At 42.9% G+C, this 116,065-nt stretch overlaps 1 protein-coding gene, 1 long non-coding RNA gene and 1 pseudogene across 5 annotated transcripts; 1 reads left to right on the forward strand and 2 right to left on the reverse strand.

Annotated features, from left to right (window-relative positions):
• The first annotated feature begins 58,988 nt into the window (after positions 1-58,988).
• Positions 58,989-73,963, forward strand: LOC115107393 (calcium-binding protein 39-like). 2 transcript variants are annotated; one of them, XM_029630796.2, is made up of 8 exons: positions 58,989-59,201; positions 63,436-63,611; positions 63,915-64,079; positions 64,314-64,432; positions 67,834-68,002; positions 69,760-69,885; positions 70,061-70,204; positions 70,557-73,963. In XM_029630796.2, exons 2-8 carry the CDS (start codon positions 63,495-63,497, stop codon positions 70,746-70,748), a joined length of 1,032 nt encoding a protein of 343 aa, XP_029486656.2. In that variant the 5' UTR covers positions 58,989-59,201; positions 63,436-63,494; the 3' UTR covers positions 70,749-73,963. The 2 variants fall into 2 exon arrangements, with proteins under 2 accessions (XP_029486656.2, XP_029486663.2); XM_029630803.2 differs by having other exon boundaries at positions 63,472-63,611.
• Positions 73,964-88,290: 14,327 nt separating this feature from the next.
• Positions 88,291-101,261, reverse strand: LOC115107410 (P2R1A-PPP2R2A-interacting phosphatase regulator 1-like; annotated as a pseudogene).
• A 1,141-nt stretch (positions 101,262-102,402) lies between these two features.
• Positions 102,403-112,730, reverse strand: LOC115107449 (uncharacterized). 3 transcript variants are annotated; one of them, XR_003860208.2, is made up of 4 exons: positions 112,347-112,730; positions 105,777-106,795; positions 105,426-105,534; positions 102,403-105,282 (listed from the first exon to the last, which is right to left on the reverse strand). It is a non-coding gene; the product is annotated as an uncharacterized LOC115107449 (long non-coding RNA). The 3 variants fall into 3 exon arrangements; XR_003860209.2 differs by having other exon boundaries at positions 102,403-105,044; positions 105,190-105,534; XR_003860207.2 differs by having other exon boundaries at positions 102,403-105,534.
• Positions 112,731-116,065: the final 3,335 nt, after the last annotated feature.

A 116,065-nucleotide genomic window follows, 5' to 3' on the forward strand; every position in this document is an offset into this window, starting at 1 on the left:
GTTCCCAAACAAGGAAGAATTTTGAGTTTTAATACTGGGACTCAGAGTTGGAAATCAGTCCGAAGAGGACCTGCCAATATCATTTTCCTATTGAACATACTTCTTTCCGTATGAAATATTATAGTTTAATTACATTTTAGGGTACCTGAGGGTTGAATAGACACTTTTTGCATTCCTTTCTCTGCATGTCGAAAGAGTGGATTACTCAAATCGATAGTGTCAACTTCACTTCATATGGCTGCAGGGGCAGTATTGAGTAGCTTGGATGAAAAGGTGCCCATTGTAAACGGACAGCTCCTCAGTCTCAGTTGCTAATATATGCATATTATTATTAGTATTGGATAGAAAACACTCTAAAGTTTCCAAAACTGTCAAAATATTGTCTGTGAGTATAACAGAACTGATATTGCAGGCGAGACCCTGAGGAAAATCAAAACAGGAAGTGGCTTCTATTTTGAAAACTCCATGTTCCATAGCCTCCCTTTGCTGGATTTAATGGGATATGAACCAGATTCCTTTTCCTATCGCTTCCTCAAGGTGTCAACAGTCTTCAGACAGTTTCAGGCTTTTATTTTGAAAAATGAGCCAGAACGATAACATCGCGTCAAGTGGTCACATGAGTTTTGCTTGCGCAACAGAATTTGGACAGCCATTGTTTTCCCCTCTCCTACTGTGAAAGACATTTGCAGTTGATATATTATCGATTATATATTTTATAAACCACCTGAGGATTGATTATAAAAAACGTTTGACATGTTTCTGTGGACATAATGGAAACTATTTGGAATTTTCGTCTGCGTTGTCGTGACCGCTCTTTCCTGTGGATTTCTGAACATAACGCGACAAACAAACGGAGGTATTTTGGATAGAAAAATCATCTTTATGGAACAAACAGAACATTTGTTGTGTAACTGGGAGTCTCGTGAGTGAAAACATCCGAAGATCATCAAAGATGAACAATTAATTTGATTGCTTTTCTGATTTTCGTGACCGAGCTACCTGATGCTAAGTGTACTTAATGTTTTATCGTGCGATCGATAAATTTACACAAACGCTTGGATTGCTTTCGCTGTAAAGCATAATTTCAAAATCTGACACGACAGGTGGATTAACAAAAGGCTAAACTGTGTTTTCCTGTATTGCACTTGTGATTTCATGAATATAAATATTTATAGTAATATTTATTGTATGTAGCACTATGCTATTCAGCGGTTGTTGATGACACTTATCCCGATAGGGGGGGTTGCGGCCATAACAGGTTAATAACCTCTTGAAACTAGGGGCCACTATTTTTTTGGGGGGGGAAATAACGTTCCCAAAGTAAACCGCCTATTTCTCAGGACCAGATGCTAGAATATGCATATAATTGACAGCTTAGGATAGAAAACACTCTAAAGCTTCCAAAACTGTCAAAATATTTTCTGTGAGGACAACAGAACTGATATTGCAGGCGAAACCCTGAGGAAAATCCAATCAGGAAGTGCCTCTTATTTTGAAACCGTTCTGTTCCTATGCATCCCTATTGGCCATTGAAAGGGATATCAACCAGTTTCATTTTCCTACGTGTTCCCTAAGGTGTCTACAGCATTTTGACGTAGTTTCACGCCTTAATGTTGAAGAATGACCGTAAACGACTTCATTGCGTAAGTGGCCAGCTGAGGGCTCTCAGAGTGATTCTTGCGTAAAAGACAGAGGTAGTCATTTTTCCTCTCGCTCCTACTGAAAAGCCAATTGTCCCGGTTGATATATTATCGAATAGATATTTTAAAAACACCTTGAGGTTTGATTATAAAAAACGTTTGCCATGTTTCTGTCGATATTATGGATATAATTTGGATTTTTTTTCGGCGTTGTCGTGACCGCAATTTCCTGTCAAATTCTCAGCCAAACGTGAAGAACTAACGGAGTTATTTTGGCTACAAAAATAATCTTTTTGGAAAAAAGGAACATTTGCTATCTAACTGGGAGTCTTGTGAGTGAAAACATCTGAAGCTCATCAAAGGTAAACGGTTAATTTGATTGCTTTTCTGATTTTCGTGACCAAGCTTCCTGCTGCTAGCTGGACATAATGCTATGCTAGGCTATCACAAACGCTTGTCTTGCTTTGGCTGTAAAGCATAATTTCAAAATCTGAGATGACAGGGTGATTGGCAAAAGGCTAAACTGTGTTTCACTATATTTCACTTGTGATTTCATGAATATGAATATTTTCTAGTAATATTTTTTGACCGTTAAGCTATGCTAATTAGTGTAGTTGATGACAATTCTCCCAGATCCGGGATGGTTAGTTCCAAGAGGAGGTAAGGCCCAATTCACGGCGAGGCGCTCCTTCTCGACAATTGAGTATTTCTTCTCCCTCAGGAGGAGCTTCCTGCTGACATACATGATGGGGTGCTCCTTGCCTTCCTGATCTTGGGACAACACGGCCCCTACCCTGGTGACAGATGTGAATGTCTGGACCAGGAGTTTTTTTGAGAAGTCCCGGGTGACGAGTACCAGGTGCAAACATAGTGCATCCTTCAGGTCCTGGAACGCCACCTCTGTGTCCTCGGTCCATCGCACCGTCTGGGGTAGTCGTGCCTTTGTTAAATCTGTGAGGGGAGAAGCTATTGCGGCAAAGTTAGGTACAAATCTACTGTAGTAGCCGGCTAACCCCAGAAAGGACTTTACCTGCCTCTTGGTTTGGGGGACCGGCCATCCCCTAATGGCAGCGTTATTTTTTTCTTGGTGTTTCACATTTCCCCTTCCGATCTGATATCCCATATCCTTCGGCGTAGCCCAGCTTGCACTTGTGGGGGTTTGCGGTCAAACCTGCATCCCTTAGCGCATCAACCACGGCCTGTAACTTACACAGATGTGACTCCCAATTGTCACTGTGCACAATTATGTCATCCAGATAAGCATACTCACTGTGCGGCCGCAGGACTCAGTCCATTAGTCGCTGAAATGTCGCTGGTGCCCCGTGGAGCCCGAAAGGCAGAACCCAGTAGTAGTAGTATAGCCCCCGGGGTGGAAAAGGCAAGTCTACTCCTGGGGGGCCGCTGCAAGTGGCACCTGTCAGTACCCCTTCGTCAGGTCCAAGGTGCTGACATATCTCGCCATCCCCGAGCGGCCGATCAGTTCGTCCACCCGGGGCATGGGTTAGGCATCAAAGTTACTGACCTCGTTCAGGCCCCGGAAGTCATTACAGAAGCAGACGGTTCTGCACTATGGGGCACGACCACTCACTGTGTGACTCCTCCAGTATCCCCATTTCTAACATTATTGTCACTTCCCGCTGGACCGCCACTCTCCGGGCTTCTGATATCGGTATGGCTGTTTACGCACTTTTGCTCCCGGAAGGGTGTCGATCTGATGTTCCACGAGGTCCGTGTGCCCCGGCATCTCGGAGAACACGGCCATATTCCGCTGGACCAACTCTCTGAGCTCCTGTCGTTGGGTCAGGCTGAGATCTTCCCCCACTGCCACTTCGACCGAGGGCGGATCCTGCTGTGGCCGGGTCCACGTTACGCACAGCGCCTCGCGTGCGAGCCATTTCTTCAGTAAATTCACATGGTAAAGCTGGAGGGGTTTTCTCCTCCCCGGTTGGCGGACCTTATAGTTGACGTCGCCTACCCGCTCAACAATGTCGTAGGGCCCATGCCACGTAGCCATAAATTTACTCTCAGTGGTAGGGATCAGCACCAATACCTTCTCACCGAGTTGGAACTCTCGTGGTTGGGCCCCCCAGTTGTAGACACTCTCCTGGACACATTGAGCCTGGGCCATGTACTCTCTTACCACTGGCCAAATCGCCGTCATCCTCTCCCTCATCTCCTCCACATGCTCTACTACACTGCGAAGGGGGGGGTCGGCTGCTCTTCCCAGACCTCCTTGGCTAGGTCCAGCAGCCAGCAGGGCCGACGGCCATACAGGAGCTCAAAGGGGGAGAACCCCGTGGATATTGGGATACCTCGCACATGGAAAACATCAGGTGGGGCAGCAGCTGGTCCAAATTCCTCACATCTCTCTCAATGACCTTCTTCAGCATCTGTTTCAGGATCTTATTGAAGCATTCCACCAGCCCGTCTGGTTTGTGGATGGTACACACTGGCCCTCACCTGTTTGATTCATAACAGATTGCAGACATCCTTCATCACACGAGACATGAACGCTGTGCCCTGGTCTGTCAGGATTTCCTGCGGAAAACCCACCCGGCTAAATTAATGGAAGAGCTCCCTTGCGATACCTTTTGCTGCCGCCGTGCGTAGCGGGATTGCCTCAAGATACCGGGTGGCGTTATCCATGATTACCAGGATGTATTGGTGTCCCCTCGCTGTCTTCACCAATGAACCCACCAGATCCATTGCCACCCGCTCGAATGGTACTCTTATAATGGGCAACCAAAGGGTTTCGATACTGCACCCTCGGAGCTGTGATCTGGCACTCCGGGCAACTACAAAAGTAGTCCTCCACGGTGGCTTGACTCCGGGCCAGTGGAACCGGTTTCCAATCCGCTCCCTGGTTTTCTCCGTCCCCAGGTGTGCCCCAAGCAGCTGGGTGTGGGCAAGCTGCAACACAGTCCCAACATACTGTCTGGGTATGAGTAACACGTCTTTTGTCTCCCCATTATGCTTTACTACCTGACACAGTAAATATTACTTGATTGCGAAGTGGGGGTAGTGCCAATCACTTACCCCAGGTAACAGTATGCCATCCACCGCAATCACCTGGCCCCTAGCGTTCTGAAGATTTGGGTCTTCTAATTGGGCAGTCCCGTACTGACCCGTGAGGATTCCCGTGTCGGGAGGTCCATGTAGGGCCTCAACCTCCATAAAAGGGAGCCTGGGGTCTTCCTAGTGCAGTGGCTCGCTTGCCGGAGTGGGGTCATCTCCCTCCTCCGGGCCCGCTTCAGGCCCAGTGGAAAACTCTTGTGGTGGGGGTTGGGTTGCACAGGCCACCATATTTTTTCCTTATCTTCCTACCTCCCATGATCACCTCGTGGACACGTGTAGGTTAGGAACAGCTCCAACGTGCATCTGGCACTCCCCCTTTGGGGTGGTTATCCTCACGGGCACCGTTGGGTACCTCTTCATGTCTCCATGTACGCAGGACACTGTCACCTCCTTGCCCCCCGGTTCCTCCTTCCCCTCTCGTGTGAGCCACTGCGGGTGGTCCAGGGTCACCATGCTGCCGGAGTCCAGCAGAGCGCTGGTGTCGATTCCATCGATTTGTACCGGAACCATCGTAGGGACCGTCTTAGTGTGCGCCCAACAGGAGGTGACGTAACTCGCCATCCGGGTTATCCCAGATGCTCCATTTATTTGACATCTTGCCTTTGTGTAGAAGCTGTATTATTCGTTTGGGTGTCCCGTGTCACCCCTCTAGCTATATACACAGAGCAAAAAACATGATGATGTTATCCCGTGCTTCTACACCTGCATTGCTTGCTGTTTGGGGTTTTAGGCTGGGTTTCTGTACAGCACTTTGAGATATCAGCTGATGTACGAAGGGCTATATAAATAAATTTGATTTGGGGGGTGTGGAGGACATGGCCTCCTCCCGGCTGGGACAGCTTCACGGGAGGTTCCCCCGGCTCACCGCACTCATAGCAGCGTCTCTGATTGGGGTCCAGCAGCCGCCGGCGTCGTCGGTTTGGATCACCCTCCCGCTTCACAGCCTCGGTTGGTTCCGTCCGGGCCCCCTTCAGCTCCTCGCCTCTCTTTGTGTTGGTCGGCCCCCTCGCCGCGTCTCCTCTCTCCGCTCTGGCCCCTCTCAGCAGGTCCTGGGTGTTCTGGTGAATTTCCACCGCTGTCAGCAATTCCTTCAGGCTCTAGGGGTTAAGAGGTGCGTTTTCTGGTTTCCTGTGCAGGAGCTTGAATTGTTTGCCATGTGCTTTTGTCTCCTGAGTGAGTTTTCAAGACTAAGTGTTTGTTGTTTTCCCAGTGTTACTGTCATACTTTTTTACTGTTTCTCAGTAAAGTATTACGTTTATCCTTAACCGCCGCCATCTGGTCTCTTCTCTGTGCCTGGGTCCAACCTCACCACGTCACATATATACAGGTTATAGAAAAATGTTGCACCTACAAACATATTCAGTCCAAATGGATCGAAGTCTAATTGTCATCTTATGGACGCTGTAGCCTCGTTTTAATCCAACCTCAAAAATGTTGGAGTTGAACAGGATATTGTTCTTTGGAAACTTTCTGTATGCATGCATGTATAGTCTGAAAAGTGAGTTTGCACTGTGATCTTGTAAAAGGTGTGCCAGTTTTGATTTGTGTTAATGTGTGTTTTGATAACTGCACTCTTGGGATGTGTGTGTGTGTGTGTGTGTGTGTGTGTATAGCAGTATGTGAGGTTTGTAGTAAGTGCATATGAATTGTGTGCATATGAAGTCTGTGCAAGTGTGTATGCATGAGGTGTGTTAAAAGATTGTGTTCTGCAAGAGTCTGTATGTACTGTATGAGGTGTTGAGAACACACTGCCTGGGGTCTTGTGATGGCTTATGGCTCAGAGGAAGTGAAACTGTCTGATGGAATTTGTGCTTGGAACCTGGTTTATTTTCCACCATGGATTCCTTGTCTACCTGCAGGATTTTCTCAGGTCCTGGCTTCAATTAGGATGGGAAGCTGGGAGGAGAGGGGGGCCCAGAGAGGGGAGGGTCGACAGGGCTGGAGTTTGTCATACACAACTAAGCACAGCCGCCGAGCGTGAGGGAAGGGCAGGGAACAGGGAAAGTGAGAACAAATAAATTAAGGAGAGAGGAAAGAGTGAGACATACAGAGAAAGGCAAGGAGACAGAAAGGGGGAATGGGCTGAGAAAGATGAAAAATCTATTGTTCATTCAAATAAAATAGACAGGGAAATCTACATGTTACTGGTGCTTCTTGCATAAACTCCAGAGAACAATTTGTGAGAAGAGAACTTCAGAAAGGGAGTGATGGACTTAGAATAGGAAAAGGGGAAATGGGGGGAAGAGAATGTTCAAAGCAAGATGAGTAAGAAAACGTAAAATTGTTTCAAAGTTTCACAACTGGGAATGGGATGTCAATAATTTTGTATGAATGTATAGGTTGGCCTCTGGATCAACCACAGAGCCTCATGCCCATCATAATGATCCCCCAGAGTTCTGACCTTCTAAATGACAAACTCATCTGACGAATGAGCGGGTTTGTTGGTTTTGTAGTTTTCTATTCAATGCCATTACAGTATCCATTGACTTAGGACTCCATTTGCAGTTCCTGTGCCTTCCACTAGATGTCAACAGTCCTTAGAAATCGTTTCAGGCTTGTATTCTTATAAATGAGGGAGTAAGACCAGTCTGAACGAGTGGACCCTAACGTGACGCAAAGTTTTTTCAGGTGCATGTGCATTTCTCGTTTACCTTTTATATTGACGACGTTATTGTCCGGTTGAAATATTATAGATCATTTAGGGTAAAAAACAACCTGAGGATTGAATGTAAACATAGTTTGACATGTTTCTATGAACTTCCATAATACGGATACAATTTAGATTTTTTTGTCTGATTGTTTTGACTGAGTTTGAGCCTGTGGATTATTGAAGAAAACGAGAGGTTTTTGGATATAAAGAGACTTCATCGAACAAAAGGAACATTCATTGAGTAAATGAATGTCTTCTGATTGCCACCATATGAAGATCATCAAAGGTAAAGGATTAATTTGATCTCTATTTCTGAGTTTTGTAACGCTTCTGCTTGGCTGGTTACTGTTTGTTATACTTTGTCAACTGGGCTATGTATGTTCTGGGCTAGGTATGCTTTTGCCGAAAAGCATTTTATAAATATGACACTGTGGTTGGTTTAACAAGAAGTTAATCTTTAAACCTATGTAAAATATGTTTTGTTTTCTGAATTTTTATCATGAGCATTTCTGTAATTGAATTTGGCACTCTGCAACCTCACTGGATGTTGGCCAGATGGGACGCTAGCGTCCCACATACCCTAGAGAGGTTAACTAGCCCAACAGCAGACCAAAGAGTCAACGAGAATCCACACATACATGAACAGAAAAACAAGCCCACACAAAAGCAGGTGGGCATACCTGGTGTAAATAGCCCAAATCAAAACCCAAACAAGAAACAGGTGAGACTAATCAGACAAAATAAACTGAAACAGAAAAGGAGATCGGTGGCAGCTAGTAGGCCGGCGACGACGACCGCTCGAGCACCGTCTGAACAGGAAGAGGAACCACCTTCGGCGGGATCCGTGACAGTACCCCCCTCCTGACGCACGTCTCCCGCACCGCGCCGACCCCGGCCTCGAGGGCACCTCAGAGAGCGAGGCGCAGGGCGATCCGGATGGACGCGATGGAAATCCTTTAGTAGTGACGGATCCAAAATGTACCCCACCGGTATCCAGCACCTCTCCTCCGGACCGTACCCCTTCCAGTCCACGAGGTACTGCAGGCCCCTCACCCGGCGTCTCGAGTCCAGACTAACTCGTACCGTGTACGCCAGGGACCCCTCGATGTCCAGACCTCCGCCACCTCACCTTCTTGTAGGGGACCAGCTTCCACCGGCCTGAGGAGAGGAACATGAAACGAGGGGTTAATACGATAGTAAGATAGAGTTGTAATCTAAAACACACCTTGTTTATCCTCCTCAGGACTTTAAATGGCCCCACACACTTCCGGCAGGGAAGGCGGAGGGGCAGGTTTCGGGTCGAGAGCCAGACCCTGTCCCCTGGTGCGAACACCGGAGCCTCACTGCAGTGGCGGTCAGCGCTCTTCTTCTGGCATCCACCAGCTTGCTTGAGAGATTCCTGGACTGCCCTCCAGGTCTCCTTAGAGCGCTGCACCCATTCCTCCACCGCAGGAGCTTCAGTCTGACTCAGATGCCACGGAGCCAGGCCCGGTTGGTAGCCCAGCACGCATTGGAATGGCGACATGTTCGTGGAGGAGTGGCGGAGTGAGTTCTGTGCCACCTCCGCCCATGGGACGTACCGCGCCCATTCTCCAGGCCGGTCATGGCAAAACGGCCGCAGAAACCTACCCACCTCCTGGTTCACTCTCTCCACGTGCCCATTACTCTCGGGGGGGTAACCAGAGGTCAGGCTAACCGAGAACCCCAGACGCTCCATAAACGCCCTCCAAACTCGGGACGTGAACTGTGGACCTCGATCAGAAACAATGTCCTCCGGCACCCCGTATTGCCGGAAGACGTGGGTAAATAGGGCCTCCGCAGACTGTAGGGCCGTAGGGAGACCAGGCAACGGGAGGAGACGGCAGGACTTAGAAAACCGGTCCACAGCGACCAGGATCGTCGTGTTCCCCTGAGACGGGGGAAGATCGGTAAGGAAGTCCACCGATAGATGAGACCAGGGCCATTGTGAAACAGGGAGGGGCTGTAGCTTCCCTCTAGGCAGGTGCCTAGGAGCCTTACTCTGAGCGCACACCGAACCGGAGGGGACATAGAGCCTCACGTCCTTAGCTAAGGTGGGCCACCAGTACTCCCCCCTAAGACCCCGCACTGTCCTTGCAATACCTGGATGACCTGAAGAAGGTAGTGTGGGCCCATTGAATCAATTGATCACGGCCACCAAGCGGCAAATACCTAAGACCGGTAGGACACTATGAAGGCGCAGGTTCCAAACGCAACGCCCGCTCGATGTCCGCGTCCACCTCCCATACCACCGGTGCCACCAGCCTAGAGGCTGGAAGGATGGGAGTAGGATCGATGTACCGGTCCTCAGTGTCATAGAGACGGGACAGCGTGTCGGCCTTAGTGTTGAGGGATCCTGGTCTATAAGAGATTGTGAATCTGAATCTGGTAAAGAACATGGCCCACCTAGCCTGATGAGGATTCAGTCTCCTCGCCGCCCGCATATACTCCAGATTGCGGTGGTCAGTCCAGATGAGGAAAGGGTGCTTAGCCCCCTCAAGCCAGTGTCTCCACACCTTCAGGGCTTTCACCACAGCCAACAACTCCCGGTCCCCCACATCATAGTTTCGCTCCGCCGGACCTAGCTTCTTCGAAAAGAAAGTGCAGGGGCCGGAGCTTCGGAGACGTGCCAGAGCGCTGTGATAGCACGGCTCCAACCCCAACCTCGGATGCGTCCACCTCCACTATGAACTACAAAGAGAGGTCCGGATGCTCCTTCAACTGGTTGAAAGCTCCGTCCACTTTGGCCGACCACCGTAAACGCACCTGCTCCCCCTTCAGCAGTGAGGTAATAGGAGCTGCCACCTGGCCAAAACCCTGGATAAACCTCCGGTAGTAATTTGCAAACCCTAAAAACTGCTGCACCTCCTTTACCGTGGTCAGAGTCAGCCAATTACGCACAGCGTTAACGCGGTCACACTCCATCACCACCCCCGAGGTGGAAATGCGATAACCCAGGAAGGAAACAGCTCGTTTGGAGAACACACATTTCTCAGCCTTGACGTATAGGTCATGCTCCAGCAGTCGCCCAAGTACCTTGCGCACCAGTGGCGGAATAGATCAGGATGTCATCAATATACACCACCACTCCCTGCCCGTGCAGGTCCCTGAGAATCTCATCTACAAAGGATTGAAAGACGGCTGGAGCATTCTTTAACCTCTTGCCTCTACTTGGGACGCTTGCGTCCCAACTAGAGCTCTGGAAATGCAAATGCGCTACGCTAAATGCTAATAGTATTAGTTAAAACTCAAAAGTTCATTAAAATACACATGCAGGGTATCAAATTAAAGCTACACTCGTTGTGAATCCAGGCAACAAGTCAGATTTTTAAAATGCTTTTCGGCGACAGCATGGGAAGCTATTATCTGATAGCATGCACCAATACACTACAACAGAAAAGCACAGCAGGGGACGTAAACAAAATAATTAGCATTTCGGCGTTACACAAACCGCACAATAAAATAGAAAACAGTCATTACCTTTCACCATCTTCTTTGTTGGCACTCCTAGATGTCCCATAAACACTATTGGGTCTTTATTTCGATTAAATCGGGCCATATAAAGCCAAGATATCGTTATATGTAGACTGTGTGATAAACGAAAAAACAGCGATTTCACAACGTAACGTCATTTTTTAAAATTCAAAAAGTAGACGATAAACTTTCACAAAACACTTCGAAATACGTTTGTAATGCTACTTTAGGTATTAGTAAACGTTAATAAGCGATAAAAATCATCCGTAGGCGATGTAAATATCATTAGCTGTCGTCTTGGAAAAAATTTCAGGAGAGAGCTCTTCCGGAATGATCTGGGCGGAGACCGGAGGTAAGTCGTGCCCCTCTTTCGGTTCAACCAAGAATCAAAGAGGATTAAATTCACAAGATACTCGACTACATGGGGATGCTGTGGGAGTTGAATGCTCGGTCTTATCTAATTCGACTCACTGTTAACAATTGCTGGAAGTGGCGCAAGGATATTTATTTCCATTTTCTGTGATCAGGTTTTCCTGCGCTTTCCGATGTAACGCACGTTATGTAATAGCCACAGTCGTGATTTAACCAGTTTTAAAAACGTCCGAGGGTTTCCTATCCACACATTCTAACCATATGAACGTACTATATTCCTGGCATGAGTAGCAGGGCGCTGAAATGTTGCGCGATTTTTAACAAAATGTTCAAAAAAGTAGAGGGTCGACTGAAGAGGTTAACCCATACGGCATGACGAGGTACTCATAGTGTCCAGATGCGGTACTAAGCTCTGTTTTCCAGTCGTCTCCCCCCCGAATACGTACCAGTTTCATGTAAAAATGCGCTCCGTGGAATGATTCCACCGCCGTAGCGGATAACTAAACCCCACTGTGATAGAATTGAGACCTCGATAATCAATGCACGGACGCAGACCTCCCTCCTTTTTTTCACAAAAAAGAAACTCGAGGAGACGGGTGACATGGAGGGCCGACTTCCAGACACCAAAGAGATGACTGACCATTTGACTCAGTTGTCGTGTTAACCAGAGCGTTGGTGACTAACTGTTGCTGGAAACAATTTAATTACACCTTTTTGCCGACATCGGCCATATTCAACGTTGTTGTGCGCTCGTAAATTAATTATTCTGCGCTCTGGTACATTCAGACGAGAGTGCTCTGAAATCGGAGTAGATAGCCGGAGCGAATTTACGAAAGCACCTGAATGTCCATTGAGAACGCACAACGACTATACCATTTAGCTAAGCTAAGAATGACAGAAATAATCAAGTCAATAAACGTTGGGTAGTTAATAGTCCATAGTTAAAATGCTGTCAATACTGTTTGATGTATAACTACTAACTTTAGGTAGATAACTAGCATACTGCTTTAATGATGTGTTACGAATCCCTTTTGGCCCGACAGTCTAGGGGAGATGGTAACGAGACCCGTAACATAACTCATGCAAATTATAATAGTAAAAGTGATAACTAAATAACCACGACAACTGAAATCTACCGTCAAACTCAGGGTTTATTGGGAAACCCACTGTAATGGGGGCAGCAGGAAAAGGGGCTGAGCTGGACCCAAGGAAAGAAATAATAAGTATTCAAATCAAATTTATTTGTCACCTACATATGGTTAACAGATGTTAATGCGAGTGTAGCAAAATGCTTGTGCTTCTAGTTCCGACAATGCAGTAATAACCAACGAGTAATCTAACTAACAATTCCAAAACTACTACCTTATACACACACACACACACACGTGTAAAGGGATAAAGGTACAGAGCGGCATAGGCAAGATGCAGTAGATGGTATCGAGTACAGTATATACATATGAGAGGAGTATGTATGTAAACAAAGTGGCATAGTTTAAAGTGGCTAGTGATACATGTATTACATAAAGATGCAGTAGATGATATAGAGTACAGTATATACGTATACATATGAGATAAATAATGTTGGGTATGTAAACATTATATTAAGTAGCATTGTTTAAAGTGGCTAGTGATATATTTTACATCATTTCCCATCAATTCCCATTATTAAAGTGGCTGGAGTTGAGTCAGTGTGTTGGCAGCAGCCACTCAATGTTAGTGATTGCTGTTTAACAGTCTGATGGCCTTGAGATAGAAGCTGTTTTTCAGTCTCTCGGTCCCAGCTTTGATGCACCTGTACTGACCTCGCCTTCTGGATGATAGCGGGGTGAACAGGCAGTGGCTCGGGTGGTTGATGTCCTTGATGATCTTTATGGCCTTCCTGTGACATCGGGTGGTGTAGGTGTCCTGGAGGGCAGGTAGTTTGCCTCCGGTGATGTGTTGTGCAGACCTCACTACCCTCTGGAGAGCCTTACGGTGATGGGCGGAGCAGTTGCTGTACCAGGCAGTGATACAGCCCGACAGGATGCTCTCGAATGTTGCATCTGTAGAAGTTTGTGAGTGCTTTTGGTGACATTCAACAAAAAAAAAACTTAGCTAGACTAGCCTATTTCAACAACAGCTAACCAACTAACTAAAAATACAGTGGGTGGTCCACCCAGTTCTAACTAGTGTATTTAACAAAGTTTACCTACGGGTAGTGTATGCCCATGGGCGACTTGTCTCGTTTCCCCCTTTTCCCACCAGCAAACAAACAAACACCATAACCAAAAACAATACTCACAGGTGAGGACAAAGTGATATGGAGGTGCTCAAACAAAAGAGAGCTTAATACATAAAGAGAGAGTGAAACAGAGACCTACAGACATGGCATTTACAGAGAGATTGAGCTCTAGAGCAAACAACTGACAGGGGTTTTAAACCAAGGGAAATGAACTGTGATTGGGTAGAAAACAGGAGGAGGTGTGTCTTCTGATTGATGATTGATTGGGGAGTGATGATTTCCACCTGTGAGGGGAGAAGGAGAGAAAAGAAAAACACACAGGATAGTTGAATCCCCCGTAACAATATGCTATGAGGTCCGTAAGGACAGCATAGCTAACAAATTGTCAGCCCACATAACGTGTAAGGTAACTTATTTGAAAAGTCATTACTTTATTACATTGAGTAGCAAGCTACATTGAGGACGTACTCCATCGACTCCGCGGCTTGAGCATGCCTTGGTGCACAGTCGCTAGTGTGCTGGACCTCGGGCAGAAGGTTGAGGCTTCGAAACCTACTCCCTGCTTGTTTCATTTGTAGTCGTGCACAATTATAAGTTTATTATTTGGTTCATATTGCCCATTCATTGTCAGTTAGAGACACAGTCGTGCATTGGGACCCAAAAGCATAATCAGTGCTCTAACTTCCCCTTGGTCGTTAGGGCAAATCTGGTCTGTGATAGGACAAAAGTTTTTCACACCTAGCTCGGGAATTAGACTATTCTTTAGAAAAGGTTGAATAGTTTATTGTTCAGCTATTATCCCCCTCCCCATCTTGCAACAAATGGATGTCTTTTTGTCGAGAGCAAAACTTTTTTATTTTCAAGTCAAAATAATTCTGAAAGCAAAAACTAAGCTTCAAAGTAAAACACTTTTTCAATCAAATATTTTGTAATAGAGCACAAAACTTTATGCATTTTATTCCCCAAAAATATGTTGGGAACAAATAATGTATTTGAAAACAAAACTCCAATTTAATTACACTATCAACCACCCTCCATTTGGCAATTTTTTGAGTGTCAGTTTGGCTGCAACCAATACTGTTCAGCCTTTCTTTCCGACACAAAGGAAGTCATAGCGGACACCAACGAAGGACTGTGTGATGATGGTATCTCAGGTAAACAGCACTGGGCGTTCTTCCGTCCAACTTTTACCTACAATTCAGTGTCGGTTCATAACATTGTACTACAGTGCATTGCGAAAGTATTCAGCCCCATTGGCATTTTTCCTATTTTATTGCATTGCAACCTGTAATTAAAATATATTTTGGGGGAGGGTTGTATCATTTGATTTACACAACAATCACTTTGAAGATGCAAAATATTTTTTTCTGTGAAGCAAACAAGAAATTTACAAAATAAATGTTAAACTTGAGCGTGCAAAACTATTCACCCCCCCAGAGTCAATAGTTTGTAGAGCCACCTTTTGCAGCAACTACAGCTGCAAGTTTCTTGGGGTATGTCTCTATAAGATTGGCACATCTAGCCACTGGGATTTTTTCCCAATCTTCAAGGCAAACCTGCTCCAGCTCCTTCAAGTTGGATGGGTTCCGCTGGTTTACAGTAATCTCCAAGTCATACCACAGATTCTCAATTGGATTGAGGTCTGAGCTTTGTTTAGGCCATTCCAAGACATTTAAATGTTTCCCCTTAAACCACTCAAGTGTTGCTTTAGCAGTATGCTTAGGGTCATTGTCCTGCTGGAAGGTGAACCTCCGTCGCAGTCTCAAATCTCTGGAATACTGAAACAGGTTTCCCTCAATAATTTCCCTGTATTTAGCACCATCCATCATTCCTTCAATTCTGACCAGTTTCCCAGTCCCTGCCGATGAAAAACATCCCCATGCTATAACCACCATGCTTCTCTGTGGGGATGGTATTATCGGTGTGATGAGGTGTTGGGTTTGCACCAGACATAGTGTTTTCCTTGATGGCCAAAAAGCTACATTTTAGTCTCATCTGAGAGTGCCTTCTTCCATATGTTTGGGGAGTCTCCCGTATGCCTTTTGGTGAAACACCAAATGTGTTTGCTTATTTTTTTCTTCAAGCAGTGGCTTTTTTCTGGACACTCTTCCATAAAGCCCAGCTCTGTGCTGTGTATGGCTTAAAGTGGTCCTATGGACAGATTCTCTAATCCCTGCTGTGGAGCTCTGCAGCTCCTTTAGAGTTATCTTTGGCTTCTTTGTTGCCTCTCTGATTAATGCCCTTCTTGCCTGGTCTGTGAGTTTTGGTAGGCGGCCCTCTCGTAGCAGGTTTGTTGTGATGTCATATTCTTAAAATGTTTTAATAATGGATTTAATGGTACTCTGTGGGATGTTTAAAGTTTCTGATATTTTTTTATAACCCAACCTGGATCTGTACTTCTCCACATCTTTGTTCCTGACCTGTTTGGAGAGCTCCTTGGTCTTCATGGTGCCGCTTGCTTTGTGATGCCATTTTCTTAGTGGTGTTGCGGACTCTGTGGCCTTTCAGAACAGGTGTATATATATATATATATATATATATACTGAGATCATGTGACAGATCATGTGACACTTAGATAGCATACAGGTAGACTTGATTTAACCTTTGAATGTAATTGGTTGCACCAGATCTTATTTAGGGGCTTCATAACAAAGGGGTTGAATACACATACACGCACCACTTTTCCGTTAATTTGTTTTTAGATGTTTTTTTCGTTTTTTTCACCATTTGGGACTATTTTGTATATGCCCATTACATGAAATCCAAATAAAAATCCATTTAAATTACAGGTTGTAATGCATAAAAAATAGGAAAAATGCTAAGGGAATGAATACTTTTGCAAGGCACTGAATATTACATACATGATAAATCATGCAATTATTATTCTCAAGCTAACCAAATGCATTTAGCTATGAATGCCTATTCTCTCCATTTTCAGTTGAATTAATCTAAATGTATTTCATGGCAACTCATAAGCAGGACATGTCCTATTTGTTTCATAGTCGATATGTAATCATATTGCATGACAGTGTAACGTTTAGCTTTTTTTACAGAAGAATTAAAAAACACTGTCTGTCAGGGAATGCTATTCTGATATGTCAGATGAAGAGTTAAGACTAGAAAGTCAGTGCCATTTAGGCAAGCCCGTGCGGGCTTTAGAATGGTAAAATTAAAGTCTCAGAGATATGGGCCATCGTGTACAATGGTGACGAGTTAGGGAGTCTTTGCAGCTTGTGCCTAACTAGATGGTGCAGGTATCATTGCCAGAATGATCCAGCTTTGTTGCGTTGCTTGGCAAAAATACTCTGTTCCTGCTCCCCTGTCTCTTGTCCACATTGATACAAAACATAAATTGATAAGGTACGAAGATGTATAATGTCTCTTAACTTTTTCATTTGTACTTATTCCTAGACAGATTTTCAACGATGTATAAAATTGGAGTTGTTCTTAATCAACTGGTAATGCATAAATAATGAAGCAGGGTAATAAGTTAAACATTGAACTTTTAATTCCAATTCTTTTTTTCAAGATACAACAGGTAAGTATATTATTTTGTATACATATTGCATATTTCCCATCACCTAATCAACAACCACAAGCTTTCTGTGCTGTATTGACATATCCTTACAATGACATCTGCTGCTTTAGATTGAATGGTCATTTCTCAGTTATTGTTTTCATAACTACAAACAAGAAGCTGATCAAGGGGTAGAAAATGTAGATTTTGCCAGATCGGAATGCTCCAAACACCTGTGCACATTTTTGTTTTTGCCTTTTCCTTAGCACTACACATCTGTTTCAAATGATCAAGTCATCATCAAGCGTCAAGTGGTATTTATGTCTAATAATGACATTATCCTTTATTGTTTGTCCTCATGTGTCTGTTTTTCAGCATAAAGTACTTTTTAGCCACTTAGTGTGGATACCAGGTGAGACCACATACACACAATAACAGTCTCCCTCCCTCTCCCCTTCTCCCTAAATCCTCTAGGTTATATCAGCTGTGTTGGTGAACCCATCCCGCATCTGAACTCGCTGACACAGCATGATCATGGGTGAGAGGTTAGGTCAACAGGAAGTATTATTAAAGAGATGCTTTACATTGAAATACAGAGAGATGTAGTAGTCGCAGAGTTAACGTCTTATGGCTGCCGACTGAGATGGCCGCCTCGCTTCGCGTTCCTAGGAAACTATGCAGTTTTTTGTTTTTTTACGTGTTATTTCTTACATTAGTACCCCAGGTCATCTTAGGTTTCATTACATACAGTCGAGAAGAACTACTGAATATAAGATCAGCGCCAACTCACCATCAGTACGACCAAGAATATGTTTTCCGCGACGTGGATCCGGTGTTCTGCCTTACAAACAGGACAACGGAATGGATCGCATGCAGCGACCCAAGGAAACGACTCCGAAAAAGAGGGAAACGAGGCGGTGTTCTGGTCAGACTCCGAAAAAGGGCACATCGCGCACCACTCCCCAGCATTCTTCTTGCCAATGTCCAGTCTCTTGACAACAAGGTTGACGAAATCCGAGCAAGAGTAGCATTCCAGAGGGACATCAGAGACTGCAACGTTCTCTGCTTCACAGAAACATGGCTTACTGGGAAGACGCTATCCGAGGCGGTGCAGCCAACGGGTTTCTCCACGCATCGCGCCGACAGAAACAAACATCTTTCTGGTAAGAAGAGTGGCGGGGGCGTATGCCTCATGACTAACGAGACATGGTGTGATGAAGGAAACATACAGGAACTCAAATCCTTCTGTTCACCTGATTTAGAATTCCTCACAATCAAATGTAGACCGCATTATCTTCCAAGAGAATTCTCCTCCATTATAATCACAGCCGTATATATCCCCCCCCAAGCAGACACATCGATGGCTCTGAACGAACTTTATTTAACTCTTTGCAAACTGGAAACCATTTATCCGGAGGCTGCATTCATTGTAGCTGGGGATTTTAACAAAGCTAATCTGAAAACAAGACTCCCTAAATTTTACCAGCATATCGATTGCGCAACCAGGGGTGGAAAAACCTTGGATCATTGTTACTCTAACTTCCGCGACGCATATAAGGCCCTGACCCGCCCCCCTTTTGGAAAAGCTGACCACGACTCCATTTTGCTGATCCCTGCCTACAGGCAGAAACTAAAACAAGAGGCTCCCACGCTGAGGTCTGTCCAACGCTGGTCAGACCAAGCTGACTCCACACTCCAAGACTGCTTCCATCACGTGGACTGGGACATGTTTCGTATTGCGTCAGATGGAAATATTGACAAATACGCTGATTCGGTGTGCGAGTTCATTAGAACGTGCGTCGAAGATGTCGTTCCCATAGCAACGATAAAAACATTCCCAAACCAGAAACCGTGGATTGATGGCAGCATTCGCGTGAAACTGAAAGCGCGAACCACTGCTTTTAATCAGGGCAAGGTGTCTGGTAATATGTCCGAATATAAACAATACAGCTATTCCCTCCGCAAGGCTATTAAACAAGCTAAGCGTCAGTACAGAGACAAAGTGGAATCTCAATTCAATGGCTCAGACACAAGAGGCATGTGGCAGGGTCTACAGTCAATCACGGACTACAAGAAGAAACCCAGCCCAGTCACGGACCAGGATGTCTTGCTCCCAGGCAGACTAAATCACTTTTTGCCCGCTTTGAGGACAATACAGTGCCACTGACACGGCCTGCAACGAAAACATGCGGTCTCTCCTTCACTGCAGCCGAGGTGAGTAAGACATTTAAACGTGTTAACCCTCGCAAGGCTGCAGGCCCAGACGGCATCCCCAGCCGCGCCCTCAGAGCATGCGCAGACCAGCTGGCCGGTGTGTTTACGGACATATTCAATCAATCCCTATACCAGTCTGCTGTTCCCACATGCTTCAAGAGGGCCACCATTGTTCCTGTTCCCAAGAAAGCTAAGGTAACTGAGCTAAACGACTACCGCCCGTAGCACTCACTTCCGTCATCATGAAGTGCTTTGAGAGACTAGTCAAGGACCATATCACCTCCACCCTACCTGACACCCTAGACCCACTCCAATTTGCTTACCGCCCAAATAGGTCCACAGACGATGCAATCTCAACCACACTGCACACTGCCCTAACCCACCTGGACAAGAGGAATACCTATGTGAGAATGCTGTTCATCGACTACAGCTCGGCATTCAATACCATAGTACCCTCCAAGCTCGTCATCAAGCTCGAGACCCTGGGTCTCGACCCCGCCCTGTGCAACTGGGTACTGGACTTCCTGACGGGCCACCCACAGGTGGTGAGGGTAGGCAACAACATCTCCTCCCGCTGATCCTCAACACGGGGCCCCACAAGGGTGCGTTCTGAGCCCTCTCCTGTACTCCCTGTTCACCCACGACTGCGTGGCCATGCACGCCTCCAACTCAATCATCAAGTTTGCGGACGACACAACAGTGGTAGGCTTGATTACCAACAACGACGAGACGGCCTACAGGGAGGAGGTGAGGGCCCTCGGAGTGTGGTGTCAGGAAAATAACCTCACACTCAACGTCAACAAAACTAAGGAGATGATTGTGGACTTCAGGAAACAGCAGAGGGAACACCCCCTATCCACATCGATGGATCAGTAGTGGAGAGGGTAGCAAGTTTTAAGTTCCTCGGCATACACATCACAGACAAACTGAATTGGTCCACTCACACTGACAGCGTCGTGAAGAAGGCGCAGCAGCGCCTCTTCAACCTCAGGAGGCTGAAGAAATTCGGCTTGTCACCAAAAGCACTCACAAACTTCTACAGATGCACAATCGAGAGCATCCTGGCGGGCTGTATCACCGCCTGGTACGGCAACTGCTCCGCCCTCAACCGTAAGGCTCTCCAGAGGGTAGTGAGGTCTGCACAACGCATCACCGGGGGCAAACTACCTGCCCTCCAGGACACCTACACCACCCGATGTTACAGGAAGGCCATAAAGATCATCAAGGACATCAACCACCCGAACCACTGCCTGTTCACCCCGCTATCATCCAGAAGGCGAGGTCAGTACAGGTGCATCAAAGCTGGGACCGAGAGACTGAAAAACAGCTTCTATCTCAAGGCCATCAGACTGTTAAACAGCAATCACTAACATTGAGTGGCTGCTGCCAACACACTGTCATTGACACTGACCCAACTCCAGCCACTTTAATAATGGGAATTGATGGGAAATGATGTAAATATATCACTAGCCACTTTAAACAATGCTACCTTATATAATGTTACTTACCCTACATTATTCATCTCATATGCATATGTATATACTGTACTCTAGATCATCGACTGCATTCTTATGTCACTAGCCACTTTAACTATGCCACTTTGTTTACTTTGTCTACATACTCATCTCATATGTATATACTGTACTCGATACCATCTACTGTATGCTGCTCTGTACCATCACTCATTCATATATCCTTATGTACATATTCCTTATCCCCTTACACTGTGTATAAGACAGTAGTTTTAGAATTGTTAGTTAGATTACTTGTTGGTTATCACTGCATTGTCGGAACTAGAAGCACAAGCATTTCGCTACACTCGCATTAACATCTGCTAACCATGTGTATGTGACAAATAAAATTTGATTTGATTGATTTGATTTGATCCCGTTAACGGGTAAATTTTCATCAACAATTGCTGAATTGCATAGCGCCACATTCAAATAATATTACTAAAAATATTTATATTCATGAAATCACAAGTGCAATATAGCAAAACACAGTTTAGCCTTTTGTTAATCTACCTATCGTGTCAGATTTAGAAAATATGCTTTACAGCGAAAGCAATCCAAGCGTGTGTGTAAGTTTATCGATCGCTCGACAAAACATTATGAACACCTAGCATCAAAGTAGCTTGGTCACGAATATCAGAAAAGCAATCAAATCAATCGTTTACCTTTGATGATCTTCGGATGTTTTCACTCACGAGACTCCCAATTACACAATAACTGTTCCTTTTGTTCCATAAAGATTATTTTTATATCCAAAATACCTCCGTTTGTTTGGCACGTTATGTTCAGAAATCCACAGGAAAGAGCGGTCACGACAACGCAGACAAATTCCAAATAGTATCCGTAATGTCCACAGAAACATGTCAAACGTTTTTTATAATCAATCCTTAGGTTGTTTTTAAAATATATAATCGATAATATATCAACTGCAACTGTCTTTTTCAGTAGGAGAGGGAAAGGCAATGGCTGCCCAAACTCTGTTCCGCATACAAAATGCTGCTGTCACCCAGCCATACAATGACGCGATGTTATCTTTCTCACTCATTTTTCAAAATAAAAGCCTGAAGCTATGTCTAAAGACTGTTGACACCTTGAGGAAGCGATAGGAAAAGGAATCTGGTTGATATCCCTTTAAATGGAGCAAAGGCATGCTATGGAACATGGAGTTTTCAAAATAGAAGCCAATTCCTAGTTTGATTTTCCTCAGTGTTTCGCCTGCAATATCAGTTCTGTTATACTCACAGACAATATTTTGACAGTTTTGGAAAGTTTAGAGTGTTTTCTATCCAAGACTAATAATAATATGCATATATTAGCAACTGAGACTGAGGAGCAGGCCGTTTACTTTGGGCAACTTATTCATCCAAGCTACTCAATACTGCCCCCCAGCCAGAATAAGTTAATGATCCATGGTCAGTTTTGCATTTCACCTCCTGATGATTATAATGACTGACCGTTTAAAACTTTAAAAAACAAGGCTTACTCATGTTCTCTCTCTATCCATCCGTCTCTCGTTTGCAGGTATGTTTTGATGTGAGAGAGGAAGCCAGTCCCGCCATCGCCACCTCACCCGCTCTTAAGATAACCTTCGGGTCAACTTGGGGCCCAAGGCTGGTTAGGAGACACCGCTAGAGACACTAATTGTGATGAACTGAGAAAATATGAGAGTAGCACTGTAATTCATTAATCATATGCTGTCTGCATACACATCCAAGTATATTTGACCCAATTATGAAAGACAAGCATTTAAATGTTGAATTCTGTAAAGTGAGTGTGGAAGAGGTGAAATAAAGTGTTATTGTCTATCAACAATGACAATCCACCGGGGTCTGTCAACTTGGATGGAAAATTACTGAGGATAATAGCGGACGATATTGCCGCTCCTATTTGCCATATCTTCAATTTAAAACTACTAGAAAGTGTCTGCCCTCAGGCCTGTATGGGGAAAAAAAGTAATTGCCCTATTTTACTTTAAATAAATTGACAACAGACTTTCAACACGCTAATAGGGAAGGACATTCAACAAGCACGGCACTTACTGATGACTGATGATTGGCTGAGAGAAATTGATGATAAAAATATTGTGGGAGATGTTTTGTTAGACTTCAGTGCGGCTTATGACATTATCTATCATAATCTGCTGCTGGAAAAACGTACGTCTTATGGCTTTACAACCCCTGCTATATTGTGGGTAAAGAGTTACCTGTCTAACATTACACAGAGGGTGTTATTTAATGGAAGCCTCTCCAACATAATCCAGGTTGAATCAGGAATTTACCAGGGCAGCTGTATAGGCCACTTACTTTTTTCAATCTTTACTAATGACATGCCACCGGCTTTGAATGAAGCCAGTGTGTCTATGTATGCAAATTACTTATCACTATACACATCAGCTACTACGGCGAGTGAAATGACAGCTACGCTTAACAAAGAGCTGCAGTTAGGTTCAGAATCAGTGGCAAGGAATAAATTTGTCCTAAATTTTTCAAAAACTTAAAGCATTGTATTTGAGACAAATCAATCACTAAACCCTAAACCTCAACTAAGTCTTGTAATGAAAAATGTAGAAATTTCAGAAATTGAGGTGACTAAAATGCTTGGAGTAACCCTGGATTGTAATCTGTCATGGTCAAAACATGTTTATACAACAGTAGCTAGGTTAGGGAGAAATCTGTCCATCAAAAAGCGTTGCTCTGCCATTTTAACAACACTATCCACAAGGCAGGTCCTACATGCTCTAGTTTGTCACTCCTGGACTACTGTTCAGTCGTGTGGTCAGGTGCCACAAAGAGGGACCTCGGAAAATTACAATTGGCTCAGAACAGTGCAACACAGTTGGCCCATAAATGTACACGGAGAGCTAACATTGCATACCCCACAAGACATGCCACCAGAGATCTATTCACAATCCTCAAGTCAAGAACAGACTATAGGAGGTGCACAGTACTTGTAAGGGATTTCCTCCTCTTCTTCCGAAGAGGAGAGGCGAAAAGGATCAGAGGACCAATATGCGGCATGGTAAGTGTCCATGGTTCCTTTTAACACGTAAATGTACACATGAACAACTGAATACAAAAACCGTGAAAACCCCAAACAGTCCTACCTGGTGCAAACACAGAGACAGGAACAATCACCCACAAACACACAGTGAAACCCAGGCTACCTAAGTATGATTCTCAATCAGAGACAACTAATGACACCTGCCTCTGATTGAGAACCATACTAGGCCGAAACATAGAAATACCCAAATCATAGAAAAACAAACAGACTGCCCACCCCAACTCACGCCCTGACCATACTAAATAATGACAAAACAAAAAAAAAAGGTCAGAACTTGACAGTACTACATAGAGCCATGACTACATGGAATTATATTCCACATCAGGTAACTGATGCAAACAGTAGAACCAGATAAAGAAACATATAAAAAAATACACCTTATGGAACAGCGGGGACTGTGAAGAGATACACAGGAACTGAGACACTGAGTGTCTGAGTCAAACAGTATCAAGGTTCTGGTCTAATTTTTCTAAAAATGTTAGGCATAACCATGTTCATGGAGCTCTCATCTAGCCTTACACCTCACAGATTAGGATGTTTTTTCTATTAGTGGTATCGTAGATATGTAGTGGTGTAATAATGTTATTATTTTTATTTATTTAACTAGGCAAGTCAGTTAAGAACAAATTCTTATTTACAATGACTGCTTACCCCAGGCTAACCCAGACGATGCTGGGCCAATTGTACGCCGCCCTATGGGACTCCCAATCACGGCTGGTTGTAATACAGACTGGAATCGAATCAGGGTCTGTATTGACGCCTCTAGCACTAAGATGCAGTGCCTTAGATCGCTGCGCCACTCGAGAGCCGTGTACTGTTTCTGTCACACCCTGGCCTTAGAGAGCCTGTTTATTTCTCTATTTGGTTAGGTCAGGGTGTGATTTGGGTGGGCATTCTAGTTTTCTATTTCTGTGTTGGGTATGGTTTACAATCAGAGATCAGAGGCAGCTGTCTATCGTTGTCTCTGATTGGGAATCATACTTAGGCAGCCTGTTTTCCACCTGAGTTTGTGGGATCTTGTTTTTGCACAGTAGCTGTATAGCCCTGCAGAACTTTATGGTCGGTGATCTTTTGTTGTGTTTGTTGTTCATTTTAAATAAAGAAGATGTACACTTTCCACGCTGCGCTTTGGTCTCATTCCGACTATGGACGTAACAGAAGATCCCACCAAAAACGGACAGCGCCGAGGGGGAACCAGAGCCAGTCAGGGAGTCGAGTGAGGCGCTCGACGCAAGATTCTGGAGAGAGGTGCTGGCGTTAAGAGCGCTGCAGAGCTGGCATGCTGAGGAGCGTGACACCAGTCTGGTGTCATGTGCACCGGTTTCACACATCTGGCCTTCGGTGCGCCTCCCCAGTCCGGTGCGTCCTGTGTCTCCTCAGCGCACTCACCCTAGGGAGTGTGTCACCATTCAGGCACCATGTTATGTGGTTCTACGCACCGTGTCTCCAGTGCGCCTTCACAGCTCAGTGCATCCTGTGCCAGCGCCCCGCACTTGCCGGGCTAAAGTGAGCATCCAGCCAGGACGGGTTGTGCCAACACTATGCTCCAGACCTCCAGTGCACCTCCACAGTCCAGTACATCCTGTGCCTCCTCCCCTCATTCGCCCTGAGGTGTGTGTCATCAGCCCGGTGCCACCTTTACTGGTCCCACACATCAGGCCTCCAGTGCGCCTCCACATTTTAGAGCTTCTGGCGACAGTTCCCAGTCCGGAGCTTCCGGCGACAGTTCCCAGTCCGGAACCTCCCGAGGCTGTCCACGGTCCGGAGCCTCCCGAGGCTGTCCACGGTCCGGAGCCTCCCGAGGCTGTCCACGGCACGGAGCCTCCCGAGGCTGTCCACGGCACGGAGCCTCCCGAGGCTGTCCACGGCACGGAGCCTCCCGAGGCTGTCCACGGCACGGAGCCTCCCGAGGCTGTCCACGGCACGGAGCCTCCCGAGGCTGTCCACGGCACGGAGCCTCCCGAGGCTGTCCACGGCACGGAGCCTCCCGAGGCTGTCCACGGCACGGAGCCTCCCGAGGCTGTCCACGGCACGGAGCCTCCAGCGATGGCCTGTGACGAGGGTGTCCGGTCCGGGGCCCGCGACGAGGGTCCCCGGTCCGGGGTCCGCGACGAGGGTCCCCGCACAAGAGGTGCCACCAAAGTGGGGTGAGCCAGTGGTGGAGCGGATAGATGCCAACCCAGACCCTCCCCTATAGGTTCAGGTTTTGCGGCCGAAGTCCACACCTTTGGTTGGGGGGGGTATTGTCGCGCCCCGCCTTTTATGTCTCTATTTTGTTTGGTCAGGGTGTGATTTGGGGTGGGTATTCTATGTTCTACTTTTTATATTTCTATGTTTTGGCCAGGTAGGATTCTCAATCAGGGACAGCGGTCTATCGTTGTCTCTGATTGAGAACCATACTTAGGCAGCCCTTTTCCCACGTGTCTTTGTAGGAAGTTGACTTTGTTTATGGCACATAGCCTTTAACTTCACGGTTTGTTTTGTAGTGTTTATTGTTTTGTTCGGCCTCTTTTCTAAATAAAAGAATATGTAAGCTCACCACGCTACACCTTGGTCCTCTTCATTCAACGGCCGTGACACACGAGTCCCAGCTACTCAACAAATGTTTTGTTTTTTTCAATAAAGTCCCTCTTTATGTCCCAAAAACTCAGTTTTGTTGGTGCGTTGTGTTCAGTAATCCACTGACTCCAAGGCGGTCAAAACATGCAGACTAATACATCCTGATAGTACAGGTAAAGTTCATTGAAACATGTCAAACGGTGTTTATAATTAATCCTCAGGTTGTCAATTGTCTAAATAATCAATAATATTTCAAACAGACAATAGCGTATTCAATAGAAATGAAAAGTAGAAACCATAGTAACTGCAATCTGGGTCCTAACCCATGAGATACTCAATATGTGCTCAATTGAAAACTACCCACATTGAGAAAATTCCCTCCTGGATGGATTTTCCTCAGGTTTTCACCTGCCATATCAGTTCTGTCATACAGACATTATTGTAACAGTTTCGGAAACTTTACAGTGTTTTATATCCAAATCTACCAATTAGATGCATATCCTAGCTTCTGGGCCTGAGTAACAGGCAGTTTACTTTGGGCACGGTTCTCATCCAGACGTCGAAATACTGCCCCCAAGCCATAAGAAGATAAACTGAAATGGTCCACCCACACAGACAGTGTGGTGAAGAAGGCACAACAGCGCCTCTTCAACCTCAGGAGGCTGAAGAAATTTGGCTTGTCACCTAAAACCCTCACAAACTTTTACAGACGCACAATTGAGAGCATTCTGTTGGGCTATATCACCACCTGGTACAGCAACTGCAACACCCATAACCACAGGGTTCTCCAGAGGGTGGTGCAATCTGCACAACGCATCACCGGTGGCAAACTACCTGCCCTCCAGGACACCTACAGCACCCGATGTCACATGATGGCCAAAAGATCAAGGACAACAACCACCGGAAACCACTGTCTGTTCACCCCACTACCATCCAGAAGCAAGGTCAGTACAGGTGCATCAAAGCTGGGACCGAGAGTCTGAAAAACAGTTACTTTCTCAAGCCATTAGACTGTTAAACAGCCATCACTAGCACAGAGAGGCTGCTGCCTACATACCAACTTGAAATCATTGGCCACTTTAATAAATAGACCACTAGTCACTTTAATAATGCCACTTTAATAATGTTTACATATTTTGCATTACTCGTCTCATATGTATATACTGTATTCTATACTATCTATTGCATCTTAGCCTATGCCACTGTCATTTTCATCCATATATTTATATTTCTATATTTGTATTCCATTATTTTACTTAGATGTGTGTATCAGGTATTTGTTGTGGAATTGTTAGATATTACTTGTTAGATATTGCTGCACTGTCGAATATTGCTGCACATTTTGCTATACTCGCAATAACATCTGCTAACCATGTGTATGTGACCAATACAATTTGATTTTATTTGAAATGCACACCTTCATGTTATCATCTGCCTGAGACGGAGGCTTGTACACTAAATAATGCAAAGCTTCCACATCAGATGAGATCCACAATTTGTAGTTTGGCTTTTCTGACACTAAAAAAGAGCACATTTCACCAGTCTTAGCAACTTCATATGGCTGCAGGGGCAGTATTGAGTAGCTTGGATGAAAAGGTGTCCATTGTGAACGGCCAGCTCCTCAGTCTCAGTTGCTAATATATGCATATTATTATTGGTATTGGATAGAAAACACTCCAAAGTTTCCAAAACTGTCAAAATATTGTGTGTGAGTATAACAGAACTGATATTGCAGGTGAAACCCTGAGGAAAATCAAAACAGGAAGTGGCTTCTATTTTGAAAACTCATGTTCCATAGCCTTCCTTTGCTGGATTTAAAGGGATATGAACCAGATTCCTTTTCCTATCGCTTCCTCAAGGTGTCAACGGTCTTCAGACATAGTTTCAGGCTTTTATTTTGAAAAATGAGCCAGAACGATAACATCGCGTCAAGTGGTCACATGAGTTTTGCTTGCGCAACAGATTTTGGACAGCCATTGTTTTCCCCTCTCCTACTGTGAAAGACATTTGCGGTTGATATATTATCGATTATATATTTTAAAAACAACCTGAGGATTGATTATAAAAAACGTTTGACATGTTTCTGTGGACATTATGGAAACTATTTGGAATTTTTGTCTGCGTTGTCGTGACCGCTCTTTCCTGTGAATTTCTGAACATAACGCGACAAACAAACGGAGCTATTTTGGACATAAAAATCATCTTTATGGAACAAACGGAACATTTGTTGTGTAACTGGGAGTCTCGTGAGTGAAATCATCCGAAGATCAAAGGTAAACGATTAATTTGTTTGCTTTTCTGATTTTCGTGACCTGATGCTAAGTGTACTTAATGTTTTATCGTGCGATCGATAAACTTATACAAACGCTTGGATTGCTTTCAAAATCTGACTTAACAAAAGGCTAAGCTGTGTTTTGCTATATTGCACTTGTGATTTCATGAATATAAATATTTATAGTAATATTTATTGCATGTAGCGCTATGCTATTCAGCGGTTGTTGATGACACTTTTCCCGATAGGGGTATTGCAGCCATAACAAGTTAAAAGTATCTCATTAATTGTGATTTGAGCCACCAATCTAGAGCCAGCGGTCTTTATTGCCTTGCACAAAGCAGGCAGGGGGAAGGGAGGGGTGTGGTCGACATGAGGCATGGAAATAATCACAGGCATTTCAAGGCACTAAGTGAAGTCTTATCAACACTGTGGCAAAGAGGCACATTCTTCATCTTCCACCCCCACCCCCTGCACTAGACAGGGAAGGTGGCTGGGAGTTACTGTCAGCATCCCAAATGGTACCCTATTCCCTTTATAGTGCATTACTTTAGTGTACTATAGTATTACACAGATCTCATTGGCTTATACAACCAACTAACTGCTGAGTCAGACTGGGAGAGTACTATTAGAACCCTTGTCTCCTTCTGAGGCTGGTTGTCATGGAAATGGAGGGGCAGTTAGTAAGTGGGGGGCCTTGGCCTTTATGACAGCTGAGACTTAGTAAGTGTGATGAACTGGTCCTGCAGCCCGTCACAACAACCCTGGTCACCCTCAGAGAGTGCTCTTATCCCTCCCTACACTGTCAGAAAGGTCCAGGCAAGAGGGACCTGATGGATGGTAAGGTGTTTTGTAGCAGGCTTCACCTGGACTATGTTAACACCAGGTGCAGGTAGAACATTTGTTTGCTGTCTCTGTGAAAGTGCGGCTCTACAGTAACCTAAGTCAAAAGAAGAAATCTATGGGCTGAGCTGGCGCTTATAACCTGACAGTGTGTGCAGGCCAGGCCCAGGGGTAGGCCAGTGCCCAACAGCAACAGCCTGTTTTGACTGACCTGAGCATACACATATATATATATGAAAGAACACACATGCACGCACATCTGCATACACACACACAAACTGACACACAAACACACACACCCCACCTGGTTGATGTGTTTGAGTTTGTCAATTACCTGGCTGATGACCGGTTCAGGGATTTTGTTCTTAGAATCAGAGCCATGGGAGTGAGGTCGCTTCACACCTGGGACAGGGAACCTGGGATGGATGGAAAAATACAATAATACGTTTATCAAATTGTATCCATTTTTCAAAGAGCTGCCTTGCTCTTTTTGGTGTTTCATAAGCCACATGATTAGTACAGTAAACAGAACATTTGACTACACTCCAGAACCCATCTCCCAATATGAAGCTCTATGACCATCTAGTGTTAATAAGATGAGCAATCCAATCAGAATTAGTTTTTCCCCACAAAAAGGCTTTATAAATACTCCTCAGCACCACGCCCTCCCTCTGACGATCCTGCTAGTAAAAATGGTTCATTTAACATTAAGTTATCTGGAAACGGCTACATGTTGCGTTTATATTTTTGTTCAGCATAGAAACAAATCACCTATAACTGAATGTTCATAAATTAATAATTGAATATTACGTGTAATATACGATATGATGTATGATCATACTTTATACTTCATACTTCATACCCCAATCTATCATACAGCCAATCCTGCAGAGGTGTAGGTGGTATGTGTAGGAGGGGAAGAGAAAGGCTATCTCTAACAGTCTGGCTGGGGAGTCATAGCTTTGTCCATGCATATGGATGTTTTGGGGAGAGAAGGGGGAGGAGGATGAGGAGTGAATCTCAAGGTTGGAACTCTCACAAATGGCACCCTTTTCCCTTTATAGCTCACTACTTTTGGCCATAGGTTATAGAGTAAAAGTGCCAAAACTGGTGCAATATAGGGAATAGAGTGAAATTTGGGACATAGCCAAGATTTGAACTCTTCCTCTGTGTTCTATTGTACTGAAACATTCTCCCAGATGCTGCCGTGTTTTCTGCTACGCATGGCTTTAACCCTTTATGAGCCAATCTCTGATGCTGTCAGCACGTCAACATGGGAGAATGACTCCACACACGTAACCAGACAGGTATGTTTAGACAGGAAAGCAGGGTTGGCGTGTATCTGTTACATGTAAGGGATTACAAAAAATGGTAACTTTAATCTGTCATGTTACCAGTAAAAATATTGTAATCAGATCACAGAAACTTTTGAAAAACTAAATGATTACTTCGAGGATTACTTTTCAATTCAGAAAGGTGTTTGCAAAAAAAAAACTTTTAAACTGCATCGCAGTGCTAGCTGTGCCACCAGAGACTCTGGGTTCGAGCCCAGGCTCTGTCGCAGCCGGCCGCGACCGGGAGGTCCATAGGGCGACGCAGGCTATGGAACATGGACGCGTCCGGGTTAGGGAGGGTCTGGCCGGTAGGTATATCCTTGTCTCATCGCGCACTAGTGACTCCTGTGGCAGGCCGGGCGCAGTGCACGCTGACCAGGTCGCTAGGTGTACAGTGTTTCCTCCGACACATTGGTGTGCCTGGCTTCCTGGTTGGATGCACGCTGTGTTAACCTGGATGCGCGCTATGATGAAACTGGCTCTCATGAGGATCACCACAGGAACGGAAGACCCAGAGTTACCTCTACTGCAGAGGATAAGTTCATTAGAGGTAACTGCACCTCAGATTGCAGCCCAAATAAATGCTTCACAGAGTTCAAGTAACAGACACAGACATAAAAATAAAAATAATCATGACCTCTAAACCTTCAAGCTGCATACTGGACCCTATTCCAACTAAACTACTGAAAGAGCTGCTTCCTGTGCTTGGTCCTCCTATGTTGAACATAATAAATGGCTCTCTATCCACCGGATGTGTACCAAAATCACTAAAAGTGGCAGTAATAAAGCCTCTCTTGAAAAAGCCAAACCTTGACCCAGAAAATATAAAAAACTATCGGCCTATATCGAATCTTCCATTCCACTCAAAAATTTTAGAAAAGGCTGTTGTGCAGCAACTCACTTCCTTCCTGAAGACAAACAATGTATACGAAATGCTTCAGTCTGGTTTTAGACCCCATCATAGCACTGAGACTGCACTTGTGAAGGTGGTAAATGACCTTTTAATGGCATCAGACTGAAGCTCTGCATCTGTTCGTGTGCTCCTTGACCTTAGTGCTGCCTTTGATACCATCGATCACCACATTCTTTTGGAGAGATTGGAAACCCAAATTGGTCTACACGGACAAGTTCTGGCCTGGTTTAGATCTTATCTGTCGGAAAGATATCAGTTTGTCTCTGTGAATGGTTTGTCCTCTGACAAATCAACTGTAAATTTCGGTGTTCCTCAAGGTTCCGTTTTAGGACCAATATTGTTTTCACTATATATTTTACCTCTTGGGGATGACATTCGAAAACATATAATGTTAACTAGCACTGCTATACGGATGACACACAGCTGTACATTTCAATGAAACATGGTGAAGCCCCAAAATTGCCCTCGCTAGAAGCATGTGTTTCAGACATAAGGAAGTGGACTTTCTACTTTTAAACTCGGACAAAACAGAGATGCATGTCCTAGGTCCCAAGAAACAAAGAGATGTTCTGTTGAATATGACAATTAATCTTTATGGTTGTACAGTCGTCTCAAATAAAACTGTGAAAGACCTCGGCGTTACTCTGGACCCGATCTCTCTTTTGAAGAACATATCAAGTCTGTTTCAAAGACAGCTTTTTTCCATCTATGTAACATCGCAAGAATCAGAAACTTTCTGTCCAAAAATGATGCAGAAAAATTAATCCATGCTTTTGTCACTTCTAGGTTAGACTAAAAAAGCATTACATAGGCTTGCTCCTACCTATCTCTCTGATTTGATCCTGCCGTACATACCTATACGTACGCTACGGTCACAAAACGCAGGCCTCCTAATTGTCCCTAGAATTTCTAAGCAAACAGCTGGAGGCAGGGCTCTGTCTCAACTTTTGTCTTTACTGAAGACTCATCTCTTCAGTGGGTCATATGATTGAGTGTAGTCTGGCCCAGGAGTGGGAAGGTGAACGGAAAGGCTCTGGAGCAACAAACTGCCCTTGCTGTCTCTGCCTGGCCTGTTCCCCTCTTTCCACTGGGATTCTCTGCCTCTAACCCTATTACAGGGGCTGAGTCACTGGCTTATTGGGGCTCTTTCATACCATCCCTAGGAGGGGTGCGTCACTTGAGTGGGTTGAGTCACTGATGTGATCTTCCTGTCTGGGTTGGCGCCCCACCTTGGGTTGTGCCGTGGCGGAGATCTTTGTGGGCTATACTCGGCCTTGTCTCAGGATGGTAAGTTGGTGGTTGAAAATATCCCTCTTGTGGTATGGGGGCTGTGCTTTGGCAAAGTGGGTGGGGTTATATCCTTCCTGTTTGGCCCTGTCCGGGGGTATCATCGGATGGGGCCACAGTGTCTCCTGACCCCTCCTGTCTCAGCCTCCAGTATTTATGCTGCAGTAGTTCATGTGTCGGGAAACGAGGGTCAGTTTGTTATATCTGGAGTACTTCTCCGGTCTTATCCGGTGTCCTGTGTGAATTTAAGTATGCTCTCTCTAATTCTCTCTTTCTCTCTCTGAGGACCTGAGCCCTAGGACCATGCCTCAGGACTACCTGGCATGATGACTCCTTGCTGTCCCCAGTCCACCTGGCCGTGCTGCTGCTCCAGTTTCAACTGTTCTGCCTGTAATTATTATTATTTGTCCATGCTGGTCATTTATGAACATTTGAACATCTTAGCCATGTTCTGTTATAATCTCCACCCGGCACAGCCAGAAGAGGACTTGCCACCCCCCATAGCCTGGTTCCTCTCTAGGTTTCTTCCTAGGTTTTGGCCTTTCTAGGGAGTTTTTCCTAGCCACTGTGCTTCTACACCTGCATTGCTTGCTGTTTGGGGTTTTAGGCTGGGTTTCTGGACAACACTTTGAGATATCAGCTGATGTACGAAGGGCTATATAAATACATTTGATTTGATTATTATGCAAGACGCATCGCTGAGTGCATGGATACAGCCCTTAGCCATGGTATATGAGCCATATACCACAAACCCCCGAGATGACTTATTGCTATTATAAACTGGTTAGCAATGTAATTAGAGCAGCAAAAATAAATTATTTATCATATAATATTTATCATATATTTACCATACTGTATATGGTCTGATATACCACGGCTGTCAGCCAATCAGCATTCAGAGCTTGAACCACCCAGTTACTAATAGTGGTATTTATCACAATATCTGCCATGCATGTAGCACCCTTTCAATGCCCCTGGATGCATTTAGACAGCCATTGTTGTTGAGATTAAAATATGAGTAATTTTAAGTTGCACATGCGAGAAGGACAAGTTTGAAAGAATCATAAATAAAATAACACAAACCACATTGTAATAATTTTGAAAAGGTCATTTTACAGGGGTGATTACTTGTACAAAAACAAAGTTATGACACCTCCTGTAACGGTTTTCTTTAGGTGAAGTAGAGGCAGACCAAAATGCAGCGTGATTATATTGATTCATGTTTAATAAACAAAGATAAACACGAATACTACAAAACAATAAACGTGTGAAAACCTAAAACAGTCCTCTGGTGCAAAACACAGAGACAGGAACAATCACCCACAAACACACAGTGAAACCCAGGCTACCTAAATATGGTTCCCAATCAGAGACAATGACTAACACCTGCCTCTGATTGAGAACCATATCAGGCCAGACATAGAAATAGACAAACAAGACATCCAACATAGAATGCCCACTCAGATCACACCCTGACCAACCAAAACATACAAAGCAAACTATGGTCAGGGTGTGACAGTACCCCCCCCCAAGGTGCGGACTCCGGCCGCAAAACCTGAACCTATTGGGGAGGGTCTGGGTGGGCATCTGTCCGCGGTGGCAGCTCTGGTGCTGGACGTGGCCCCCACTTCACCGTAGTCTTAGTCCACCACCTTGTCCGCTTCCGTGGCCTCCTAGCCACAGCGACCCCACTTAATGACCCCACGGGACAGAGGGGCGGCAGCTCGGGACAGAGGGGCTCTGGCGCCTCTGGGCTGAGGGGCTCTGGCGCCTCTGGGCTGAGGGGCTCTGGCGCCTCTGGGCTGAGGGGCTCGGCAGCAGCCCCGGACAGGCGGGAGACTCCGGCAGCAGCGCCGGACAGGCGGGAGACTCCGGCAGCAGCGCCGGACAGGCGGGAGACTCCGGCAGCAGCGCCGGACAGGCGGGAGACTCCGGCAGCAGCGCCGGACAGGCGGGAGACTCCGGCAGCAGCGCCGGACAGGCGGGAGACTCCGGCAGCAGCGCCGGACAGGCGGGAGACTCCGGCAGCAGCGCCGGACAGGCGGGAGCCCCTGTAAGGATGAGCCGGAGAGACAGCCTGGTGCGGGGGGCTGCCACCGGAGGGCTGGTGCGTGGAGGTGGTGACGGATAGACCGGACCGTGCAGGCGCACTGGAGCTCTTGAGCACAGAGCCTGCCCAACCTTACCCGGTTGAATGGTTCCGGTCGCCCTGCCAGTGCGGCGAGGTGGAATAGCCCGCACTGGGCTATGCAGGCGAACCGGGGACACCATGCGCAAGGCTGGTGCCATGTAAGCCGGCCCAAGGAGACGCACTGGGGACCAGCTGCGTAGAGCCAGCTTCATGGCACTTGGCTCAATGCTCACTCTAGCCCGGCCGATACGCGGAGCTGGAATGTACCGCACCGGGCTATATACCTGCACTGGGGACACCGTGCGCTTCACAGCATAACACGGTGCCTGTCCGGTCTCTCTAGCCCCCCGGTAAGCACAGGAAGTTGGCGCAGGTCTCCTACCTGGCTTCGCCACACTTCCTGTGTGCCCCCCAATACATTTTTGGGGCTGACTATCGGGCTTCCTTCCGCGCCGCCGTGCTTGTCTCTCCAACTCCATTCTCCTATACCCCTCTTCGCACTGCTCCAGCGAATCCCAGGCGGGCTCCGGCACTCTCCCTGGGTCGACCGCCCACCTATCTATTTCCTCCCAAGTAGTATAGTCCAGACATTGCTGCCTCTCCTGCCCGTTACCACGCCGCTTAGTCCTGTTGTGGTGGGCGATTCTGTAACGGTTTTCTTTAGGTGAAGTAGAGGTGGACCAAAATGCAGCGTGATTATATTGATTCATGTTTAATAAACAAAGATAAACACGAACACTACAAAACAATAACCGTGAGAAAACCTAAACCAGCCCTATCTGGTGCAAAACACAGAGACAGGAACAATCACCCACAAACACACAGTGAAACCCAGGCTACCTAAATATGGTTCCCAATCAGAGACAATGACTAACACCTGCCTCTGATTGAGAACCATATCAGGCCAGAAATAGAAATAGACAAACAAGACATCCAACATAGAATGCCCACTCAGATCACACCCTGACCAACCAAAACATAGAAACATACAAAGCAAACTATGCTCAGGGTGTGACACCTCCCTCTTTGCCCCGTCAACGTTATACTCACACCAGTTATTTTGAGTGCCTAATATGAACACGATGATTTGACTTAGCATTTCAAAACTTACCATAATACAGGGGCTGCCTGACGCCATGTCCGTAACATCGTTTTGACCACGACACGCTTCTTTCCAGACAAAATTCATGTTTTTCTGCTTTCTGTCACCGAACAAGTTTCACCTCTTTGACCGCACAGCACCTACCTAGCTATGTACAGTAGATTTTTTGTAAAACCTTTCATAAAGTCAATGATGTATGTTGCGTCCACATCCTAGTTGGATGGGAAATCCTGATGCACCGCCCATTTTCGATAGTCTATCATCACCATAAAATCAATGTAGACACTGCATGATATTCCCATATCACTTTGAATATGGACAATGTCAAAGTCGATTGGATTAAGTCAATAAAAATATCGCTGCGAGCAGCAATGAACAGGGTTCATAGGATGACAGAAAGGGCACAAGATCAGTTGGACAACAAAGCAAGCACTCTATAATGGTACCATGGGCCTACATTCCATTACATGTGGTGTCATTTGGTCCTATGGTTCATGAGAAGAATATTTGTCAAGTATTTGTAGTATATTTTAGCATATATTAGCGTGTGTGCTATCTTTGAATGCATCAGTGTTATTTTTTTTAACTCTTTAGGGACTATTGTGATGAGTCCAAAGACCACATTTTGGGTAAATCTGACTTTTAGTCCATTAGAAGATGTTTTATTATTATTTTAAGCATTAGTGTTACATAGTAAAAAAAGTTAATTGTTAATAGTTTCCATATTTTTAAGATATCAATGCCAAACTTAAAGGTAGACTCAGCGAAATTACGTTGCCACGAGCAGCACTGCAGATATTACGATGAGTGAGATGCAAGACTTTGCTCCCACACAGTCATGATTCATGTGGGGGTTTTATGACACCTCACGTCGATTGTAAACTGTAATGCAGCTCCTTTCTGGTCTCTAGTATGGGTGAATGGAATCTCTGTGTTACAGAAGAGTTTGCCGTCCAAAACATCAACATCCCACAATGAACACTGGGACAATATATTTCAACATTCAAATGTTGGGAATGATGAGAGATGGAATATGGAAAATGAACGTCTATTTTGTGATGTCATTAAAATTGGTATAAAGACGTTATAACGAAAACATTGTAACATGAAGAGCTTTTACACTGTGTATATCAGGTTTACATCCTTTACGTTGTGTAGAAAATATCAAGGATAAAGAGAATGTTTTAGTTCTCTAACAAGATCACAGTAACCATAATACCATGCCCAGAACTGCCACTCTTTAGGGTATTTACGTGTTGAAGGTATTCGTCGGGTATCTCTGTTGGGCCCAGGCCTTCATGGAAAGGGTTCCACTTTGTGAGAAGGCTTCGATTGGACCTTCTTTTTCAGATGGCCTTCTCCTTTGTCTCAGATGTAAGTTCTGTTTGTCCACAAGAGGTCACAATGTCCTTCTTCTTAGTTGTGTGTTTACTTGGACTCGTTCTAGAAGAGTGGTCTTCTGAGGACGGCTAATCAGCCATGTTGATGATCCCCAGAGTGGTGATGAGAGCAGTGTAGACGATGATGATTTGAAGAGAATAACCGGATGGTCCTACTTAAATTCATATTCTTAGATAGGGTACAGCTACTCAACCGTAGCATTGATTGTTAGAGGTTCCTTTGTCTTCTTCAACCTTGTGTGGAGTTCCAGGGTCGTGACTAATGTAGACCTAGCTGCAGCTTGTGGTCCGTTTAGTCTGATATGTCCATTCTTAACTCAAACTTTTATACCATCGGATTAAAAGGGGGTGTTTTCGTCATGCTGACACGCTCTCTGGGCTCCCTGAGATTAAGAGACATACCATGGCCCTACTGAACCTGGACTGGTTCATGAGAATTCGTTTTTCAAAGGTTTTCCAAAATGTCCAGGATGGAGAAAAATCAGATATTAAAGTTTAAGTGGGACAACTTATAACAGCCCCACCTATAGGCCAGTCGGTGCCATTCTTTTTGACCAAGTTAGTCATGGCCTTTAGTTTCTGTGTGTCAAATTAGATTTTTTTGACCAATCTATGCTTGAACATATGAATAAAACATGCAAGCTTCGCTGTGGACACCTAATTAGCTAGTGGTTTCTTCAAACCATGCATCCGTACGTGTAATGTAGCATACTACCCAGTTTATCAATATGTTGTTGATCAAGATGAACATTTTAAATAAACAGTAGCATTTTAAATATAAATACTCCAAAACAATACAATACTACATTTCAAAATATGCAACTGACTGTAGTCCGTTTTATTGCCAATAATAAACATACTTCTAACTTTGACAGGGATCAAGTTTGAACTAAACACAGACGCAACCATTTAGAAGGTTGCCCCCCTGGATTCGTTGTTGATTGGGGTAGTATTGAAGGAGGCCCCACTTCCTGAGGGCCTTCTCCGTGCTCTGGTCAACATCCAGGTATCTGTGACATTCCTCACACTCTGGCTATGATGCATCTGGCCATAACAAAACTCATCCAAACCCAAAGCTTCAATCAACACCCACTATTTGAGAGGGATCTCACATTGATCTGGCACATGTTTAACAGTAAAAAGTCATCTTTGGAAGTAGGAAAAATGAATACTGCCATCTGATGGACAACATCCAAATGTTTTATCTTTTTTTATTTACCCCTTTTTTCTACTCAATTTCGTGATTTCCAATTGGTAGTTACAGTCTTGTCCCATCGCTGCAACTCCCTTACGGACTCGGGAGAGGCAAAGGTCGAGACTAATGCAAACACGGCCCTGCCAAGCCGCCCTGCTTCTTGATACATTGCTCGCTTAAACCGGAAGCCAGCAGCACCAATGTGTCAGAGGAATGTAAATTGTCTGATGCCGATTTTATTAATTGTTCACAGGAACAATTCATAGAATGGGACAAGGACAACCCGACCGGCTAAACCCTCCTGTAACCCAGACGATGCTAGGCCAATTGTGCATTGCCTCATGGGTCTCCCGGTCGTGACCAGCTGCGACAGCCCGGGATCGAACCCGGATCATCAGTGACGCCTAGAAGAGCTGCAGTGCCTGTGCCACTCACCCCAAATGTTTTTTCTTCATTATTTTGGGCAACAACAAAAGAAATGTCACCAATATAATAAATGTGTTATACATCATGTCTATTGTACACTGAACAAAAATATTAATGTTACAGGTAAAGTGTTGGTCCCATGTTTCATGTGCTGAAATAAAAGATCCCAGAAATGTTCCATATGCACAAAAAGCTTATTTCTCTCAAATTGTGTGCAGAAATTTGTTTACATACCTGTTAGTGAGCATTTCTCCTTTGCCAAGATAATCCATCCACCTGACAGGTGGCATATCAAGAAGTTTATTAAAAAGCATGTTCATTACACAGGTGCACCTTGTGCTGGGCACAATAAAAGGAACCTAAAATGTGCCGTTTTGTCACTCAACACAATGCCAAAGATGTCTCAAGTTTTGGGGGAGTGTGCAATTGGCATACTGACTGCAGGAATGTCCACCAGAACTGTTTCCAGATAGTTTAATGTAAATTTCTCTACCATAACCCGCATCCAATGTAATTTTAGAGAATTTGGCAGTGCGTTCAACTGGCCTCACAACTGCAGACCACGTGTATGGCATTGTATGGGTGAGCGGTTTGCTGATATCAACATTGTGAACAGAGTGCCCCATGGTTGCGGTGGAGTTATGGTATGAGCAGGAATAAGCAACGGACAATGAATATATTTGCTTTTTTTTCGATGGCAATTTGAATGCAGAGAAATACAAAGACGAGATCCTGAGGCCCATTGTCAGGCCCATTTATTTTAAGGTATCTGTGACCACCTGTATTCCCAGTCATGTTAAATCCATATATTGGGACCTAATGAATTTATTTACATTGACTGATTTCCTAATATGAACTTGAATGCACTGACTGTAAGTCGCTTTGGATAAGATCGTCCACTAAATGACAAATGTGAATGTGAAAGTATACTGAACAAACAATATATAAGCAACATGCAATAATTTCTAAGATTTTACTGAGTTAAACTAAGGAAGATACCGAGTGACGCAGCGGTCTAAGGCACTGCATCTCAGTGCAAGCGGCGTTACTACAGTCCTGGTTTCGAATCCAGGCTGTATCAAATCCGGCCGGGATTGGGAGTCCCATTGGCCCAGCGTCGTCCGGGTTAGGCCATCGTCATTGTAAATTATAATTTGTTCTTAACCCCCAGGATGGTTGAGCTAATGTGATTAGCATGACATTTTAAGTAACAAGAAGGTCATAGACATATCTGATATGGGAAGAAAGCTTAAATTCTTGTTAATCTAACTGTCCAATTACAAGTCTCTATTACAGTGAAATAATACCATGTTTTTGTTTGAGGAGAGTGCACAGTTATGCACTTGAAAATGTATCAATAAACCAATTAGGCACATTTGGGCAGACTTGATACAACATTTTTGAACAGCAATGTGATGGTTCATTGGATCAGCCTAAAACTTTGCACATACACTGCTGCCCTCTAGTGGCCAACATCTAAATTGTGCCTAAACTGCAAAAATACATTTTGGCCTTTCTATTGCATTTCAAAGTTGATGAAAAAAATGCAGGTTTTTTTCTTTGTATTATCTTTTACCAGATCTAATCTGTTATATTCTCCTAAATTCACATTTAACATTTCCATAAACTTCAAAGTGTTTCCTTTCAAATGGTACCAAGAATATGCATATCCTTGCTTCAGGGCCTGAGCTACAGGAAGTTAGATTTGGGTATGTCATTTTAGGCGAATATTGAAAAAAAGGGTCCGATTCTTAATACTAAGTTAACTGACTTAAATAAAGGTTCATAAAAAATAAAAAAACATTTAAAAAATGATCTGACTGATAAGACGTGAACAGGTCTCTGACATGGCATTGGTGACTTTCAAGGAACTCCTATTCTGTAGAAATTCATAAAATTCTCTGCAAATAACATCTAATTAGTTGTTTTTTTTGTAACATTATCTTGTATTGAAATTTCACATTTTTCACCCATATTAAGAGATACAACAACAGAGACAAAGCAACAAAAAAACAGCACTCACCTACACATACCTGCGTATATATATATATATACAGTGGGGAAAACAAGTATTTGATACACTGCCGATTTTGCAGGTTTTCCAACTTACAAAGCATGTAGAGGTCTGTAATTTTAATCATAGGTACACTTCAAAAATCCAGAAAATCACATTGTATGATTTTTAAGTAATTAATTTTCATTTTATTGCATGACATAAGTGTTTGATCACCTACCAACCAGTAAGAATTCCGGCTCTCACAGACCTGTTAGTTTTTCTTTAAGAAGCCCTCCTGTTCTCCACTCATTACCTGAATTAACTGCACCTGTTTGAACTTGTTACCTGTATAAAAGACACCTTTCCACACACTCAATCAAACAGACTCCAACCTCTCCACAATGGCCAAGACCAGAGAGCTGTGTAAGGACATCAGAGCTGGGACCACTGTCTCAAAGAAAACCATTAGTAACACACTACGCCGTCATGGATTAAAATCCTGCAGCGCACGCAAGGTTCCCCTGCTCAAGCCAGCGCATGTCCAGACCCATCTGAAGTTTGCCTATGACCATCTGGATGATCCAGAGGAGGAATGGGAGAAGGTCATGTGGTCTGATAAGACAAAAATAGAGCTTTTTGGTCTAAACTCCACTTGCCGTGTTTGGAGGAAGAAGAAGGATGAGTACAACCCCAAGAACACCAACCCAACCGTGAAGCATGAAGGTGGAAACATAATTCTTTGGGGATGCTTTTCTGCAAAGGGGACAGGACGACTGCACCGTATTGAGGAGAGGATGGATGGGGCCATGTATCGCGAGATCTTGGCCAACAACCTCCTTCCCTCAGTAAGAGCATTGAAGATGGGTCGTGGATGGGTCTTCCAGCATGACAACAACCCGAAACACACAGCCAGGGCAACTAAGGAGTGGCTCCGTAAGAAGCATCTCAAGATCCTGGAGTGGCCTAAGCCAGTCAAGAACTACAGCAAACGTATGATCTCTGTAATTGCAAACAACGGTTTCTGTACCTTATGTTGTGCAATAAAATGTAAATTAATCACTTAAAAATCATACAATGTCTTCTGGATTTTTGTTTTAGATTCCGTCTCTCACAGTTGAAGTGTACCTATGATAAAAAATTATAGACCTCTACATGCTTTGTAAGTAGGAAAACCTGCAAAATCGACAGTGTATCAAATACTTGTTCTCCCCACTGTATATAATATATATATATATATATATATATATATATATATATATATACAGTACATACATACATACATATACATAACATACACACAACACACATAATATATATATAATACATATATAATATATACATACATATACATAAAATACACACAACACACATAATATATATATATATATAATACATATATAATGTATACATACATATACATAACATACACACAACACACATAATATATATATATATAATGCATAAATACATACATACATACATACATACATACATACATACATACATACATACATACATACATACATACATACATACATACATACATACACACATACATACATACATATATATATAATACATATATAATATATACATATATATAAATAACATACACACAACACACATAATATATATATAATACATATATAATATATACATATATATAAATAACATACACACAACACACATAATATATAATACATATATAATATATACATACATATACATAACATACACACAACACACATAATATATATATAATACATAACATATATAATATATACTTACATATACATAACATACACACAACATACATAATATATATATATATATATATACATACATACATACATACATACATACATACATACATACATACATACATACACACTTACCCATACTTACATTACATACGTAGACCATTTTCCTCTTCCCGCTCGGCACTTCTCTCACCCCATCCCCATCATTGCGTCTCTCAATACATACCTTTTAAACAAACTTACAAACAGAAATTAAACAAAAAAGCTCAGTTTAAACCAAGAAGTTAGGTTCAACACATGGAAGGTACAGTGTAATTCTGAAATACATAGATCACCAGTATTCTAAGAGAATCCTTGCAGCATAATAGCTGATACCTCAGGTTCTAGGTAATTTAGATAAGGTTCCCATACTTTGTAGAACTGATCTGTTTTAGAATGCAATGTACATGTCAGATATTCCAGAGGCACCCATTCAAATAGTATCTTATGCCAATCTTTAATAGAACGAACCTTATCACTAATCCACTGTAAAAGGATGTTTTTCCTCGCTGCGAAGGTAAGGATGTTGTAAAGCCTCCTCTTACCCACAGAAGCAACATGCCTACTAGGGAGACCAAACAGTAAAGAAACTGGGTCTATAATTCTAGACCAACCCCTAGGATATTTTCAATTTCTTGCAGAACACCAGACCAGTATCTTTGTATTTGGTACATGACAATAAACAATGTGTTAGGGTGCCTGTATCAGTTTTGCATTTAAGACACTGAGGAGAAGAGGAAGAGGGGCTAAAAGCATGTCTGCGATTTGGGGATATATGCAATCTGTGTATTATTCTTTATTGGATTGCTCTAGTACGATTACATATAGATATTGTTTTTGCATATCTCCAAATGTCCTCCCACATCTCTTCATCAATAGTAACAGACAATTCTTTCTCCCACGCTTGTTTCACCCTCTGTGTGTTGACAGCAGAAAAGGCCCTTAAAGCATCATAAAACAGACTTACAGACATTTTACTTTGTGGGGAAAAAAAATCATTCTTTCAATGACAGACATATCAGGGTTACCAAATTATTATTAAGGTGGTGCTCTTCAGAATATAATGTCTTACTTGCAGGAAGCGGAAAAAGTCCTGCTTTGAGAGTCGATATTTCTCGACCATCTGCTAAAATGACAATAAAATCTTATCAGCAAAAAAATCATTTAGTCTGCATATGCCCTTATTAAACCAAAAGTTAAAGCCAGCATCCAGCAATCCTGGACCAAAATCTGGGTTGTTAAGAATTCGGGTAAGAGCAGAGGTTAGTTTGGACCTTCCCAGGAAGCATTGAACTGACCTCCACACTTTGAGTGTGTTAAGTGTAATGGAATTATTGCAGTGATCTTCTACAGACTTGAAACTTCTGAAAAATAAAATATCCTGTAAGGGGTATTTTGAAAGAGAAGTCTCAATGTCTAATCAATTAGAGGAGTCATCGTTTGTGATCCAGTCATAAATATAACATAAGTGGGCACACCACTGATAGAACCTGATATTGGGCAGATCCAAGCCACCCATGGAATTTGGCAGCTGCAATATTGCCATCTTAAATCTTAAGGCTTGCGTTTACTCCATATAAAGGAACTTAGCCATCCATTTACATCCTTTATTACCGTATTGGAGAGTAATACTGGGATCATTTGGATTGGGTAAAGTAGTCTAGGTAAAATGTTCATTTTCAATGAAAAAAATCGGGAGTGTTCCAGCGCTCCAGATCCTGTCTTATTGTATCAAACAAGGGAACAAAATTGGCTTTGTACATTTGCTGGAATTTAGTAGTTTCAAATATACCCAGATGCATAAAACCTGAGGGAGACCATTTAAAAGGGAAGGGGGGAGAAGTATTAGGTACAGAATGAAGGTTACCAAGTGGCATAGCCTCTGATTTAGTTAAGTTAAATCTTGAAGCCTGAGAATTTGCTGAATAATTCAATAATATTAATAAGAGATGTAATTGAAGTCTCAGGACTAGAGATGAATATCAGGACATCATCAGCATACAAGCTTATTTTATGGTGAACATCACCAATGAGCAGTCCCTGTATAGCAGGCGTTACCCTGATGGCCTCGGCCAGTGGTTCCATAACGAGTGCAAATAGGAGAGGGGACAAAGGACAGCACTGTCTGGTACCTCTGTATATAAATCAAATCAAATCAAATTTATTTATATAGCCCTTTGTATATCAGCTGATATCTCAAAGTGCTGTACAGTAACCCAGCCTAAAACCCCAAACAGCAAGCAATGCAGGTGTTGAAGCACGTTGGCTAGGAAAAACTCCCTGGAAAGGCCAAAACCGAGGAAGAAACCTAGAGAGGAACCAGGCTATGAGGGGTGGCCAGTCTTCTTCTGGCTGTGCCGGGTGGAGAATATAACAGAACATGGCCAAGATGTTCAAATGTTCATAAATTACCAGCATGGACAAATAATAGGTCTGGGACAGGTAGCACGTCCGGTGAACAGGTCAGGATTCCATAGCCGCAGGCAAAACAGTTGAAAATGGAGCAGCAGCACGGCCAGGTGGACTGGGGACAGCAAGGAGTCATCATGCCAGGTAGTCCTGAGGCATGGTCCTAGGGCTCAGGTCCTCCGAGAGAGAGAAAGAAAAAGAGAAAGAGAGAATTAGAGAGAGCATACTTAAATTCACACAGGACACCGGATAAGACAGGAGAAGTACTCCAGATTTAACAAGCTGACCCTAGCCCCCCGACACATGAACTACTGCAGCATAAATACTGGAGGCTGAGACAGGAGGGGTCAGGAGACACTGTGGCCCCATCCGATGATACCCCCGGACAGGGCCAAACAGGAAGGATATAACCCCACCCACTTTGCCAAAGCACAGCCCCCACACCACTAGAGGGATATCTTCAACCACCAACTTACCATCCTGAGACAAGGCCGAGTATAGCCCACAAAGATCTCCGCCACTGCACAACCCAAGGGGGGGTGCTAACCCAGACAGGAAGATCACATCAGTGACTCAACCCACTCAAGTGACGCACCCCTCCTAGGGACGGCATGAAAGAGCACCAGTAAGCCAGTGACTCTGTAATAGGGTTAGAGGCAGAGAATCCCAGTGGAGAGAGGGGAACCGGCCAGGCAGAGACAGCAAAGGCGGTTCGTTGCTCCAGAGCCTTTCCGTTCACCTTCACACTCCTGGGCCAGTCTACACTCAATCATATGACCCACTGAAGAGAGTCTTCAGTAAAGACTTAAAGGTTGAGACCGAGTTTGCGTCTCTGACATGGGTAGGTAGACCATTCCATAAAAATGGAGCTCTATAGGAGAAAGCCCTGCCTCCAGCTGTTTGCTTAGAAATTCTAGGGACAATTAGGAGGCCTGCGTACGTATAGGTATGTACGGCAGGACCAAATCAGAGAGATAGGTAGGAGCAAGCCCATGTAATGCTTTGTAGGTTAGGAGTAAAACCTTGAAATCAGCCCTTGCCTTGACAGGAAGCCAGTGTAGGGAGGTTAGCACTGGGTAACATGATCAAATTGTTGCTTCTAGTCAGGATTCTAGCAGCCGTATTTAGCACTACCTGAAGTTTATTTAGTGCTTTATCCAGGTAGCCGGAAAGTAGAGCATTGCAGTAGTCTAACCTAGAAGTAACAAAAGCATGGATAATTTTTCTGCATCATTTTTGGACAGAAATTTTTGCAATGTTACGTAGATGGAAAAAAGCTGTCCTTGAAACAGTCTTGATATGTTCGTCAAAAGAGAGATCAGGCTCCAGAGTAACGCCGAGGTCCTTCACAGTTTTATTTGAGACGACTATACAACCATTAAGATTCATTGTTAGATTCAACAGAAGATCTCTTTGTTTCTTGGGACCTAGAATAAGCATCTCTGTTTTGTCCGAGTTTAAAAAGTAGAAAGTTTGCAGCCATCCACTTCCTAATGTCTGAAACACAGGCTTCTAGCGAGGGCAATTTTGGGGCTTCACCATGTTTCATTGAAATGTACAGCTGTGTGTCATCCGCATAGCAGTGAAAGTTAACATTATGTTTTCGAATGACATCCCCAAGAGGTAAAATATATAGTGAAAACAATATTGGTCCTAAAACGGAACCTTGAGAAACACCGACATTTACAGTTGATTTGTCAGAGGACAAACCATTCACAGAGACAAACTGATATATTTCCAACAGATAAGATCTAAACCAGGAAAAGAACTTGTCCGTGTAGACCAATTTGGGTTTCCAATCTCTCCAAAAGAATGTGGTGATCGATGGTATCAAAAGCAGCAATAAGGTCTAGGAGCACGAGGACAGATGCAGAGCCTCGGTCTGATGCCATTAAAAGGTCATTTACCACCTTCACAAGTGCAGTCTCAGTGCTATGATAGGGTCTAAAACCAGACTGAGGCTTTTCGTATACATTGTTTGTCTTCAGGAAGGCAGTGAGTTGCTGCGCAACAGCCTTTTCTAAAAATTTTGAGAGGAATGTAAGATTTGATATAGGTCGATAGTTTTTTATATTTTCTCGGTCAAGGTTTGGCTTTTAGTGAGTTTGGTACACATCCGGTGGATAGAGAGCCGTTTATTACGTTCAACATAGGTAGGCCAAGTACAGGAAGAAGCTCTTTCAGTAATTTAGTTGGAATAGGGTCCAGTATGCGGGTATAGAGAAGCTATTTGACCTTTAGTAAGGACAGCAGCCTGAGGATCATCATATAAAACTTGCACCCATTTTATTAAGTTGTCCCCTAGACCAAATTTATTTAGAGCAAAGAATAGGTAAGAACAATCCACACGATCAAATGCTTTCTCAGCATCTAGGGAGAGCACAAGACCATCCATAGCACTTTGTTGGTAGGCTTGAATTACATTAAGAAGCCGCCTGACATTGTTGCATGACTTACGGCCCTCAATGAAGCCAGTTTGGTCTCCTTTCACAATTAGTGGCAGTGAGTCCTCTAATCTTGGGGCTGGAATTTTAGAAAGCAATTTTCTATTCACATTCTGAAGGGAAAATGGTCTGTATGAGTAACAAGACTGGACATTTTCCCTTTTTGAGAATAAGTGATATGTTGGCTTTTCTCAGCGTTTGAGGGAGCTGGTCATTTGAAAATGAGTGGTTAAACATATCACGCAATGGATCAAGGATCAGGCCATGGAACTCTTTATAGAACTCACTACAAAACCCGTCTGGTCCTGGGGTCTTACCATTTTGCAGATTCTTAATTGCGAACATTATCTCTTCCTCGGTAATAGGGGCATTAAGGAGATACCTCTGTTCTTCGGAGATAGTAGGGAGCTCAATCTTAGAAAATAAGTTCTCCATTAATTTGGGTGCATCATTTGGTAGTTCTGAGGCATAAAGATTTGCATAACATTTCTTAAATGGGCCATTTATCAATTTATTTTCATATAAATAATTTCCATCAGAATCAGTAATAGTATCAATTGACTGTGAGTCAGATCTCTTTTTAGCTAGGTACGCCAAGTACTTTCCTGGCTTATCGCCATGTTCATATAGCTTTTTCCTGACAAATCTCATTTTCTTTTCAGCGTCCTGTGTTAGGAGAGAGTCCAACGTTGATCTAAGGACTGATATTTCTTAATAGGGCAGGAGTGGGAGTTTTAATGTAGTCCTTCTCTTTAGTTCCTAATTCACCCTCTAACATGTTTTGCTTTTCACGCTTTTTCGTCTCTTAGTGGCTGTGTATGACATAATCAGACACCTGGCGTACGCTTTACAGATTTCCCAAAGGAGCGAGGGGTTATCTGTTGATTGAGAGTTAATAGAGAAAAAATGCTTTAAACTCTGTAAAGAAATATGATGTGAATATATGGTCTTTAAGAATGGTTGTATTCAACCTCCAATGTCTTGACAGATTGAATGCCCCATTGAGTTTTATGTCCAGGATCACCTCCGCATGATCAGATATGGCTATGCTTCCTATCCTAGCGGATAAAACAGACTGCAAAGACGTCCTGGGCATAAAAAGTAATCTATTCTAGTCTGACATCCATGAGGTTTTAGAGACAAAAGTGAACTCTCTGTTGGAGGGATGAAAAGTTCTCCAAACATCAGCACACCCCAGATCATCACAAATAGCTTTAAGTGACTTAGCTTGAGGAGAGAGTGAAGCTATACCGCTGGGAAACTTATCAATAAGGGGGTTCAACAAACAATTAAAATCTCCTCCAACCACTGCAGTGTCTGAGTTTAATTCTGAAAAGTCTAGAAATACCTTAGTGAGGAAATCAGGGGGGTGGGCAGAGGGGAAGTAAATATTCATTATGGAAATGTTCTGCCCTTGTAAAGTACCATTAATTATAACAAAGCGACCCAATTTATCTTTCACACAATTCAAGACCTTAAGTGGCAAGTTATTTTTCACAAGAATTGCTACACCTCTACTTCTGGATGTAAATGATGAGAAAAACACTTGACTAAACCCCCCTTGTTGTAATTTCAGATGCTCCTTATCATCCAAATAAGTTTCTTGCAACAGGGCAATATCAATATTATATTTTTTCCAAAAAGACAGTACCTTCTTCCTTTTAATGGGGTTATGGCTCCCTCTAATGTTCCATGTACATATACGCAGTCTGTTACCTGCCATTGCACTTTGACCATTCAATATCCAGACTGAATCCTACTGTAAAAGTGGGGTGGTACCTTTTTCCATGTGTTAAACTCTTCTCTATCTCACCGAGCATAAACAAATGATATGAACCCTGAACTCGAACTATACTAAACCCAAAAATGAAACATGTAAAGATCCAAAAGGGGGTTTTCCCACTAGCTACCATGCAGGGGATTTCAACTTTCCAATGTAGACTCTGAAGTCTGCATTGCCACTCAAAGCCTCATCCTTTATATATATGCAAATGAATTTCAATAGAAGAAGATTGAGGCTCTTCCACCTAAAACCAAGCCTGGGCACCAATATAGATTCACACATATCACAGCCTTAGCTACAGCGGCAGTTACTTTAGCAAGAAAAATAATAAAGATACGAATATTACTGAACCGGAGCACGTGAGAACTCACACCACTGTTTCATGATCAGATTCAAATAAAATAAAAAGTTATCCAATGCTGCGGAGGTGCAGCTTAAAGTTATTTACCCGAGAGAGTCAATAAACGCAGCAGCCATTTCAGGTGTGTAGAGTTTTTTAGGCGATCCATTGACCATAATCTTCCATGTGGCCGGGTACAGCAGTGCGTAGTCCATCTTCATTATCTTGAGTCGAGCCTTCGCCTCATCAAACGCTTTGCGTCTTCGTACAACCGCTGTGGAATATTCTTTGAAGAATGAGACCTTTGGACCTTTACGTTGACTACCGTCAGAACCGATGTTTCTAGCCGCATCCATGACGCTCTGCTTGTCGGTGAAGTTGTGGAACTTTATAACCACTGGCCGTGGATGCTGGTTGGGACCGGGTATCGGTGCTTGAGAGCGATGGGCTCTGTCCAGCTTCACACGACCAGCCTTAGTGTCCATTTGTAGGTAGCCAGGGATCCATTCCTCAAAACATTTTACTGAACGTGTCCCTTCAGAATTTTCCGGGAGTCCCACAACACAAATATTGCATCTGCGTTCTCGATTATCCAAGTCGTCAATGTGCTCCGCCATTTCGCGCACCTGTTTCTCATGTGCTTTTATCTTAGTGTCCATAGATGTAGTTGAAGTTTCCACTGTAGCAATGATTCCTTCCGCCTCATCAACACGTTTGACAACCCTCTGTAGTTCAGCTGAATGGCCTGCTATTGCTTCCAAGACTGCTCGTATCTTAACATCGATCACTTTAGTAATGTTATTCGTCATCTTTTGAATCACCAGGTCCATTGTGCCTGGATCCGCAATGGTGTTAGCTTCGCTAACGTTAGCTAGCTCCTCCTGCACATTTACAGGGATGGTGGTTTTGGTCAAGTTCTTAGTAGTTCTGTTGGACATGTTGTCAGAGATTTTTGAGAAATAGCCGTAAAGACTCATAGTAGGATAACCTATTTAGCCAATTCTACCACTTTTTCAAGCTAGGAGATTAATGTAAAAATATAAATTTACGAATGCCATGGATGCTCGCTGAAACACAGTGTTCTCTCTATGGCGCCATTTTGTCCCTCCCAACATCTAATTATTTGATAGAACTAGATACTTGTACCACTTAGCCACACTTTTGTCTTCACATTATTGTACTACAGTACTATTTTCAAGGTTTTCACCATTCTCTTCCCCCTCTTGATTTCCATGATGACTTTTTTGATGTCAAAGTTCACAAATTCAGCCCGTGAGTACGTAGTGAGTTGGACAGTTCCCAATGAGAACAGCTGCCAGGGAGAGAAGACAATGTCAGGTGACAGACATAGTAGGAAATAATACATCAGACAAGACCTATATAACTGATTGCGCTTTTCCAATCCATACATTTTGCACAAGGTAATGCTTGGACAAGCAATAGTATAAAGACCATCTTCAGCAGAAAATGTGTTCTCTGATGAACATTGATCAGAACAGCTTAGAAGAGACATATGCGTGATGAGATTTAACATGCAATTGTAATGTGCAGTGACCTTTTTTACATTATCTGTCCTAATAATGGGTACACCCAAAGGAACTACAGTGTGTGTGTGGGGTCCTTACATGCGAGGAGCTCTCATCATCTACGTCTTGAGAGGAGGTTGAGCGGGTGTCCTCCGATTGGCCAACGGATCCAACTTTGATTCGCCCTTTCTCGAATCTCTCACAGCCCCTAGTCTGCTGAGGGGAGGAGTCTGAGTCATTGGCCACACCTCCCTGTTCCTCCTGATCATCTGAAAAATATCAATTGGATACGTCAATACTCTGGCCATTCACCTTCAACAACAGTATTGAGTTATCCTCTTGTGGTCTACTTTATAAGTGTCAAAAGAAAAGCCATCCCTTGTGTGCTGAATATCATGTAAAAGATAAGTTAGATACCTTCGCTGGCGTCCTGAGAGGCATCCCGGCGTTTGCTACAATACACACTACATCCAGAGACCAACGAATACAGAAATATTAGGATTGTTTTTAACAGAAATTTCCAGCTCCGTTGTAATACGGTTATTTTTCAAAGGGCACATGCAGGTAGATCCCCTGTGAGGGATTCTCTTTGACCTGGGCCATATTCCATATTCTACAGTAGTAGTGATACGTCCACCGGCATGTCTTCACATCACAACCAATAGTGGCACCAGGTCTGTGACAGGACAAACACATCTGAAAGGGAGGAAAAGAGAGCAACTGTCATGTTTCGTAAACATAACTGCTACAGCACCCATCTCACAAGCTGAATCTGGCAACTCACTATGGGATGTGTCCAAAATGGCACACTATTCCCTATACGGTGCACTACTTTTGACTAGAGCCCTGTAAGACTTGGTGTAGTGCACTGTCATGACGTAACCTGGGGGGAGGATCCTAGCCCCCCCTCCCTCTCTCTCTCTCCACAGTTTATGACAATCGTAAATACTCTGCTTCTGGTTTGCTGGCATTCTATGCAGAGTTCCTCTGTCCAGTGTCTGCCCAACTTAATCATTTATTTTTATTGGCCTGTCTGAGATATGGATTTTTCTTTACAACTCTGCCTAGAAGGCCAGCATCACGGAGTCGCCTCTTCACTGTTGACGTTGAGACTGGTGTTTTGTGGGTACTATTTAATGAAGCTGCAAATTGAGGACTTGTGAGTGTAACGTCCAAAGAGTGAATGGGTGTGGAGTCAGGCGCAGAGAGCCAAGGATACGGGAAAAACACGCTTTAATGTCCAACCAGAAACTGTACAAATATGTGACGCCGAAACACAGGCGTAAATACACTACACCTAAAATACACACTGGTATCAAACCGGACAGCGGCAAACCCACAATATAACGAACACCTTTACATAACAGAAACAAGACAAGCGGGCTAATCGAACTTAAATAACACCAACCCAAAAACCCCAACAAGGAACAGGTGAAAACAATTAGACGAAACCAAACGAAAAGGGAAAAATGATCGGTGGCAGCTAGTAGACCGGCGACGACGACCGCTGAGCGCCACCCGAACGGGAAGGGGAGCCACCTTCGGTGATATTCGTGACAGTGAGGCATGTGTTTCGCAAAGTAGACACTAATGTACTTGTCCTCTTTCTCAGTTGTGCACCGGGGCCTCCCACTCCTCTTTCTATTCTGGTTAGAGTCCGTTTGTGCTGTTCTGTGAAGGGAGTAGTACACAGCGTTGTACGAGATCTTCAGTTTCGTGAAATTTCTCACATGGAATAGCCTTCATTTCTCAGAACAAGAATAGACCGACGAGTTTTAGAAGAGGTATTTTTTTCTGGACATTTTGAGCCTGTAATCGAACCCACAAATGCTGATGCTCCAGATACTCAACGCCTCTAAAGAAGCCCAGTTTTATTGCTTCTTTAATCAAGACAACAGTTTTCAACTGTGTTAATTAACATAATTGCAAAAGGGTTTTCTAATGATCAATTAGCCTTTTAAAATGCTAAACTTGGATTAGCTAACACAATGTTCCATTGGAACACAGGAGTGATGGTTGCTGATAATGGGCCTCTGTACACCTATGTAGATATTCCATTAAAATCAGCTGTTTCCATCTACAATAGTCATTTACAATATTGACAATGTCTACACTGTATTTCTGATCAATTTGATGTTATTTTAATGGGCAAAAAATGAGCTTTTCTTTCAAAAACATGGACATTTCTAAGTGACCCAAAACTTTTGAAAGATAGTGTACATCAGGGGCCTGCTATGGTGGACAGAGAACTGCTGCCATTCTACAGGGTGAGAGATGAGCTCTCATGCTGGAAGTGTGCATCGCCAGAGGACATCGTACACTGATTCCAGAGGACATTGCACACAGATTCGAGAGGTGCATGGGACATAAGGGGCACTTGAACATTGTTAAGGTGAAGCAACGATGCAGGGACATGGTCTGGTGGCAAAATATTGACAGAGACATTGAGTCCCTTGTGAAGGACTGCACAGCATGAGTTGGAAATCAGGCAGACCCACTCCTGCACCCCTGACACCAGTGGAATGGCTAAAGGTTCCCTGGGACCACCTGGAGGTGGATATCTGTGGAGAGTTGCACTGGGCCGCAGCACACCGGGGCCTCCTGGTCATTCATGACTTGCATTCAAAATGGGAAGAAGTGATGCCATTGTCCACTTCCACCTCACTGATGATCATCCAAACACTAGATTAGCTTTTCTGTCACTGGCGGTTGGCCAGCACCATTACGACAGACAATGGCCCCCAGTTTGTCTCGAATGATCTGTCTGTGTACTGTGGCAGACCAGATGGTTTGGTCAAGACGTTTACACAGATCAGGACCCTGAAGGAAGGAATACGGGCCTACTTGGCTAAAGGACAACCTTTGGAAGTGCCTTACATTACTCCACATCAGAGCTACGAAGCACTCCACAACTGGGGTGTCTGCTGCCTCCCTGATGATTGGCAGGGAACTGAAACTCCCTTTGGACTTCCTCTGCCCAAAACAAAAGAACAAGCTTGCTGCAGCAAGGCAAGCCTATGTTGGAGCGGCACAGCAATGGATGAAACAACATTATGAGACATCTCACAGAGTGAAACAACATCAAATCAAATTGTATTTGTCACATACACGTGATTAGCAGATGTTAATGCAAGTGTAGCGAAATGCTTGTGCTTCTAGTTCCGACAATGCAGTAATAACCAATGAGTAATCTAACCTAACAATTTCACAACAACTACCTTATACACACAAGTGTAAAGGTATGAAAAACATGTACATAAAGATATATGAATGAGTGATGGTACAGAATGGCATAGGCAAGATGCAGTAGATGGTATTGAGTACAGTATATACATATGAGATGAGTAACGTAGGGTATGTAAACATATAAAAGTGGCATTGTTTAAAGTGGCAAGTGATACATGTATTACTTAAAGATGGCAAGATGCAGTAGATGGTATAGAGTACAGTATATACATATGAGGTGAGTAATGTAGGGTATGTAAACATTATATTAAATTGCATTGTTTAAAGTGGCTAGCACCCATCCCGTTAGCGGGATCATTTTCGTCAATATCCACTGAATTAATTTTCGTCAGAGCTCCAAATTCAAATTAAACTTCTTGCGACTCTCAAACCCGGATCCGGGAGCGTAATCATCGCCTCAAACTAATTAGCATAACGCAGACATAAATCTTCCTAGAAAATCTTCCTATTCATGAAAATCACAAATGAAATATATTGAGACACAGCTTAGCCTTTTGTTAATCACACGGTCATCTCAGATTTTCAAAATATGCTTTACAGCCAACGCTAGACAAGCATTTGTGTAAGTTTATCATAGCCTAGCATAGCATTATGCCCTGCTAGCAGCAGGCAACATTTTCACAAAAATAAGAAAAGCAATCAAATTAAATCATTTACCTCTGAAGAACTTCGGATGTTTTCACTCAGGAGACTCCCAGTTAGATAGCAAATGTTCCTTTTTTCCAAAAATATTATTTTTGTAGGCGAAATAGCTCCCGTTTGTTCTTCACATTTGGCTGAGAAATCGACCGGAAAATGCGGTCACTACAACACCGAATTGTTTTCCAAATTAGCTCCATAATATCGACAGAAACATGGCAAACGTTGTTAAGAATCAATCCTCAAGGTGTTTTTCACATATCTATTTGATAATATATCCGTCGGACAATTGGTTTCTCATTAGAAGCGATTGGAATAATGGCTACCTCAGTACTTTACGCAAGATTTTCTGCGGGAGCCATCATGTGACCACTTGCTCAATGTGGTCCCTTACGGTTATTCTTCAACATAAATGCGTAAAAAGACGTCACAATGCTGTAGAGACCTTGGGGAATACGTAGAAAGCGTAAGCTCATTTGTAGCCCATTCACAGCCATATAAGGAGTCATTGGCATGCAGAGCTTTCAAAATATGGGGCACTTCCTGGTTGGATTTTTATCTGGGTTTCGCCTGTAACATCAGTTCTGTTGCACTCACAGACAATATCTTTGCAGTTTTGGAAACATCAAAGTGTTTTCTATCCAAAGCTGTCAATTATATGCATAGTCGAGCATCTTGTCGTGACAAAATATCCCGTTTAAAACGGGAACGTTTTTTATCCAAAAATGAAAATACTGCCCCCTAGTTACAAAAGGTTAATAAAAATATTTAATTTTCATGAAATCACAAGTGCAATATAGCAAAACACAGTTTAGCTTGTTGTTAATCCACCTGGCGTGTCAGATGTCAAAAAAGCTTTTCGGCGAAAGCGTACCAAGCGTTTATGTAAGGACATCTCTCTCAGCAGACAAAACATTACAAACAGCTAGCAGACAAAACATTACAAACAGCTAGCAGCAAAGTAGATTGGTCACGAAAGTCAGAAAAGCAATAAAATGAATCGCTTACCTTTGATGATCTTCGGATGTTTGCACTCACAAGACTCCTAGTTACACAATCAATATTCCTTTTGTTCCATAAAGATTATTTTTATATCCAAAAATAACTCAATTTGGTTGGCGCGTTATGTGCAGAAATCCACAGGCTTGAGCGGTCACGACGGGACAGACGAAAATTCCAAATAGTATCCGTAAAGTTTGTAGAAACATGTCAAACATTTTTTTATAATCAATCCTCAGATTGTTTTTACAATAAATAAACAATAATATTTCAACAGGACTGTAGCTTCTTCAATAGGAGAGAGAGAGAAAATGTCTGCTCCACTCTGTTGGCGCATGCAAAACACTGCTGGCACCCAGCCATCCACTGACGCTCATTTTTCAGAATAAAAGCCTGAAAATATGTCTAAAGTCTGTGTACACCATGTGGAAGCCATAGGAAAAGGAATATGGTTGATATCCCTTTAAATGGAGGGAAGGCATGCAATGGAACAGAGAGCTTTCAGGAAAAAAACAGTACTTCCTGGTTGGATTTTCCTCAGGTTATCGCCTGCAATATCAGTTCTGATACTCACAGACAATATTTTGACAGTTTTGGAAACTTTAGAGTGTTTTCTATCCTAATCTGACAATTATATGCATATTCTAGATTCTGGGCCTGAGAAATAGGCAGTTTCATTTGGGTACGTTTTTCATCCAAACATCAAAATACTGCCCCCTACACTCAGCAAGTTGTGGCTAGTGATACATTTTTTACATCAAGAGACTACAACTTTCCAACTTCAGGATGGATCCTGCTGGCATGCACATTGCCTCAGAAAAGTCCATTCGCCAGTGGGGGATCCTTCCCTGACCCGTCAGTCCACAACTCACCATGGGCAGGAACAAGTTCAAGGGGCTCATGCACCTCCACCCCTTCACCAGGCTCAGTTCAGGGCCCTTCCACCAGTCAGGCCTCAAATGCCTGCAGTTCCCCTGCCACCAGCCACACCTTTGAACACTGGGAGACCCCAACGGGTCATAGCTCTTCCCTCGTGGTTTAAAGAATATGTGAACTAGAGCAGGAGGGTTGGGGGTGTTGTGCTCAGTAATATGGTGTCGTAGCTTAGTTGAATATTGAATACTGTTGCTTTAAGAATGTATCAAGTACGTTGTGTGTAGACGGAGATGTGATGATTGGATGAGTGAGTGGTCAACTTCTGAAGTAAAGACATTCAGTTTAATTGCACAACAAGCCTCCTTGCAGTTGTAACAGAGACAGCACCTGGGTATATGCTCCTAAGAACCAATGAGGAGATGGGAGAGGCCGGACTTGCAGCGCGTTGGGCGTCACAAATAGAACCAATTTCTATTTTAGCGCCTGGCAACGCAGACACTCGCTGATGTGTGCGCAGTGTGGGTGCAATGATTGAATAACATGCATGCGTACATTTATTTTGCAATACTCGCGCACGTGATGCAAGCGGTGTGGTCAGCATACACCACTAAACTATGCACGCACATTTTGGTACAAATAATGTACAAAGTTAGCACTGATGCCATCGAACAAATAATATTATGCTCTCTATGAGGCCTACAACAAATAGCTCTCATATCTCGCATCAACACCATCGGTTCTACAGATAGGCCTAGTCTGTTAGTATGAAGGTGGCATAATATGGAAGTATTTGATTTCTGAAATATTTTGGATCAAGCCAGGACTAGGCTTGCACATTTTGGGGAATATTCAAAGGTGGAAACTTTCCGTGGGAATTAACTGGAATATATGGAAATTATCGGGAATTAATGGAAATATATGCAAATGATTAATTAATACCATTTAAATGTAGATGGTTTTGCATTGGATATATTTACCATATCATATGAAGACAGAAACCTAAACCTTTTAACCTTATAAGTAGACATAATTGCAAATGATTAAATCATTCCAATATACATTTTTTTTAACTATTTAGTTGCGAATTGAACTTTAATTAAATTGAGTTGACTCTTCACACAGGATGATTTCACTGAACAACAGAAGAAAGAGAATATTGAATGAGCCCCAATGATCCATCGCATCTGTCAAGGTATTCGTCGTCAGAAGATGAGGAATCATCGGACCAAAGCGCAGTGTGGTAAGTGTTCATGCTTTCTTTATTAAAACTGAACACTAATAACAAAAAGAATAACCGAAACAGTCCTGTAAGGAGCAAACACTAAACAGAAATTAACTAGCCACAAAAACCCCTGTGGGACAAAGCTACCTAAGTATGGTTCCAAATCAGAGACAATGATAGACAGCTGTCCCTGACTATTTTGTTCTATTTAAGTACCTTAAAGGTCTACTGTTAGATGTAGTATTTTGATGAGCATTTCAAATAAGTTTCCAAGTTGATTGAAACCGGTACACAGGGTTTGCTACAATGTACCCTCAAATAGCTACATCTGTTACTGTAATCTGTAGAAATTATATTTTTAATAGATTTAATCATAATGTATCAATGCAACATTGTTGCAATTTTTGAGTTCAGGGGCGGGGATTAGGGCCGTGTCGTTCCATCATTTAAAGTTTGATTGGTTTAAAAATGATGTCAATCGAACATCTCAAACGTAACATACCCGCCCTGTTCTCCAGAACGAGGAGTTAGGGGAAATTAAGTTGTTTGACATCAACTAGCCAGTAGAAATACTTTTTAGATCACGTGAAAATAATTTTGCACGATAGTGATGAAGTTCGTTAATAGGTGTGGTGTATAGGGTTAGTATAAGTATTACACTTCCCAAAGGATATTTTGTAAACATTTCGAAGTTACCTTCTAAGCTTGGTGAGTTAAAAAAGCTACTGTAGCGTGCTAAACGAGCTAGCTAGCTAGCCAGCTGTGAGTTTGCTAATCGTTCGTTGTTTTTAACTAATAGCTACATTTGGCTTGCTACTAAGATAGCTAACAACTTTCTGGAAATTGTATATGACTGTGTTCTCGTGGTTATTTAGTGTGTTGTCGCAATTTGATTTAGCCAGCCAAGTTAGCGAGACAAGATGAACATTTGTCTGGCTAGCTAGCTAGCTGTCAGTGTCCTACAGGTTCATGCACAATGTCAACAAACTAAGCTATCTAGCAAGCCAAAATAAAAGGAGCTAGATAATCAATCATCAGTTCTAACTAATCCTCAACGAACTCATTGCCACGGTCTAACTGAAAGGTAGCATACAATAATAGCGATTTAATCAGCACGTTTGAGTGACATCCGGATATTACTTCGGAAAATCACCAGTAACTCATAAAAGAGTTTACCATTTGGCTATGGGTGGGGATGGCCCAATACAGATAAACACCTAGCTAACTTCCTAACATGTAGCTCCCAGGGACCCTGCATTAGATTTGACCCAGTTGATTTCTATGATCTGATCATTCTGTTTTCTATTGTCTGACCACAAATATTTTTATTTTACCTTTTATTTAACCAGGTAGGCCAGTTGAAAACAAGTTATGATTTACAATTGTGACCTGGCCAAGATAAAGCAAAGCAGTGGGACAAAAACAACACAGAGTTGTAAACAAACGTACAGTCAATAACAATAGAAAAATCTATGTACAGTGTGTTCAAATGTAGAAGATTAGGGAGGTAAGGCAATACATAGGCCATAGAGGTGAAATAATTACAATTTAGCATTAACGCTGGAGTGACCGATGTGCAGATGATGATGTGCAAGTAGAGATACTGGGGTGCAAAAGACCAAAAAGATAAATAACAGGTGTAGCTGTCAATGTAGCCTACAGCTTAGGCTAATTATGGTGATGAGCAAATATGCCATTGTCAGGACATGATTTGATTTGTTAGTTACCATCAGAGCCATATATGAATACACTACATGACCAAAAGTATGTGGACACCTGCTCATTGAACATCTCATTCCAAAATTCTGGGCATTAATATAGAGTTGCCCCCCCCCCCCCCCTTTGCTGCTATAACAGCCTTCACTCTCCTTGGAAGGCTTTCCACTAGATGTTGGAACATTGCTCTGTGCAGGCCAGTCAAGTTCTTCCCCACCGATCTCAACAAACCATTTTCTGTATGGACCTCGCTTTGTGCATGGGGGCATTGTCATGCTGAAACAGGAAAGGGCCTTCCCCAAACTGTTGCCACAAAGTTGGAAGCAAAGAATTGTTTAGAATGTATGCTGTAGTGTTAAAATTTCCCTTCACTGGAAATAAGGGGCCTAGCCCAAACCATAAACAGCCCCAGACCATTATTCCTCCTCCACCAAACTTTACAGTTGGCACTGCATTGGGGCAGGTAGCGATCTACTGGCATCTGTCAAACCTAGATTAGTCTGTCGAACTGCCCGATGATGAATCACGCTTCACCACTCTAGAGAACGTGTTTCCACTGCTCCAGAGTATTTGTATTTATTAAGGAACCCCATTAGCTGTTACTCTTCCTAGGGTCCAGCAACATTAAGGCAGTTATTTACAATTCAAAATATTAGATGACATTTCATAACACTTTTCACAACACATTAAGTATGTTCCCTCAGGCCACTTCTCTACTATCACATATCTACAATACAAAATCCATGTGTACTTGTCTGTAGAGTGTGTCTTATCGTGTGTGTCTCTTCACAGTCCCCCCTGTTCCATAAGTAAAAAAAATATATATATCTGATTCTACTGCATCAGTTACAAAAACAAGTAGTCAAATGGTGGTGAGCTTTACACCACTCCAGCCACTCTTGGCATTGCACATGGTGATCTTAGGCTTGTGTGCAGCTGCTCAGCCATGGAAACTCATTTCATGAAGCTCCCGACAAGAAGTTATTGTGCTGACGTTGCTTCCAGAGGCAGTTTGGAACTCTGGTATTGAGTGTTGCAAACGAGGACAGATGATTTTTACTCGCTTCAGCACTCGGCGGTCTCTTTCTGTGAGCTTATGTGGCCTAATCACTTCACGGTTGAGCTGTTGTTGCTCCAAAACGTTTCTACTTCACAATAACAGCACTTACAGTGGACCAGGGAAGCTCTAGCAGGGCATCAATTTGAAGAATTGAAAAAGCCGAATCCACTCATTTGAAGATGTGTCCACATACTTTTTGTTTGTGTATGTACAGTTGAAGTCGGAAGTTTACATACACCTTAGCCAAATACATGTAAACTCAGTTTTTCACAATTCCTGACATTTAATCCTAGTAAAAATTCACTGTTTTAGGTCAGTTAGAAGCACCACTATTTTAAGAAAGTGAAATGTCAGAATAATAGTAGAATGATTTATTTCAGCATTTATTTATTTCATCACATTCCCAGTGGGTCAGAAGTTTACATACATACACTCAATTAGTATTTGATAGCATTCCCTTTAAATTGTTTAACTTGGGTCAAACGTTTCGGGTAACTTTCCACAAGCTTCCCACAATAAATTGGGGACAGCGGAGTCAATCACCACCTTCCGGAGACACCTGAAACCCCACCTCTTTCAGGAATACCTAGGATAGGATAAAGTAATCCTTCTCACCCCCCCCCTTAAAAGATTTAGATGCACTATTGTAAAGTGGCTGTTCCACTGGATGTCATAAGGTGAATGCACCAATTTGTAAGTCGCTCTGGATAAGAGCGTCTGCTAAATGACTTAAATGTAAATGTAATTTTGGCCCTTTCCTCCTGACAGAGCTGATGTAACGGAGTCAGGTTTGTAGGCCTCCTTGCTCGCACATGCTTTTTCAGTTCTGCCCACAAATGTTCTATAGGATGAGGTCAGGACTTTGTGATGACTTCAATACCTTGACTTTGTTGTCCTTAAGCCATTTTGCCTAGACTTTGGAAGTATGCTTGGGGTCATTGTCCATTTGGAAGACCCATTTGCGACCAAGCTTTAACTTCCTGACTGATGCCTTGAGACGTTGCTTCAATATATCCACATCATTTTCCTCCTCATGATGCCATCTATTTTGTGAAGTGCACCAGTCCCTCCTGCATCAAAGCACCCCCACAACATGATGCTGCCATCCCGGTTGGGGTGGTATTCTTTGGCTTGCAAAGCCTCCCCCTTTTCCCTCCAAACATAAAGATGGTCATTATGGCCAAACAGTTCTATTTTTGTTTCATCAGACCAGAGGACATTTCTCCAAAAAGTACGATCTTTGTCCCCATGTGGGGTTGAAAATCGTAGTCTGGCAGTTCTGGAGCAGTGGCTTCTTCCTTGCTGAGCGGCCTTTCAGGTTATGTTGATATAGGACTTGTTTTACTGTGGATATTGATACTTTTGTATCGGTTTTCTCCAGCATCTTCACAAGGTCCTTTTCTGTTGTTCTGCGATTGATTTTCACTTTTCCACCAAAGTACTTTAATTTCTAGGAGACAGAGCGCGTCTCCTTCTTGAGCAGTATGACAGCTGCTTGGTCCCATGGTGTTTATACTTGCGTACTATTGTTTGTACAGATGAACATTGTACCTTCAGGTATTTGGAAATTGCTCCCAATGATGAACCAGTCTTGTGGAGGTCTACAAAATAAACAATTCTGAGGTCTTGGCTGAATTCTTTTGATTTCCCCATGATGTCAAGCAAAGAGGCACTGAGTTTGAAGGTGGGCCTTGAAATACATCTACAGGTACACCTCCAATTGACTGAAATTATGTCAGTAAGCCTCTCAGAAGCTTGTAAAGCCAAGACATCGTTTTCTGGAATTATCCAATCTATTTAAAGGCACAGTCAACTTAGTGTATGTACACTTCTGACCCACTAGAATTGTGATACAGTGAAATAATCTGTAAACAATTGTTGGAACAATTACTTGTGTCACGCACAAAGTAGATGTCCTAACCGACTTGCCAAAACTAGTTTGTTAACAAGAAATTTGTGGAGTGGTTGAAAAATGATTTTTAATGACTCCAACCTAAGTGTATGTAAACTTCCAACTTCGACTGTATGTGTGGCTCTGGTTACCATAGTGTACTGTAATGTGCATTTTTCAGTGACTGCATAGGCCATGATCTCAGTCAGATCATGTGTGCTGCAGTTTGTTTACGTAATAGCTCATCATTTGTCTGCAATACATTTTATCCAAAGGGAAAGCGGTGCATTTTTTTCCCGTTCTACATCCAGACTCAACTCATCACCATCTCATCATGCCTTTCCCCTTCGGGAAGTCTCAGAAGAGCCCAGCAGAGATTGTGAAGAGTCTGAAGGAGAACGTGGCTTACTTGGAAAAGCTGGATGCGGCAGAAAGCAAAAAATGTGAAAAGGTCAGGTGGTACTTGTGGACTGCTGTTTTGAGAGCACGCTAGAAATTGTCTTTTGGCCTTTGTTAGTTAAAGTTGGTCTCTAACGTTTGAGCATCAAGACAGCAGCATCATATAGAAATGGCGTGAGAGTTATTGGATGCGTCTGAAATGGCACCCTAATCCCTATATAGTGCATTACTTTTGACCAGAGCCATATATGGGGTTTGGTTAATAGTGCTCTACATTATAGGGAATAGGGTGCCATTTCAGATGCAGCCCCTGATTTTAACTAAGTGCTGTTCCCTCATATCTTCTTGTCACCAGGTTGCAGAAGAGGTGTCGAAGAACCTGTCATCTCTGAAAGAGGTGCTGTGTGGTACAGGGGACAAGGAGCCCCAAACGGAGGCAGTTGCCCAACTGGCCCAGGAGCTCTACAACACCAACCTCCTTATTGCTCTCATTGCAAACCTGCAAAGGATTGATTTCGAGGTGGGGAAATGTTCTACCCATTAGTTTTGTGTGTGGGGGAAATATATTCAGGATACAACGGTAGTCCATAGTGGATGTATGAATCAATACAGAAGAGGGAGGAGCATAAAGCACTGGGGAGTGACTGTTCTGTGGGCCTCTCATTCCTTTATCTCAGTATTTTTTAAACATGCGCATAGGGTATCACCCTCCTATTCTTCAGTGATTGTAATATTTATCATCATCGTCCACCAGGGAAAGAAGGATGTGGTCCAGCTGTTCAGCAACATTGTACGGCGTCAGATTGGCACCCGTACGCCCACTGTTGAGTATATCTCCTCACACCCACAGATCCTCTTCATGCTGCTGAAAGGGTGAGTCTCAAAGCTGCCCATTTGCCATCTGTTAGATCAGTAGACATGATAAGCAAGAGGCATCTATTTATCTATTTTAGTTAGGTTTGTCCCCATTTTCATTGCCTTTTTAGGCATTTAACTCCCCTGTTTGTTCATTTACAGACAGGGCTGTTGCGGTGACCGAGTTACCGCGGACCGGCTGTCATGAGTCGTGACCACAGTAAATTTCCACGTGACCGTTGTCACAGTAATCTCCTCTTATGCACTCTGGACATGCGTTGGTAGTACCCAACTCGCTCACGACCATCAGGTCGCTAATGGCCTGGTACTCTGCTCTCTATTTTCCCTCTAACCACTGATATTAATAGAAATGCAATCGAAAATTATATCAAAACTCACCTCACTGTGATCGATCAATTTGAGGAAAGAGGTTCAACGGCAGGTTGGAACTGAGCCAATTCTGTCGAATCAAAAGAATTTGCAAAAAACAATCCGATTTCGACAGAAATATGGCTGAGACGCAAAGAAAGTTCAAGGAGAGGGGCTACAAGATTAATCAGATTAATATTGCCATTGAGAAAATTCAAAACGAGACATGACCTTTTTCAAGGTCAGTCTCGCAAAAAGACTCATTCTTGCGTTCTAACTACCCGCTAATCAAAGTGCTCTGAACAAATTAAGGGAATTGTTCACAAACATTGGCACATCCTAAAATCCGATGATAGTCTCTGTAATGTGTTTTCGGACCTCCCCTTGGTCGTATTCTCGCGGGGCAGAAATCTCAGAGACCAATTGGTAAACTCTGATTTACCACCCCAAGATATTCCTGAACAATGTCTATTTGCGCCCCTACTGGATGGAAATTATAAATGTAATGGCACTTATAAATGTAGATCCTTCAAACACCCACAAACAGGGAAATCGATCCCAATAAAAGTTATTACGTGCTCCACTAAGGCAGTTATTTATCTTATAACTTGTCCTTGTGGTAAAAATTATGTAGGTAAAACAAAGCGCGAATTAAAAGTACGTATCTCAGAGCATCGTAGCACCATTAGGTGTAAAAACTTTACTTATCCAGTTGCGGCCCACTTGGAGGCAGGCCACTCGATTTCGTCTCTGCGTTATATTGGCATCGAACATGTCACCGTCCCTAGGAGAGGGGGTGACCTTGATAATTTATTGTTAAAACGAGAGGCTGCCTGGATCTTTAATTGAAAGACCCTTGCGTCCTTCGGTCTCAACGTAGACTTTGATCTGAAGCCATTCTTGTGATTATTGTGACTTTGCCATTGTAATTGTTTGTAAACTTGTATAGTCAAATTAATCTATGATCATATGCTATTCATTTGTTGTTTGTATGCTGTTCTTTGTATGACATTTTAATATTTGATTATTAACCAATGATATTAGGCCACTCTTGGCCATGATTACAGACACCTGTGTCTTTTGACACTATATAAACGAGTCATCCCGCAGTGTTTGAGCATAACCTGATGAAGACAGCTTGGCTGTCGAAACGTTGGTAATTACATTTTTGCATCTGAGCTCCTAGAGTGTGCGGCTCTCTTTTATTTTCATGGAACTGAGTGGAAAACATTGGTCGTTGTGGATGTTTTTTCAAAGCTGAACACAACAAAATGGACAGCGCTTTCTAAGGTGATGATTCATTCAGAACGACAATATTATTAGAGCTTACGCATAGGCCTATAGAAGAGCCCAAGCTAAAAAATAAATAACTGAATGATAAATGATTTGGCCTTTATATGTATATTACGCACAGCATAAAATATAAAGATTTAATCAGTCTTTTTTACATAATTGGTCTAGCCTATACTAAAAAAATTAACAAATACTAGTAATCGCCTTTGAGTGTGCACTGGATAATGCATACATGATGGACTGGTTAACGTATGCTACGCTCCAAACTTTCTATCAATGAGTTTGGGAGAGAACGTATAGGCCTAGGCAATGCTATTGGTTCAGAGTTAGCCTAGAATTTATAGTGAATTCAATTTTGAATAGCCTTGTAATAGGGCATTAAATAAAATAACAATTTAGGCTGACATTACTTTTAGCTACAGAATATCTCACCACTTTGCGTTTCCTTTTTCTCCTTCATTCCTTTCTCAAGTATGCAGAGAGGGGGGCTTTCAACAGTTTAATTAAATATGTTTAGTTGTGAACCTATTACTATCGATGTTCCTAAACAGATTTCATTTAAGTTTCCCAAATTAAGCACGGGGTTGCAGGAACAGGGTTGGAGAGCAGGGTAGCCTAGTGGTTAGAGCGTTGGACTAGTAACCGGAAGGTTGCAAGTTCAAATCCCCGAGCTGACAAGGTTCAAATCTGTCGTTCTGCCCCTGAACAGGCAGTTAACCCACTGTTCCTAGGCCGTCATTGAAAATAAGAATTCGTTCTTAACTGACTTGCCTAGTTAAATAAAGGTAAAATTAAAATTTCAAAAATTAAATGTGATACAGCGCAGCAAGAGGCCGCATGCTCCTCAAACAGTGGTTGATGCGTGGAGTGAAATGCGTTCTTATAAGCCCAGACATTTCTATATGCAATCCTGTGAAAGCAGAGTTTTGATGGTTGCCACTAAAAAGAGGATCCCAGCTGCAACTATATTTATTTCTCAGCTGCTCATATTAAGCACATGCCCGCTCTAAAACCGGAGTAGACTACCCAGCATGATTGGAAAAACGAGTGCAAACTTTTTTTGTGAGTTTCTCACATCATAAATAGGCTATAGTTGCATCATGCAGCCCATATTTGTTTTGATTTCTATCTTTCATAACTAAAGTTGCCAAATAACTCTAAATCTAGTCTATAGGACTTTTTTTCTTCAAATGATCACTTTTATGCTCAACATTAGCCTCTTCATTTGTGCACTCACTCCGGAATGGGAAAAATATCCTTTCTATTTTATTAATTTAAGTAAATTATATTCTTCTTAATATAAAATAATGGCACTTATTAGCACATTGCGTCTGCTAAATGAAATAGCCTATGGAATGGTGCATAGCCAGATAACATACAGTTGGCCAACTCATTCTGTTCTTCTGAAATACATTTTCTTCATATAATGTTCCTTTATTTATTTTAGGCAGGTTTAATGCATTTGTGATGGTGTATATAAAATGGATTTATTAGACTTCAACATTTTTTTTAATGTTCCAAATGCTTGTGTGCTTGGAGGCCTGGAGATGCTAAACATGTTTGTTAATTAACGATCAATTGCCGTGCGACCAGCAGTCAATTTCATGACAGTCATCTGACAAAATTTCATGACCTCCACATCCCTATTTACAGACCCACGTGCATACAATCGCAACAGATCCTAAATGAATAATCACCAACAAAACACACCCATGTAGTAGTGTTGAGCACTACTGACATGAATCCCACCTTTGCAGGTACGAGAGTGCAGAAGTGGCTCTGAACTGTGGGATGATGCTAAGGGAGTGCCTGCGTCATGAGCCCCTGGCGCGCAGCGTTCTTTTCTCTGAAGACTTCTACTGCTTCTTCCGCTATGTAGAGCTGTCCACCTTTGACATCGCCTCAGATGCTTTCGCTTCATTCAAGGTACACTGCTGCTTTTCACTTCTTTATGGCCTATGTGCTTACTATAACTAAGCCTTGTCCGAGCCAGAAAGGCTCCTGCCCTATGTCCAACCTCCTGTATCGTGAGGCAGCTTGATGCACAAGTACAGTGGGGCAAAAAAATATTTAGTCAGTCACCAATTGTGCAAGTTCTCACTTAAAACGATGATAGAGGCCTGTAATTTTCATCATAGGTACACTTCAACTATGACAGACAAAATGAGAAAAAAAATCCAGAAAATCACATTGTAGGATTTTTAATGAATTTATTTGCAAATTATGGTGGAAAATAAGTATTTGGTCAATAACAAAAGTTTGTCTCAATACTTTGTTACATACCCTTTGTTGGCAATGACAGAGGTCAAACGTTTTCTGTAAGTCTTCACAAGGTTTTCACACACTGTTGCTGGTATTTTGGCCCATTCCTCCATGCAGATCTCCTCTAGAGCAGTGATGTTTTGGGGCTGTTGCTGGGCAACACAGACTTTCAATTCCCTCCAAAGATATTCTATGGGGTTGAGATCTGGAGACTGGCTAGGCCACTCCAGGACCTTGAAATGCTTCTTACGAAGCCACTCCTTCGTTGCTCGGGCGGTGTGTTTGGGATCATAGTCATGCTGAAAGACCCAGTCCCGTTTCATCTTCAATGCCCTTACTGATGGAAGGAGGTTTTCACTCAAAATCTCACGATACATGGAACCATTCATTCTTTCCTTTACACGGATCAGTCATCCTGGTCCCTTTGCAGAAAAACAGCCCCAAAGCATGATTGTTTCCACCCCAATGCTTCACAGTAGGTATGGTGTTCTTTGGATGCAACTCAGCATTCTTTGTCCTCCAAACACGACGAGTTGAGTTTTTACCAAAAAGTTATATTTTGGTTTCATCTGACCATATGACATTCTCCCAAGCTTCTTCTGGATCATCCAAATGCTCTCTAGCAAACTTCAGATGGGCCTGGACACGTCTGGCACTGCAGGATTTGAGTCCCTGGCGGCGTAGTGTGTTACTGATGGTAGGCTTTGTTACTTTGGTCCCAGCTCTCTGCTGGTCATTCACTAGGTCCCCCCGTGTGGTTCTGGGATTTTTGCTCACCGTTCTTGTGATAATTTTGACCCCACGGGGTGAGATCTTGCGTGGAGCCCCAGATCGAGGGAGATTATCAGTGGTCTTGTATGTCTTCCATTTCCTAATAATTGCTCCCACAGTTGATTTCTTCAAACCAAGCTGCTTACCTATTGCAGATTCAGTCTTCCCAGCCAGGTCTACAATTTTGTTTCTGGTGTCCTTTGATAGCTCTTTGGTCTTGGCCATAGTGGAGTTTGGAGTGTGACTGTTTGAGGTTGTGGACAGGTGCCATTAATACATGTAACGAGTGGAGGACAGAGGAGCCTCTTAAAGAAGAGGTCTGTGAGAGCCAGAAATCTTGCTTGTTTGTAGGTGACCAAATATTTATTTTCCACCATAATTTGCAAATAAAATCATTAAAAATCCTACAATGTGATTTTCTGGAGAAAAAAAATCTAATTTTGTCTGTCATAGTTGAAGTGTACCTATGATGAAAATTACAGGCCTCTCTCATCTTTTTAAATGGGAGATCTTGCACAATTGGTGGCTGACTAAATACTTTTTTGCCCCACTGTACATCCCCTGGACAGGACGTTAGCACTCGTGTCCTTAGTATGATCTGTTATTTCTTTATCTAATATCCTGTTCTTTTCTCTCAAATGTGTTTCTAGGATCTTCTCACGAGACATAAGATTATGTGCGCCGATTTTCTGGAGACCAATTATGACAGGGTGTTTACAGAATATGAGAAGCTACTGCATTCTGAGAATTATGTCACCAAACGGCAGTCCCTGAAGGTACTCTATATCACGTTTGATGCTTCATGGTATCACTTTGTCATAAAACCCAACATTTTAAAGTTTTGACCTCCCATGTGACTCAATTATTTATTCTGTTACTGACATATCTTACTAACTTATCCTAAAAGCAATGATGACCCTCCTTTATATTACTAACCAAACTGTTTTGTAGCTCCTGGGAGAGCTTCTTCTGGACAGACATAACTTCACTGTGATGACCAAGTACATCAGTCGTGCAGAGAACTTGAAGATGATGATGAACATGCTGCGAGACAACAGTCGCAACATCCAGTTTGAGGCCTTCCATGTCTTCAAGGTGTGTAGAAATATTTTATTAAGGGATCGGCCAAGGCTGAGGGTACAGATTCTGGCCTCATTCTCTGCTTGTCCTACTTTCCACCGTTTTGGGTTACTTGACCTAAAATACATGTTATTCACATTTTCATCCCCTAATCTATCATTCTCAGTCTTTATAGAGGATGTAGAAATATTAATGTTGCCTTTAAAAGTTAGTTATAACTTCATACTGTTGTATTATTCTAAATAAATGATACCATTAACATATACTAAGGTATACATTTACCAGTTAACCAACTAGAATAGATGTCAGGCTATGGCACTCACGCTGTAGCACTATTCAATTCAAAGACTGTCCGCTCTGGTGCTAGGTGTTTGTGGCCAACCCCAACAAGACTCAGCCTGTGCTGGACATTCTGCTGAAGAACCAGGCCAAGCTGGTGGACTTCCTGAGCCACTTCCAGACAGATCGCTCTGAGGACGAACAGTTCTGTGATGAGAAGAACTACCTGATCAAGCAGATCCGCGACCTGAAGAGGCCCCCGCCACCAGAGGAGGCGTGAGGGGACAGGCAGGGGGACGCCAGTTCAGAGGTAGAGAGTGAGAATGATGGTGAGAGCGAGCGAGGGAGTCATGCTTGACTAGAATCTATTACTCTTCCCTTCTCTTAACTTCAAACATAGGAAAAATATATTGTACAAACTCCCTCCTCATCCCTTTTTAAGTTTCTAATGCTCATGTGGGAACGGAGGTAATTTTTAAGGCACACACAACAAGAGTGACCCAAGAACAGTTATTTAAACCCAAGAACAGCTATTTCAACCAATTCGTATGAATCAATGCACTTTGTCAGATGATGTTATATTGGACCTTAAACACGCCATTATTCTCTTAAGCACAGTAGCACACCTGAGCAATTTCCTGGGAAATTAGGATACGTGGTCAACACAAAACGGAATAAACTCTTGACAACAGGCAAAGTCTCACCAAACTTTACAGGAAATGTGAAATGGATTTGCAAGCTTTTAAAAGGCGATGTCCTATATGATATTTTAGGACCTAGAATTTTTAAATCAAGATATTATTTTGCTGGCGTTATTCTATAATAGTTAACATTTTATTTTGTAACTATCTTGATTCTAACACCACACTTAACAAATTCCATAATATCTTGGTTTATTGCTTTATTTAAGAGATCTTTCATTGATCTGGGACTTTTAATATGTGGATGACCTTAGTGGTATTATTCTTTGCTTGGGATAGACACTTAGGTTGAAGTAGGTCTTTAGTTGATAACTACGTAATTATCTTCAGTCCAGCTCCTAACAGCATACAAAGTGACAATAGAAAGCTCAAAGATGCGAGTCCTCTGCATCAGTTGTCCTAATAGAATCCATCAGAGATGGCAGTAAAAAAAAAATGAAACATGAATCGTGAACATTTGTGAGGTAGGAGCCAGGCTAGTAGGAGCCAGGCTAGTAGGAGCCAGGCTAGTAGGAGCCAGGCTAGTAGGAGCCAGGCTGGTAGGAGCCAGGCTGGTAGGAGCCAGGCTATAGTAGACTAAAATAGACTGTCAGATAACGCTGCAGGGTGACCATAGGCAGCCATCCATTCTTTACTCTGATTGATCCCAATGATGGCACTCTCTTTTTTCCCTGCCCAGATGCTCGCTAGTTTTCATATGCAGTTAGGAACTGGTGTGAGATAGGAAGATGTTTTTTCTTTCAGAAATGATCACTTAATAATATTGCTTTGCAGACAACTGATAAGATGTATCCTCCCAATAATATTACTAACACGTATCTTATCGGACAACAATAATGCAACACAAAAGTAACACTGTAATGTTGCAGTGCAACAGAATCTGCCCGAGCTCTGATACTCCTAAGATGCTAGTAAGCGTGGGCTTCCATGAGCTGCATGCTGTGTTTCAGGCCTCACTCTCATGCAGTTAGATGCACTTTTCAGGAAGCCATTGCAGAGGCCTGTGATTGGACCCTTTTTTTCAATTTTCGCCTAAAATGACATACCCAAATCTAACCGCCTGTAGCGCATGACCTGAAGCAAGGATATGCATATTCTTGATACCATTTGAAAGGAAACACTTTGAAGTTTGTGGAAATGTGAAATTAATGTAGGAGAATAACACATTTAGATCTGGTAGAAGATAATACAAAGAAAAAAAACATGCGTTTTTGTTCCATCTTCGAAATGCAAGAGAAAGGCCATAATGTACTATTCCAGGTTAGGCACAATTTAGATTTGGCCACTAGATGGCAGCAGTGTATGTGCAAAATTTTAGACTGATTCAATGAAACATTGCATTTCTGTTCAAAATGTTGTATCAAGACTGCCCAAATGTGCCTAATTGGTTTATTAATACATTTTCAAGTTCATAACTGTGCACTCTCCTCAAACAATAGCATGGTATTCATTCAAGAATTTCAAGCTTTCTGCCCATATCCGATATGTCTACTGTATGTCCTGGGAAATCTTCTTGTTACTTACAACCTCATGCTAATCACATTAGCCTACGTTAGCACAACCGTCCCGTGGTGGTGGTGGTGGGGGGCACTGATCCCGTAGAAGTTATACACATTAAATGTTCCACATAATGACCTGCATTGTCAAACTTGAAGCCAATTGGGATGATTTATGTTGAATCCAAAGCACCAAATTGGCCACATTCTCTTAATGGGTGTTCGACTCTATCAATAATTACTTTGTAAATTTCCCAGATGAACAAAAAAAAGAGTATCTTGAAATGACAGCATTTTTACCTTACCTGGTGTCACTTAAATTGCATAAAACAGATTACAAAAATATATGGTGTCTGTTTTGCACAATTCTTGTATATACCTCATGGGGTTTTGAGTTCATAAGTGCTGTGTTCTCTACTTTCCTTGACAAGATATTTGATTTGATATTTTGGATAAACCGCATTGGTTTGTATTATGCATGCTAAATAAATCTATGTTTTTGTTTGAACTTAAGCAGGGAGTGGGACCTGGTTTTCTCTTAGGGGAAAGACTTCAACTAAATGTATTTGTTGGGTGCCTCATGTCAATTCATAATGAATTACAGGATTGGCCCCACAAAAGTATGAATGTTGCCTTACTTTCAGAATTTTTATTTGATTGTTAAGACCATGTATGTGCTCAATTTTCTTAACCAAAGGTAATTTGAGGTGGAAAATAATGCATTTCAAGTCCCAAACATAACGCCAACTTCACAGGCCCAGATAAAATTCATTTTAATTGGTAAATAATTAACTGCAAATGTGATAAACCATGAATGGAATACTTCTGGACTAGAGACGGTATTCTAGGACTTTTGGAAAAAGTGCAGTTTAGTACTACTGTAGGCTTAATCTGGGTCACTATAATCAGCCAACATACTATTATTTATTGGAATTTCAGATCACCTGTTTTGTGGTACACCAAGCATTAATCAAAATGTTTTATCACAACTTCAAACTGAATAATTTCTTAGAGGAAATCAAATATAAAGCTAAATGTTTCAGATCATTTTCAGACCTCTGGTTACTTGGCTAGTATAACAACTCAATGGCAATATACAATTATCAAGGCTAAATAATTGTTGGGTGATTCAGAATTTTCATTTTGAACTTTAAAATGTTTATGCTTTACGTTTTTCACTCTGTTTCCCATAGGCTTTGTGTATCTGATGTATTTTTACTGTGGGAAAGATTAAATGTGTACATAGCTTTATTTTAAAAGGTGAATGTGTGGAAACATTAAAAAAATGTAAGACTCCACTTTGTGTTTTTATTACAAGGTCTCCTCTAGGTCTCTCTGTAGAGCTATAGCATGCTCCAACAGAGTCCTCCTGCCTCTATATTTTAATTGTCAGCTGATTTCCAAGCCTCTTTATATCCAATGTTAGTCTCATTCTCTCTCCTGGCTTCCTGCGCTTCTTTCAACACTTTCTTTTCAGTTTCTCACATAGCATCCTCTTCTCCATGGTGTCTTTGGAAAAACTCCCTAGAAAGACCAAAACCTAGGAAGACCCAGTCCTCTTCTGGCTGTGCCGGGTGGAGATTATAACAGAACATGGCCAATATGTTCAAATGTTCATAAATGACCAGCTTGGTCAAGTAATAATAATCACAGTAGTTGTTGAGGGTGCAACAAGTCAGCACCTCAGGAGTAAATGTCAGTTTGCTTTTCATAGCCAATCATTAAGAGTATCTCTACTGCTCCTGCTGTCTCGAGAGTTGAAAACAGCAGGTCTGGGACAGGTAGCACGTCCGGTGAACAGGTCAGGGTTCCATAGCCGCAGGCAGAACAGTTGAAACTGGAGCAGCAGCACTGCCAGTTGGACTGGGGACAGCAAGGAATCATCATGCCAGGTAGTCCTGAGGCATGGTCCTAGGGCTCAGGTCCTCCGAGAGAGAATTAGAGAGTATACTTAAATTCACACAGGACACCGGATAAGACCGGAGAAGTACTCCAGATATAACAAACTGACCCTCGTTTCCCGACACATGAACTACTGCAGCATAAATACAGGAGGGGTCAGGAGACACTGTGGCCCCATCCGATGATACCCCCGGACAGGGCCAAACAGGAAGGATATAACCCCACCCACTTTGCCAAAGCACAGCCCCCACACCACTAGAGGGATATCTTCAACCACCAACTTACCATCCTGAGACAAGGCCGAGTATAGCCCACGAAGATCTCCGCCACGGCACAACCCAAAGGGGGGCGCCAACCCAGACAGGAAGATCACATCAGTGACTCAACCTACTCAAGTGACGCACCCCTCCTAGGGACGGCATGGAAGAGCACAAGTAAGCCAGTCACTCAGCCCCTGTAATAGGGTTAGAGGCAGAGAATCCCAGTGGAGAGAGGGGAACCAACCCCTATATTTGCATTTTTTTGTTGGGGCAAACCTGTTTTTAGAGTACTTAACAATGCACTTGGTGGACTTGGTATGATGGACTCACTGATGGTTGAAGATGATGAGCGATCGGCAAAGGCAATCAACAACGCTCTAATCACAGTCAGACGACAGTTGAAACTTGAGTGGACTTATGGAAAGGCTCTAAGACTATAGATACAAATAATATATGTATTTTTTTCCCCAGAACATTAACCATGTGTGTTCTCTTGTCTTGTACTGTTCTGTATTTGTTTCGAACCAATGATTCGGCTGACAAACAAAGAACCTTGCAGGCCCAGGCATGGATCAAAGCTGGCGAGACATTCAATGAGATATGCTGTACCCTATGTCAGAGAGGTGTTTTTGGGACCACATCGTGTCTATTGTCCTGCTTAATAGCCCTTGTGGAAAAACAAGTGTTTGAAATATTTTTTTCCACTTGCCTCATTCATTTTTGCAGTAATGCTGCAATTAGTTGGTTGTAATTTTGTGTATAGCAGACATTTCCATATTTATGTTAGCTGCATGTGTGACAGGTCCACCAGTCCTATTCATGATGTAATTTACAAAGTTTTACCTTTCTAAAAAAAATATAAAAAAATAAAGATTTTGTAAAAATGTTCATATTTGATGTTAAACCACAATATTTGTTGTATTATTTGTTCTGTCTTCTGGTGGATTAAACTGAAATTGGAACCAACTTTCTATGGCTTGTTTAAAAAATAACAATGTTTTCGAGATTTCAAAGACCCGGTTCACGAGCAACCCCTGATCCCCTTCGGACGCGGCTGTGCCTAATGGGGAAAGGGGGTGCGCCATGCGGCCGTGCCTTATGGTCAAAGGGGGTGCCTCATGCGGCCGTGTCTAACGGGGAGAGGGGAAATGGAGCCGGTCGGGGGCAACCCAGGCAACATGGAGATGCGGGGAACCGAGCTCAGGTGAGAGCCGAAGAACCCCGCGCAGAGGGAAGGTAGAAGCTTATAGTGTCTGCGCCATCTGTGGCCGCAGAGGGCGCAGTGCCGTGTTGGTTCCTCTGGGAGTCGAGGCAACAGGCAGGGCACTCTGGCATCACCCCAGGTGAGTTTGCACCACACTCATCCAGAGTCCTCTGTTGATCAACCGTTTGTGCCTGTTTGTTTCCCTGAGTTTTCCCCATATTCCCAGCATAAGGCGCTCGTCGATACAGGCGCAGCTGGGAATTTTATTGACAGAGCATTAGCCATTAGGTTAGGGATCCCCATTTTTCCTATAGTTAGACCCTTCCTGGTACGCTCTAGATAGTCAACCATTAGGGTCCGGGCTAATTGGGAAGGTCACCATCTCCTTGGTCATGGTTAGAGGCCACCTTGGCCATGGTTATGCAGGGGAATCATGAGGAGAGAATCAGTCTCTTTCTCATTGACTCACCTGCATTTTCTGTGGTACTAGGCCTTCCCTGGTTAGCTCTGCATACATAACCCTACTATTTCCTGGCAACAGAGGTCTCTCACGGGGTGGTCGCGAGAGTGCTCAGGGAGGTGTGTAGGGGTTTCCGTTGGTGCTACCACGGTGGAATGTCCAGATCAGGTCACCACCGTGCACATCCCCCCAGAATATGCCAATTTGGTTCTCGCCTTCTGTAAAAAGAAGGCGACTCAATTACCACCTCATCGACGGGGGGATTGTGCAATAAATCTCCTGGCAGACGCTGTGCTTCCCAGGAGTCGTGTATCCCCTGTCGCAAGCAGAGATGGTGGCTATGGATACATATGTCTCTGAATCCCTGCGTCAGGGGTACATTCGGCCCTCTACTTCACCTGCCTCCTCGAGTTTCTTTTTTGTGAAGAAGAAGGATGGAGGTTTACGCCTGTACATTAACTATCGACGTCTCAATCAAATCACGGTGGGGTACAGTTACCCGCTACCTCTTATCGCTACGGCGATTGAGTCAATGCATGGGGCGTGCTTCTTCACGAAACTGGATCTCAGGAGTGAGTATAACCTGGTGCGTATCTGGGAGGGAGACGAGTGGAAGACAGCGTTCAGTGCCACCACAGGGCATTATGAGTACCTCGTCACGGGTTGAAGAATATTCTATCAGTTTTCCAATCCTTTGTAGACGAGATTTTCAGGGACCTGCACGGGCAGGGTGTAGTGGTGTATATCGATGACATTCTGATTTATTCCGCTACATGCGCCGAGCATGTGTCCTTGGTGGGCAAGGTACTTGGACGACTGTTGGAGCATGACCTGTATGTCAAGGCTGAGAAATGCCTGTTCTTTCAGCAGGCCGTCTCCTTCCTAGGGTATCACATTTCTACATCAGGGGTGGAGATGGAGAGTGACCGCATTTCAGCCATACGTAATTGGCTGACTCCCACCACGGTAAAGGAGGTGTAGGGATATTTAGGGTTTGCCAATTACTACCGGAGATTTATCTGGGGTTTTGGCCAGGTTGCTGCGCCCATTACCTCATTGCTGAAGGGGGGTACTGTAAGGTTGCAGTGGTTGGCTGAGGCGGACAGGGCCTTTGGGCAGCTAAGAGCTCTGTTTACTTCGGCTCCGGTGGGCAGCGTTGGTGCCCTGGGCCGAGATGGCACAGAACTCGCTTCGCCACTCCTCTACTAACCTCTCCCCCTTTCAGTGTGTATTGGGGTACCGGCCCATCCGGATCCCTCTTTGGCATTCAAATCAAATTTTATTTGTCTCATACACATGGTTAGCAGATGTTAATGCGAGTGTAGCGAAATGCTTGTGCTTCTAGTTCCGACAATGCATTAATAACCAACAAGTAATCTAGCTAACAATTCCAAAACTACTACCTTATAGACACAAGTGTAAGGGGATAAAGAATATGTACATAAAGATATATGAATGAGTGATGGTACAGAGCGGCATAGGCAAGATACAGTAGATGGTATTGAGTGCAGTATATACATATGAGATGAGTATGTAAACAAAGTGGCATAGTTAAAGTGGCTAGTGATACATGTATTACATAAAGATGCAGTAGATGATATAGAGTACAGTATATACGTATACATATGAGATGAATAATGTAGGGTATGTAAACATTATATTAGGTAGCATTGTTTAAAGTGGCTAGTGATATTTTACATAATTTCCCATCAATTCCCATTATTAAAGTGGCTGGAGTTGAGTCAGTGTGTTGGCAGCAGCCACTCAATGTTAGTGGTGGCTGTTTAACAGTCTGATGGCCTTGAGATAGAAGCTGTTTTTCAGTCTCTCGGTCCCAGCTTTGATGCACCTGTACTGACCTCACCTTCTGGATGAGAGCGGGGTGAACAGGCAGTGGCTCGGGTGGTTGATGTCCTTGATGATCTTTATGGCCTTCCTGTGACATCGGGTGGTGTAGGTGTCCTGGAGGGCAGGTAGTTTGCCCCCGGTGATGTATTGTGTAGACCTCACTACCCTCTGGAGAGCCTTACGGTTGTGGGCGGAGCAGTTGCCGTACCAGGCGGTGATACAGCCCAATAGGATGCTCTCGATTGTGCATCTGTAGAAGTTTGTGAGTGCTTTTGGTGACAAGCCGAATTTCTTCAGCCTCCTGAGGTTGAAGAGGCGCTGCTGCGCCTTCTTCACGATGCTGTCTGTATGGGTGGACCAATTCAGTTTGTCTGTGATGTGTACGCCGAGGAACTTAAAACTTACTACCCTCTCTACTACTGTTCCATCGATGTGGATAGGGGGGTGTTCCCTCTTCCCTCTGCAGGAGAGGGCTCAGAACGCACCCTTGTGGGGCCCCAGTGTTGAGGATCAGCGGGGTGGAGATGTTGTTGCCTACCCTCACCACCTGGGGGCGGCCCGTCAGGAAGTCCAGTACCCAGTTGCACAGGGCGGGGTCGAGACCCAGGGTCTCGAGCTTGGAGGGCACTATGGTGTTTAATGCCGAGCTTTAGTCGATGAACAGCATTCTCACATAGGTATTCCTCTTGTCCAGATGGGTTAGGGCAGTGTGGTTGAGATTGCATCGTCTGTGGACCTATTTGGGCGGTAAGCAAATTGGAGTGGGTCTAGGGTGTCAGGTAGGGTGGAGGTGATATGGTTCATAGTGGAGGTGGACGCGTCCGAGGCTGGGATAGGAGCTGTGCTCTCATAGCGCTCGGGCACGCCACCGAAACTCTGCCCCTGTGCTTTATTCTCGAAGAAGCTCAGTCCAGCGGAGTGTAACTATGATGTTGGGGACCCTGGAGTTGTTGGCTTTGGTTAAAGCGTTGAAAGCGTGGAGATATTGGCTTGGGGGGGCTAAACACCCTTTTCCTCATCTGGACTGACCACCGCAACCTGGAGTACAACCGGGCCGCGAGGAGACTGAATCCTCGTCAGGCAAGGTGGGCCATGTTTTTACTCGTTTTGTGTTTACCTTATCCTACAGACCAGGTTCCAGGAATAAGAAGGCAGACTCACAGTCCAGACTTTATGACACAAAGGAGCGGCCCATGGATCAGACTCCCGGCCTCCTGCCTGGTAGCGCCGGTCATGTGGGATCTGGATGCGGACATTGAGCAGGCGTTGCTAACGGAGCCCGCTCCCCTCCAGTGTCCCGTTGGGCGTAAGTACATTCCGTCTGCTGTCCATGACCAGTTGATCTCTTGGGTCCACACATCTGCCTCCTCTGGTCATCTGGGGATCGGTCCTACGGTGCGCTGTCTTACTGGGAAGTACTGGTGGCCCACTTTGGCAAAGGACGTGAGAGTTTGTTTACTCCTGCTCAGTGTGTGCCCAGTGTAAGGCTCCGAGACACCTGCCCAGAGGTAAGTAACATCCCTTAACCGTTCCACAACGACCTTGGTTACATCTGTCAGTGGATTTCTTAACAGATCTTCCTCTCTCACAGGGAAATACCATGATCCTGGTCGTTGTGGATCGTTTTTCTATGTCCTGTCGTCTCCTCCCTCAGCCTGGTCTCCCTACGACCCTACAGACTGCGGAGGCCCTGTTTACACATGTCTTCTAGCACTACGGGGTGCCTGAGGATATAGTGTCGGATCGGGGTCCCCAGTTCACGACGAGAGTTTGGAGGGTGTTCATGGAACGTCTGGGGGTCTCGATCAGCCTTACCTCAGGTTTTCACCCCGAAAGTAATGGGCAGGTAGAGAGAGTCAACCAGGATGTGGGCAGGTTTCTGCGGTCCTATTGCCAGGACCGGCCTGGGGGAGTGGGCAGTGTTCGTGCCCTGGGCCGAGATGGCACAGAACTCGCTTCGTCACTCCTCCACTAACCTCTCCCCCTTTCAGTGTGTATTGGAGTACCAGCCGGTTCTGGCACCGTGGCATCAGGGTCAGACCGATACTCCTGCGGTGGATGACTGGTTTAGGCGCGCAGAGGAACATGGGAGGCCGCTCGTGTCCATCTCCAGCGAGCCGCGTGTCGTCACCACAGTGAGACCCCTGTGTTCGCACCGGAGGACCGGGTCTGGCTCTCGACCCGTAACCTGCCCCTCTGCCTGCCGGAAGCTGGGTCCACGGTTTGTGGGGCCATTTAAAGTCCTGAGGAGGGTGAACGAGGTATGTTACAGATTACAACTTCTCCCTGATTATCGTATTAACCCCTCATTCCATGTGTCTCTCCTCAGGCCGGTGGTGGCTGATCCGCTCCAGGATTCTGAGGTGCGGGAGGTCCCTCCGCCCCCGTTGGACATCGAGGGGGCCCCGGCGTACATCTTTCGTTCCATCCTGGATTCGAGGCGTCGGGTAGGGGGACTTCAGTACCTCGTGGAGTGGGAGGGGTGCGGACCGGAGGAGAGGTATTGGGTTCTGGTTGCAGATATTTTGGATCCTGAACTGCTGCGGGAGTTTCACCATCGGCGTGCCGAGGGAGGCGCACGTCAAAGGGGGGGGGGGGGGTACTGTCACGACTTCCGCCGAAGTTGGCTCCTCTCCTTGTTCGGGCGGCATTCAGCGACCGACGTCACCGGCTTTCTAGCCTTCACTGCTCCATTTTTCATATATCCATTTGTCTTGTTTTCATACACACCTGGTTTGCATTTCCCCAATCAATCTACTTGTATTTAACCCTCTGTTTCCCATCATGTTTTGTGTGTAATTATTTTAATGTTGTGGTTGTTAAGCGCTTTACTTTATTGTTCCGTTTTTTTTGAGCGCGTTTGTTTTCGTTGTGCTCCCGGTTTGGAAATATAATAAAGTGCGCTTTATTTAACCATACTCTGCTCTCCTGCACCTGACTTCACCTTCATACACAGCCTGACAGTCGCTCTAATCACAGTCAGAAGACAGTTGAAGAAACTTGAATAGACTTATGAAAAGGCTCTGTAAGACATACATGTGAAATGGCACCGGAGCAGAAGGCAGACGTTTTAAGTGCCCCCAACCGATTGTGTTTTTTTTTTGTTTATCTGCGTTGTTTTGTAACTTTTAGATTTTTTTACTATTTTTGTGCATAATGTTGCCGCTACCGTCTGACTGAAAATAACTTCTAGACATCAGGACTGTGATTACTCACCACAGACTAGCAGAATCCTTTTTCTTCTTTCACGACTCTGACGAGCCCGAGGCGAAGGATATACAGCTCCCTCGGGAACAGGCCCCGTACCCAGTCATCTGCGTTTAGAGGAGGCGGAGAAAGAGAGGCCGGAGAGCGGGCTGCCTTCTGAGGAGTAGGAGGCGATCAAATAAACCCCCACTCGCCTCAATTCTGCGTGCAAACATGCAATCTTTGGACAATAAATGGATGAGTTATTGAGAAGATTAAACTACTAACGGGACATTAAAAATCTAACATCTTATGCTTCACGGAGTCGTGGCTGAACGACGACAATATCAACATACAGCTGGCTGGTTATACGATGTACCGGCAGGATAGAATAGCGGCTTCTGGTAAGACGAGGGGCAGCGGTCTATGTATTTTTGTAAACAGCTGGTGCATGATATCTAAGGAAGTCTCGAGCTACTGCTTGCTTGAGGTAGAGTTTCTCATGATAAGCTGCATTACCACATTACCTACCGAGAGAGTTTTCATCGATATTCTTTGTAGCTGTTTTACGTACCACCACAGTCAGAGGCTGGCACTAAAATAGCATTGAATGAGCTGTATTCCGCCATATGCAAACAAGAAAATGCTCACCCAGAGGTGGCGCTCCAACTAGCCGGGGACTTTAATGCAGGGAAACTTAAATCAGTTTTACCTCATTTCTATCAACATGTTAAATGTGCAACCAGAGGGAAAAGAACTCTGGACCAACTATACTCCACACACAGAGATGCATACAAAGCTCTCCCTCGCCCTCCATTTGGCAAATCTGACCATAATTCTATCCTCCTGATTCCTGCTTACAAGCAAAAATTAAAGCAGGAAGCACCAGTGACTAGATCAACAAAAGAAGTGGTCAGATGAAGCAGATGTTAAACTACAGGTCTGTTTTGCTATTACAGACTGGAATATGTTCCGGGATTTCTCCAATGGCATTTAGGAGTACAACACATCTGTCATTGGCTTCATCAATAAGTGCATCAATGATGTCGTTCCCACAGTGACTGTATGTACATACCAGAACCAGAAGCCATGGATTACAGTCAGCATCCACAGCCGAGAGCTGCCCAGTGACACCAACCTACCGGACGAGCTACTTCTATGCGCGCGTCGAGGCAAATAACACTGATGCATGAGAGCACCAGCTGTACCGGAAGACTGTGATCGCGCTCTCCGCAGCCGACGTAAGACCTTTAGACAGGTCAACATTCACAAGGCCGCAGGGCCAGACGGATTACCAGGACTTGTACTGCGAGCATGCGTTGACCAACTAGCAAGTGTCTTCACTGACATTTTCAATCTCTCCCTGTCCGTGTCTGTAATACCAACATGTTTTAAGCAGACCACCATTGTCCCTGTACCCAAGAACACTAAGGTAACCTGCCTAAATGATTACTGGCCCGTAGCACTCACGTCTGTAGGCATTAAGTGCTTTGAAAGGCTGGTCATGGCTCACATCAACACCATTATCCCAGAAACCCTAGACCCACTCCAATTTGAATACCGCCCCAACAGATCCACAGATTATGCAATCTCTATTGCACTCCGCACTGCCCTTTCCCACTCCCACACTGCCCTTTCCCTGGACAAAAAAAACACCTATGTGAGAATGCTATTCATTGATGACAGCTCAGTGTTCAACACCATAGGGACTAAACACCTCCCTCTGCAACTGGATCCTGGACTTCCTGACGGGCTGCCCCCAAGTGGTAAGGGTATGTAACAACACATCTGCCATGCTGATCTTCAACACAGGGGACCCTCAGGGGTGCGTGCTCTGTCCCCTCCTGTACTCCCGGTTCACTCATGGCTGCACGGCCAGGCACAACTGCAACACCATCATTAAGTTTGCCGAGGACACAACAGTGGTAGGCCTGATCACCGACAACGATGTGACACCCTATAGGGAGGAGGTCAGTGACCTGGCCGTGTGGTGCCAGGACAACAACCTATCCCTTAACTTGAGCAAGACAAAGGAGATGATTGTGGACTATAGGAAAAAGAGGACCGAGCACGCCCCCATTTTCATTGACAGCGCTGAAGTGGAGCAGGTTGAGAGTTTCAAGTTCCTTGGTGTTCACATCACCAACAAACTAACATGGTCCAAGCACACCAAGACAGTTGTGAAGAGGACACGACAAAACCTATTCCCCCTCAGGAGACTGAAAAAAATTGGAATGGGTCCTCAGATCCTCAAAAGGTTCTACAGCTGCACCATCGAGAGCATCCTGACTTGTTGCATCACTGCCTGGTATGGCAACTATTCGGCCTCTGACCGCAAGGCACTACAGAGGGTAGTGCGAACGGCCCAGTACATCATTGGGGCCAAGCTTCATGCCATCCAGGACTAGCGGAACCCCACGACAACATTCTGCTGAAAAGGCAGTGCGCGAAATTCAACAACAAAAAATCTGAAAAATGTAACTTTCACACATGAACAAATCCAATACAGCAAATGAAAGATAAACATCTTGTTAATCTACCCATCGTGTCTGATTTAAAAAATGCTTTACAGCTAAAGCACAACATATGATTATGTTAGGTCAGAGTCAAGTCACAGTCATTTTCCAGCCAAAGATTGGAGTCACAAAAAGCAGAAATATAGATAAAATTAATCACTAACCTTTAATGATCTTCATCAGATAACACTCATAGGACATCATGTTACACAATACATGTATGTTTTGTTCAATAATGTGAAAATTTATATCCAGAAATCTCAGTTTACATTGGCGCGTTACGTGCAGTAATGTTTTGATTCCAAAACATCCGGTGATTTTGCAGAAATACTCATAATAAACATTGATAAAAGATACAAGTGTTATTCACAGAATTAAAGATAGACTTAAGGACAACAAAGTCAAGGTATTGGAGTGGCCATCACAAAGCCCTGACCTCAATCCTATAGAAAATGTGTGGGTAGAACTGAAAAAGCGTGTGCGAGCAAGGAGGCCTACAAACCTGACTCAGTTACACAAGCTCTGTCAGGAGGAATGGGCCAAAATTCACCCAACTTATTGTGGGTTAGCTTGTGGAAGGCTACCCGAAACATTTGACCCAAGTTAAACAATTTAAAGACAATGCTACCAAATACTAATTGAGTGTATGTAAACTTCTGACCCACTGGGAATGTGATTAAAGAAATAAAAAGCTGAAATAAATCATTCTCTCTACTATTATTCTAACATTTCACATTCTTAAAATAAAGTGGTGATCCTAACTGGCCATAAAACAGGGAATTGTTACTCGGATTAAATGTCAGAAATTGTGATTTGGCTAAGGTGTATGTAAACTTCCAACTTAAACTGTACATGTCAATCTCTCCTGGCTGAAAGTGGAGGAGAGACTGACTTCATCACTACTTGTATTTATGAGAGGTATTGGCATGTTGAATGCACCGAGCTGTCTATCTAAACGACTAGCACACAGCTCGGACACCCATGCATACCCCACAAGACATGCCACAAGAGGTCTCTTCACAGTCCCCAAGTCCAGAACAGAATATGGGAGGCATAGAGCCATGACTACATGGAACTCTATTCCACATCAAGTAACTGACGCAAGCAGTAAAATTAGATTTAAAAAACAGATTAAAAAAACACACAGCGGTGGCTGTGAAGCAACACAAACATTGGCACAGACACATGCATACACACACACACATACGCAGTATACATACACATGGATTTAGTACTGTAGATATGTGGTAGTGGGAGAGTAGACCTGAGGGCACACATTGTAATGTTTTAAAATGGTATAAACTGCCTTAATTTTGCTGGACCCCAGGAAGAGTAATGGGGTCCATAATAAATACAAAATACAAATACTTGAACTCTGTGAAGCATTTATTTGGGCTGCAATTTCTGAGGCTGGTAACTCTAATGAACTTATCCTCTGCAGCAGAGGTAACTCTGGGTCTTCCTTTCCTGTGGTGGTCCTCATGAGAGCTAGTTTCATCATAGCGCTTGATGGTTTTTGCGACTGCACTTGAAGAAACTTTCAAAGTTCTTGAAATGTTCCGGATTGACTGACCTTCATGTCTTAAAATAATGGTGGACTGTTGTTTCCCTTTTCTTCGCTGGTCATGGCAGAACACTGACATTCCTGTTTTGCAAAAAATCACATACAGAACGAGCAGTATGGCTGGTGGCATTGTCATGACAGGATGAGCCTGCAGGAAGGGTACCACATGAGGGAGGAGGATGTCTTCCCTGTAAGATTGCCTGCATTGACAACAAGCTCAGTCCGATGATGCTGTGACACACCACCCCAGACTATAACGGACCCTCCACCTCCAAATCAATCCCGCTCCAGAGTACAGGCCTCGGTGTAACGCTCATTCCTTCGACGATAGACGGAGTCTGACCATCACCCCTGGTGAGACAAAACCGCAACTCGTCAGTGAAGAGCACTTTTTGCCAGTCCTGTCTGGTCCAGCGACGGTGGATTTGTGCCAAACAGGCGACATTGTTGCCGGTAATGTCTGGTGAGGACCTGCCTTACAACAGGCCTACAAGCCCTAAGCCTATTGCGGCCTCTCTCCGCCTATTGCGGAGTCTTGAGCACTGATGGAGGGATTGTGCGTTCCTGGTGTAACTTGGGCAGTTGTTGTTGCCATCCTGTACCTGTCCCGCAGGTGTGATGTTCGGATGTACCGATCCTGTGCAGGTATTGTTACACGTGGTCTGCCACTGTGAGGACGATCAGCTGTCCGTCTTGTCTCCCTGTAGCGCTGTCTTAGGTGTCTCAAAGTACGGACATTGCAATTTATGCCTCCTTGCAGCATGCCTAAGGCACGTTCACGCAGATCAGCAGGGACCCTGGGCATCTTTCTTTTGGTGTTTTTCAGAGTCAGTAGAAATGCCTCTTTAGTGTCCTAAGTTTTCATAACTGTGACCTTAGTTGCCTACCGTCTGTAAGCTGTTCGTGTCTTAACGACCGTTCCATAGGTTCCATCATTGGTTCATTGAACAAGCACGGGAAACAGTGCTTAAACCCTTTACAATGAAGATCTGTGAAGTTATTTGGATTTTTACAAATTATCTTTGAAAGACAGGGTCCTGAAAAAGGGACGTTTCTTTTTTTATTGAGTTTACAATAATACAAAAAGTTTGACATCTGACCAAAAGAAAATGTCCTCTTCCCGTGAAAGACAATGGTTTACTTGCTGTACAATGTCAATGTTGTTCCATCAAATCAGCACAATATCAGTAGTAAGGCCATCTCCTTTATACTATTCTAAATAGTGATCAGTTCACCTACTCAGCATTTTCCTCTAGCCCAAGACTATGTTCAGTATATTGAGAAAGTATTCAGACCCCTTCACTTTTTCCACATTTTGTTACGTTAAAGGAATTCAATTGTTTATTTTCCTCATAAATTGTCAGTCAGAATATGAATGTCATCTGTTACTAGCAAATTATTGATTTTATGAACCTTGTTTCTTAAGCTGCCTGTTAACATGGGCTGTTTTTAACACTTTTCTTCGAGGATGCTTCATTGCTTTACTGGGAAGCTTAGCAGAAGTAGATATGCTAATGTTATTTATGTTAGTGCAGGGTGAGCTGCACACAGTGGACTTCCTACTCGGGCACACCACCTCAGTGCAAACAGTATAAATCTGGTTTATAGACACATGATTACTGCATACAATAGCTATCGGATCAGCAGTCATTCAGGGCAGTTAGAGGGACATTTATTTAGGTTATTACATTGTGTCTACCAACTCCCATGGGATAATGTACATTTGCTGAAGCATTATGACAACTCTGCGTCACAATGGTAGGGATTAGCTGAGTTGGGCTTGGGTCATTGATAAGTCATTGTCTCAACGCAAGCCTTATAATGCTGTGAAAGTATCCAGGAACCCAAATTATTTGGGTGGATTTTATCCTTGTAAATCAAAATTGTTAACACCCATTGAGCTACAATAATCACATAGCCACTTGTGAAGAGAAAGAATCCTGCTAAAGAGTTCAATGCCACGATTCAGAGGGCACAGGAGCAGTGTCTTTTACTGAGGAGTACCTACAGTCTGGCCACTCTACCATAAAGGCCTGATTGGCGGAGTGCTGCGGAGATGGTTGTCCTTCTGTAAGATTCTCCCATCTCCACAGAAGAACTCTGGAGCTCTGTCAGTGACCATTGGGTTCCTGGTCACCTCCCTGACCAGGGCCCTTCTCTCCCGGTTGCTCAGTTTGGCCGGGAGGCAGACTCTAGCAAGAGTCTTAATGGTTCCAAGCTTCTTTCATTTAAGAATGATGGAGGCCACTGTGTTCTTGGGGACCTTCAATGCTGCAGATATTTTTTGGTACCCTTCCTCAGATCTATGCCTTAACATAATCATGTCTCTGAGCTCTACGGACAATTCCTTCAACCTTAGGGTTTGGTTTTTGTTCTGCCATGCACTGTCAACTGTGGGACCTTATATAGACAGGTGTGTGCGCCTTTCCAAATCATGTACAACAAAGTTCAATGGAAACAGGATGCAGCGGAGCTCAATTTAGTCTCATAGCAAAGGGTCTGAATACTTTAATACAACAATTTAATACATTTTAGTGTAAGGCTGTAAGGTAACAAAATGTGGAAAATGTGAAGGGGTCTGAATACTTTCCGATTGTACTGTGTTGCCAGTTGAGTTGGGACTTGCTACAAGGCCATCATGCATTATGACTAGATGGGCAGAAACAACTCCACTCTTCCGACCAATTGTCAATCCAATAGTTTATTAAGAGGGGGAAATATATATATAAAAAAAACATTTAAGTATCAACAACAAAGCAAAACAGTCATTGCATGGAAATATTAGACAAACGTATTTACCCTTTCCTGTTTAGATGTGTTTGATATGAAAGGATCACAGGGGAAATGTTTCAGTCCAGCAAGGGTCACGAGCAAAGGGTTGGTCTAACTAGTCTACACCCTCCCATCACGTACATAAACACTTTGATTTACTCTGCCCATCTCGTGCCTTAGACATATTGCAGACATTGAAAAATGAACAGGACAAAATAAAACATGGACAAAAATAAATCACACCAATCATATTGACAGCAGGGCAAGCAGACCTGAATGACCGGCTTGCCATTTTTGTATTCAAAACTTAATAATTTCAGGTAAAATAGATCAATGACTTACTTCCAGAAAAAGGATTTACAATCACTCTTGCTTACTTATATATGACAAAGTGGAGTTTCACACTCCCTTCGTAAGATGGCACACCTTGTAATAAAACAGGAAAAATAACTAAGAAATCAATTTAAGAGACCATTCGAACAGGATTAACTGAAATGACTAGCCCCCAAATGTTTTACAATGGTCTAAAATCACATTTGTGAATCAGTGTACAACTGAATTTTCAGAGAAAAACTAAGTCTGCCTTTACATTTCCCCTGGTCAATCTTTGGTATTGCTTACGAATGTTCATTGCACATTTTATTCATAAACAACACATCCAGTGAAACATTTTGCACTAAAAGCTATGCCAAATGTTGACCACACTATATGGACACAACCATGTCCCTTTTTTAAAATATAATGGCATGATTTTGTTCCATGCACTACAGTGTTTGTCCTAAACCATTCTATTGATTTCATTTCAGGGTAAAAAGGAGAACAGGATGCGCTACTCTAATATTTAGTATCAACCAATGCAATTATGTAGGCAAAAAATCAATTCAATTTACAAAAAATGGCTCCAACAAACAAGAAAACAATTTATTTCATAAAAATGTGAAAACTAACTTGGCTGCACGTCTATGGCAATGTCTAGGCAAAGACACAGGATTCAGCGATCAGAGTCTACCGTGTTCTAATCCTGACAGCCCCCTCTCGTGCTGTTCCCCTAGTACAATCTGCAGGGATGATGGGTGGACGTGACACTACCCAACTCACTGGCAACTATAGTTGCAGCATGCCAGTGAAGGACTATATTAAGGGCTAACAAAAGGTAGAGCATCAACCAGAATGACAGTTCCTTGATCCCCTACATCTAAGTACTACTGAGGATAACCATTTTCTTCTCTTACAGTACAAGGACGAGTAGAGAACGACCATATTCGCACCCCTGGAAGAGTAAGGAAACAGAATTTCTAATCCGCTGTTTAGAGGGAATTGTCCGTTCACTGTTGAAACTGTGCGGTTAATACGGGCACAGGGCCAATCACAAACCTATAATAATAAATTGACAACTATGTACATACTTACAAAATTATGTAAAGCAGGAAAAACAAGTTTAATCCTTTCATTCATACAATGTCTGCAGACAATTTCGTGCACATACACCAAAAGGCCTGGAGATTTTTTCAGAAAACACAAACTTAGTGGGGGTCTTTATCCATATCCAGGCAGTAATTTTCCATCCAATGCTGCAGCTGACATGGTCATGTGATACAGGGTAAACGACATGGTGGTTCTGACCACTGTGGTGCTAAGCAGCACCATGTAAAGGATCTATATCTAGCAGCTGGTGTACATAGCATCCACAATCACCCCCTACTCTTACTAGGGCCTACTACAGCATGGTGCGTCCACACAGCACATATCCAAGGCTTTGGTTTCCTTTCAATGAAAAACACACACACCTCCTCTCCTCCCCTAGCAAACAGCCTTGCGAAAGCAACCAGCAGGGGAAGGGAATCCCACATTAACTAAAGAAAAAGCCAAGGTGGCTTTTGTGCCTCATCTTCACCCTTGTTTAGAGACTCATGTTCCCTTGTTTATTTTGGGGAGTGGTTGTGGAGGGGGGTGAAGGGAGAGTTGCTGGAGGAAGGACACTCTGAGACTCCCTCCATCTTGGCTGGGAGCCAGTGGAAGAACCCACGCTGCTGAGGCTGCCGTCTAGCACGTCTGGTGGACAGAGACTGGCAAGTGAAGAAGATGCATTTCAGCACACAAACTATTAAGATATTCAATGACAGTGGGTCATATTGTGATTCTGCTCATCATATGAAGGTGCAGGGTTTAGCCTAATGGCAGGGAGGGAACTGAAAGTGTTTAAATTGAACTAAATGGCCTAAACATGCAGTGGCTTTTATGAAGTTTGAGGAACATTCACCAGGAGTTGAAGTCTGTCAGTTGTTGGGGAGTAGGCAAATCAGAGGACAACATGGTGGTGGTCCCATGAAAGAGCCTCTTTGGCTGGCTCTCCATCTCCATCATCTCCCCTAGAGAAGGGGAGGCACAGACATTCATCAAAAGAGAACCAACATATCCATAGGACATAAAACACCTCACAAAATTCCCTTTCACCTAAACAGGAGTTCAAAGGGACAAGTGAAGTGGCTCTAGTATAGTGTGTGTACAAAAACACAAAACACAACTTCAAAGACTACTGAATTACAGTTCATAAGGAAATCAGTCAATTTAAATAAATTAGTCCCTAATTTATGGATTTCACCTGACGGGGCAGGGGTGCAAGCCATAGGTGGACCTTGCAGGGCATAGGCCACCAACTTGGCAGCCAGGCCCAGCCAATCAGAATGAGTATTTCCCCACAAAAGGGCTTTATTGGAGCCAGAAATACTCTTCAGAATCTTTATTGAATGAGGGATTCAATAATCTGGCAACAGCTCAAGTGGACATACCTGCAGTCAGGATGCCAATTGCATGCTCCCTCAATTTCAGACATCTGTGGAATTGTTGTGACAAAACTGCACATTTTAAAGTGGTATTTTATAGTCCCCAGCACAAGATGCAAATGTGTAATGATCATGCTGTTTAATCATCTTCTTGAGAGCCATACCAGTGAGGTCTTGGCAAAGGAGAAATGGTAATTAACAGGGATGTAAACACATTTGTGAGAAATAAACTGTTTGTGCACATGGAACATTTATTTCAGCTCATGAAACCAACAATTTACATGTGTTTATATTTATGCTCATACCAGTCAAACGCTTGGACACCTACTCATTCAAGTAGCCACCCTTTGCCTTGAAAGATTTGCACACTCTTGGCATTCTCTCAACCAGCTTTATGAGGTAGTGAATGCATTTCAATTAACAGGTGTGCCTTAAATTAATTTGTCTAATTTCTTTCCTTCGTAATGCATTTGAGCCAATCAGTTGTGTTGTGACAAGGTAGGGGTGGTATACAGAAGATGTTTGTTACCAAATAGGTCTAAGTCCATATTATGGCAAGAACTGGTCAAATAAGCAAAGAGAAATGACAGTCCATCATTACATTAAGACATGAAGGTCAGTCAATGCGAAACAATTCAAAAACTTTGAAAGTTTCTTCCAAGTGCAGTCTCAAAAACAAATCAAACCCTTTGATGAAACTGGCTCTCATAAGGACCACCACAGTAAAGGAAGACAGAGTTACTTCTGCTGCAGAGGATACGTTCATTAGAGTTACCAGCCTCAGAAATTGCAGCCCAAATAAATGCTTCAGAGTTCAAGTAACAGACATCTCTACATAAACTGTTCAGATGCCTTCATGGTTGAATTGCTTCAAAGAAACCACTACTAAAGGACACCAATAAGAAGAGAATTGGGCCAAGAAACACAAGCATTGGGCATTAGACTGGTGGAAATCTGTCCTTTGGTCTGGAGTCCAAATTTGAGATTTTTGGTTCCAACCGCCAAGCATGGAGGAGGTGGTGTGATGGTGCTTTGCTGGTTACAATGTCAGTGATTTATTTAGAATTCAAGGCACACTTAACCAGCATGGCTACCACAGCATTCTGCAGAGATACACCATCCGATCTGGTTTGCGCTTAGTGGGACAATCATTTGTTTTTAAGGAAAATGACCCAGCACACCTCCAGGCTGTGTAAGGGCTATTTTACAAAGAAGGAGAGTGATAGAGTGCTGCATCAGATGACCTGGCCTCCACAATCACTTGACCTCAACCCAATTTTTTATTGAACTAGGCAAGTCATTTAAGAACAAATTCTTATTTACAATGACGTCCTACCAAAAGGAGAAAGCCCTCCTACAGGGACGGGGGCCTGGGATTAAAAATAAATACAATACAGGACAACACACACACAAGAGAGACAACACTACATAAAAGGAGACTTAAGACAACTACCCTGGACTACAGAGTGAAGGAAAAGCAGCCAACAAGTGCTCAGCATATGTGGGAACTCCTTCAAGACTGTTGGAAAAGCATCCCAGGTGAAGCTGGTTGAGAGAATGCCAAGACGGTATAAAGCTGTCAAGGCAAAGGGTGGCTACTTTGAAGAATCTAAAATCAAAATATATTTTGTATTTGTTTTAACACTTTGGGTTACCACATGATTCCATGTGTTATTTCATAGTTTTGATGTCTTCACTATTATTCTACAATGTAGAAAGTAGAAAAAATTAAGAAAAACCCTTGAATGAGCAGGTGTCCAAACTTGACTTGTACTGTACAAAACATTATGAACATCTGCTCTTTCCATGACAGACTGACCAGGTAAATCCAGGTGTAAGCCATGATCCCTTAGGGGTCACCTGTTAAATCCACTTCAAATCAGTGTAGATGAAGGTGAGGAGACAGGTTAAAGAAGGATTGTTAAGCATCAAGATAATTGAGACATGGACTGTGTATGTGTGCCATTCAGAGGGTGACAAAAGTTAAGTGCCTCTAAACAGGGTATATAGTAGAAGCCAGGCGCACCAGTTTGGGTGAAGAACTGCAACGATGCTGGGTTTTCATACTGAACTATTTTATTAAACGTTTTTTTCCACCCCAATTTTGTGTTATTCAATTGGAAGTTTGTCTTGACGCTGCAACCCCCATACAGACTCAAGAGACGAAGGTCGAGAGCCGTGCATCCTCCAAAACACAACCCAGCCAAATCGCACTGCTTCTTAACAATGCCCGCTTAACCCGGAAGCCAGCCGCACCAATGTGTCGGAGGAAACGCTGTGCACCTGGCGACCGTGTCAGCGTGCATTGCGCCCGGCCCTCAGAGAAGTTGCTAGTGTGAGATGGGACAGCCGGCTGTGACAGAGCCTGGACTCGAACCAGGATCTCTAGTGGCACAGCGGCCACAGTGCCTTAGTACTGCGCCATTCGGGAGGCAAAATAGAGCATATTCTGTTGTTATAACGTATTCAGCTAATACTTGCCTCAAATAATCTTACTTGGTGTGGTTCTATCTCTAGAGTGAGCAAAGCTTAGTTCCAATGTCGTAAAATAATTCGTATGTCCAATAAATAAAAAAATTAGGTATTACAAAAATAATTCTACCCCTCAGATGGGCTTTTAGTGTCCCAACAATCGCCAGTTTGTACACTCATATACACACTCAAAAAAACAAACATGTATGCAACATGTAAAGTGTTGGTTTCATGAGCTGAAATAAAAGATCCCAGAAATGTTCCAGATGCACAAGCTATTTTTCACTAATTTTGTGCACAAAATTGTTTACATGCCTGTTGGCGAGCATTTCTCCTTTGCCAAATTAATCCCTACACCTGAAAGGTGTGGCATATCAAGCTGATTAAATGGCACGATCATTACACAGGTGCACCTTGTGCTTGGGACAATAAAAGGCCCCTAAAATGTTAAGTTGTCACAACACAAGATGTCTCAAGTTGAGGGTGCGTGCAATTGGCATGCTGACTGCAGGAATGTCCACCAGAGCCGTTGCCAGAGCATTTAATGTTACATTATCTACTGTAAGCCACCTCCGTAATTTTAGAGAACTTGGCAGTAGGTTCAGCCAGCCTCAACTGCAGACCATGTGTAACCATGCCAACCCAGGACCTCCACATCCAGCTTGTTCACCTGCGGTATCGTCTAAAACCAGCTACCCGGACAGCTGAGGAAACTGAGGAGTATTTATGTCTGTAATAAAGCCCTTGTGGGGAAAAACTCATTCTGACTGGCTGAAACAATTAACGATTTTACAGCGTTACAGTTCATATAAGGAAAATTGGTCAATTTAGCTTTTTAAAATGATAAACTTGGATTAGCTAACAACGTGCCATTGGAACACAGGAGTGATGGTTGCTGATAATGGTCCTCTGTACACCTATGTAGATATTCCATAAAATCAGCCATTTCTAGCTACAATAGTAATTCACAACATGAACAATGTCTACACTGTATTTCTGATCAATTTGATGTTATTTTAATGGACAAAAAAAAAAAGCTTTTCTTTCAAAAACAAGGTCATTTCTAAGTGACTCCAAACCCACCTTTACGTTTGATGGGCCCCAGGATGCTGGGCCTGATGCAGTTAATGGGGCTTTGGCTCCGCCGGCTAGAGAAAAGAGAAAACCGACAACAAAGCAACATTTATAGCAGTTACTAAATAAGCATTCTGATCATCAGTTGTAGGACTATGAATGGGAGTTGTCAGTGATCAGAGCTTCCCTTAGAGCACTCACCTGAAGCGTCGCGTTGGGCTAGGTATAGGGCTGGGGGATAGGCCATTGCTGCTCACCAGAATTTGCAATGAAGGGGAGAAGCACTGCTGCTCATTGGAGGAAGGAAATATATAATTATGAGCCAGGACTCTCTGCCAGAAAAACATTTGTGGTCCTAACTGCCAGGCATCCATACAAATTGCAGTGGCTGCACAATGCACATACCTTCTTCCCTATCCCTCTTGTAGGGGATGGTGCTGGGGACACAGGCACAAAGTCGATGCGCTTTGGGGACGACGAAGCAGATTTCTCAAAGTCATTGTCACTCTATGGGGATTAGCACAAGCAAAACTGTAATCAGCATTAATCAAACTATTGTACCACCATTCATTCAACTGTAAAGTGGTGGTGGTGGTGAGCATACAAATCATACCAATGAGGTGGTTGTTCCGAATATACTACTGAATGACTGTTATTTTAATATATAATTTATTTATTCAGGCGAGACAAACATAAACCATACTTTCTTCTCTCTATTCCCACCCACCCCATCAAGAGGTAGGCATGCCAACGACCAATTTTCATTCATCAGTTCATAATGTGGCATATTTTTGATTATAGTTACCCCAATATTTCTATATCATTAATTATATTCTCAGATCATTGTGTATCTAAGAACATGGATAACTAGTTAGTAGCCCCACCTGCTGACCACTGCAGGAATGGACCCCATACCCAGTCAGTCAGTGCCCTTAAGGGATACTTAAGGAGTATGGCAATGAGACCCTTTATCTACTTACCAAGAGCAAGATGAACTCAAGATATAATTTTTATGTCTGTGTCCCGTATGAAGGAAGTTGAGAGGTAATTTCACTAGCCAATGCTAACTACTGTTAGTGCAATGACTCGAAGTCTATGGGTATCTGTTAGCATGGTTGCGTTTAGATTTTTGTGCAATATAAATACATTTATCAGAGCCTCCCGGGACGAGGAAATTGTTGGATTCTTCTGTGCTCCTGTAAACGTAGGGGGTTAGGGCAGGGGTTTTCAAACGTTCCTTGCCCAGGGACGCCCACACAGGCAAACCGGCGACCCCCCATCATATGTTAAGAAAAAAAAATCTACGTAATCAACATTTTAAAATAGATTTGGTAGACAGTTTCATTGTTTTAACTTCCTCTTGCCATTGAACTGTGGGGAAGTGACATTTTCTTACAAAAATATAAATACTAATTTCCTCCATATTAAAGCGATAGTTTGAGATTTTCTCAAAGAAGCCATTTATGCTAACTGTTCCTGTAAACGTCAAGTCATTGCACTAATACTAGTTAGCATTGGCTTGTGAAACTACCTCCAACTTCCTTCATCTGGGATGCAGAAACATAAAAACGGTATCCACAATGGTATTCTATTGCAGCTAGCAATATAAAATACTTACCATAAAATCCCCCAAAACATTAAAAATAACAATTATAAAACTGACCCCCTGCAGTACTTTGGGGCCACGGACTGCAGTTTGAAAATCCCTGGTATAAGGTTGTCTAAGGTGAAAGCTATGATCCTTTATTGATGTCACCTGTTAAATCCACTTCAATCAGTGTAGATGGAAGAGACAGGTTAAAAGGAGAATTTTTCAGCCTTCGAGACAATTAAGACATGGATTGTGTATGTGTGCTATTCAAAGGGTGAAAGGGCAAGATAAAATATGTTAAGTGCCTTTGAAATGCAACACTGCTGGGTTTTTCACACTCATCAGTGTCCCGTGTGTAACAAGAATGGTCCACCACCCAAAGGACATCCAGCTAACTTGACAACTGTGGGAAGCATTGGAGTCAACATTGGCCAGCATCCCTGTGGAAAACTTTCAACGGCTTTTAGAGTCCATGCCCCAACGAATTGAGGCTGTTCTGAGGGCAAAAGGGGGCAACTCAATATTAGGACGGTGTTCCTATTGTTTTCAACACTCAGTGTATATGCAGCGGCTCAGATTTTCTCCAGATTCAGTTGAAATGGAGCATCTTATTTTGTGGTGAAACTTATTCAGCTCATACTGTACTTGCCTCGAATAATCTTACTTATTGTGGTCCTATCTCTAGAGTGAGAAAAGCTTAGTTCCAATGTCTTAATATCGTTCACCAGGTTAAAAAATAAATAATCACCAATTACAAATTCTGGTATAAGTGCCATGATGGGTCAAAAATATTAATAATAAATAAAAAAGTATTCACATATCATTCAGCCTTAATTCATTGGCACAGATTTGGGGCAAAGGGCTGGATCTGTCAACGTCTGTCTGAAATCTGATTAAAGTCACCGCCAGGTATTATAGGGGCGTCACCACATCCCAGTAGTGTTTGTACTATTGCATGAAAGAACTCAGGAGAGTCTGCATTTGGAGCATAAATATTGCACAATGTAACCGACACACAAACTGTCCCCTCACCACAGCTGTCCCCCTGATTCTGTTCTTGAGAGACTGGTGGCCGAGTATGGGCCACACTCCCTACAAAAGAGACAAGTTTTCACTGGCCGAAGGACACAAAATGCAATGATGCACTCCTAAATATTGGAGTGCTTAAGCCTTTTGGGGAGGGGGGGGAAATCAAATTCAGATTTATTGTTACCATGGGAGCATCATTTCTCACCAGACTCAGACTCTCCTCCCAGGACTGACTCATCTGCATGGCTGCTTGAACCTCCCTGTGATGATAACACAGACATCTATGAATATGCTTTTTTCCTAAAAGGGTTGATCCAATGATACTCAACCGCGGTTATTGACATAGTATACCATCACAAGACGAGTGAGCGGTTAATAAATAAAATGCTTTCAAAGGCCAATAAACTGAATTTCATCATGCACCAACTTGTCCCAATCCATACACGTCTCTTACCGTTCATGGGCTGTCTCTCTGTTCATCACATCCACACCTTCCTCCTGTAGTACCAAAAACAAGTAGCAGACAATAACTAATAACAAGATAACTAATGTAAAACATACAGAGCCCGTAAAACATATATGTTAAGAACTTTTGTGAAAGAGCAGTTTGACAGATATGGCAAATAGAAATCAAACTGGATGGACATCAGAAAGAGATTTACATTTACATTTAAGTCATTTAGCAGACGCTCTTATCCAGAGCGACTTACAAATTGGTGCGTTCACCTTAAGACATCCAGTGGAACAGCCACTTTACAATAGTGCATCTAAATCTTTTAAGGGGGGGTGAGAAGGATTACTTTATCCTATCCTAGGTATTCCTGAAAGAGGTGGGGTTTCAGGTGTCTCCGGAAGGTGGTGATTGATTCCGCTGTCCTGGCGTCGTGAGGGAGTTTGTTCCACCATTGGGGGCCAGAGCAGCGAACAGTTTTGACTGGGCTGAGCGGAACTGTACTTCCTCAGTGGTAGGGAGGCGAGCAGGCCAGAGGTGGATGAACGCAGTGCCCTTGTTTGGGTGTAGGGCCTGATCAGAGCCTGGAGGTACTGAGGTGCCGTTCCCCTCACAGCTCCGCAGGCAAGCACCATGGTCTTGTAGCGGATGCGAGCTTCAACTGGAAGCCAGTGGAGAGAGCGGAGGAGCGGGGTGACGTGAGAGAACTTGGGAAGGTTGAACACCAGACGGGCTGCGGCGTTCTGGATGAGTTGTAGGGGTTTAATGGCACAGGCAGGGAGCCCAGCCAACAGCGAGTTGCAGTAATCCAGACGGGAGATGACAAGTGCCTGGATTAGGACCTGCGCCGCTTCCTGTGTGAGGCAGGGTCGTACTCTGCGGATGTTGTAGAGCATGAACCTACAGGAACGGGCCACCGCCTTGATGTTATTTGAGAACGACAGGGTGTTGTCCAGGATCACGCCAAGGTTCTTAGCGCTCTGGGACGAGGACACAATGGAGTTGTCAACCGTGATGGCGAGATCATGGAATGGGCAGTCCTTCCCCGGGAGGAAGAGCAGCTCCGTCTTGCCGAGGTTCAGCTTGAGGTGGTGATCCGTCATCCACACTGATATGTCTGAGATGAGTGAGGTTGAGGGTCGACAGGAGTAAAAACAAATCAAATAGAACTATTGTAAAATAAACTGTCCATAAAATGTATATAGTATGAATAAGCTGGAAATAAAGGCCTAAGCGTTGTTGTTCACTAGTTTACTATAATTGGGGGAGGGGTGATAGGGTTGGAGGGTAATAAAGGGAAATTAATATTTTTAAAGAGAGATCGATATGCATGTTAATCACATGCATATATAATTTTTTTGCCAATATAATGGGGTATTGGAAGTGACGCAGACAATTACATTTATGGAAGCTACAATCTATCTGCAATATTGAAGCTGATCTAATCCCCCCACCCAGAAATATACAAGAAGCATAGACATTTAGTTGGTGAGTGATATTACAGTATCTCACCTATGGATCAAACGGGCTGACAGTCAAGAGTGAACGTTGTTGGAGAGTACTACCAATTGGTCTGCTCTGGGAAACCGTGAGCTCTGTGTACTATATCGGAAATAGGGTGCCATTTGAGAGGCAGTCTATGGCTCTGGCACGTCTGTCAGTCACTGACACACCCTATGGATGAAGGCCTGAAATGCAAAGCAGCTAAAATCATCGCTTGGTTCCATGACAAGTGTGTGCACTGCAGTGGTACTTACCCGCTTGATCTGATGAAGCCGTGTGCTGGGGACACGAATGGGCGATGAAGGGACCTGCATGTGTGTGAAGGTGAGCAAGATGAATTAAATGATTCCCCCAGTCTATAAGATATTTCTTAGTAAGAGTAGTATGCATACTATTTTGATTATCCTCCAATTTCCATACCATATTAGGGCGGTTGACAACAGTGGTGCTGTTTCGCCTGCTGCGTAGAATCTCTCTGTGGAAAACCTGGGAATTGTCACTAAAAATGGACAGAAAGATTACCACCACCACTTTGGAGTCTCAAATGGCCCCCTATTCCCAATATAGTACACTTATTTTCACCAGGTCCCAAAATAACCCACTATGTAGGCAATAGTGTGCGATAGGGCTCTAGTCAAAAGTAGTGCACAGTATTGGAAATAGGATGACATTTGGAACACATTAATCTACTACTATGCTGAATGTCAGCATTATCCTACCAACAGCCTGATCTTGAGAAACTGGTGGCCTTGTTAACGTAGCTGGTCTGCTGTGGCATTACTTAATTGTCCACACTCCTGACATCAGAGAAGGTGTGTAATTATTACAGACCCCCCCCATTAGCTACTGCAGAGGTCCAGCGAAATGAAGGCACTTCAAAAATGATATATATACACTTTACATTTCACAGCCATGCAGTTTGACTAGATCAACATCTCAAGTCAGAAATACTGTGAGGAGCAGTGACCAAATTGACATTTAAAGTGATACAAGTGAGGTGAAAGACATTTTCTGAAAACCTTAGGCCATTAATCATTGGGGCGCTGTTGGATCGTCTCAGGTGTCCGTCGCTCTGAACTAGTGTTGATGGGATTACGAGGTCCAATTCCATCTTCTCTTGTTTGCTCATCCTGGTGTCCTTTCGTTTAGCTGGCTCGAGATGTCTTCAGAAACGCCTGCAACGTTCCAGGCCACCAGTATGTGAACCTACATGGTGATGCAAAGCAACGTTCTACGTAGGTAACGTTAGCTACTCCAATGCTGATGGATGGATCTGAAAAATATAATCGACATGTATAAAGTTAGTTTATATTGGCCCAAGTTCCAGCAAGTGACGCTCTTGAAGATTCTTTCTTGGTTATTTGTCTAAACCGACGTAGTTTTTTCTAATAGGCTAGCAAATCACAGCTCACTCAAAGCCCTGGCCTGTGCTAGTTAGCCTAGCCAAACAGGCACAATGCCTAGTCGCTAGCTAGCTACTTGCTAATTCAACTAGCTAGCAAGCGAGCTAACGTTACTAGTCTCGAGCAAGAAAGTGATGCGTAGTCAACTGTTTAGAAAGACCAGTTAGCCTAATTAAAACATGTCGACAATCCAACAGAACGGTGTACTTTGTATAACGTCGTGTTAACTTGTAGTGTAGCAAAATAGTATTAGTTCGCTACTAACTATTACGCGAGTTAGCTCGAATATTATGATTTCAAGCCAGCTGGCTAACGCCGTTATATCAAATGGTTATTGATGAAGTTGCTATATGCTAGCTTGAAAGTTTCATTACCATGTTCAGACGATCATCAACCTACATAACTTGTAGTTTTCCCTCAGCCATATATCGAGCATTTCCCTTCTTCACAATACGTTAACTCCGAGTAAAATTAATTCGTGTAGGTCGCTGAACTCAATGATCAATTGTGTTTATTAATCTGCTACTGGATCCGACGAAAAATCTCCAATACCAAACCTCCCGCCCCTTTTGATGCATGCAGGGTGACCGATAGCAGACGGATCCAATTAAATTGCCTCAATTTGCCGGTGTACCCGTTTGAAAGGCAGACAAATGGCCAATGGTTGCAGCGGTTGTGAGCTATTTCCTGGTGGCGTCATACAGTCAAAATGTCGGTTAACTTGATGCTGCTGCTAGGTAAAAGAGCTGAAGGAGGTCTGGAGGTGTTGCCATAAATAACACTTTCGAGATCAGTTGGTTGAAAATATGTTTGGTCAACGCTGAATCAATTTGGTATTTCATTCCAAACAATGTGTTTAATAAATTGAGAGGTCCTCAATTTTTACTGAAATGTAATTAAATTCCTGAAAGATTACCCGCTAAATTGGCATATTGTAAACTGTGTTTTATGTGTTATTAGTTGGTTGTGTTGTACTTACCAGTACCCAGTGTTCGTGGGGTCTGACATGCCAATCAAATTGCTATCTGCCGGGCATCCTGGTGGTTGGCAGAGTTGCGTGGAGGGGGATGGAGCATTGGAAGTTAAAACCAGGTTTAGCCATTGTTCTCTCTCTTACATCTGGCCTTCACAAGAGAAGGTCACGGTTGTTTTATAGGGTATCCTTCATTTATTTGGCGTGGGCTACGGCCAAACAGTAGCCTGTGTGAAGTTGGGTTAATAAACCGTAAATTCGTAAACTCATCCTCTGTCTGGATAATTGCTCCTTTATCATCTAGTCAGGTCATTACAATATGAACAATTTATAACGTTGAATGAGTTTCCAATACCTTTCAGAGTTTATTTCTGTGATCAAAGCCATTCCCAGTGGTCTAACACGATTGAAAACTTTTTCTGGACATGCTTATTCCTGACATTGTCTGTAAAAAAGCTTGGTTAATGCCTTACGAATCTGTATACCAAACAAATTTAAGGAAGTGCACTTAAATATTCTACATAAAATATATCCATGTAATTATATGTTGTCCAAATTTGTGGCTATTGATGATATCTGCATTTTCTGTGAAAAAGGTGAACATCTGACTCACTAATGTTAATTTGTGATAGAATTTTGGAAAAACCTTGCTGAATATTTATTTACCATTTTGAACACTACCCATGTTTTTGATATGAAGGATCTATGTTACTATTGCAATGATAACAAGACCACTGAAATGATTGTGAATTTTTTATTCTTGTTGCCAAATACTTTATACACAAACAAAAATTCCAGAATGCTATACCCAAATTACAAATATTTGGGATTGATTTTAATCATCTTGTAAAGACGTTATTTCAGAGTGAATACAATTGCACTAGAATTTGTATTATTATTTATATATATTTTTTTGTATGTAGTATTTTCTTGTTTTATACCTGTGTTTTGTTTTGTTATACATGTTTGATGTAGCAATGTAGGGGTGGCAGGTAGCCTAGTGGTTAGAGCGTTGGGCCAGTAACTGAAAGTTTGCTGGATTGAATCCCCGAGCTGACAATTAAAAAATCTGTCGTTCTTCCTCTGAACAAGGCAGGGGCAGAATGGTAGGCTGTCATTGTAAATAAGAATTTGTTCTTTACTGACTTGCCTAGTTATATGAAAATTGTAAGTCGTTGATAATTTTGTATTATGTATAAAAAAAATGTAAATGCTGCTGCTAGGGAAAAAACTTTGGCCGGTGGTAAAAGAGTCTAGAGAAGAAGGGAAGAGAGCATCTTTCAGCGGTCCTGGAAAGAAGCTTGATTGCCAGTACGTCACGTGAATGTTATGAGAGTACTGAATGTTTTGAAAACAGGTATATAGTATGGGGGTAATGGGGCCAATTTCACACAATATGTATTGAATTTCAAATAAAATAAATTGTAAACAAGAAAAGTAAAGTTGAAAATGTAAACAGGATATTTTCAAAGACAGTGAAATAATGGATGTTGAAATCAAAACCAAACAATTGAAAGCAAAATGTATAGAATTGTTTTTTGCCATCGTAAGGTTTCTCATCAACTGAGGATTTTATTTATTTAACTAGGCAAGTCAGTTAAGAACAAATTCTTATTTACAATGACGGCAAACCAAAAGACAAAATGCCTACTGCGGGGACAGGGCCTGGGATTTTAAAAAATTAATGCAATATAGATATAGGACAAAAACACATCACAACAAGAGAGACACCTAAAACAACAACATAACAAGGCAGCAACACAACACAGCATGGTAGCAGCACATAAACATGATACAAACATTCACTGTAAAAAATAGTGCCCCTTTTACTTAAAACATTTTGCATCAGCTTTTTAAGTAAATCCAACAAGGAGGATATTTTAAGTATAATACACTTCGCTTTAAGTGTATTACAAACTCAAATATATGAAGTGCAATCTACTAACTGGATCTCAAATTCCTTTCATTCAACTTAATTTTATCAGGTTCAGAACATTTTTGTTGTTGACCTGCTTAAATCCTTCAAGTCCCAGAACTAATGTTATAAGTCTAATATACTTAATGTAATCAGTTACATAACTAATATTGTACGTTTAATTTCCTGAATTTACTCAGTATCGTAATTGATATTCTATGTTTTATCAACAAATGTATTTTGCTCAGTTACTTATGGTACTCAGGTTAGTAAAATGTATTTAAATTGGGTTCCTACTACTCAAATATATACTCAAAACTATACTTAAAAATCTGATGCAAATAGTTACCTCAATATACTAATTTACAAAAAAATTATTATTTCTACATAAGGGAATATGCAAAAGAAACAACAGTGTTCAACTTCAAACTTCCACACCTTTATTTTGAATAAAATAAATGTTATCATTTTATAATTTCTTCAAACTTCAATCTCAAATTGTCCCTTAAACCCTACTCTTTAGGCAATCATATTTTGTCATCTGTAAGCATTCTGAGTATAACTACACCTTGCCTCATTAGGTAAAGTTACATCCAGATAGCTTGCACCTGACTATAAATACTTTTAAATCTTCACAACTGCATAAAGTTTAGGTGATAGTTTGGGATTAGCACTTTGACCTCACATCTTGAACAGTTTGGCAAAACATTTCTGGTGGTCTATGTGCCCCTTAACAACAAAGAAATATTTTAACAGAAACATAAATTAACGATTTGTCTTAATAGACTTTACACAAAGCACAATATGAACTTGAGCTCAAATACAACCTCATTCAAACGGTTTTAGATTAATCAAAACATGGGTTTTCAAAACATACATTGCACATATTGTTACAAAATATATGCCAAATTCTCCCTTAAACCTGACTCCATATGCACTAGTGAAGCCCATATGGATATCCACTAGTGCATATGGACTAAGTTTTAAAACAAAGCTGTTTTTTTTTAAACAGGAATTGACAATGTCTTTTATGACTTCACCTGACAAAGAGCATCATGTGAACTGTAGCTCCTATACCACCTAGCAACTAGCTTTTCAGCTTACTGAAAGTTTTAGTTTAGTTTGTGAGTGGCCCTTTGAGAGTTCTCATAGGTATCTTTAGATATCTCTGAAAACAAGTAACTTCATCTTTAGAGCTTGGACGCGTGGGGAGGTCCTGAGATCACAAGTTCCAAGAATAGTTTTTGGAACACCTCAAAGGTATACTTCAGTTTTTTGGGGTACTTTAGATTTAAGCCATAGATGAGGCCCATAAGCAAGGTACATGACTGTGTAACACTGCGAATACCAGCCAGGACCTCTGCTCCTTCGATGCAGATCCCATGCTCTATATTCTGGTGCAGATCCCATGCTCTATATTCTGGTACAGATCCTTCACAGTGAACACCTTCATCACATGCTGAACAAGGTTCTCTGGGATCATGGTGTCGTCAGCATCCGGAGTGAAAAAAATAAGAAATAACAGACTAGGCTACTAGATTAACTGTGCAACTTGAGAGGAGAGAGAGGGAAGATCTCATTTAGAGATAAATAAGGATACAAAACTAAAAACCTTTACCTTGTTTTCTGTGATAAGTTCTTCAACCCTCTCACCGAGGTATTTGATCAGGCCACGGATTACACTGTCTCTTCTTTCCTGGCTGGTGTTGCACTGTAATATGATGTTATACAAATAATTGCATTTAATACCGGCAAATAAATACACAGTACAACCTATATACTATTGTGAAAGTGTTACTGTGAACACCCCATACAGAACTTCAAGGATTTTCTGCATGTCCTCCTTTACAGCACCTCCTTTTGTCTTAAACAAGTCCAATAGTTTTGGTGTATATTCGCCCAGCTTCTGGATAAAGGTGGACTCAAGAGCAACAGTTGTAATTCTTCTGAAGTCTTCCTTAATCTGAGAGAGAGGAGACGGGGGAGGAAACATATTCAGATCAGATAAGGACAAAGGATGATCTGAGAGCCAGAATGCTATTAGGAAACCCCTCCCAAAGCATGTGCAGAGTGAGAATGTTTAGACTAATCTTTAATACATATGTAATTGTAGATTAGAATATTAGGTCAAGACAACACAAAATATTTAAATCTATATACATTTTTTACCTACATTGACTATTTTCATTCAGCTGTGTTTTGTACCTGAATGGGTTCAAACAAGGCTGGCCATCTATCTTTGAAGTCCTTTACAGGAAGGGCCTGAATGACATCTTGTCTTCGATATGAGAAGGTCTTTGCCATTTTGGCACTCACAATGTTGTGGTTGTCACGTATTTGTACTTCTCCCAGTAGCCCCATTGGCTCCCTCTCCAGGGTCTCATCTGTTTCTCCAGCAGGGTGGGGTGGGAGGTAATTTATCTCCGCCTTCTTTGTTTTGTTTATGTTCTTGGCAACGGGCTTGTCCTCTGGTGATTTTCTCTTGACAGAGTTCACTTCCAGTTCTAGGCAACCAATTCCTCTCAGTTTCGATCTGTAATTGCCCATCTTGTACTTTAGGCTGGTTTGCCATCCGTATACGCCGGAGAAGGACCCGAGCTCTAAGACATGGGTACTTTTTTACCAAAGCTTCTGCAACCTGACAAATTTGTAGACTTGACGGATAGGCTGTAAACTGGAAGATCCTTTCAGACAGTTTTTCCAGGATGTCTGATTTCACAGGCAGATTGTTGAGTAGTGTTCCATCCTTCATGTGTGCTTCATTAGCTGCCTCAAGAATGAGCTCTGTATCATAAGCAAAGCGAGGAACTTCAAACTCAGATGGCCACGGACTGGAGCGTTGGGAAGAGGTACTTTCTGGAGAGGACAATATCACAGTATCACGTGATCCAAGGCAGCACCTCTCATCTGATGTATCTGTGGAGATGTTATTGAGGTCTTGTACATTTAAAGTAATAAGAGGTGGGCCGTCAAGGTCAACCACTTTGATGGTGTCTTTATCCTTTAGGTCTTCAGTATCAAGCAAAGAAAATAACTGATCTCCATATGCACTCTCCATGTATTGTAGAACAAATTATTTTTGAAGCTGAAATGTCTTGCACAATTGTGCCAAGCTCAGCCACAGTAGCAGGGATTCCAAAAGGCAATGTTAGCTTACGGATATCAGGGGCCCTCCAATAGGACCCGTAGCCTGACGTTTCTGTTCTGTTGTAGCTAAAGTGATCCTGTCAAGAAAAAATGAATAAAAGTTATCAAATGGGTATGATGTCAAACATTGGTATTCCATTAAATCGATATCAAGTGCTGTTTACTAGATCTCATAATAATAAACATGCAAAACCAAGCATTTCTATTCTACACCAAATATTACATTCGGTATGAGCCCTATGAGCAATGCATTGTTTTTAAACCCATGTATAAATACACCACATTTAAAACTATTACATTTTAAAAGATTGTTACCTAATATTGCAGGCAAATATGGTGCTTCAGGGTTACCATGCACTTTTGGCCAACAGCGTATGCTGTTAGTGGGTAGATGTCTGCCAATTCCTTTTGCTCAATGACCATAAGCTTCTGTGTGGATTCCAGCTCAAACCCCCTAAGGTGCTCATTATACCAAGCATTCTGAACACTTGGCAATAAAAGCGAGTTCTCCACGAACAACGTTCATTATAAGTATTTCAACAAAGTCGGCTAGACCTCCAGTCGATCTTAGGATCATTCCAACCGAGTAGTTGGTACCATTGCAGGAAAGTGTGTTTGCCATCTGAACAAAAGTCTCATCTGGAAAAGAAAATTGTACCGCTTCCTTTATGTCATCCTTTAACACTTCCAAAGCAACAGTGGACAGCTTTGTGGCAGATAGGGCAGGCTTGACAAGATTGGTGCCATGCAGATGGTACGCAAGCATTAGTTGATGCTTCACTGCAAGAGACAGCAACATGTTTTGAAAGCTGTTGGTCTGTCGAACAATCCACTTAAAAACTGTTTAGCTTCATAGCGCATAGTCCAAAAAGCTATAAGGGGTCCAAATGCCTTTATCAGCTGCGGGTAGGTAGTGTTCAATGAAATTACGTTTTGGGATAAGACTATCCCGAGGAAAAACCTCTAAGAATCTATGCCTGTGCTCTGATATCTTGCTGTCAAGGTACCAAATAGATTATTCTGTGTGAATTGGCGAAACCACAAGTTCAACAATATCTTTGAGGTCCATAAGAATTTCCCATGATGGTTCACCTACAGGTATTTTAGTTCCTATAATGAATGGAAGCAGATGCAGTAGGGCACTAGTTTTCATGAGCATTTCCTCCAATACTTATTTTCCTTGGATTCATCAAGTCAAGAGGAATTGATTCTGGGCAGTCAGTTTTATCTATCCACTTACAGGGGAACTGTGTACTAAGATTGTTGAGTTCCAACAGAGTAAAATATTTATTATTGATTAAAACCTTTAAGCACAATGCTAGTTTCAGAGGCAGGATTCCCTCAAAAAAATCATACAGCACATCTGGTGGATAGCCAGACAGTACATAAAAATGTTTCAGTTTCTCAGCCAAAGCACACTGATTTTTCACACCATAGCAATGTATTAAGGTTGGATTTTCTAAAACTGTCTGTATTTGTTCAGAATGTTGCTGCTTTGTTCTGGGTTGGAATGCCCCAGTTCTCACTTCTTTTACCTGGATCACAGATAGCTCTGCCAAACAGAACCTGCAGACATGCGTTGCACTAAAACGTTCTACAAATCCACCAATAGAGTGGGTTCCAAGATTATCTGCCGCCACACAAAAAACAGTGCCCTTCAGTATCTTTCCCAGCACAGGAATAAAAAGTCCTTCCACCTCTAATTGTGCAAGATCTTTTAAAAGTGGCTCTAGCACCTTCCCATATCCATATGTTTTAACATCAGCAGCCTTGCAGAGAACAGCTAAGTAAAATAGACTTGAGTGTAGACCTAAACTGTGATGGGACATTTGCCAACACCCAATAGACTCCTGTAATTTTGTGATTTTTGTGGGATGTTCCAAGGGGATTGCACACAGCAAAGTCATCAACATAGAGAAGTAAAGATAGGGTTAATTCATCTCCTGATAAACAGTAATTTTCTTTGAAATGTGTGCCATCATAAAAATACTCGTATCGAGAAAAACTCCTTTTTAAAGCTTTCTCCTGAATGTCCTTGTTGCTCAATACTTGTAACAGTGACTGCAGAATAGGAACATACTGTAAACTTCTTCCTTTCTTTGCATCAAGTATATACAGTGCCTTGCGAAAGTATTCGGCCCCCTTGAACTTTGCGACCTTTTGCCACATTTCAGGCTTCAAACATAAATATATAAAACGGTATTTTTTTGTGAAGAATCAACAACAAGTGGGATACAATCATGAAGTGGAACGACATTTATTGGATATTTCAAACTTTTTTAACAAATCAAAAACTGAAAAATTGTGCGTGCAAAATTATTCAGCCCCCTTAAGTTAATACTTTGTAGCTTTTGTTGCTGCGATTACAGCTGTAAGTCGCTTGGGGTATGTCTCTATCAGTTTTGCACATCGAGAGACTGACATTTTTTCCCATTCCTCCTTGCAAAACAGCTCGAGCTCAGTGAGGTTGGATGGAGAGCATTTGTGAACAGCAGTTTTCAGTTCTTTCCACAGATTCTCGATTGGATTCAGGTCTGGACTTTGACTTGGCCATTCTAACACCTGGATATGTTTATTTTTGAACCATTCCATTGTAGATTTTGCTTTATGTTTTGGATCATTGTCTTGTTGGAAGACAAATCTCCGTCCCAGTCTCAGGTCTTTTGCAGACTCCATCAGGTTTTCTTCCAGAATGGTCCTGTATTTGGCTCCATCCATCTTCCCATCAATTTTAACCATCTTCCCTGTCCCTGCTGAAGAAAAGCAGGCCCAAACCATGATGCTGCCACCACCATGTTTGACAGTGGAGATGGTGTGTTCAGGGTGATGAGCTGTGTTGCTTTTACGCCAAACATAACGTTTTGCATTGTTGCCAAAAAGTTCAATTTTGGTTTCATCTGACCAGAGCACCTTCTTCCACATGTTTGGTGTGTCTCCCAGGTGGCTTGTGGCAAACTTTAAACGACACTTTCTATGGATATCTTTAAGAAATGGCTTTCTTCTTGCCCCTCTTCCATAAAGGCCAGATTTGTGCAATATACGACTGATTGTTGTCCTATGGACAGAGTCTCCCACCTCAGCTGTAGATCTCTGCAGTTCATCCAGAGTGATCATGGGCCTCTTGGCTGCATCTCTGATCAGTCTTCTCCTTGTATGAGCTGAAAGATTAGAGGGACGGCCAGGTCTTGGTAGATTTGCAGTGGTCTGATACTCCTTCCATTTCAATATTATCGCTTGCACAGTGCTCCTTGGGATGTTTAAAGCTTGGGAAATCTTTTTGTATCCAAATCCGGCTTTAAACTTCTTCACAACAGTATCTCGGACCTGCCTGGTGTGTTCCTTGTTCTGAGACTATCACAGTGCAGGTGCATTTATACGGAGACTTGATTACACACAGGTGGATTGTATTTATCATAATTGGTCATTTAGGTCAACATTGGATCATTCAGAGATCCTCACTGAACTTCTGGAGAGAGTTTGCTGCACTGAAAGTAAAGGGGCTGAATAATTTTGCACGCCCAATTCTTCAGTTTTTGATTTGTTAAAAAAGTTTGAAATATCCAATAAATGTCGTTCCACTTCATGATTGTGTCCCACTTGTTGTTGATTCTTCACAAAAAAATACAGTTTTATATCTTTATGTTTGAAGCCTGAAATGTGGCAAAAGGTCGCAAAGTTCAAGGGGGCCGAATACTTTCGCAAGGCACTGTATTCTACCGGCTCCGTCACAGAAACGTTTTCTTAAAAAACTGCTTCCTCTTGTACGGTGTGGCGAGGGGTCTATCCGGCCCTAAAACTGTGCTCATGGGATTTGTCTCACAGACATCTTGAACCAAATCTGAGATTATGTAATTGTCAATTACACAGCCATGTTTCCTTAAACAGGAATTAACAATGTATTTTATGACTGGACCTGACACAGAGCACGATATGAACTGCAGTTCCTCTACTCCCTCATTGATACTTGTTTGACACATTGTAAATACTTTCCAATTTTAGCAAAAGGTGACATTTTTTGCTCAGTGTCATTTTGTAATTCTTGTTCTTCTATAGTTTCCTCCTCTTCATGGACTTGTGTATTTGAATGGTCAATATGTTTTTGTATTATAGTTATAAAGTCGCCCAGAGAATGAGGATTGTGTTTTCGACTCCTATGAGATGCAAGCGTACCATATACATTTGTTCTGAATCCGCATTTGTCAAATATGCAGAGGACATGCTTCTACACCGTGCATCTACACCTGCATTGCTTGCTGTTTGGGGTTTTAGGCTGGGTTTCTGTACATCACTTTGTGACATCAGCTGATTTACATTTACATTTAAGTCATTTAGCAGACGCTCTTATCCAGAGCGACTTACAAATTGGTGCGTTCACCTTAAGACATCCAGTGGAACAGCCACTTTACAATAGTGCATCTAAAGCTTTTAAGGGGGGTGAGAAGGATTACTTTATCCTATCCTAGGTATTCCTGAAAGAGGTGGGGTTTCAGGTGTCTCCGGAAGGTGGTGATTGACTCCGCTGTCCTGGCGTCGTGAGGGAGTTTGTTCCACCATTGGGGGGCCAGAGCAGCGAACAGTTTTGACTGGGCTGCGCAGGAACTGTACTTCCTCAGTGGTAGGGAGGCGAGCAGGCCAGAGGTGGATGAACGCAGTGCCCTTGTTTGGGTGTAGGGCCTGATCAGAGCCTGGAGGTACTGAGGTGCCGTTCCCCTCACAGCTCCGTAGGCAAGCACCATGGTCTTGTAGCGGATGCGAGCTTCAACTGGAAGCCAGTGGAGAGAGCGGAGGAGCGGGGTGACGTGAGAGAACTTGGGAAGGTTGAACACCAGCTGATGTAAGAAGGGCTTTAGAAATACATTTGATTGATTGATTGATTGACAGTTTCGTGTTTCTTTAGATGGTTTCCAAGGTGTTCAAGAAAAAAAATTATGTTGAAAAACTGCAAGCTCTGCAAATTTCACATTTTAAAGAAAAGACCTCTCCTGGCCTTACTGACTTGCCAGTTGCCTTGACAAATGTACCTTAAGGGAACCCCATGTTTTGAAGGAACAGATGCAATCTGGGTGGAGGCAGGGCAGTGTTCGATTATGTCCATTCCTCAGTCTATAGTGCTTCAAAAGTTATGTTTATTTGAATGCAGCAAAACTGCAGATCATTGCATCTTACATTGCATGTGCCGCCTGATTCCTACGGAATTAAGATACAATCAATTATTTTTGTGTGTATATATAAGCTTAAAACATTATTACTATCTCATTCTAAAATAAGGAAGCCACATTGTCAATACCTGCCTGGGCGACTACGCATTGTGTAAAACACTAATAGGGCCCTATGAAATACTTTTGCTGTTTTATTTTCTGAAATTCCGTGTTAACTTTTTGTTGCCTAACTTGTTCAATCCATTTGGTTTATTTGAAAATACAGTATATATCTAATATCTATTATTCACACTAATATTGGGAAACTGTAATAAAAATATCCTGCGTATCCTGTCCGAGGGGTACCGTGTATTCTGTTTACATTTCTGGATTCCGTCTGAGTTTTCCGCATTGCAGAAATCATAGGGCTTTACAAGCCCTAATGTGAGCTACAATCAAAAAACACAGACATTTGAAGATATTTACATACCTTGTCAATGTATTCTGGAAAATATGGTATGTCCAGTAGTCCAGTAACATTTGAATACGTGAATATCTATAACGTTACCTAAAAAGAGGAGTTGTATTAAAATCTATGACAATGTCAGGAAAATAAAACTCGACTTCAGCTTTAGATAGCTAGCAGACACATCTCAATCCTAGCTGACTTGGAATAGCTACTTGTTATCTATCTTACTAGCCAGCCCAGTTTAATTTAGCTAGTTTGGCTGTTAGATTATTGACTAAATGGCTTCTGCACCATGTCAAGGTTTGCACTGCTTCCTTGAACATGTTGTGAATATGTGAACAACAAGGTTTCTGCAAGGACAGGTGTAGCTAGATAGCTAGCTACGTATTGCTCGTTCCTGTCTCTGCCTGGCTAGCTTGCCTAGCAGGCAAACATTAAATTGCATGGGCACCATGTGTTCTGCACTTTAGCTAAGTTAGTAGCATGCCCACCACTAGCTAACTATAGACAATCACGGCCGTTAACTAGCTAGCTTATCAACGTGCAAATATAACATGCTCTGGCAATATAGCTAGCTAAAGGCTTTTCGTAATTTAATAATATTATCTAACTTTTTCCACAAATATTTTTGAAATTTCGTCTAAAATAGGTGTAGACAGTTCCAAACTACATTCCAAGTTATAATTTGGTCCTCATGGCCATTCCAGAGGAGAAAGATCAAGACAAAGTCTGTTGAAATGTTCCAAGCACAATTGACATTCAGAACTAGATTTAGCATGTCAGTCCAACATGATACTTTGAATATCATATTTTTAAATTGTTGGTTATTACTTAGAAATATATTTTCTAATTTAACAGCATTATTACCTTGGATTTTTATTTGCAAATGAGTCTTTTTCAACACATAAATTAAGTATTATATTCCAAAATGTAAGGAAAACCAAAAACAAATTATTTTAAGAAAAAAATCATTGATTCCTTTTGCAATATTTACTAAGCCCGTGGGTCATTCTTTACAGTGTTATTGGGCAAAGTCAACAGCACAAAGGTCAAGGTAGAGACAACAATACATCATACAAAGCAGCCACAACTGTCAGTAAGAGTGTCCATGATTAAGTCTTTGAATGAAGAGTGAGATAAAACTGTCCAGTTTGAGTGTTTGTTGCAGCTCGTTCCTGTCACTAGCTGCAGCGAACTGAAAAGAGGAGCGACCCAGGGATGTGTGTGCTTTGGGGAACTTTAACAGAATGTGACTGGCAGAACGAGTGTTGTATGTGGAGAATGAGGGCTGCAGTAGATATCTCAGATAGGGGGGAGGGGGGAGTGAGGCCTTAAGAGGGTTTTATAAATAAGCATCAACCAGTGGGTCTTGCAACAGGTATACAGAGATTAACGGTTTACAGAGGAGTAGAGTGCAGTGATGTGTCCTATATGGAGCATTGGTGGCAAATCTGATGGCCAAATGGTAAAGAACATCTAGAGCACCCTTACCTGCCGATATATAAATTGTCTCCGTAATCTAGCATGGGTAGGATGGTCATCTGAATCAGGGATAGTTTGGCAACTGGGGTGAAAGAGGAGTGATTACGAGAGGAAACCAAGTCTAGATTTAAACTTAGCCTGCAGCTTTGATATGTGCTGAGAGAAGGACAGCACCATCTAGCCATACTCCCAAGTACTTGTATGAGGTGAGTACCTCAAGCTCTAAACCCTCAGAGGTAGTAATAACACCTGTGGGAAGAAGGGCCTTCTTACCAAACCACATGACCTTTGTTTTGGAGGTGTTCAGAACAAGGTAAGGGTAGTGTCACTTTCATTTAGAGATGGATTGGACCAAAGTGCAACGTCGTAGGTGTACATTTTACTTTTATTTAAATGACACTGAATTTTTTTTTTTTTTAAATAGCATAACTCTACATGTCGTGCAGAAAGCAACTACACACAAACAAGATCCCACAAACTAAAGGTGGAAAAAAGGCTGCCTAAGTATGATCCTCAATCAGAGACAACGATAGACAGCTGCTTCTGATTGGGAACCATACCCACCCAAATCACACCCTGACCTAACCAAATAGAGAAATAAAAAGGCTCTCTAAGGTCAGAACGTGACAGGTAGAGAAAGCTTGTTGGACACTAAGAAAGCTTTGTTGTAGAGCATTTAACACACAATTTGGGAAGGGGCCAGCTGAGTATAAATCTGTATCATCTGCATAAAAATGGATGCGAGAGCTTCTTACTGCCTGAGCTATGTTGTTGATGTCAATTGAGAAAAGCGTGGGGCCTAGGGTTGAGACAGCAGATTTTCTGACTTTATACACTGCACTCTTTGAGAGAGGTAGTTAGCAAACCAGGCCAAAGACCCCTCAGAGACACCAATGCTCCTTAGCTGGAACAAAAAAATGGAATGGTCTACCATATCAAATGCTTTGGCCAAGTCAATAAAAATAGCAGCACAATATTGCTTAGAATCAAGGGCATTGAGGACCTTTAAGGTTGCAGGGACACATCCATAACCTGAGTAGAAACCAGATTGCATTCCCGAGAGAATACTATAGACATCAAGAAAGCCAGTCAGTTGATTATTGACAAGTTTTTCCAACACTTTTGATAAACAGGGCAAACTAGAAATAGGCCTATAAACAGTTAGGATCAGCTTGATCTCCGCCTTTAAATAAAGGAAGAACTGTGGCTGCCTTCCAAGCAATGGGAAGCTCCCCAGAAAGGAGAGACAGGCTTTGCGATGATAGGGGCAGCAACCTTAAAGAAGAAAGGGTCTAAAGTTTGGGGTCAAGTTTAAGGAGCTCCTTTAGCACCTCGGACTCAGTGACTGCCTGCAGGGTGAAACTTTGTAGCGGGGCAAGGGAAAAAGAGGGAGAAGCATCGGGGATAGTTGCATTAGAAGGGGTGGGAGATGAGGAAAGGTTGGATGGGCAAGGAGGCATGGCTGAGTCAAATAGGAATCCTGACTTAATGAAGTGGTGATTAAAAACCTCAGCCATGTGCTTCTTGTCTGTAACAACCACATCATCAACATTAAGGGACATGGGCAGCTGTGAGGAGGAGGGTTTATTCTCCAGGTCCTTAACCGTTTTCCAGAACTTCTTGGGGTTAGACCCACAGAGAGAGAACTGCTCCTTAAAGTAACTAACTTTGGCCTTCTGGATAGCCTGAGTGCACTTATTTCTCATTTGCCTGAACGATAGCCAGTCAGTCTAAGTATGCATGTGCCAAGCTTTTCGCCAAATGCAATTCCTGAGGTGGAGTAACTCTGCAAGATCACGGTCGAACCAGGGTCTGAACCTGTTTTTAATTCTCATTCTCACGGGGGCGTGTTTGTTAACAATACCACTGACAATAACAAAAAAGAAGGTCCAAGCTTCTTCGACAGAGGGGATCAAGCTGAAGCTATATCATTTTACAGAGGCCAGTTCATGCTTGCTTCAGGATTGCTCATTAAAGTTTTTTAGCAAGCGTCTATGACAAATCAGGACAGGTCGTTTCACTCGCAGGCCTTACAAACACAGGCTGTAAAACAGTGATCACTAAGGTCATTACAGAAAACACCAGACTGATACCTATCAAGATTATTTGTAAGGATAACATTGAGGAGAGTAGCCTTTTCTAGGTGTTTGGAGTCATACCTTGTGGGATTGGTGATAATCTGAGAAAGATTTAGGGAGTCCCATTGCTTTAGGACTTGGTCCCGTGGTTTAAGCATGTCCCAGTTTAGGTCACCTAGC

Source organism: Oncorhynchus nerka, linkage group LG3, assembly GCF_034236695.1.
Source record: "Oncorhynchus nerka isolate Pitt River linkage group LG3, Oner_Uvic_2.0, whole genome shotgun sequence".
NCBI classification, from domain to species: Eukaryota; Metazoa; Chordata; class Actinopteri; order Salmoniformes; family Salmonidae; genus Oncorhynchus; species Oncorhynchus nerka.

Excerpts from the sequence above, each read along its gene's own strand:
- LOC115107393 (XM_029630796.2), top strand. The coding sequence starts at position 63,495 with ATGCCTTTCCCCTTCGGGAAGTCTCAGAAGAGCCCAGCAGAGATTGTG. Across the intron at positions 63,612-63,914 it reads AAAGCAAAAAATGTGAAAAG|GTTGCAGAAGAGGTGTCGAA; the intron begins GTCAGGTGGTAC and ends TCTTGTCACCAG. Across the intron at positions 64,080-64,313 it reads TGCAAAGGATTGATTTCGAG|GGAAAGAAGGATGTGGTCCA; the intron begins GTGGGGAAATGT and ends ATCGTCCACCAG.